Source organism: Acipenser ruthenus, chromosome 6 (assembly GCF_902713425.1).
Source record: "Acipenser ruthenus chromosome 6, fAciRut3.2 maternal haplotype, whole genome shotgun sequence".
Classification (NCBI taxonomy): domain Eukaryota; kingdom Metazoa; phylum Chordata; class Actinopteri; order Acipenseriformes; family Acipenseridae; genus Acipenser; species Acipenser ruthenus.
Window position 1 is genome coordinate 21,015,757 of NC_081194.1, and position 141,318 is coordinate 21,157,074.

At 37.6% G+C, this 141,318-nt stretch overlaps 4 protein-coding genes across 12 annotated transcripts; 2 read left to right on the forward strand and 2 right to left on the reverse strand.

The window, feature by feature from the left end:
- The first annotated feature begins 16,697 nt into the window (after positions 1–16,697).
- Positions 16,698–86,629, forward strand: LOC117411529 (cAMP-specific 3',5'-cyclic phosphodiesterase 7B-like). Of its 2 annotated transcripts, XM_059025211.1 has the most exons (13): positions 16,698–17,025; positions 31,919–31,979; positions 65,604–65,687; positions 74,654–74,805; positions 75,533–75,596; positions 76,485–76,580; positions 78,183–78,283; positions 79,212–79,343; positions 80,516–80,607; positions 82,092–82,236; positions 82,995–83,091; positions 85,243–85,323; positions 85,872–86,629. In XM_059025211.1, the coding sequence occupies exons 1-13, from the start codon at positions 17,005–17,007 to the stop codon at positions 86,063–86,065; spliced, it is 1,320 nt and encodes a 439-aa protein (XP_058881194.1). In that variant the 5' UTR covers positions 16,698–17,004; the 3' UTR covers positions 86,066–86,629. The 2 variants fall into 2 exon arrangements, with proteins under 2 accessions (XP_058881194.1, XP_058881193.1); XM_059025210.1 differs by lacking the exons at positions 16,698–17,025; positions 31,919–31,979 and adding an exon at positions 47,117–47,551.
- Positions 86,630–88,854: 2,225 nt separating this feature from the next.
- On the reverse strand, positions 88,855–97,842 carry LOC117411530 (mitochondrial fission regulator 2-like). Of its 2 annotated transcripts, none has more exons than XM_034019164.3 (8): positions 97,748–97,842; positions 97,068–97,188; positions 96,587–96,691; positions 96,178–96,302; positions 95,179–95,378; positions 94,612–94,936; positions 91,401–91,578; positions 88,855–89,361 (listed from the first exon to the last, which is right to left on the reverse strand). In XM_034019164.3, the coding sequence occupies exons 2-8, from the start codon at positions 97,137–97,139 to the stop codon at positions 89,263–89,265; spliced, it is 1,104 nt and encodes a 367-aa protein (XP_033875055.3). In that variant the 5' UTR covers positions 97,140–97,188; positions 97,748–97,842; the 3' UTR covers positions 88,855–89,262. The 2 variants fall into 2 exon arrangements, with proteins under 2 accessions (XP_033875055.3, XP_033875054.3); XM_034019163.3 differs by having other exon boundaries at positions 95,179–95,399.
- Positions 97,843–97,848: 6 nt separating this feature from the next.
- On the forward strand, positions 97,849–102,667 carry armc1l (armadillo repeat containing 1, like). 5 transcript variants are annotated; one of them, XM_059025213.1, is made up of 8 exons: positions 97,849–97,957; positions 98,339–98,505; positions 99,514–99,678; positions 100,322–100,413; positions 101,124–101,313; positions 101,467–101,583; positions 101,936–102,010; positions 102,083–102,667. In XM_059025213.1, exons 3-8 carry the CDS (start codon positions 99,526–99,528, stop codon positions 102,272–102,274), a joined length of 819 nt encoding a protein of 272 aa, XP_058881196.1. In that variant the 5' UTR covers positions 97,849–97,957; positions 98,339–98,505; positions 99,514–99,525; the 3' UTR covers positions 102,275–102,667. The 5 variants fall into 5 exon arrangements, with proteins under 5 accessions (XP_058881196.1, XP_033874970.3, XP_058881195.1 ...); XM_034019079.3 differs by having other exon boundaries at positions 97,850–97,957; positions 98,339–98,551; positions 99,496–99,678; positions 102,083–102,666; XM_059025212.1 differs by having other exon boundaries at positions 97,850–97,957; positions 99,496–99,678; positions 102,083–102,665.
- Positions 102,668–109,015: 6,348 nt separating this feature from the next.
- LOC117411352 (bcl-2-associated transcription factor 1-like) lies at positions 109,016–124,622 on the reverse strand. Of its 3 annotated transcripts, XM_034018729.2 has the most exons (12): positions 124,424–124,614; positions 120,136–120,290; positions 118,551–119,450; positions 117,675–118,364; positions 117,381–117,553; positions 115,428–115,533; positions 115,147–115,210; positions 114,446–114,630; positions 113,605–113,770; positions 113,054–113,206; positions 112,097–112,306; positions 109,016–109,340 (listed from the first exon to the last, which is right to left on the reverse strand). In XM_034018729.2, the coding sequence occupies exons 2-12, from the start codon at positions 120,237–120,239 to the stop codon at positions 109,335–109,337; spliced, it is 2,757 nt and encodes a 918-aa protein (XP_033874620.1). In that variant the 5' UTR covers positions 120,240–120,290; positions 124,424–124,614; the 3' UTR covers positions 109,016–109,334. The 3 variants fall into 3 exon arrangements, 1 of the variants encoding a protein (XP_033874620.1); XR_004545783.2 differs by lacking the exons at positions 109,016–109,340; positions 112,097–112,306; positions 113,054–113,206 and adding an exon at positions 114,178–114,321 and having other exon boundaries at positions 113,633–113,770; positions 124,424–124,622; XR_004545784.2 differs by lacking the exons at positions 109,016–109,340; positions 112,097–112,306; positions 113,054–113,206 and adding an exon at positions 114,216–114,321 and having other exon boundaries at positions 113,645–113,770; positions 124,424–124,622.
- Positions 124,623–141,318: the final 16,696 nt, after the last annotated feature.

Here is a 141,318-nt window from a genome sequence, read left to right on the forward strand (position 1 = left end):
AAAAGGTGCTCTTTATTTTATGTATTTGTGTTTTGTTTTACAGGGAAACAGCTTAGCTGACCTGTTTACAGTGAGGTTCCTGTATGTTGAGTTAATGCTCGAGTAGAGCTAGGTTTTGTTTTGCTTAATTTTATTTGTTGTGTGAAAATAAAACATGCGCAAGCACAGTCAAAAACAAACACCTGTGGTTCTGGTTCGTAAAACAGTGCTGAGAAAGAACCCGGAAGAGAGTGATCTTCCACACTGTGTATGTGAAAATCTGTAAGTCAGTACACAAACAACACACTATAGGAGTTTATGCAATCGATTTGTCCTCCTGTTTGCCTCTGCTGATTCTACTAGAGAATAAAAGTAGTGCACGAACGTGGCAGTTTGTATGCTTACCGGCATCTTTTGTTCTTGTAGGATTTGAGTGCACTTCACTGTTTCTCACTGATAGGAATTTTAGGCTTTTTGGAGTAGATGTAAGTATAGGTGCAGTGGAAATAATTGCAGATACAAAATTCAAATTGCATTGTGGCCAGGCAATTATTTTGCATTACGCCCTACGTAAGCTTAAGAGTAATGCAAATTACTCAACATGCACAAATAATGATCTGCAATTATGATAATGAGGGTCTCAATGAGCGCATCGGTCTATTTAGCAGTCACACTTGCAACCCAGAGGTGACAAAGTTAGGAGTACAGAGAGCAGTAGACACTGTATGACATTTGTGGAGCACGAAAATACAAAACAAAACAAAAAATGTCAGAGGAATGGCAGCAAAGTCCTCTTGGTGCACGGAAAATAAAAGAAAAGTTTTCTGAGAAGCAGCTGAGAGTGCTTACGGATGAGGTCACTCAGCATGAAAAGAAGTTGTTTGGAAAAGCCTCAGCCAACATCAGTTATGCTAGTATCCTTAGGAAATGATATTTATTGGCCTGTCCTTTTCAGTATGACATCCAGAAATTAGCGCTGGAAAATGTGGATTAGGCTATCCCTCCAGACATTCCAACTGTGGTCTGAAAGAAACCAGAGGCTAAGTAGTGCAGAGAACACAGCACTTTCAAATGTGCAGGGATAGCGGTCCTTAGATTGATGCTGGAGTCTAGCTCATCCCTCAATTCAGCTATTAGGTCTAGGATGACCTGCGGAATGAGATGGTAACGCCTTACTACCGCATCCTCCGGCATCACAAACAAAGTGACCCTGGGTTTGAATATGCAGGGTCTTCTCCGTCTTGCCCTTCTCCTCCGAAACATGTTCCTGCCTGTCCTCAACAAAAGTCGCTGCATCAGGAAGTGTACCACAGCAGCCATCCTGAGACCAATGGCAGGTCTCTGAAGGTGTGTGGTTTTATACAGATCTTAATTTCTCGCTTCTACAATGGTTTGCACCTTGTAAGAGGAAGTGCAAAACTTTTTGGAGGGTCAGCAATTGTCCAAGTGCAAGGCAAAATCCTTGCATCTTATTCTAATGTTTGCACCCTCTTAGTATTCTAGATCTATGCCCAATTCCATGCTCTCTTCTTCATCGGAATACATTAACCCTTAGCGGTCCATTTATTCAGTGCGTCTCAGGTGTGTCAGGTCCAATTTATTTTCACACACGCTGTTTAAAAGTATTTTTTTCACAGTAAAACATGTTTAAAAGGCACTGCATATCAACAGGACACTCAGTACTGCATCTCCAGCCCCGCCCCACCCCTTGTTCGCTGTATTTTTCACATACCTTTTCATAGTCGTGCATACTGATAAATCACCTACTGATCACTCGTTTTATCACCAAATTCCTCAATAATGCGATCCAAGTCATTATTTTATTACTGTAACATCTCCAAAAGCTCTGCAAATGTCGGTGATATTCTTTGAGCGCTGGATGCAGAAGCAGCTATCTTGTTTCTCTGTGGTGCCGGGGCTATGTGTATTGCTCAGATCCACCCACCACCTTTTTGTTTCGGCTTCTCTCGGCTCCTATTGGTCTCACTTGGCCATTGAATGGTTTTCACGAGACCTGTGCTTTACGTCTTTTTGATGATGTCGGACAGGATCCGACATCGGACTGGAAAGGGAAAATTGTGATGTCGGACCAGGTCTGTCATAGGACCGCAAAGGGCTAAAACAGATGCAAGAACTGCTGAATGAGTTTCACAACGTCTTCTCCTGTGGGCCGGAGGATCTTGGACATACCACGACAGTGAAACATCAAAGCTCATTGCTGGACCCACGACCCTTCTGCTTGTCTTACTGGAAAATTCCACCTGCTCAGTACCAAGAAGATACTAGTCCGACATAGGACCGCAAGGGGTTAATGATGGTAAAGTGCAAATCTGATAGCAGGTGCAAAATGCCAGATGAAAACCATTCTTTACATACACCACATTTCTAGTGGCAGCTAAAGTCCCACTTTGTGGCCGCTAAACAGGGTTTGCACGTGCAAAACACAGATTTTGGCCACAATATGGGTGTTTTGCAGCCGCAAATCATTTAGCATGTATCCTTACACCAAACCCTATGAACAGTGTGAAACTTTTTGTCGTTTTAATGCTAGTAAGGTAAGGTAGAATAATCTGATACATAAAGAAATAGGTGCTTCTGCCAACTATGGATGCTGAAAGACTTTGAACTAAACTTGCAAAAAACCTCAATTACTTTTGGCCCTGAAAAGCAATACGATTAATTGCAAATATTACATAAAAAATGTATAAATTACTATAATAAGTAACTCAAAAAAGTGATTTGATTATAAATAACTCTTTACTGGAACTATCATGGTTACTTTAACAATCCCGCACACTCGACATAATAAATCAGGAAGTCTCTCTCAGCCAATCAAAACGACAGATTCACGAACATGCCAGTACATTTTATTTTTCCATAAGTGTACAGTGTAACCTGTCAACTGTCAAACTTTTTGCTGTGGTTGGGTTTAGCTTCCAAAACTGTCATGTTAAACAAATTACTGTTTCAGGGACTAGGTTTAAAAGGTGAAAGGTTTTTTAAAGTTAAACCTACAGAATTCAAGGATTATATGTATTTATATTTATTTTCTTGTGAGAAACTGTTTATTTATTTATTTAGTCTCTAATTTATTTGTTCATCTGTGTTTCCTCATTTCTTTGTTTTAGTTTTTCAGTAACAGGACTCTATAAAAGCGTCACAGTTGACCCAGATTAACCTGAGGTGATTTGAAAGAATAAAAAATACTTGCTGAAATCAAAACTGGGACACAAAACACCTTTACGTTAATCAAATGAACCTCCTTTTCTTGTTTGTAATGGATTTACAGTAGTACAGTCCAGAAAGAGCATCAAATATTGATGAGCACATCTGTCACTTCATTCAGTGTTCAAAGGCCTTGAATAAAAAACAAACAAACAAAAACTGATTATTCATATTTTATTTTTTCTTTAAAAATAGCAATTTGTGGTATTTGTAGCAGATCATTTTTTTTTAAATCTGCAAAACGAAATGAAAAAAGGCACACTTATTTTTCTGTCAGTGCATGACTGAAAAAAAACAGCAACAACACAAAAACAAAAACATAGTAGCATCTATTCATCTAAACAGATGGAACAAATTACAACCACAGTTTAGATACTAACATATCTAACAATGAGTGTTAGTCTCTTTACTGTATTTTTTTTTTAAAAAAAGGACATAGCCCAGAGGGGGCATGTTATTAAAAAGTTTAGGTCAATTGAATAGACCCCAATGTATGTTCCTATTTGGAAATATATTTGTTCATCCTCAACTAATTAGGAATAACAACACAGTAACAATATTGTTGTTGATGGATGCAAACTTGTGTGAATATGTGACTACATTTTGTATAGCATTTTGATCTATTCCAGATTTTACTGGTAGCCTAATTAGACACTTTGTATAGGTAACAATACAACCTGGAATAGCTCAAACTGCTGTGCAATGGGAGTTTTTATTCAATCCCAGGATTAGGTGCGTGTCTTTTTTTTTATCATTATACATTATATAGGAAGTAGATGCCTGATGCTGTATCAGGACACCAAAGGAAGCCATAAAAGAACCAAGCGGAAACCTGAAAAATAGGCTCCTAAAAAGAAGACTACTGCACTTTACTATGGCTTCATCAATCAATGTTGCATACAGTATGTAATTATAAGCTCCTTTCACACTGGCACTCCTACCCAGGTCCGGACCCGGGTTCTGGCTACCCGGGTCACAATCCCACGTACTCTCAAACCACCCGGGTCCCAGTGACCCACCTCAGGATGAGGGTCAACACGCTTTGACACGGGTTGAGCGAGACAAAATGCATGACGGCCGCTCGTAAGCCAACAAAATAACAAATAGCCATGCCTGCGTGAAGGTTTCACTTCCACAAGGAACATTTCTGTTTAGCCATATTTTTGTTGATTGAGACACACCATGAGCCAGACTGCAGCAGAGACGAATAAACATTTGCTCTAATCATCATTTGCTCTAATCAACATTTGGGTCGACAGTTCAATCCAGAGAAGCTTGGATGGAGGTGTAACAAGCTGGTTCTGGGGCATTGTGTACTTGCGTCTGTCACCCAGCTCAACCCTGCTTTATCAAAAGCAGTGTAAAATCACATAGCCGACCAGCATGACCGGGTCCTGACCCGGGTAGGTTCCAACCCGAGTAGAACATGCCAGTGTGAAAGGGGCTATAGTTATCCTTTTGAAGTCAGTGGGGTGGAGGGGGAATTCAAGAATGGCATGTCTGTAAATACGGGCATTTTCCTATTAAGTTTGCATCTGAGCAATTTGCTTGATAAGTAGCACTGATAAGACAGAGACAGGGACATGGGAGCAGAAGGAAGTTTTAAATGCCATGCTGGTATGTAGGCATCAGAAAATGAGATCTGCACATTTTGGGAAATATTTGGCGCTGCCAGGGCACTGACTGCTGGGTGCACACAATATGAAAGTGATTCATACAAGAGTTTGTTTTCCCAGCTATGTGAACATCGGGCACTATGAGCCTAATTAACTGAGCATTCAAATTTTACTTTTCTGTTTCATTCTTGTTTTAATTGCTAGTTGTCTTTTAACGTTCATGATAGCGGATGTGGCAATTTACATGTACTGTACACCTCATATTTACAAAGTTGAATCTGTTTGTTATTAATATAAAACTGTAGACTACCTTTAAAAATCATGGTACTAACACCTTTTCACATTAAAATGATGCTAGAATACTTTGAATTGTTTAATTCACACGTCTCAGTTTGGTACTGTATCTAATGTACGGACATGCTTTTGTTGTGATGAGCTCATAATAGTTCAAAGAAACTGAGTCAAGTAAACAAACATATTTACACATAACAGGTAAACAATATTTAATCAAAACATGTATTGCAAGCTTGTACCTTGCATTAATTCCTCTCAGCTCAAAAACACATCACATGAAAGATGGTTTATTTAACCCTTACAAAAATCTACTGCAATATTGCTGTACTTTTTTATGAAGTACAGGGACGTTTTTACTATTTTTACTGCGCAGCCAAGTGGAGTAAACCTGTGGTTTGTTTTATTTTTTTCCTACACGTAAATATTAAAGACAATTTGAGTGTTAATTAATAAATACTTCTAAAATGTAAAGATATCGGTACATGATACATTTTTTTTAATACAAAATAAGCCTTAAAAAATACCTGATAAATGATAACAAATTGTACCCTCTGCAGGTATCACTCAACCATGTACTGTAATATTGTATTACTAAAGTTAAATCTTAAATGACAAGCATTAAGAAATATTACACTATGCAGTAACTGCTGTAGAGAGGGAGTTTTGTTTTAAGATATCCTAAAAAAAAGGGGTGATGTTATAAAAAAAATGGTTTTAAAAAAAAAATTGTGCTATGAACAAATTTTACACAAAGGTCCAAGTTAAGGCACAATAGGGGCTGAAATACCCCTCTAGTTTTTATGTAGCAGTCATACGAGGTGCTTCGGAAGATGGGGCGTGTCACCTATGAAATAGCCATGCCAGAAAGATCTAAGAAAAAGCAGATATACCATGTGAATTTGTTGATAACCATGAGAGGCAGCAACTACAGTCCAGCTTTTCGCTAGAGTGATGGAGGAAGAAGAAGAGCTGAAGGAACAATATTTTCCCATCCAGATGGATGTACAAACAGTGGACCTTGTCCATCTCAGTGAGATACAGCAGCAGGAGCTGGCACCTTGCATTCCACCAGGGTTGCTGCGCTAAGGACCAGGCCGTACTGACTTAACCCTTAGTGAGTGGTGTAGTCCTGTGGTATTAGTTCCAAAAAAAGACAGAACTTTAAGATTCTGCATAGACTTCCGCAAGCTAAATGCTATTTCTAAGTTTGATCCGTACCCTATGCCACGGATTGAAGATATGATCAAACGTTTGGGCCAAGCTCAGTACATTAGTACACTGGATATGTGTAAGAGTTATTAGCAAGTACCACTCGACCTGGCAGCAAGAGACCTTACAGCTTTTAGAACACCTTTCTTTCAGTTTACGGTAATGCCGTTTGGTCTTCATGGTGCAGCTGCTACCTTTCAACGCCTGACGGATCAAGTGCTGCGGGGAGCAGAGGAGTATGCCGCAGTATATGTAGATGATGTCGTTATCTACAGCAAGAGTTGGGCAGCGCATCTCACTCACCTAACCGATGTGTTTCAACAAATACAGCGAGCTGGACTTTTACAGTACAGACTGATGCCTCAGGGCTGGGTTTGGTGGCTGTTCTTTTGCAGGGGGAACCTGGGAATCAGCAACCGATCATTTACATCAGTCGTAAACTGTTTCCACGGGAAACTAGATACACAACCGTGGAGAAGGAGTGCCTGTCTATCAAGTTATTATGTTATTATCTGGTGGGTAAAGATTTCACCCTAGAGACTGACCACTGGGCACTTCAATGGTTTAGCAGGATGCGAGCCTCCAATGTCCGCATTACTCGCTGGTACCTTGCCATGCAGCCATACCATTTTAATATCAAATATAGGGCTAGGATTCAGAATAAGACTGCAGACTTTCTATCACGCATTTTCGAGGACATAAATGCATAGGGTGAGGGAAATGTGATGGAGAGAATGCTGAGTCTAACTTGTGCTCCATCACGTATATCTTAACCTTGACTAAAGGACATTACTTTATCTCTGATAATTGTTTATTGTTGAATATATATTGTGTATCGCAAATAACTAATTATTATAACATTCTTACATGAATACATAAGTGTAATCATTATGGGTTAAAAATTAAAATATTTTAGACTTACTTGAAATGGGGGTGTTTTCAACATGGGGTGGAGAAAGAAAGAAAAACGTATGTTGTTTTGAAGTTTAGAGGTGGCTGTGGCTGCTTATGGCCAGGAATAGATGCACATATTCATGGCAATAACACAGGCTGCTATAAACACACTTTTTTATTATTATTTCAAACTCTTGATAATGTTTCCCTATAATAAGGCTTTAGAAACGCTGAATAGTTTTAGGACTTACCGTTTTAGTTTTTAGTCGGGATCGGCTTTTTACAGGTGTATAGGCTGCATGGCGCCGCCATCTTGGGGAGTACGTGCGTTCACAGGGACGCTAATATAGTTGGGAGCGGGCTCAATACAAGTATTTGGGGGAGTGTTAGATTACGTTTTGTACTGTTCTGCATTATGTATCTCTGTTAGCGCTCTGATTTCTGATATCAATGCATGTATGAATTAAATATTGCGCAATGTATTACCTGAAAGAAGGGGACCAAAGTATATTTTTATCTTTAATATACTTGGGTCTTGGGCTAGTCCAGGGGAGTGGCTAGGTGGAGGAAAACACATGTAGAGAAAGAGCTGAGATGATTGAGGAGGGGAGAGTGGTGACAGGCTCTAATTTTTGGGAGTCTGGAAAGTAGCTGTGTGCTCTGAAAAATTGATTCAATACCAAAAAGAATATTTATAAATAGTTGGGTTGTGTTTAATATATTGTTTTGTTTGCATTGTTTATTTCTTGCTTAAGTTTTTTTTACTTTCTGATTGAAGTTCAACAATAAATACTTGCATTTTATTATTTTTCCTATCTGCTTCCTGCATAACATCAGCCACTTCACCTCAGTATCAAAAAAAAAAAAATGATGTACTTGACTTGACCATTTTAATTTCCATAGTATTCGCTGAAATCATACTTTCCAGATACTGGGTACTCACCTACAACAGGACCTGGCCATACCTGGCCATACCACATTGATAACCTTCGATTAGATTTTTAAATTATTATTATTATTTTACTTATTACTTATCTACAATAATATATTCTGTCTGCTTCTCTGTTTTGTTTCTGTTTAAATTAATTACCATTAACTAATCCAAAAAAAGTTTATGAAAAGGCTTCTCAAAGTTGAATAAGAGGAAATGTGATGGAATGATGTGTCACACATGCTTTACACCTTCATCAGACCGTGATTTTCTTCCACACACACTTTCTGGCAATCAGCTTTGAGAAGTATTTTCAAGAAAATATTTTTAAAACAGATTTGCTAGTCAGCACGGCAAATACTTTATTTTTATATTTTAAAAAACTCAAAGTTCTACTTCTTATAATGCTATTTTAAGATTGTTTTAAATTAATAAAATATGCTTTTCATATAGCTGTAGACAAGTGGTTCTCAAACAACATTTTTTGGCGGCCTCAGAGTGTAGCCACCAACACTTACTTGTGCCCACACTGCTAATATTTTCATAAACATACTAGGTATATCATATAAAGAATAAAGAAAATATAGACATATGCACTTGTATTTTTTGTAATTTATTTCTATTTATAAAACCAAAGTGTTTTTCATTTAAAAATGCAGCAGCCCCTCTCTACTCTCTATAGGATCTTAATTTCCAGGCCCTTCTAATAATAATCTGGAGACAAAAATCTGTGTTCTGATAGATTTTCTTTTTTTATTATTGCTCTGACAACAGGCCAAACTTGATAGGTTAATCGATCATATTAAATTGATATAAATTAATTCAATACATAAGCGAACGTATTGAAGTTAAATAAATACAAAAAAAAATACTTTCACTTTCCTGTTCTAATCACATGTTGCACAATTCCCAAGGCTAAATCGAAAAAAATTGCAATTCTGTTATATCATAATATTATATGTAAAACTGTAATATTTCAGAATTATAGGTTGTGAAGGCTTTACTTTGCCCCATTGAATTAACTATAAAGCACAGGATGTCAAACAATAGTTACAATTATAATTTTTTTCTTGTGTATATTTCAGGCAGAAAGTAGACATCACCTTTTTCTTTTCTCTTTAACCACCCTGCCATTGTAGTTTCCGTACAATAAAAAAAAATGGCAACAAGACACATTTTCATACAGTAATAGCTGGGGTTTACATATGCTTTTTATTTAACTGAACACGCAGATGAAAACTGTCAGATTTAACTAAAACAAACTCTTTTAAAAATACATGTAGAAAAGGGGGTGTTGTACAAAGAAAAAATCTCACCGTTTTGCTTTTTGTTTATTAGTACTCACCTCATAACAGAAAATAGAATCACAACAAAACGTTGATCGCTATACATACATTTACTTTGCAAGTTTGGCCAGTGTTAGGAAAGCGTAAGACTTTTTCAGCCTGCTTTCCAACAGTGTTGACCACTCCAGTAACACTATATATATATATATATATATATATATATATATATATATATATATATATATATATATATATATATATATTAGTGTGCAAATGCATTAGATCACCATCAAATTTGTTATTTATATCCTTTATATACCTACCTGCATTTCCGGTCAAAAATCAGTGATATAGAAACAAAAGGCAGTCGTGAAAATATTAGACCACTTTGTTCTTTAATTAGGCATCTTAAACAACTTGTACGTGCTCATTTTCTTACTATTTTAAATTAATTCCTTGTGTGGCCTAAAGTAATCAATTAAATTAGACAAATTAAATTAAATTTGCCAAATCTTCAAGATTTTAAGTTACAGTGGTTTGATTTCATATGCACACCAAATCAAAACAACATAAGCAACGGGGTGTTCTAATAAATGTGCACATTACTGTAACTACAAATCAAAAACTATACTTAGTTATCAATGTATATACCTCTTCATTTTAGGCCCAATCTGCCTAAAAATTAAGGGCCATATTCATAAAAGATGGCGGTAATTTCCGGCCATTAAAAAAAAATTACCGGGCAGTATTTATCACGTGATTTATAAAACTACTGCCTGGTTATGTTACCAGTTAATAATTGGTTTAGATCATTTATAATGATGAATATATAGTAATGAAAAATAGTGAATGTTTTCATGCATTGAGTTAATATGCATTAACACGGGGACAGCCTTGTTTCTAGCAGTTCGACTCTTCAGTACATTAGTTCTCCAAAAAGGTAAATAATTGTGCTCCTGTTAAATCGATACCTTGAATCACATCAAGATAGTAATATAAGTAATATCAGGGGGCGGAAGTCCCGGTTTGATTGACGGGAGACTTTTGCCGTAGGGGCGGAAGTCCAGATACAATGGTCGCCATCTTTGTTGGGGGTGGCAATCTGGGAACACACTGGAACATTCTCAAATCGACAGATGATTAGAGTGCTGCTGATTGGAGGGTGTTGCCTTGTGTATGTAGGGCCCGGGTTGTAACAACTCAGGGTTGGTTTGTGGAAGGAAACAAGCACACTGCTTGAATGGGTGCTTGTTTAAAGAGGATGCTAACACTCTGTGTGGACTTTTTATCAAATAGATCCAGAGAGAGTGAGAGAGAGAAAACCCAGCAGGACGCTGACTCTTCCCACGAGGTGAAGCCCTCCAGGAAGCTTCAAAAAACTTTAACATAGTCTTCTTTTGTTTATTGTAAGTCCTTGGTTAGCGGTTCTCTTAAGTTAATAACAGTGAGTGGTGGCATTGTTGTAGTATAGCGCACTGAGTTGTGCTATGGATATATTATATCCTCTGTACGGATATACGTACTGTTCTATGACCTTCTGTTTCGTTATCAAAAGTATACCAGTACTAATGTCATTATGACTCCGATGCATATGTATTGCTATATATATATGTAATGTTATGACCTTTGCTGCTGTTCATCCTCCCTCACTATTGCTTGAGCATACAGGACCCATTCTGTTGGTGTCTATTTTCGAATTGGAAGAGAACGTCCGGTTGCGTATGCAACCTTGGTTTTCTGAAAGAGAAAATAGCCACCGACCTGCGAGGGAGCTTCAAAAGCCTTCACGGCCTGAAGCAAAGAGGAAGGACCGTCGGTATGCTGCGTAGATGAAGCTAGCAAGGGGGTGGGCTTGTCTACATCATCACACACACAGGCCCATCGGCAGCTTTGCAATACAAACTCAGTAATCCTGCCACCAGGTTATCTTGTTTTGTTTGTTCTGTAGGCTTGTTGACAAATGAAAGATTTCTGCCAATCAGTATCTTTTGATCTTCCTTTCTTAAGGGATATAGTTCCAACTGGCTCCATGTTTGCTCACCTGAAAATATGTAATTATGTATATTTTATATATGTAGTAAATGTGAACGTGCCATTTATAAATTAGCAAATGCATTTCATAAATGAAATATTATACTGGACATGAGTACAGGCCCATTTACTGTATTTAATTTCCCCAAGATGTTTGGGTTCTAGATACCAGTAATATATTTAAACACATTTTTGTATGATGCAAAACAGGCAAATTTTAGTTGTTCATCATATCCCATAAAAAAATGTAATAAAATAAAATATTTTGAGATGCCAACATGTCTAGCATACATCCTATACAGTTGAAAAATAATGTAAAATAGGTTGTCTGCTTTTACCCCTTAGGCATGATCTATCTGTACAATACCCAGTTCGTCCCCTGACTAAGAGCATTGAAGAGCGCAGAGACAAGGTTTGCCCAGATAAAAAAAGAGCTATGAGAAATTACTTATACTTGTCAGCAATTTCAGCAGTATGTGCAGGGGTGTGCAATTTTTGGAAAATAAAATGTGTCCAAGGGACAAAATGCTAGAAAAATCTACTTGTCCTACTTAAAAATGTACTTGCCTCCTCATCGCACGAAACACAGACAAAAAACTAGAATATAACTTGTAGGATTTTGGTTTATTTAACAGTGAACACAATCAATCAATTAGTGATTACGAGGGGCAGAGTTAGCCTTGACTGGTTCACTAAATTCTTCAAGATACATAAAAGGTTCCCTGTGACCCGACCTCACCTCAACAAATTTATAACATACTTTGCAGTTTGGAACACATTTGCTAGTAAGATACTAAGAGTACAACGATATAAGCAATACTTGGAGTTATTCAAATATAAAAAAGCCTCTTTCTCTATCAACTGAATCCAACTTCTGATGTACAGGTGTTTTAGTTTATTGCATCACAGATACAAAATCATTGCCTATTACTGCTGCTTTGTGGAATTCTGATTTTTCTTGACGTTTTTTCAGTTTTGTAACTGCTGAACCCCAGATTTTTAAAGGTCTTGTGTATAACCTGTCAAGTTTCCCTGCATTTTTTTTACTGTTTTTCTACCAAAATGCACACAATATTTACAGTAGGCTCCATCAAATTCTGCGAAGAAAATGTTTTTTTTTTCTTTTTTTCTTTCTATTATATACTTCTTTTTTTAAAACAGTATACAACATTTTTCAGCTATTTTTCCTCATCTAACATTGTGTCCCATGATGGCTAACTGGAACACTGCTGCAGTAGGGTGATCCTGGTTCTAAACAGTAATTATCCATGGTCAAATGGACTGGCGGAGAGCTCAGTAAAAACTGTGAAAAGTCTCATGAAGAAAGCACATGATGGAAAAGAAACTTTTACAAAAGCCTCTTGTCTACAAAAGTGTACCATGGACTTTCCCCAGCACAAACGCTAATGGGAAGGAGGAACATGACAAATTTGCCTATACATGAAGAGCTTCTGAAGACTCGTGACTCAGTGCAGGTGAAGCAAAGCAAAGAAAAACAAAAGGAGAAACAAAAACATTTCCACGACAAGAGGACAAGAAGGTTATCTGAATTAAGGCCCGGAGATCGAGTGCGTCTTAGAGACTATGACAGAGGAATATGGCTGAGGGGCACTGTACAAGTACCAATTGCACCTAGGTCATACCAAATACAAACAGTGAGAGGAACCTGAAGTGAGACGGAATCGTGTGAGTCTAAGACTTCAGCCCAAGGTCGAAGACGCCAATTTGACTGAAGCAGATTTAACAACTCCCACAGCAGTCAGTCAAGACAACACCAAACAGATAGCAAGGACAATTCTGAGCAGTTACCGCCAGCTGAAAAGTCACAGGAGAAGCAATGGAGACCTAAAAGAGAAATTCAATGTCCTGAGAGACTTATTGAAACTTATTAGATAAGTACAGTGGGGTGAGTGGTAAAGACTCACTAGAGAGTGAAGTACTAGTCACCTCTCCTCTCAAGATTAAGTTTAATTATAAACCTGTGTTTTGTAAGTAGTTAAAAAACGTTTCAGCCATGTTACTGTAATTACTCCTGTAAAATGTTTCCTGTAATAAGGGAGGAAGATGTGATGTTTATGTGAATGTGAATTTAACATACATAATAGATGGTCCCTAGTGTAAATGTAAGAGATGATGATTTGCAGACGGCCCCTAGAGCCTAAAGGTGTGGAGAGTTTGTTTTAGCTGATGCGTATGTTCAAGATGGCTACTGAATAAAACATGTTGAAAACTCACGCCTGTTTCATGTTATTAAAATACGAACAAAAAACAACCTATGTAGACATTCTGAATACAAAAAAACAAACGGAGCACGGTTACTTTGTGAGTAAATTGAATAGATAGATGCATTGGGTAGCTTTTTCTTTGATTTGTGCAATTTATTTGGAGCTTTATGAATAAGAAAATGTAAAGTAAAAAGTAACTCACTAGATTACTTGTACAAAAACTGTATTCTGCTTTCTTTCTTCACAAAGTGGTCGATCACGGCTTCGTTGTCTGATGACATTTTAAACCAAAAATTGTAAAAAGCAATTCAAAATATTACTTTAAATTTCTCAATATAATTCACAATAACAGTCTCTATAATAAGCAATATTATGTATGCTATTGTAACGTTGCTGGGTTCCAGGATGAATGGAGTCAGATAAGGTAGGTATTTTTAAGGCTTGAGGCCGTATTTATTTAACAACAAATTAAATATAAGCAAGGGAAGGGTTCTGGGAGCAAACACAAAATAAAGTGGTGATTCAAGCTTTCTTTTTCTTTCTTTCTTTATTCTTCTTGTTCACTTTCCACACTGTCACTCTCTATCCTATAGTAGAATGGTGGTTGAGGCAATGTGCCCCCTATTTATGCCCTTGCTTGACCCCTGTTTCCCTCCAATCACTCGCAACCATTACTCCCTACATCCTGCCTCCCGCTCCTAACATGCACTCACAGACAGTCACCCCCAACCGCATTTCCCCTACCCCTCAACCATTCACACAGGTTAACCCCTGAGGAACCCCCACCCTCCCAGAGATCGACACAATATTATGCTGGCGTGAGCGGCAGCGTGTGCAGCAATAATGTAAGGACATCGGGAAAGGACACTGGCTGTTTTGGGGCTGTTCTGTGGTGTTTCTGTGTTGTTATGTGTTGTTATTTTAGTAGTTAGTTAGTTGTGTATTTTAATTGTTTATAATTCTTCATTTGCTTTTATATGTCTGCTGTGTCTTTTCATCTGCCATTTATCTCTCTCCGTATCCTTATTTTTCTTTTTTCTTTTTTCTATTTTATTTTTCCTTCTTATACAATTATCTGATGCTCGATCATATTCCCTTCTCTAAATGTTACTTTATTTGCACTCATGATTGGACACCTGCATAACAAGGGGCAGATCTTTGACTTTCCCATTGGTTAAAATTACTTAAGACCTTTAGCCGAGGCAGAGAATACCTTCAAATCTCCCGCCTCCGCGCACTTATGATTGGACTGTCACAGAGAAAATGCAGATCTTCTATTGGTGGATTGCATCATAGGCCCTTCAGTATGTTTCGCAGCATATAAGCTAGCACTGTAAATTGACTGCTGTTGACGGTTTAGTTGGCGCTGTCATGTCAGCAGAGAATACCTTGAAGGCCTTGACGGCACGCCCGTTTTTTTTATTAATTTCATGTTCAGGCAAGAACAGCTGTCCCCTGATGCTGATGTGACAGGCAGTCAAAAGCAGATGCAAGTCAATAATACTGAGGTTAGAATACAGGTCCAGCAAATTTCCCTTGTAGATGTAGTCGAGCATCGCAAGATGTGAGGACGATACACTGGCTGGAAACACATTTATTAATTTGTTTCCAGGTTCATTCAAACATGCAGCCCTACGTGCCTACATATATTTTTTATATATGGTAGAAATGTATGATCCTTATACTTTTCATATATAGAAATTGGCCCCTTTTTATATATTTAAAATATATGGGATATATTTAAAATATATTTTAGTCTGTAATCCATATATTTATTGTATATGGATTACAGACAAATGAAAATATATGGTGCGCCATATATTTTCAACATATAAAATAAATATATGAATTGCAGACTAAAATATATAAAAAGGGGCCAATTTCTATATATGAAAAATATAAGAATCATACTTTTCTACCATATATAAAAAATATATGTTTTTTCCATAAGGGGTATGAGACACCTATACATGCATAACCATCAAGTTTGCAGCACTGACCGCATGTGCAAACAAACTTTGTTTGTAGTGTGTTGAAATGACTTCATTTTTAAATCTTACTGTTTTTTGTGGGTTACATAATTACGTGGCACACACTGACATAAACTTGCACACGGCTGTAAACCCCAACACTTTGATTTTTTTTCTGTTTATGGCTTGTGCCGCATAGATAAAAAGAATGGTAAAATGGCTGGTCATTCATTCTGGTGTGGACTTGAGGTGAATATAACTGAGTACCAGTGAGTACCTGCAGAATATCACCCCTGGCGGTAAAGGGCAATTAGGAGTCATGACTGCCTTGTAACTTGTTCCATGGTATAAAGGGCCACCTTATATAAGAAGGAGCATTGTATTCTACCACTACGACTAAGCTCCTACTGCAAAGGAATAGGATATTAACTATAAAAAACAAAAAAAATTATATATATTTTCTTCTTAATACTGTAAGTCTTATTTTAACTTGATATACATACATTCTAAATTAGCAGTAGGTTAACCTTTAACAAACTACAAAAACATAGCAGGTTGAAAAGTGCATTTGGTGAATATAAACCTCAGTATTTACACATTGCAAGGCTGGGTCAAGTTATAATAAAAAAGAATGATGTGTTTTCTTAATCCAGCTAAAGTAGTATTTTGGTATATAGCCCATTTGGCTTAGTTCACCAATTAATCTTAATAACAGAGGACACTGCTTGTACCTTGCCACAAAAATAAGACAGATATCACGAGCATTGAAATGCAATCCCCATTCTCCTGACAAGGAAATGTCACCGCACACTGCAATTTTAAAGTCAAGAGAAAGTCTCTCCGAATCACTGGCACATTCTTCTCATAGTAGCTCTTTTAAATTAATAGCACATGCTGGGGGAAAACTAAGCCCTTTTACGTCACTATGAGGAAGCATAAACAGAAGGCTCTCCACTCCAGCAGAGCCTGGCAGCTTTGAAGCTGATTGGTCTGTCTCTTCTTGCCTCTGGCGACTGACAAACACCTCCCCAGTGGTGCTGGCCCTCTGTGAGCAGCCAAGGCATTCAGTCAAACAGCTAAGCAGGCAGGCATGCAGACTGCAGCAATCTAAAACAACTCCATGCTACAAGCACAGCCTGAGGGGAAGAGAGAGAAAGAAATCATAAAAAGAAAGACCAAATAGAAAGCAAGAACGAGAGAAATTGCACTCGTAGACTGTTCTATTTAATTCAATTGTCCTGGATGTGATTGCTGGATTCTGCAGAGCAGTCTTCTTCATGAGCAAGCAGCAACGCTCAGAAATTTCAAGGCATTTACAGGTCACAGATCTGCCACTATGGTTAAATGTCTTGTTTAATGGTTGAGGTACGTACTAAAACCTTAAGGCTGCATTTCAAAATAAAAAGGAGGGGGTTCTGAAAATATGAAGGGCCGTTGTAGTTATTTTGAATGCTTTTGCTCTGTGTTGCTGCAAACAATTCTTTTTTGTTGTTTTTTATTTGTAGTTTCCTTCCTTTGCTGTCTAGATTTGGTTACACTTTTAACACACTGGTTGGGAGTTGTCGCAGCTTGTCACTCAGGTGAAGCTTAACAAAAGTGTTCTGTTGAGTAAAGCCATGAATAAATGGTAGAGAATGATATTGACAGGTTGACAAACACAGTTACTATGTGTTTATAATGTCATGGTTTTTATTTCAGGTTTTAGGCACACTTTCACAAAATGTGACATGGAAATTTGGATAACATTGTGAATACATCTTTCGAATTGCAGACAGTTTGCTTAAATCTCATGAAGTCTCAATGACTGTGTCAATAAAGTGTCTTAAATTACCCACAGTGAACATTTCTAATTATATATTTTGGGGGTTGCATTTTTTTTTCTGATGGGAGAAAAACACACAAAGTTTTAAAACTACAAATAAACAAAAATATAATTGAATGGAATTTAAGTATTCTTAGAATAAGCTATTCCTTACTAATGTTGAAACACAAGCAGGTGTTTTCTCCTTTCAGAAGAAGTAGTGCATGATACAATTGAAAATAGCATCATATGGACCTTATTCATAAAATATTAGCATTCCAGCAAATAAATACATGGTGGCCCAAGTGGTACATTGATGCATTGTTTTATTATGACCCTTTGAATGTAGTTTTTTTCTTTTTTTTCCAGTCATACTCATCTTACTTGGATTGTATGTTACAAAATATTGGCTTTGAACTTAGGAAATGCAACTTGTGTTTACTGCAGTTGAAAATGAATGTTTCCTGCTATTGTAATGTGTAGACTAGTTGAAAGAGGAATGGAAGCCAAGACTTTGTCTGGTTCATGAGAGGGGCAGAAAGACTCCCACTGAACCATCTGCTTTATGTACACATTTAGCTTTCACATTGTATTGTTACATTTTTAGGGTGCTTTGCTTGACTTGGGTTTGAACTTCAGAATTTAAATAAAAACATGTGACTTGATTCAGCACTGTCAAGTCAGATTTTTTTAGAGTAAAGAACTGCTCTATTATCGGAATTAATGTTTACAAAATGGAATACCCACTTTGAAGCTGGTGTATGGTGGTGACAGATATTTAGACTTACTACAGCTTTTAATTCTTGTTCGAATGCCTGTGCAATGTGTTGTGGTTGATAGGTCCTGAAATGAGTTCTGAACTGTGACAGGACTGTACTGTATGCAGTAGGTAAATGAATGCAGTTAAGGTGAACTTCGATGCAAAGACCCCAATATGTACGTAAATATAATTTTCCATTGGTGTTCACAGAAAGACCATTACATATACATCCATAATGGTAATGGAACTCCAGAACAATTCCATTGTCTTAAAGACTGCTGTATATTAAAATAATTTGAAAGTTCCAACCACACAACTCTGATGCACTAATATGTATTATTATTATTATTATTATTATTATTATTATTATTATTATTATTTATTTCTTAGCAGACGCCCTTATCCAGGGCGACTTACAATCGCAAGCAAATACAAATACATTCAAGTGTTACAATATAAGTCATACTATATTGTAACACTTTATTATAAACGATACACGCATACTGTGTTGGAAATTGAGATTTTATTAGAAATATTGAAGAATTGTGCAACATCTATCAGAAATAGTTTTCCTGAGACAAAAGACTAAGCTGTAAAATGTTACCTAATAATATGTTTTTTGAAGGCTTTCCAGATACCATGCAACACACATAAAAAGAACAAACATTTTCTGGGACCAGCAGAACAGCATGAATGATAAAGCACAGTGTGCTGTGCTGTGCTGCAGTAGGTTTGCTGCATGTGCCAATTGAGAAAACAAGGACTTGGTGTACTGCAAATACAGAACCAAAAACTCTTTCACACTAAGCTGAACAAAAAACACCCAAATCAAGTCTGATATCACTTCTTCAAATAACATCCAAAGCAACCTAGCAGTCTGATGTTGACAAATACTTGACAAGTTCCCCTTTCTTGAAGTTTCTTTGTGTCTGTTTTTAAAACAATGTAGTGAACACAGATGGCAGTATGTTGTTGTTAGCTTATGTTTTTGTTGCAATTCAGTAGCTAGAAATGTCTGGAATTTCACCACACATTAAATCTGATTCTTTTTCAATCAAATTTGCTTCAATTTTGTCCATACAAACTGGATTCTAAGTAAATGGGTAATTGCGTTTGTCAGGAAATCCTTATTATTTTACTTTTGTTCAGAGGCTATAGTTTCAAAAGCCAAAATGAGCTCCCTGCCCCACTGGCCTGTGCAAATAACAGGAATCATTTTGAATGGATTGAGGTTTTATTATTACAAAGTATAATAGTCTTTAAATTGTATGTTTCTTTGGAACCATATGTAAGGTTTTATATGGTATATCATATAGCTAGTACTTGCTATTTCTAAGCAAAATATTTAATCTTAGTCTTAGGGTAGAGGACTTATCAGTGCACCAGATTAAATTATTTTCTAATTAACAATTTTTTCATTTCCTGTTTAAAAGCCAGAGATTGAGATAGAGATTATTTGTTTGATAAACAGTAAAAGACTATGACTATACAAGCTATGACTATACCTTATAAAATGTATCTGGGACGTAAAGTCTTTTAGACTTCACTGACTGTGATCAAATGATGATATTTTTGTGTTTAAAATGTAATCTATGTTCAAGATTTGTAGTAGCCAGGTTGCAAAAATGTAAATATATGGCAGATATATTTCAGGGAATATGCTTTTCTGCAATATTTTTGAAATATACATTTTTTTTTTTTTTACTTTTAAATTATATATTTTTTTCCATGACATACCAAAAGTCTGTGTAATTCTGACAATTCTTTTCAATTTAACCAGTCAAGAAAATGTCATTACTGCTCCATGAGACTGGCACAGGAATATTGTCCATAACACCAATATACTGTAGTAGCAGGGCCTCTTCTGGAGTAGCAGGTTCTAAATGTACCCTTTACAACAATAACTTTGATTGAGCCTAAAATTATCATATCTGACAGCTTTCCAAAGGAACTTTCCAACTTTAAGGAGTTTGATTGAAAGGGGACTCTCTTCTTTGCTGTTGATTATTCTGTAGAGCACATTTAAATGTCGATTAACAACGGTTAACAATTTTCATGTGTATTTGATTCAAGGTCAGGAAAGGCAAGGTAATGTAGAGAGTATTCTGTGGTATGGCTGGGCATATGATTCTGTTTCAATCAAATTTGCTTCAACTTCATAGGAGGCTGTGTGGTCCAGTGGTTAAAGAAAAGGGCTTGTAACCAGACGTAATTGTAAGTGACTCTGCAGCTGATGCATAGTTCACACACCCTAGTCTCTGTAAGTCACCTTGGATAAAGGCGTCTGCTAAATAATCAAATAATAATAATATTGCCTTCCATGAAATAGTGTTGAATGGAATGGAACAATGGCCATTGTTTATAAACAGGAGTGTAACAAATAAAGTGAAGACAGATCAGAAAAATTTGCTTTAAACTCCAGTAAAGTACATCCCAACCACCGCCATGGAACACTGGGTTGTTATTTTCTCAGGCAGGGAACTAGCAGCGAGAGAGAAACACCAGGATTTCACAGTTAAACGACAGTAGTACTATAAAACACACAACGTTACTGGAAATGGCACCATAGAACAACCCGCAAAACACCAAAACCAACAAAGACATAGCACATGTTTCATTTTTAGAGAAACGTAACATGAAACAGTTGGATTTGGTTCAAAAGACTCTTTGCCGGTAGATGAAATCCCCATGCAGCACTTTAAGCAGGTGGAAGGAGTTGTTAGGTCTGCGCTGCCACCAGGAGAGTGGCCTCCTTATCATTTTCACCTAAACGATTCTGAAGACAAATATTTGCCTTTGCGATCCAAACAAACATCCTCAAAGCAGGTATACTGACCACATGATAAATAAGTAGCTTGCTAGGGATACAACTAAGCAGGCAATGTAGAGCAAACTAACAATTAACATCAAGGTTTAAACAATGTATTATTTATTTGAATTAAAAATATATTTCTAAGTCAATTGTATGATGGAAAAATCATCTTTGTTAAGTAGTTGAATGTAGTGTGTATGTGTAAAATATTAATACAACATTTCACTGCATTATATTTTTATATAACACACACATGTGTTTTACAGATTTACATTACAGCATCCATTTTGTACCCTTCAGAATTACAGATTTACAGATGGTTACTATGTGATAAATTATGTGAGTATGTATAGTTATTGTTTTGCTTTATTTCTGCTACAATACTATTAGAATTACAATGGTATAATGTAATCATGTAAACAAAATGAAAGACTAAGTACAGTAGCTTTAAATGCCTTTTTTAACATGTCCTTTTCCTATTTCATGATGTTTGCAGTCATTCTAAGTGTTTGTAGGTTTTGCTTCTCCAATATTAAGTTATTATAATTTTCTCTAAATCAGCCTTTACCTGGCTGTTAATTGCTTTGTGCTTGTCTGGCAGCTCCACCTACTCTGCATTTATAAAAATAGAGTAAATTGGGCTGGCAGAGTTGAAAGGTCACATTGTCATATGATAGTTCAAAATGATGATAACTCAATATTGAAGCAGCATAACACAGAACCGTTTAGAATGGCTGCAAATATCATGACATGGTAAGGGAAAGTAACATTTGGAGTTACATGCTTTTTGTTTTCAGGGTATTTCCTTTCCCTGGTAAAGGAAAAATAGCTGCTAGCTGGTTTGTTATTTTGAATTAATAGTATTTAAAGAGAACAATTTTGAGGGCTCATAAGCAGCTCTGGGTTCATGGTGCTTTGTTTTTGTTTCGTTATTTGCACCTTTAAAAGGTGTGTTTACCTCTCCTCAATCTATCTTACAAATCAGAATGAATGGTGGTGGATTTTGCCTTAAACTCACAGTGCTGATGCAAAATAAACATGCGTTTGATGTGAAATAGCTAAGCCCTCTTGTGCGAAAGCTTCATCCAGATTGTTTATTTTAGTTAGGAATTTTGATCGTGTAATAGAAAGCTTCCTACAGGTTCTGTATACCATTGATCCTTCAGCTAACAAAACAGATTGAGAGCTTTAAAGACTTTAGTGTTACAGGCAGACTTTTCAAAACACCCTTGAAAAGTAAATGACATAGGAAGTTTGCTGTTGGATTTTCCAAGCTTTTTTTGCAATTCTTTTATACATTAAGTTAGAACATGGGCCCTTGATAATTTATCAGGCTGTGTAGCATACAGGGTGTAGCGTGCTACTGTTGTTTTCCAAGTTCTATTTCAGCAAAGCCAACTGTGTGTGGATGAAACCTCAGCATTGAAGAAGTCAACAAAAATAATGAGGCTAAAGTCAGACCAAAATAATGAGGCTAGTGTACTCAACAGATTGTGTGCTGTTGATACAGTACAAGCCTTGAATAGAAATGCCTGCATACAGACAAAGGGGAATGAGCCTGAAGCCCTGCTCAATAAAACTGTAGTGTTTAGAAACGTGTTATAGTCACTGTTGCTGTCTCCTGTGCTATTCGTCTCTAAGAACAATCTTGTTTAAAATATTATATTTTTATTAACATAATCATGTTGGGACTGTAGCTGAGTACATTCCATATTTGCAAGAAATCGGAATCTTAACCAGGAGATTACATCTTATCATCATATCCCCAGTGTTGTGAATTGTAAAACATCACTGGGGATCTGATGCCCTATAATAGTTTGTTGGCAATGAGGTACATTTTAATGGTCGATGCTTCGATTACAGTAAATATTTTCATGAAAACAAGGTATCGTATGGGGTGAATTTATTAAGTTTCTTTTAGGATTTCTATATTCTTGTAGGATTAGCTTTTATTTCACTTTTTTATTTTAATTGTACATTGTTTCAGAGTTGCTGCAGACAGACAAATACTGTGGGTTTACCCATTTCTTGTAAATATCAATTAATCATATGAAATAAAATAATTCTGAAAAAATGTACAGTATGGTTACAGAAAAAAAAAACTTTACAGCCAAACAGATAAAGAGCTTAAGATTCAGGTAGAGTAGAACTTAATTAACTTTTTCTGTTGATTCTAGGTTGTGTAAATGATTCATGTTCCACTGTAGATATAAGAGATCTAATGAAATTTACTTGAGCTTCAAAGATGTTGGCTATGCCAAGCTTGCAGTCCATCATTCCAATCAATACATGCTGATCCTTTGGAAATATATCAGACATTTTTCTTGCTTTCAACGGTCATCCCAAGGCTTCTTTCAAAATGTATTTTGGTTTTGAAAGATGTTAAAAAAATATTCTTGTTTTTAGATTTATATGAATAATTTGTGTTCCCTCTGCAATAATGAAAGTTGAAAGGTTTGGCTTCATTTTCTTAGATTTGTGACATATAGACATCTTTAACATTGTGCTTTTGCAAGATTGCACAATATTATAGGACAAAGCAAAATCTTTGATCAGCCTTTGCCATAAAAACTGTTATGATTAACATTTTTTTTAATAATTGCAATTGTAAGCACAGTTTGCAAAAGACTGTTTTGCTAAGGGCTTTAGTGCCAGTGGTTGGCATAATTTACAGGGTGTGGCCTCATTTGCATGCAAGCTTTGAGAGATTTCAATGGCGGCGCAGATGGGTCAACTGAGTCTCAAACTAACCAGGTAAAGGGAGGTTTATTTGAAATGCAGGCACAGCTGATGTCATTACTGAAAAGGAACAGCAAGAGGAGCGAGAGAGAAAACACATTTTTTCCAAACAAATGTCTATGTTATATACATTTCTTATATTTTAAAATAATAATATATTTTAAAATAATAAACTCACACACTCAAAAACACAAAATTCTACCAAATTTCTCACCCTTGACCTTTATTATATTAATATAACAAAACACTGCAGTTACATACACCAAAAGTGATCAGTGAAGGTAACTTTTTCTAAATACTGCATTAACTTACATGGTGTGGCAAATAAATAACAGCTTTTTGTTCATCAAAATCACAGCAAAGGCATTCATTCATTTTCTTAAAGGGAATGTCAGTTGCTCCTCATTTGCTAGCAGCTTCTGACTCCCTGTCAGGATGTGAGTGGTGTGGGTAAGGAAATGAATGTCCAATCAAGAGCTTCAAGTTAAAAAACGTTTGTATTTATTTACCCAAAACAAATAATATCTGCCCCTTTACCAGCAATGGTATTGGGGGGTATACGGTGGGGTTTCAGTCCCAAACACAAAATAAACAATTAATATTTTAATCCCCATGTTGCACGAAACTGTGCTTTCCAAAACCGGGGATCGTTGTGCTTTGTTGTGCTGTGCAGTGAGGGTAGTGCTCTGGTTTTTGTGCAGCTCCCATCTCATAGTCCTCTGCTCACAAAAACAAAAACAAACACAGCGCTCCTGCGCGTTAGTAACTCCAGCGTAAGGGGACGCATTCACGTAGCTGCATCCCCTTTGTACTGCCAACCTCCTCCCTGTGATCAGCCCGGCACCACGGTCTATCCAATTACTGCATGCCCCTTAGCTGATCACAATGGATTTGTTTAGCAAAATGACCGACTTCCGGTTCCCATCTACCATCAAGCCGCCCCGTCTATGGGAAAGCATGCCACCAACCTTACACAGTGCCCTTTCTGGTCGGGAGGAAGACTTGCAGCACAGATTCCTTCTCTGTCTGTCACACTCCCACATTTTCTTCATTGGTCAGCGCTAATGGAATACCGCAAGCGCCCAGCTCAAACTCCCTTCAAAATCACAACATCAAGGTGAAGGCACAATCCAGCACAAACTTAAAGCATTACGTTTGCGCTGTACCGCGTTTCCTCAAAACAGTGCTGAAAATCTTGCTAAAAATTATTCTTGACATTTGAACTAAACAAATACAAAACTTTTATTTAAAAACTGAAATTCAATCATATTTAAAATGATATATGTATTGTTAAAATAAGAGAACTCTCTGAAAACATTTTTAATAGTTCTGTAAACCTAAATACCCCCTTCTCCCCCCACAAGAGTCATGCGTTGCAAAAAATTGTGGTCTGCTTTTCACAGACAAATACTAACCATGACTGCACTACCTGGAACAAAGAGCAAAAGGCTGAATGTAAACACAATTCATTTTACATAGCATACATGTCTCATAGTTCTGCTATTGCTGTAGTGGGGCCCTCTTTGTCACATACTCATGTTGGAAGTCTGTTTGTTTTTCTTTTAGCCTAAGGTATAAATTAAGCAGTCATGACCAACAAACAGGGAACTGTTGATATCTTTACATAGTTGGCTTGCCTGCTGCTTTTGTGCCAAACATGTATACTATTTAATCCCCATCTTACTTTTCATTATCACATTTCACTGTGCAAAGCATCTAAAAATCAATGCAACAAGGAAGAAGATACATTCTTATGGGCTGCTACAAAAACATCATGTGTATCATATTCTGTTTCTCGGCAAAACAGTTTTATAAGTCAGCACCGACTGCATTTAACAAATAATACCAGACACGAAGATTTTTTTTGTCATGTGACATTCCTGGATTTGGCTAATGCATATGGTTCAGTGCCACATGAACTACTTTGGGCAGCATTTGATTTTTTCAGTGTACCGATGACAATAACAAATTTAGTGAAAGCCTATTTTGGAGATTTGCAATTCAGTTTTTCAACTTCAGAATTCAGCACTACATGGCAATGCCTAGAGGTTGGAATAATGGCAGGATGCACCATTTCTCCACTGGCTTTTACCATGGCAATGGAAGTAATCATTAGGGCATCAAAATGGGTAGTAGGAGGAGAGCGCTTGGCTTCTGGAATGCGACTACCACCAATTCGAGCATATATGGATGACATGACAACCATGACTACAACAGTAGCCTGCACTAATCGATTATTGGGCAAATTAACCAATAACATTGAATGGGCACGAATGCAATTCAAGCCCACTAAATCAAGGAGCATCTCTATAATTAAAGGCAAAGTAGTAGATAAAACATTCTTCATTAATGGTGAGGCAATACCAACAGTGTCTGAGAAGCCAGTGAAGAGTCTTGGGAGATGGTACGACGGGGATCTAAAGGACACAGTTCGTGTGGGAGAAGTTAGACAACAAGCAGTGGAAGGGTTGAAGAGCATAGACAGCTGCGCTCTACCAGGTAAACTAAAACTCTGGTGCTTTCAGTTTGGTCTACTGCCGAGGTTGCTGTGGCCACTGACTGTGTACGAGGTTTCTTTGACAACAGTAGAGAAGTTGGAAGCTTTAATCAGTTCATACATCAGGAAATGGTTGGGAGTTCCACGCTGCCTCAGCAGAGTGGGACTTTATGGTAAAGGAATACTGCAGCTACCAGTCTCTGCTCTAACCGAGGAGTTTAAGTGCGCCAAGGTCAGACTGGAAATGACATTAGTAGAGTCACGCGATAAATGCGTAAGGGAGGCAGCACCTGTGTTGAAAACTGGAAGAAAGTGGGCGGCAAAGAAAGCTGTGGAAGATGCAAAGGCTGCCCTTCGAATTGGTGATATCATGGGGCAAGTTCAGCATGGAAGAGGGGGTCTTGGTTTCAGTTCAACTCCTCCTACATGGCACAAAGCGGCCCCAGCTCAAAGGAGGAAGCTGGTAGTCAACGAGGTGCAAAAGCAGGAGGAGAGGATGAGGTGTATAAAGGCCATTTCCCAGGCCAAACAGGGAGAATGGATGAGATGGGAGAGTGTGGAACAACGCAAGATTGGCTGGAAAGACCTATGGTCAATGGAACAGAGCAGGATCAGTTTCCTCATCAGGTCAACATATGATGTTCTCCCATCACCACAGAACCTAAACCTCTGGGTAGGAGAGGATCCCTCATGTCCTTTGTGTTCATCACCTGCAACATTAAGGCACATTTTGACAGGATGTAAGGTGGCTCTTAGCCAAGGACGGTTTACTTGGCGCCATGACCAGGTGCTGCGATGTTTGGCCTTAGCATTGGAAGACAAGCGTAACAAGACCAATAAGTTGCCACCTGTTCCATCAAAACATTACACACAAAAGACAACATTCCTCCGCCCAGGAGAGCAACCACCAAGAAAAGGTGTTAAAACCAATCCTCGCCCAGGACAACTGGAAGCTGCTAGAGACTGGAATATGTTGGCAGATGTTGGTCAACGGCTTATTTTTCCACCTGAGATTGCCACCACTAACCTTCGACCAGATATTGTCTTGTGGTCTGGATCAGCACGCCTTGTTCACCTGGTAGAGTTAACAGTGCCATGGGAGGATGCTGTAGATGAGGCGTATGAGAGGAAGAAACTGCGGTATGCTCAACTAGCCACTGAAGCGGAACAGCGAGGATGGAGAGTTCGGGTTTACCCAGTGGAAGTGGGTTGTCGAGGATTTGTGGCACACTCTACAACCCGGTTTCTCAGAGACGTCGGATTCAGTGGCCAAGAGTTGCGTCGCACAGTGAAGAACTTATCTGAAGCAGCAGAGAGGAGCAGCAACTGGCTGTGGTTGAGACGGAAAGATTCTGGCTGGGGACAGGTAAGTAAGCTGGGCTGAGTTGAGTGGGGGACGGAGGGGGGTGATGCTGGGACGCCAGAATCACCGTCGAGCCCTCTTGAGGTGTCGTGGGCTAGTCGACGAAACACTGAGGATGGAAGGTGCCCACTTGAAAACCCCAGAGATGTACCCTACTTAGCTCAATCCAGACGGTTGTCATGCTGATGCGCTGGGGAGGCCGCACTTTGGTTGATCCCCGGAGCCAGCATTGCAGCCGTTGTGTGTGCTGATGCGCCAGGGAGGCAAAATAAGCTGATCCCTGGAGCCAGCATTACACTTCAGCCATTAACACCAGACAGAAGGATATCTACATCATCATATGGAAGGAAACGTAAATGGATGGAGACACATATGGATCACATTAGTTTACTGTAAAGCTACGTCTTAGTTGGTGCTTATCTTGGCGAGAGCCGAGTTCAAATCAGCATGAAGTTTTAACATCTACTCTCGTGTAATGGAAATCATCAAACTAAACTGGAGTAAAAATATTCTCTTCTCTATTGAATATTATAACAAGGTCTTCCTGGATTTTACAGTTTGTGAAACTAAATGATCAATTTCTACCTGCACTATTTAGCAGAATCAATGGACACATTTTCATAATATCTCCTCTTTGACTCTTTAAATTACAGGAATCCCTACTGGTTTTGATAATACTTTATCCATTAATTATATGAAAATTATTTTGCACTGACCAAGCATAATCATTGGCATTTTTTAAAGCCATGCAGAATGTATTTAAAAAAAAAATAATTATAATAAAACAATCAATTGGGACTTAGAAGTTTATTTATTATCAATTTTCAGTTTTTGGACCCTGTGATAGGGTACAGAGTCGTCAACGCACACACAACATTTTTTTGAAAATCAGTTTTGTCTCCGAGCAGATCTTCCTCTGGGTCAGCCATGATAAAAGTGTGCATAGACTAATGACATCACAAAGGGGCATCACTTTTAGAAACACATCTTCTTTAAGGACCAATCTGCCTGCAGTATATGGGGAAGATCTAGAAATCTTTAAAAAAAAGTCAAGTAGACAACTAATGTCATAGTCAGTGTTATGAGACAAAATATTTGTTTCTTATAGTTTCACAAACTATACAAACCATGTACTCAGTACTTAGATAGATAGATAGATAGATTGTATACAGGGTGGTTAAAAGTGTGGAAAAAGTAATTCACTGCAGAACAAAAAAACTAGTACAGGCAACCACAGAGGTTCATGTAGGGCTCTATAGCTGGATGTTGTATGGCATGAACTACTTAAATTGATAAGCACATGTTGCAAGTGGGTCTACCACAACATAAGGGATGACTTTTTGTTTAATATCATTTTGCTGCTAGCCTGAGGCCTGTTGATGTATACCTCTTTGGTCAGGTATGGTCATTACATTTTTTTTTTTTTTACATGGGTGTCCTATCACACAGTCCATGTAGCAACCCAAAAACATATACCATTTTTCAACTGCTTAGTAAATGCGGTCCTATTAAAGCTAATGTCATTTGTTCACAGTAGACACTAATTTGTCAGTCACAACATTCAGGCCCATGAAACTGGTCATCCTGATTTCCATTACATGAGAGTAGATGTTAAAACTTCATGCTGATTTGAACTCGGCTCTCGCCAAGATAAGCACCAACTGAGACGTAGCTTTACAGTAAACTAATGTGATCCATCTGTGTCTCCATCCATTTGCGTTTCCATCTATCTGATTATAGTACTGTAAAAGGGCTAATGTGTGATCCTGATCCTCAAGGCATGACTAAAAGTAACAATTTCCATTCACCACTCATCCAGCTTGACTTCCTTTGGTTTTTCCATTTAACTTGATTATGAAAGCTTCTGTACATGACACATGCAGTGGCTGCACAGATAGAACAAAGTGACACTGCCAAGAAATGTAATTTCATTTTATTACATGCACAGTCATGCATACTATATTCTACTTCAAGTGAACACTACTCAATATTTAATGATATGTTTTTTTCTGTGGGTTAATGTTAAGATGTATTTATAATAACCCTGGCAATGATGTACAGCACTGTTAGAAAAGATTGTACATTTTTGTAAAAAAAAACTTTACTAGTATTTAAGCTGCAGTACAGTAGACTGGCTGGCTAATTTGGATCTGATTAGTCCAAACAGACCTAAATAATGCTTTTTCTTACACCAGCTGTAGAAACCAAACTCTACAACACATATTCTGGTAATGTGTATCACCCTAATTTATATTTTATTATTATTTGTTTATTTAGCAGACGCCTTTATCCAAGGCGACTTACAGAGACTAGGGTGTGTGAACTATGCATCAGCTGCAGAGTCACTTACAATTACGTCTCACCCGAAAGACGGAGCACAAGGAGGTTAAGTAACTTGCTCAAGGTCACACAATGAGTCAGTGGCTGAGGTGGGATTTGAACCTGGGACCTTCTGGTTACAAGCCCTTGTCTTTAACCACTGGACCACACAGCCCATTTTATACTTTATGTGCTTAGTACTAGTTTGTAATTTTCACAATTGCAGAAACATACCTTCCTGGGAAAGATATAAGGTGCAAATCCCAGTGTTGACCAGTAGGTGGAGCACAACAGCTCTGTGTAGTACCTGGAATGACTTGAGGAAGAATTTTAAGAGCAAGCTACAGAGCATAAATATGGGATTAATGTTAAAACAATCCACATTTGCATTGCAGATTGCAAAGCAATTAAAATCTGTATTTGTACATATTGAGGATAGACAAATACATTTGAGTTGTACAATCAGACCTTATGTGACAGCTGCATTATGACAGTATTACACAGTTTAATTCAATACAAGGCTGTATTAAATGTTGGAGTATCTATCATATTAAATTGGGACCCCACTCTTGAATCTAGTGGGCTGGTGGGAAGCAGAGATTTGTATCTAGAAACATTATTTCTTTTTTTTAATTGTGCAGTTTTTTTTTTAAAGGGCAAAGAGACAGTCGCGCAGCATGAATACATTAACTGTATGCTAATGAAGCACAGCTAATGAGAACGAACATTCATTCACACTGATTACAACTATACACAGTCAAATAAACTATATTTGAAAGTAAGAGAACAAAGGAGAACATGAGTGAACCTTATGACTGAACAGGAATGGAAAGCAATTCAGCAATAAGAGATTGAAAATAACACAATTTGAATAGGGTAAAACTACACAAATACAAAAATGTAAAAAGATAAATGTCAGAAAAACTAAGCAATAGAGTAGAAAAAGGAGACATACTGTATGAATCATATAAGTGGATTGTGTAGTGGGTGCAAGTAGCACATTATCCACACAATCCACAAACTATGTGTGACTCAATGGGTGCTCCGCTGTACATAATCATGCTAATTTAATGTTTCACAATAACTGCCTGAATACGCAGGGGTGCAAATCCTTTTAAAACTGTTTGGAAAGTTAAGCACCAGAGAACCTACTGGTGCTAAATTATCAAACCCGCCCTAATAAAAAACCCCTTCCCTGCTCTTTTATTAGTTTTTAGTGTTTTGTGTTACAGTAAATATTTTTTGATGCGTGTGGGTGGGTCATGTGAGTAGTCCAGACCCAACCTCTATGGTTGCTAAGGAATTAAAAAAAATAAAAAAAATTCTACTGGCGCCAGAATGTAATGTTGCTGCTGCTATATAAGGTACCCTGGCGCTAGAATCTAGCACCATAGTGCCAAATTTGCACCCCTGATACTGCACAGTATCTCTAATCTGTAGTACAGTTCTTGATTTCTTTCCAGTCTAAAATGTATGATGCCATTCGATCATATATATCCAAAAGTTATAATTCCTGGGGACTGCTGTTAAAACTAAGCTCTTGGGACAATAAAGGATCATTGGTAGGACTTTTGTCCACTTCCATGGTGTTTTATGCTAAGGAAAGCCCATAGTTCCCTTGTCATCCACCAAAACATGAACACTTTGTTGGGGGGTGTACTTCAATGCTTTAAACTTTTAATCATTTTCACTGTAATGTACTGGGCTCCATATGGGTCCTCCTGCAGACAATGACCTTTATGTTTTCATGATTGCAGCGCATTATCCATGGATTCATTAACAAATTGCAGATTATTACCATTTTCAAGACCAATGAAGATTAATCAGTAGCCACTGCTATACTAATTGTCAATGTGCTGCAGGTTTAAAACAACTGTTTAGACAGGTGGTGGAAATGTTTTTCCCCTAAAGCAGTATATTCTTATATGAAAACATTTATTAATTATTGTTTTGTTTCTTTCTTTCAGAGGTGTGGAGCAATCGCATTTGAAAGTCCTGAACAGAATGCCATATGTTTTTGCACGCTTGGTAAGACCTTTTTTTTTTTTTTTTTTATCTTCTATCAAAGCCTTTACTTAAAGTCTCTGTACATAATGGAAGTTAGTATGCCATAAAATAATAATACAGCCACTTGTATATTTGTTTGTATGACTTCAAACAGCTACTGTCATGTTTTTGTTGTTGTTTTTTTTATGAAAAAATGGCTTTGGGGATTTCTTGTCTGCTTCCCAGAAGAACAGTCTTTTTTTTCTTCTAGAGTTGCAATTTTTCTGGTGTTTTGTTTGTTTAGTGTATTGCTCTGAAGTCCTGTGAATTAAAGAAGGTATTTCAGAGGTGACCTTGTTAATGAATGCAGTTCTCTGGTGGTAGGACTTGTAGGTGGTGCCGTCTACACGGGGAGTGTGTCCCTTCAGTTTCAGATAGATGCTAAATGACTGATTCATGCTTCAAATGTCATACCTAAACATTTAATTTCCTTTCTCTCTTTGGAATCAAATGTGGTATGGTTTGGACTTCAGGGTTCTGCTTTTTGTTAACCATAGTACAATGATGCAGCTGAAGTGGTGTAATAATACTTTTGAGTAATATGTTTGTGTTTTTTTAAGTAAAATATCTGTGTGTTCTAAATACAGCTACAATGTGTTAAAGATCACATTTTGTACTGGGACATCTGTCATAAAAAATAGCCTTTAGAACAGATTCTATCAAATTTGGAAATAGTAAAAGAAGCTTAAGACTTGAAATGGCACACGCCATTTCCATATCATTCAATTTATTATGTTTGTTTTGTGTTTTATAGTTATGGATAGATTCTCTGAAAATAATTTGTTGTAGACCACTTAGTAAAATAGAATACCAGTACGTTCAGGTTTTACCTTTATGCATCCAGTATAGCAAGTTTCTCCTGTTTGCATTTGGAAAATAAATTAATAAAGCCTTGTTGTATATTTTTGCAATGAAAGGCTTCTATGTCAGATTGGTGGACAGAACAAAAAAAGGTAAAAATATATTCACAAATATAATTCACAGAAATTTCAGAGGTACCCTTCTGCAAAGCAATCAAAGAAGCAGATGAGCTCACTTCCATCCTAGATTTGCTTAAAGGCTCTGGAGAACACCTCTAGACCTTGTTATTTTACTGCTCTAAAGACAGGATCTATTACTTTTCAACAGGGAAACACTGTCCCAGTATGTTCACGTATGTCCTTTAGTAGATGATTTGAAAAGCAAATGTATTATAAAAACAAACTAAACATATTCTACTGGCTGATGTTCAAGTTCTAGTACTCTTGTGGTTCATTTGTGGTCTGGGGAGTTCCCAGTATGTTTGTTGTCCGTCAACAATTTCCAATTTTTTTTAAAACTTTTTTACTTTATTTTGGCTTGCTTTTTTTTCAAAAACATGTAAAGAGGACCAATTTCCAGAGCTTTGATTTTTTTCATGTATTTATTTTATTTATTTATTTAATTTATATAGAACTTCTTATACAAAAGTATTGCAAAGCGCTGTACAGTACCTAGCAGAAAAAAAGAACAAACCACAGTACCTTTGTATAGCATGTCACACATACAGCTGCCACAATCAGACCATTTAAATAACAGATTTAAATAACAGTATAACCCACTAAGTTGAGAAAGCCATTTTATAAAAGTGCAACTGTAACAGTCCCAGCTTCCCTGACACTAGGCATAGCATTCCATAATTTCGGAGCTCTACAAGAAAAAGCCCTACCTCCTGTGTTGCTTTTGTTGACCCTAGGAATAACCAGCGCCCCGCATCTTGTGATCTCAGAGTGCAGTTTGGAAGATACGGAGTCAGTAACTCTTGCAAATAACTAGGTGCTAATCTATTCAGGGCCTTGTAAGTTAACAGCAAAATCTTAAAATCAATTCTATACTACACAGGGAGCCAGTGTAAAGAGGCCAAAACAGGGGTAATATGTTCACTTTTCCTGATTTTAGTGAGAATTCTAGCAGCAGTATTCTGAACAAGCTGCAAGCGGGATACCACACGTTTTGGGACACCATAAAAAAAAGTGCATTACAATAATCAATTGTAGATGAAACAAAGGTATGCGTTAGTCTCTCGGCATCAGATACGGAAATAAATGGTCTAAGTTTGGCTATATTTCCCATATGAGTCTCAAATGATAGATTTAGGAGAGAAGCCTGTATACAATACAAAATAGTAAAATCAAATGAATACCTTGCGTACTTGTTTTGTACTTTAGCCTACTGGTAACACAAAATAAATAATGCGAATAAAAGATTATTTTTAATTAAAACAAAATTATTTTTAACTTGGTCTACTTAGTAGCCTAGACAATTAACACACAATAGAGCACGGTCCTATACAGATGCTCAAAATGAGCTGGAGGGGTTAGTGCCACATGTGTGCAGTCTGTTGCTAGCATATTTGGAGTACACATTATGGATGTTTTATCTGAACCCACTTTACTTTTTCAACAAGCTATCAGCATTCACAACAGGAGGCAATGCAGTCTAAATATTTTAGATGGGATGGGTATCAGGAGAACCTATTGCATTTTTTGATTAATAAATAATAATGCCTCCAGGCTTTTCATTGTCCCATGTTAAAATGTACCCACACTAAATTCTTTTGGATGGGTATATCTATTGTATGTGTTTATCCTTTAGCATCTACCCATATCACATTAAAAAGGATACTGAAGCTGACTGTGAACAATATGCAAACTCATGCCTTTACGAAAGGCTTGATAAGGTAGACTATCATTTTACGTGCATCTCTGACACAGGCACAGCATTCATTTTTTATCACTGTTTTCGAGCATCTGGATAAGAAAATATAAAGAAATTGAGTATTTACTGTGCTGCTCCTTTTATCTTACTGGTCTGGGCAAGTACTAAAATATCTTTGTAAATCTCACTGCAGTATGATTGGAAATGCAACAATTGTGGTCTGATTTTCAAAAACCATGAGTGAAAACTCATTTGATATACCAAAGTCCTGAGATACAAGTGACGCACAGTCTCAAATGCCAAGGACATTCAGATAAAGCTAAATATTTTCAAAGAAACATATTACAATTGTTGTAATTACAGCCTGAATAACTTTAAGCCTATATTGTATGCACCAGGGTCTGCTTCGGAAGTATAACCTGCTGGAGCAAAATAAGTTCAATGGTTCATAGGGTTTCTTGCAGTTTTTTTATGTATGTTGGTTGAGAGTTCTGCCCTGGGGGTTGTTATTAGTACATACATATAAAATTTTAGCAATATCTGAAACAACACTTTTGGACCATGTCAGGAGGTGTGTGGTGTGGGAAGAAGTGAATGCCCAATACTGTGTAATTTGTAATCCAAACAAATGTCTGTTTTATTTAAAAGAATCACAGTCCCCCTATACCAGCAATGGTATAGAGGAAAACAGCAGGTTTTCAATACCCAATCAAAAATATCAACAACTAATAAAGTCCCATTGTTTATTCCAACCGTGCATGGAAAAGTGCTCTGGGAGTGGTGTTGTTGCCGTGTTGTTGTGCTCATGTAGGCAGTGGTGCTCTGGGGTTTGTGCTGGCTCTGTGGCTGCAGCTCCCAATCCGCTACTCCTCTGTAACACAAATACACAAAACAAAAGCAAAGTTCCGGCGCATTAGTATTTTCAGCTAAAGGGGCTGTATTCATGTAGCTGTGTCCCCTTTGTACTGCCAAACTTCTAGCTGTGATCAGCATGGTGCCACGCTCTATCCAATCGCTGCGTGCCCCACAGCTGATCACAATAGATTTGTTTAGCAGTCTTGAAACTACACCCTTTCTCCAAGAGGGACGACTTCCGGTTCCGTCCTACCATTGAGTCGGCCCAGCTCTGTGAAAGCGTGCCACCAACCTCACTTAGCGCCCTTCCTGGTCGGGAAGTCATGAGTAAGTTCTTGAAGAATAATAAAGTTTGATAACATTTTCTTCATGTCTCCTTGGCTTTTTCTGTATACAACTTTAGACTAAGCTTGGTGAAAATATATTCTTATTGGTTTTCTGTGTCTGTTTGTTTATCTGCATGTTTAACACAGTGGTGACTTTAGTTGCCATAATGATAGACATATCAGCAGACAGGCACTGCACAATGCTCTGCACTAGTGTTGTCACTAAAAACATTGCCGGTTGTTGTTCAAAGTGATTAAAGTAAATACGAGAAAAAAATGATGGACAGGCTAACCATTATACATGTATCCTTGTTCTACACAACATATGTAAAACAGGAAGAAATGCATCAAAAATAACAATAAATCAGAAATGAAATGCACCTGCAGTACATTGGAGTACAATGGCAGTGGAAGGGGAAGATGGTTCATATCTGTTGCAAACACTTCTCACTCTGAATATAAATTTTTTTAAAAATCAATTGGTACATTAAAGGAATTTGTCACATGTCATCATCCAGTATTTTCCTTAGTACTTATTAAGCAAAGGTTTGAAGTATGCTTGGAAATGAATTCATTTTGCTTAATATGGAGGTCTTGAGGGAGGGAGGTTATATCTTGGAATGATATGCCCTATTGGCAATAATTTCTGCTTTGTTTCTGCAACGCTTCGTGCTAAAGAAGTAGTTATTCTTCCCAGATTTTAATGGATACTGTGTAATGTACTTAGTATTACGAAAGAAAATGATGGCGATATTTGGCGCATATTGTAATTTTCCACAGTGAACTTTAAATGCATTGAACTTTACGATTGAGAGAACTGTGGGCCAAGAGAAATTTTTAAGTAAATCCTTTTTAAAGTAAATTTGTCAAGTCTCTGTTTAACAATGGATTAGTTGTGGAACATACCAAACCTAAACTATAAAATATTTATATTAGGTATTTTAAATAAACAGTGTGCTCATGAGACAGATAACCACATATTAGATCATATTATATATCATGAAAAAGATGAATAATTGAATATTGGGCTAAATGTTTGGAAAGCACCTTGGTCTAGTGGTTGGACCAAAGAACTGAGAAGTTCAGTGCATGACTCCCAGCTAATCGTGGATTCACTTTATGATCTTGGGCAATTGAATATATGTATGTCCTTCAAGCTGTAAAGGTGAAGTAAGACATGTTATGAAAATGTTAAAATGACTAGTTAAAATACAGGACTGGGAGTGGGACTTTACATGGCAAAGAGACGTGCCTTGCATATCAAGGAAGGAACTCCAACAGACAGATCCAATAGAATTGTCTACTTTCCAACAACCCCTAATATTCAGAACATTACTGATTGCCTTGTGAACAGAAGCACACATTACCCTACAGAAAGAAGAAAGAAAGCTTGCCACAAGCAGTGGCAGATAACGGGTTTGTTTTTGTTCTTTTTGAAGCAGTGCAAAGACGCTCATCAATCAATTGAGAAGCACAAGTCAGTGCTGTGTTTTGCTAGTGATTTGTATCTACCTTTTGTGTGGCAGCAATTAGGATCCCCCGTGTTTTTTTCTAAAAAGTCGGAAATTGTATTCTTCTAGGAAAAAAAATTCTCTTCCCAGAAATGCAAGGTTCTGACCTTGCTGTGCTTTGAAAACTGTGATTAAATACAGAGATAATCAGGCGACAGGGTTGTCTTTAATGGACTAGAAGTGCTTCTGGTGCTAAATGCATCACTCCTGTAGAATCGCTGTTAAATTAAAAATGAATGGTTCTAGGCCATATGGCGTGTTTGTTGGGCAAATATTTCAATTGTATTGGACTTATGAGTCAGATGTTTTCCCACCAGTCTGGGGCCCTTCCTGTAACACTTTCTGTGTTCTTCTTAAAATGATTTGAAAGAGCATTCTCTGTTCAGTATCACATCTGATACAGCACTGTATTGGTTTATTCTCTTCAATGAGCACCTTGCATGTTTATTCTACTTTGATTTTGTGGTGCTCTAAAAAGGCCGGTGTTGATTAGTTTGTTAAGCTGGGGGCAAGAGGTTTTTAAAGTCTTTTTTTTTTTTAACTTTGCTTGTGACAGAATATCAATAAGTCTTGTACAATTTCTGTAAAGTTGCTGTTATCAACAATCTTATATTTGTTATGCATGCATGTCCTAAAATATGTTACCAAATGCAACCAGCAATCTTATCCATGTCCATGGAGGGCATCTTCCAAACCACCTAGCCTAGCCAAGTTTCATGTACAGAAAAGAGCTGTAGACAAATACCTTTTTATTAATGACATAATGCTAAATATCTTCAGGAATCAGTATTGTGGTTAGGAAAAGTGCATTTACCTAGAATGCCAGTACAGAAATTACCACCTCATAGGAAACTGGGCACACTGGCTACAGCCTTTAATATGTGTAAATAAATATGCAAAAAATAATTTCTAAACACATGAAATATCAACTGCATTACTTAAGTATCAAAGGAAAACATCCTAATATATACTTTGCACACATAAACCTTTTGGTTTTGATTTCTTAGTGTTACTTGGCTACGGCCTTCAAAATATGAATAAGCCCTGTAGTGTGTGGATTCTGAACTCTGCTCACAAGAGTTGAACCACGTGTAGCTTGTTTAGTCTATTGTGCTTTTATCAAAATCGCTTCCCTCATTTCCGAGAATCTACAACGCACAATGCTTGAGTTCCCAGTGGTGATGGAAGAGGACAGTTCCTTTTTTAAATGGTCAGGTGTGGGGGGGGGGGGGAGGGGGGTGTGTGGTGGTGGTGGTGGTGGTGGTGGGGGGGGGGGGGTTCAAGACACTCTCCAATCTGTACTGACCTTGGTGTACGAGCTGTTTGGTATGCATTCTCAACATTAGAAAAAGTGTGTTGTGTCCATTTTCCCAGTTTGTTGAGCTATCCTAAGAGAACTTTAAGGTGGCCTTCAGATATATACAGTATATATTGTTATAGGGCAGCAGTAATCTCATTAAGTCCTAGGTGTGTCTCCACAATATACCGTGGCTTATTATTTTTTACACCAATGACCCCTACCATGAAACATCATAGGAAAGTGTTCTACACAAAGCCCATTCTACTGCTTTATATACACAACCATATAATCATGCAATTCAGTACCTAGGCTTTCTGAGAAAATGTTCTGGGGGCTGAGATGTTTATAAATATGCTTTACTATACATCAGAATGGTAAGTTGTGACACTAACATTAATACAAGGCTACACTGAAGCCTTGTATTTGGCGTTCTCTTCAACTATTTTCTAATAAAGTTCCATATAAAAGCCTGTATGCTTATCTTGCATAGCATATGAGCACACTTCTATTACAAAACATTATGTACCTATTTGCCCAATTAGATGGTAAGAACAGATAGTATACAAAGTTGTTTCTAAACACCTACTTGAAAGAATTGAACCATTTTACACAATAATACATCTAAATACAATGGGCCTGTAAAAAAAAAGTGCTCCTCAATTTTCAAAGTTAGATTTTCTACAGATTTAGATAAAAACTAGGTACCTTCCAAGTACAACAGTTTGTCACATTCACAAAGGAAGTTAGGACATCAATATATGCTATAACCAGGATCTGCATACCCATAATGTTAAATCTGTTTAATCTATGAACTCACATGCAAGGTCAAGTACTTGAAGACTAAATACTGTGCCCCACCTTGGCAGCTGAAGAGGTTGGATTTCAAAGTAGAAAACCAACCAAAGCTGCCCTTACCTAGCTCTAAATGCACCAATGTGTATGCAAACGGTAAATACCCCTTTAAAAATCTTAGTATAGTTAATCCTGCCCTGGCATGTTTGTATCTCTAGTTCTTAGGCATAAAGCTAAGATTAGTTTTTCTGAAAACACTTTTAGCATTAAATGTTCAATCTTTAATCTTTACTCAGGATTTCGGTATTGGGTACAGGCTGTGGTTTCTTGTGTTTATCTGTTGAATTCTCCAAGTAACCTGGAATTTTCTTTTTTTTTCTTTACTGTGGGTTGAATAGAATTAGAGTGGTGCTTACCAGAGATTGACACATAGATACCAGCCACTGATAAACAGGTCACACTGCCCATCCATCTGTAAAAGTGTCCTACAATTTTGTACATTTTTATAAATATTTATAATTTTCCATATTTCTGCCTTCCATGCGAGATTTACCTTCTTTGTGGGTTGTTTGCCTATAGGTACAGTAACTTTAGCAGTAGAGATATCTCATACAAAAAATAGTATTAGTTGCCTATAACAATAGTTTACTCTAGATAACTATACAGAATACAGTAATATTGTATATTATAGAAAAACTATTGTAGAATACTGTATGTTTTTGTTTATATATATATATATATATATATATATATATATATATATATATATATATATATATATATATAAACTGTATGTTTTTGTTTATATATATGGGGATACAAGCTTTCATGTCCAACAGTATATTTGCAGTCAGATAAATACGGGTCATTCCATGCCAACTTAATCATTGCCATTGCCCGTCCGTCTCAGATTTTCAGACACACTGAGTTCAGAAATGATAGCCAATATTTTTTTTTTTAAATTTCCCCTTCGACCTATGACCTTGCAAAGGTCAACCTAAAGTGCGAAAGGGACCTTGGCCAGAAAAATCACCCTGGGTGCAATTTAGACGCTCCCATCATGTGTAGCACCTCGTTCTACTCGTAATGAATAGGGCTTTTCAGAAGAAAATACTAGGAGCACCCGACTCACTTCTGGCAAATTTCAAATGTGTCATCGTAACAAAGAAGTCCCAAGTCCCATGCAAGTTCATAACCCGTCAGCTCCAAGCTAGTGCCAGTGGAAGCACATACTGTTACTTTTTCCTCTAGATCAATCCTCAGAGAATGCAAAGTTTTAGAAATAGCCAGTTTGGATAGAACTATGTGGCACTTTAGCCTCACCAAAGTGGCTATAAGCAATGCTTGAATGCATGACAAATGCAACTTCAAAAATCTGCCAAAAACGCAAGTTATTACGGCCTAAACTTGGTTTCAAATAGCGAAAAATCAAATTTCAAGGGGGTTTAATGACCAGTGGTGGGACTTGAAACCAAATGTTTTTCACAGAATTTGGAAGACTGGTACCTAAGGGTCTTACAGCAATACTTACATTTTAGGACCGTGTGGCGGAGTGTCCCGCCCCTATGTATTATTATTTGTATTTTTGTTTGCGGCGCGGGTAAAAGCGCCGCGTCTTTTATTATTATATTTAAAACCCCTGTGAGGATGCATGGCTGATCAGCTACTGATTATTTAACTAGCTGACAGTCATGCATCCTTACCAAACGCGTGCAGACTCTGGCCGAGGGGTAATAAGATAATTAACAACTAGTTAATTCCTCGGCCAGAGTATATAAACCTGCAGCTCTCTGCACTCGTGGTTGGAGTGTAGAGAGGAGAGTACGGGGAGCGGAGAGAAAGAAGCATTTAAAAACAATTGCTAAAACGTGCTGGAGTATCCAGCACGACACTTACTTGTTTGTTTGTTTATTCGTTTGGCCCTCGTGCACTTTGGTTTCTGTTTTGTTGTTTTTGTTTAAATCTTTTGTTTTGTTTATTAAACACGCTGAATGCCTTTGCATTCAGCTTCACCCGCCCATCCACTGTTTTGACTCAGTTACTTCCTGGTCCGTGACGTCATCACACATCACCACTGCGAGCCAGACTGCCACATACCCACATCCCCTACAGGGTAAATGGTTAGGCTGAAGTTCGAATAAAACTTGTCAGTTACCCCTCATCTGGTAATTTGCCAGAAGTGAGTCGGGTGCTCCTAGTATTTTTTCTGAAAAGCCCTATTCAATACGAGTAGAACGAGGTGCTACACATGATGGTAGCATCTAAATTACACCCAGGGTGATTTTTCTGGTCAAGGTCCCTTTCTCACTTTAGGTTGACCTTTGCAAGGTCACAGGTCGAAGGGGAAATTTAAAAAAAAATACTGGCTATCATTTCTGAACTCAGTGTGTCTGAAAACCCCCAGGTGAATTTTTCTAGGAAAATCTGAGACGGACAGGCAACAAAATGTCCCTTTTCTGGTTGAGTTGGCGTGGAATGAACCATACAATTATTTACATTGGGTTACCCCAATTTAGGGTAAAAACATTACATGTGTTAGAATTATAGTACAGCACCCACTCGATATATTGTGGGTGTCGGGGTCCAATATAAATCCGCTATATATCAAGGCCCACGATATAGCGAGAGACCCCTAGAAAAACAAACAGGCTAATAACAAATACTGTTAAACCACACCCTCGTTTTATCGGTGGCGTCAGGGTCCAATATAAATCCTCTACGCAACCCGCTTTTTCTCATTTTTTGTATAAAAAGCAGCACACTGTTTTGATTCGTACTGCAGAGGGTAATTTCTTCTCATCAACTTCAGTCTCCAATTCATTTCATGAGTCTTCCTCTCCTTTCTCAAATGCACAAATCCGCTGCATTGAAAAAATCAATTCCCAACATACAGTGCCTTGCATAAGTATTCACCCCCCTTGGACTTTTCCACATTTTGTAGTGTTACAACCTGGAATTAAAATGGATTTAATTAGGATTTCTTGTCACTGATCTACACAAAATAGTCCATAATGTCGAAGTGGGGAAAAAAATCTACATATTTTTCAAAATTATTTACAAATAAAAAACTGAAAAGTCTTGATTGCATAAGTATTCACCCCCTTTGCTGTGACACCCCTAAATAAGCTCTGGTGCAACCAATTGCCTTCAGAAGTCACATAATTAGTTGAATGGAGTCCACCTGTGTGCAAGTAAAGTGTCACATGATCTCAGATTAAATACACCTATTTCTGGAAGGCCCCAGAGTTTGTTAGAGAGCATATCTAAACAAACAGCATCATGAAGTCCAAGGAGCTATCAAAACAAGTCCGGGATAAGGTTCTGGAGAAGCACCAATCAGGGTTGGGTTATAAAAAAATATCCCAAACTTTGAACATCCCCCGGAGCACCGTTAAATCCATTATTAAAAAATGGAAAGAATATGGCACAACCGCGACTCGGCCTAGAGAAGGCCGTCCAACAAAACTCAGTGACCAGGTAAGGAGGGCATTAGTCAGAGAAGCAACCAAGAGGGCAATGGTAACTCTGAAGGAGCTGGAGAGATCCACAGCTGAGATGGGAGAAACCGTCCATGGGACAACTATAACCCGGTGTAGCAGGGCGGTAGTAAGCCCTGCTGATTAAATGTGTATATTTATTTTAGAACAGGGTTTCCCCCTCCGTCCGTGTTATTTTGTATTTGTTTGTTTTATTATTATATAGGACGAGCAAGGTGCCGTCCTTCAGTGTTTTGTATTAATATTATCGTTATGATTTAGTGTTTTAATATGACGGCGAAACGTCGTGGGTTTTGTTGTTTTGTTTATAGAAGTGACGGCGTAGCCGTTTGTTTGTTATTATTTAGTAGCGTGGATGGAAAGCCCCATCCACACAGTATTTAGAAAACTCGTGCAGAAGGTGGTCATCTCCCGAATTAATTAGGTGATTTAATTTGTTGCTAATTGGGAGATGGTCACCTGTATAAAAAGCCTGCAGCTCTCCAGCTCATGGTGGGTGTTTAAGAGGAGGAACGAGAGCGGAAAGAGAGAGCGCGAGCAAAAACGAAACTAAATTAAAAACTCTAGGAGCAGTGAAGGCAATTGCTCAGCCTGACCTGGGTTTTGTTTATATTTTGTGTTCGTGATTTTGTTTCTGTTTAAACCTTTTATTTTTGCTCTGTGAGCACAGTTTATTTTTGTTAAAATATTTGATTTATTTTTGCTGAATAAAAACAGCACCGCCTTTAACTGCAGTACTTGCCTGTTGTGTGTTTACCTTCCTTCTTCTGCCGTGATGTCACCGCCAGCCACCCTGTCACACCCGGACACTCCACAAAGCTGGGCTTTATGGAAGAGTGGCGAGAAAAACGCCATTGCTGAAAAAACCCCATATCAAATCCTGTTTGGATTTTGCCAAAAGGCATGTGGGAGACACAGCAAACATGTGGAAAAAGGTCCTCTGGTCTGATGAGACCCAAATTGAACTTTTTGGCCTTAGCGCAAAACGCTATGTGTGGCGCAAAACCAACACTGCTCATCACCCTGAGAACACCATCCCCACGGTGAAGCATGGTGGTGGCAGCATCATGTTATGGGGATGCTTTCCATCGGCAGGGACTGGGAAACTGGTCAGGATTGAGGGCTAGATGGATGGAGTCAAATACAGGGAAATTCTAGAGGAAAACCTGTTTCAGTCTGCAAGAGACCTGGGACTGGGGCGGAGGTTCACCTTCTAGCAGGACAATGACCCTAAACACACAGCCAAAGCTACACTGGAGTGGTTTAAAAACGAGAACCTGAATGTCTTAGAATGGCCCAGCCAAAGCCCAGACCTCAATCCGATTGAGAATCTGTGGCAAGACTTGAAAATTGCTGTTCACCAACGGTCCCCATCCATATTGACAGAGCTTGAGCAATTTTGCCAAGAAGAATGGGCAAAAATTGCAGGTTCCAGATGTGCAAAGCTGGTAGAGACTTACCCAAAAAGGTGCTTCTACCAAGTATTGACTGAGGGGGGTGAATACTTATGCAATCAAGAAATGTCTTTTTTTTGTTTAATTAACTTTTGTGTCACAATAAAAAATATTTTGCACCTTCAAAGTGTTAAGTATGTTGTGTAAATCAAATGGTAAAAATCCCATTTAAATCCATTTTAATTCCAGGTTGTAACACTACAAAATGTGGAAAAGTCCAAGGGGGGTGAATACTTATGCAAGGCACTGTAGAAGGTTTGTTGCTAGGGAGCTGACGTCACTGCCTTGTGACTTTTGCTATTGCATTGCTGCCACACGTGAACACCTTGCTGGCTAAAATAAAACCCGCTTCAGCAAGTAGATATTTAATTTGCTTTGTGTTATTGTGCAATTTGTGTGTATATGATAACAGTACGATATTAATGCTTTGTTTTTAATTGTTTTGTATATTTGTGTTTGTGTTGTGCAGTACAAAATAAAACTAACAATAATTCGTAATGCGAATATATCCGAATCCACAGTTTAGCGAGGGGCAATATAACGAAGGGTGGGTGTATTTGTACTATAAATGAGCTGTAAAATATACTACTTGAACCTTAGCAACAGAAAAAATAACATGTCTATACATTTGCATGTACTGTACATAAGTCCATGTCTTTATGGTACAGTAGATACGTAATTTAGTGTGATTTGTTTTGGAGTTTTGGATAGTTTGAGTCAATAAAACCTCAACTGGAGGTTTGCTAGGGGCTGGATGCAAGATAAACTCCTATAGTTTAGTTTGGACAGAGTGCGGGATTAAGGAAAGGACGATAATGCTACACACCCACACACAAAATGGATTCTAACAGGGTTCTGGCAAAAGTATGGTCCTTGCTCGGATTAAAGCGATAATACATTCTTAGCTTGGTAGGGAAATAATTGCAAAACAAATAAACAGCACTGTGGGAGGAGGGGGTTACACTAAATATGAAACACAAAGGGCTTTTCCCAACTTTTTGTAGGACCTCTAATATTTAGCCTGGCAATGCAGAAAAGTTATGAGTTACCTGTGGTACTATGAAGTGGTACTCTAACTATTGACAGACCACACCATTGGCAACACAATTGATCTTGAATAAATATTGCATCTTAATAGCACTCTGGAACGGGTATGATACCATTACAGAAATGTGTATTTGTTCATTTTCTTTAGTGTGTCGAAATATGAAAATATGTGAGTCCCTATCTACCAATGATGTATACCCTTGTGGCTACTGTTGTGCCACCATTTACCTTTGTCCAGAACCATGGACTGAACAAGCTCCATGCTAGCTGTGGTGTGATGTTCTGGAGTTTGGGATCTTATTTTATATACAGTAGGTTTGAAACAAATGCATCCATTTAAAACTACTGAATTTCCTCCCCAAATTGGCTGTGAATCAGAGTTGGTTTATGAAACTTGAGTTTGACTAATACGTCACTGCTGGATGTTTATGTGCCCTTGTCAAGCTGTGTTTATGAAGGTGAGGAGCTGATGGTACAGACTACAGTCTTGTATGGTGTACACTAAGAAATATTCTTACAAAGCTTGGTCTGGGATTGCCACTGTATTGCATTGTTTGATGGTGTACTAGTTATTTTGCTTTCACCCAGGCCCCGACTGTACAGTACATCCCTAGCTGCACCTCACAGGCCTTCTTCATCTCCCTACAATCAAAATACAAATATGGTCATTTTCTTACTATGTCACTAACCTAACCTAAACTGGCACAATGAAGGGTATTCATACTCATACTTGTCCACTTGGACAAAGTAGAGAGAGTATTGTGAGAGTATTCCAGGGGGGTGAAAGGTTTATCTCTTTATATTCAGATCCTGTTGCTGGTTTTCCTGCACTCCGTTGTTCTCAACTCCTTTAGAAATCAGGGAGCTGTTTTTCCCTTCGAGCTGACAAATGGGCAGCTGATCTGAGTAGCAGGCGCAATCCCGTTTGGACGGACTGCTGTAAAATGAAAGGAAGCTAAAAGCTTCTAGAATTGTGTTACTGTTTATAAATTCTTGCAATCTTCTTAGCATTACAGCCGTAATACATTAGCGCATTGCAGGGCAATCAGGGACAGACAGCTATGAACTTGTTTGCTGAGATGTTGAACCTCTCTGTTCATTATGTGCTCGTTTGGACTTGGGAGCTCTCCTAATATTTGTGTATCTGTCATTCCAGCCTGGTATTGACCAAAACCAAAAAACGTATTTCTCATTGCAGCAGGTACATTTTCCCTGTGTTTGTCCGTCTGAGTGGGGTGCATAGAGTAATCCTGTGGGCAGCAGTGTGGAGTAGTGGTTAGGGCTCTGGACTCTTGACCGGAGGGTCGTGGGTTCAATCCCAGATGGGGGACACTGCTGCTGTACCCTTGAGCAAGGTACTTTACCTAGATTGCTCCAGTAAAAACCCAACTGTATAAATGGGTAATTGTATGTAAAAAATAATGTGATATCTTGTAACAATTGTAAGTCGCCCTGGATAAGGGCGTCTGCTAAGAAATAAATAATAATAATAATAATAATAATCCACTGAATTCTTGTTCTTCCTCAGCCTTATGTGGCCTTGTTATGCAGACTGACATATCAGAGAGGGAATCTGACATTCTCTCTCTCTCTCTCTCTCTCTCTCTCTCTCTCTCTCTCTCTCTCTCTCTCACACACACACTTTCTCTAGCTCGCTCACTCTCAATCTCTCGCTCTCTCACTTAGGAATAGTTACTCAGGCTACAGGGACCTTGAGAGTACATTTGGGCATTTCGTTTAGTCAGAGAGAGACACAGGCACATAGAAGGGAGTAGGAGGAACACTGATCTTGCTGTCCCACAATACGGTCCTGTGCAGTACCTCTGCTTGTTTGTAGTGCTGGAAGTGAGCATCAAGGAGGATGCCTGTATTAAATAGATTCTTGAACTCAGAGCTAGGCAGAAGGTGGATGGCAGGTGAGGAGCTGCTTCCTAGCTCTGTCTGGACACTCTCCACCTACCAGCAAGGAGCACTGACTCTGGAGCTGCCTGAGTTAATCCAACTGGTCAAGCCGTTGTGGAAATCCAAGCACAACCTGCAGGGACCAAAGAAAAGAGGAATGTTTGAAAATGAAGACGCCCTGTCTGATTATCAAGGTAAAACCTTTGTTTTATGAATCATGCCTTATGCAGACACCTGTTTATAAAACCTCCTCCGAAAGAATAGTTAAGCGTGATAGTAATGTATGGACTAATAGGCTCGCTGTTTGGAAAAAAAAAAATCACTGTAGTTATGTGTGGTTCTATGAGTAACCATGAATGTGAAAAATACTGTATTAGGCATTTCATGTTTCGTGAAGTGTAGTGTGTAGATTTCTCCAGAATGTTGTGTGTCTTTTTGGATCATGCAGATTGTGTTTTGAAACACACACTAGAACACAAGTAAATTATCATATTATGAAATTTGTATTTTTTTGTATATATATATATATATATATATATATATATATATATATATATATATTATTTAGGTTTAGAGTGAAAGCAATCCTCAGTCTTATTATTTATTTATTTATTTATTTATACTTGAGCATTCATCAAAAGGACGAGTTAAAAAAATAAAAACATTTCACCATGCTGGACAAACAATTTAGGTTGATTTAAAAACAAACTGCATTGTATTCATATACACTTGAGCTCAGCTAATGTATGCTAACATTGGTTACAGAGTGACAGTGGAAGCAACTCAGTCTGGCCCTTACTGGTAATACTGTGGACTGGTTCATACTGCTTCTTTTACTCCAAGGCATACTATAGATTAGTGCTTTGACCTTACACACAATAACAGCTTCTGTCAATACTGTAGATATACCGTACTAGTATTTTTCTCACTCAGTCTCACTACTGGCATGCAATATTAATAAGATTAATGATATATGAATATATCCCCCTGTATGACCCAAGGAGTATCTCTGTGGGAAGCTTGTGATTCACATTTTGTTTTGATAAGAAAGCATTCTACTGAGAAATGGTGACCTGTTTTAGACCTTTGGGGGTGGTGGGGGTTCATTTAGTCAAAAAAAAATGACATACTGTCAGTCATGTGCAGTATTAAAAGCATACTTTTGCAAGTATGCTTTTAAACAACAAGCTGTTGTTGTTTTCTGATCGTATGCTACCATTCACTACAAATTTGAGTTGTGGGTGTTCCTGTCACACTTTGAGAAGAGAGACACAATGTAAATGAACAACAGTTGTGACTGCACACCCTTTGCAATAGCAAATACAACCGAGGTATACAGTCGTCACTGGTCATTTGACAGTAGTCCCTATGTAGGGGCTGGTCATTTTACAGGCATGCAGCGTAATTACAAAAGTAGCCAATCACCTTCGGGATAACATTTTTTTAATTTCAGACCTGAAACAATCAAGAATTAAGCCCGGAAAAACAGTGCCCGTTGCATCTCAATGGAGGAGGTCGCGTCGCAAAAATTTTTTTTGTGAGCGAGCATCACAATGACCGATGAAATCGCAGCAAGGGACACACAATTTGTGATTTCTTTATGATGTTTGACCTGCTCTGGATGCATAAAGTACAGTGGAAATGGGGCAAATCAGTGACAATATGCGAAAACATAAGGCTATGGCACAATTTTGGCAAGAAGGTGATGTGATCGTGAAAACCACATACGCCTGGAGACATGCATACATTCTCTCTCTCTATTCATTCCTCTGGAATTTACCACGCTCGCTCCCTCCTCCTCAGCCAAGGACCTCGGAGTAACCCAGGACCCCTGCCTCTCCTACTCCCAGCACATCTCCACTCTAGCACGCACCTGCCTATTCTTCCTGAGCAACATATGAAAAATCCCTTCCTCACCAACTGCTCCCCACATCTCCTTGTCCAGGCCCTGGTACTCTCCTGCCTAGACTACTGCAACTCCCTCCAGGCCGGCATCCCTGGGTGCGCCACCCGTCCGCTCCAGTTCATCCAGAACTCCGCTGCTCGCCGGGTGTTCTCTCTGCCTCGCTTCTCCCACGCTATTGGACTGCTCCACTCACTCCACTGGCTCCTGATCACCACTCGCATCCAGTTCAAGACTCTTGTACTAGCCAACTGATGCCTTGACCAGACTACACCCAGCTACCTCCAGACCCTCATCTCAAAATCAACATTTTGCAATGGCCATCTCAGTCTTTGGACTTGAACCCTGTTGAAAACCTGTGGTTTCACTTGAAGAGGGCAGTCCATAAGTGCAGACCGAAGGATATCAAGGATCTGGAAAGATTCTGTATGGAGGAATGGTCTGATCCCTCCCAATGTGTTCTCCAATCTCATTAAACATTATAGAAAAAGACTCAGTGCCGTTATCCTTGCAAGGGGAGGGTGCACAAAGTACTGAAAACAAGGGTGCCAATAATTGTGACACTTTATTTTTTTGGAAATAAATTTTTAATTTGAGAAATGTGTAATTTTGGTTGATTCCATTGAGTCATTAATAAAGTCAAATATATTCCACATGTTGGAAAATTACAATATATATATATATATATATATATATATATATATATATATATATATATATATATATATATATATATATATATTGTAAACGTAGCCTACTGGCTGAGGCTCACTTTTCACCCTTTACACACAGATCTGGACACATAACGGTACTTTGAAAGCACTTTTGTGCACTTTTATTAATGACAAAACAATGAAACAAATACATAACTCCACTTTGGAGTACTACCTAAACTTTTTTCCAAATCTAACTATGGCTGGATGGTTAAGCCGTTTTCCAGCAAAAACACTTTTTTCACACACACACACACACGGTGCACACAGTACCTTACTTCGACCACACAGGTCCGCTCCACACATGGCTTATTCTTCATCAGCCTGTTCTCCATCAGCAGCCCTGACTGCAGGGTTTCTCTTGCCTTTATACAGGTGCTTCAGGTGCATCAAATTAACCTGAGAAAATAAAAAATACAGTAAATAATTACATTTGAGAGTGATTATGACTAAGAGCAGTTATACGAGTAAATATTTGGTTATAACAGTAAATTCCATTAAGAGTAAGTAGTAAGTAAAATAAATGGATAAGAACGATTTCAAATAAGAGCAATTACAAAAACGTGAATACGGTTACCTTTTAGAGTAAAATCAAGTACAAGATACAGAAAATATAATTATGATTGAGAGCAGCAGATGATGCAAGCACTGCTACAATTGGGTGCTATATAGGACAGTATAGTCAAGAGTTGTGAGGTTTACAGATGCTGTCTGAACAGGTGTGTCTTGAGGAGGCGCCGAAAGGTGATCAGGGAATGAGCAGTCCTAATATCTGTGGGTAGGTCATTCCACCACTGAGGAGCAAGGGTTGAGTAGGAGCGGGCTCTGGAGGCAGGGGAGCAGAGGGGGTGTACAGCTAGTCTGCCGGTGGCAGAGGAGAGGAGGGTGCGAGAGGGGGGTAGGGAGAAATAATATTCAAGCAGTAGGAGGGGGCAGAAAGGTCGAGACAGTGAAGTACAAGAGTTCTGAATTGGATGTGAGTGGCGATAGGGGGCCAGTGGAGGGACCGGACCAGCAGAGTAGCGTGGGAGAAGCGACAAGGCGGAAGGAAAGGGAAAAAAGGAAGGGAATAGACAAGGCAAGCAGCAGTTTTTGATGAGCTGGAGCGGATGGATAGTGGAAGCAGGGAAGCCGACCAGGAGGAAGTTGTAGTCACGGCAGGACAGTACCAGGGCCTGAACTAGGAGCTGTGTGGAGTAGTTGGTGAGGAAGGGGCAAATTCTGCTTATGTTGCTGAGTAAAAAGCAACAAGAGCATGAGAGTAGGAGGAGGAGGGGTTGAGGGTGACACCGAGGTTCTTGGAGGATGAGGAGAGAGAGATGGTGATGGATTCAAGAGAAGTAGAGCTAGATATCAGCGATGGGGTGGAAGAAGGGGGAAGAAAAGGAGGTCTGATTTGGAGAGGTTGAGTTTAAGATGATGGGAGTGCATCCAGGAGGAGATGACCGAAAGAAGTAGAGATACGGGAGATGTGGGAGTCAGAGGGGGGAAAGGAGAGGAAGATCTTGGCATCACCAGCATAGAAATCATACAAGACGCCATGGGAGGAGATGAGGGTACCCAGGGAGTGAGTGTAGAGAGGAAACAGGAGGGGTCCCAGGACTGAGACTTGGAGGACACCTGTAGAATGATAGCAAGAGGCAGAGGGTGCGCCTAGCCAGGACACCCGGTACGTGCGATTAGCAAGGTAGGAGGAGAACCAGGCAAGAGCAGTGCCGGAGAGTCCCAGGTCAGCAAGGGACGACAGGAGAATAGAGGGGTAGCTTTGTCAAAGGCAGTCGAGGAGAATTAGGACAGAGGACAGGGAGGCAGCACTTGCAGAGAGTAGAGAGTTAGTGACGAGCAGTTTCAGTGGAGCATGCCGGGCAAAAACCGGATTGGAGAGGGTCGAGCAGAAAATGTGTTGACAGGAAAGCAGAGAGCTGGCGATGCAATGCTCAGTCGAGGGTTTTAGAGAGGAAAGGGAGAAGGGAGACAGGACAGTAGTTCTGGAGGGATGAGCAGATGGGAAGGAGCCAGAGAGTAGAGAGGTTATGAGAAGTGAGGAAATGAATGGGAGTAGAGAAGGGGCAGCAGCCTGGAAAAGGTGAGTGGGGAGAGGGTCCAGAGCACACGTGGTGGGTTTGTGGCCCTGCAGCAGGGAGCAAAGATCAAAGTCCGAGAGGGGCGAGAAGGAGGAGGGTAAATTAGTAGGGGTTGCAGAGGACAGGGGGTGGGTGGGGAAGGAGGCGAGGTATTGAAGAGTTTGCAAATGTCAGTGATTTTGGAGCGCATAGAAAAAAATGGATGGAAATGCATCTAACTTTTTTTTTGTTGTTCAGATCAAGTAAATGTATGCAATAACCATTTTTTAAGCTTGTGCACGTCTAGTGTATAATGCAGCTCATTCTAACAATTGAAGAGGAGCCTAAACAAGATAGATAATAACTGAACTACAGTGTTTCTTCCAAAATATGGAACACCGGTGAATTAATCGGTCAAATCTGTCTGGAAAAGGCAGTGCAACACTGCAAGGAGTGATGACCACTCAGCTGTGCTGACCAGACTGATTGATTCCACTGCTTCCACTTGCCCCCATTTTTATTGCCCAGAATGTGATCAAATCTAAGTCAAGAGCAGCTATGTAATATCTTCCCTGAGGTATTGCACACCAGCAGTTAGACTCTTGTTTGCTGTTGTTCTATACTTTTTAATTCTCAGAATGTTTCTTTTTACTGTTCTGTTTTAATTATTTTTATTAGTCATATCATTTCTGAAAATATGTTCTGAAGAAGCTTCTGAATTGATGGAGAAAAAATATAAAGGTACTTTAAGCAAGTTTTATAAATGCTTTATAAATAGGTTAATAAAAAACTGGACTGGACTGGACTGGATCTGTCTCTACCACACACTCAATATCCCTTAGTATAAGCATGGGGAAGCATGGTAAACTGCATTCCAAGGACATTCAAAAGTTTTATAATCAGTTTGCCTAAACAAAATGTTTCTCAAACCGATCATGAAACATCTGAATGCAGTTTACCATTTTTCCTCCTGATTACACCAGGGCTTTTTAGTACGTGGTTAAGCGATCCAGTCCAAAGTGACCCATTATTTTTTTTACATTTTAATAAAGAATTTGCAAATGGTTAAATGTATGTCCATTTGGTTGACTTTAATAAGCCATTTACTACCAAACCATCAAAGGAAACAATGCCATGAAAAAGAATGCCTCCCAGAGTTATGTATGGAGGATCTGACATAATCAGAAGTCACAATTATCGGTTAATTTCTAGATTGGGTTTGAATGGGTCTTTGAAAAAGAAGGTAAAACTTAAAAATACAAACTGATGGAAATATCTATATTATGGTATACTGTAACTGATAACCAGTAAACTTTGCACATAAAAGCTTACTGTAGTATTAAGTAGAATTATAAACACAGTTAAGCAAGTGTGGAAACAGGTGCAAGGAAGAATGCTAAACATTAAGCATAGTAAAACCAAGGAAAGGGTTGATGCATATTTGTGTGTGTTCCTTTATTGTAAAAAAGAAAAAAAAGCAGTTAAAAAGACCAATTTCTTTCACAATAAAGCTTTTCTGAATCAGAGAATAAAAGAGCAGAAGCAGACGGAGAAAGTGGGCAGGTAAAACAAAAAAAAAAATAGAAAAGAACAGCAAGTTTAAAGGTCTTAGTGCTGAATAAAAGGCTATTTTCAAGGTAGTTCAAGGTTAGGTCCCAGGGTTTTATAACTTGTTATTATGAGATGCAGACAGTGTGTGGGAACACAGTTAACTGTTTCTGTCTTATTGATGCAATCTCAACTCCTGCACACAGATTAAGTGCAATTGCAGGGAACAGGAGAAATCAGGGATTGTATAAAGTAATTTTGTTGTATTGGCCTAAAAGGTCTGGCATGTGTGAGGTGTGGATCATGAGAGGGAGGCAGTAAGGTCAGAGCATGTAGTGAGGTTATAGCACAGGAGGTGATATTAAAAAGGGAAGTAGCCAGTTAAGCTTCTAAATATAATACTACTGTAATAGTTGTGTTACTTGAAAAGATGTTGTACTTCGACACACAATTACAAAAATCCCTACCTGTTTGATATTAAATCAGGATGTTAAGTCTACTATCAATGGCATTTTTTATAACACATTATAGTACCTTTTTAATCCCTATGTTATTTGCGTTAAAATTAAACACACAATATGAACTAGAGAGAACCAGAATGATCCTAATTGAATAATTTCACCATTTTGACCATTATCTCTACACTGTAGAACCCTTAAACAACTCTTTACCAACAGTACTAACAATAATTTAATCAGAAACTTATTTTATAAATGCTCACCATTTAGCCAACCGTCTTGGAACCAGAAATTAAACTTATAAGGGCATTTTAAAAATATTACGGTGACTGAACCTCCTATTACATTTCCCTGGGCTGACGTGTGCACAATGGCTCTGACCCTTTTTGGTTTTTTTGTATTGCTTATTCAGTCATGTGACCCTGAGCAAGCCCTGTAAGCTCTCTGTGTCCCCACATCACCTCAGTTATAGCAAAAACCATTCAGATCAATGCACAGATTTTTCATAAGTTTATAATACCTTTCTTGTATTTTATTTTTGTTGTTATTGATGACATACAGGGCACATATCTTTAAACACTTCAATTAAATCGTTTTTTAAACTGCAATATTCTGGGAACTATAGGGCATGGGATTCTGGTATTCTGTTTGGCTACCTGCAGATCTATATATCAAGTTGGTGCCCCCCCCCCCCCCCCCCCTCCCCCCCGTAACAGAACTATAGAAGTCCTTCAGATATAAGATGGGAAAATCTCATGGTCTATATACACAAGTTTTTTTTAAAGAATGTTTGTTCTAAGGGGCTCCCAAGTGACGCATCCGGTAAAGGATTGCAGGATGTGCCCTATAGCCTGGATGTCGCCGGTTCGAGTCCAGGCTATTCGACTGCCGACCATGAACGGGAGTTCCCTGGGTGCGATACACAATTTGCCGAGCACCGCCCGGGTGGGGAGGGCTTAGGTTGGCCAGGGTGTCCTCGGCTCACCACGCACTAGCGACCCCTGTAGTCTGGCCGGCGCCTGCGGGCTTGCCTGTAAGCTGCCCAGAGCTGTGTTGTCCTCCGACGCTGTAGCTCTGGGTGGCTGCATGGTGGGTTTGCAGTGTGAAAAAAAGCGGTCGGCTAACGGCACACGTGTCAGCAGACAGCGTGTGTTCGTCTCCGCCCTCCCGAGTCACCGCAGGGCTGGTAGCGGTGAGCTGAGCCTAAAAATAATTGGATATTCTAAATTGGGAGAAAATGATAAAAAAAAACAAAAAAACAATTGTCAACTACAAAATTATAAAAAAAGAATGTTTGTTCTAACTTGCAGCAACATTTCTATATTTGGTAGCTTTTTTGTATCAATAATCACAATGTAATTCAGTCATCCTCTCTCTTTCTCTCTCTCTCTCTTTCTTTATCTCTATGATTTAAAATCTGAAATGCAGCAGATGTGAAGAGGATGTGCGTCATAGAGATTTATGCTTGCAAAGCCACATTTTGCATAACTTATGGCGGGTTTCAGACCACAAATGAAAACATATGAGACAAGCGTTTTTTTTTTTTTTAGTTTTTTTTTTTTATTTAGGTTCTAGTATCCTACATGCAAATCATGAAAACATTCTCATTCTAGAAATTACTGTATTGGTGTAGATACAATTCTCACTGGAAGCACAGCAATGTTTAAGCTTTTTAAAGAAAGTGTTGTACTGTTTGTGTAGCTGTATAGATGTGCTATTCACAAATTTTTAATTTTTTTTTATGGCTAAAATCATTTCAGACGGTTGTGGAGAAAAGTAAAGAATTTATCAACAGTCTAAACAGTTTTATACATAGTAAATGCTATAATCATACTACAACAATACATTCTGGGAAATAAAAATATTGTTGAGCATTTGCAAATCTTGTTACTATATACATAATGTTACCTATTTACACAGTTTTAATTAGTTTAGATGTAATACAGTAAATACAGTTTCATTTTCATGAAATGTTTAAGATTGTATTGGATTCCTTAATAACAGTCTAGAAGGGTTTGCTGAATACAAGCTTTGTGAAAAGGACCCAATCTTTTTATCTTTCTGCATTTTATGGGCTAGATTCTCAAAAAATGATTTACTCCAAAATGAACACAAATTACATTTCTATTATTATTTATTTCTTAGCAGACACCCTTATCCAGGGTGACTTACAATTGTTACAAGATATCACATTATATATTATTTCACATTATACAGATATCACATTATTTTACATATAATTACCCATTTATACAGTTGGGTTTTTACTGGAGCAATCTAGGTAAAGTACCTTGCTCAAGGGTACAACAGCAGTGTCCCCCACTGGGGATTGAACCCACAACCCTCCGGTCAAGAGTCCAGAGCCCTAACCACTACTCCACACTGCTGCCCCTAGAATGAATCTAGAATGAATTAAAACAAGATTAAATTACTGAGTTGTTTGTTACCTTTATTGTACGTGTACATAAATTTTAAGAATCTATCTATATGTCTGAATATTATGCAGGATAGTTCTGGGATATTTTTCAGTTACATTTCAGTTTTCAGTTGTATTTCTTGCTGTTAAAATAAGCTCATGTCATATTTTTAGATAAAGTGCACCGCAAAAAATAAAAAATAAAAACATTAAAAGATACAATTGTTTGAATAACATGCCAAAACCAGAAAAAAACACTCTTTAACATAATCATTTTCCTTGTGAAACAAAAGTAGAAGACAGCGATGTGACATTAACTGGAGATAGTGGGTTGTAAGGATCAGCAGCAAAGGAGGGGCAGGAAGATGAATTACAGCCTTTTGAAGTCTGACAACAAAACAATACCGGGAAAACAACTTTCCAAACCCAGAGTCTAACCTTTGCAGCACCGAGTAACTGATTAAAAAGCAAAAATCAGAACTTGATGGATTAGAAAGAGATATCATCTAGATGATTTGCAATTTTAATTGTATCACAAAGCATCTCCGGGAAAAGGGTTTTCATTTCTGGGCTTTGGTTTACTCACGGGGTTATACACAAGCTACAGTAAGTACAACAAAAACATCAGGCGCTTTCATTGTGCAGTATGTAGGCTAGTGTAGCAAACTTCATTTTGCTCATTTTGAAAGTTCTGTAACTTTGAACTTAACAATTTTCCAGCTTTGAGTGGATTTTAAGGTCATGAACAATTTCCCTATTCCTATAGTTTGTTTGTACATTTGTCTGGGTATCAATTCCTGAGCCCTACCTCTATCCCGCTATACAACCTGTTCTCCTTATATATATTCCCCCTTGTTGGAAATTACAAAAAGTGTTATTGAAGCAGCTGATGTAACCAACAGTTCGTCTTTATTTGGTACAAGTATTGAAGCATGGTCTCTCTTTAAAGGACTCTAGGTTGAATAAGAGATACATAGAACTGATTCACCCTCTAACTAGAAGAGTCAATTAAGGACACACTTTAGGCATGCGTGTGGCAATTGCGCTAGCATGGCAGTGTGAAAGCATGCCTTCAATATAGAGATATAGAGTCTCAATTACAATACTACCAGGCATCGCCTTTCATGCACAACGTTCAAGCTAAAAGGTATTTAATTAAAACATGATAAATAATGAATAATATTACAGGAGAAGCCCACCAACAGTGATTTAAGTTGTGGAGCAGGTCAATACAAATTCAAAATGCAAAATAAATTGAAATGCAAACATTTGTTGTGTCATAAACACAAATGCAATTAGCTCTCCTGCAGTCTATTTTAAAACAATTTGGAACCTTATTTATTGCCTGTCTATTCAAAAGAAAATCCAATTAAAGTTGTTGTGCACATTGCACCATGCAGCATCCTGCCGTGGCCACCATCGCTGCTGATATCTCACAAATCAGCTTGCAACATCATGTTTTCAGTGTTTTGGAAATACAGTATTATATCTCAGTTCAACTTCAATTATGTTACATTTTTAGCTATATGAAATCACAGCCACAGGATTTACATACAAAAAATGATCTCCAGTATCTTTTTAATCTATTTTATTCAGTGTTATTTGAGTAAGAACTTGCAAAGTTTGAATGAATCTATATGAGCCAGGAGTAGAAATGAGTGCTGCCATAAGGAAAATCTCATAATAAAAACTATGCTGCCAGACAGTGAGGTTGGTTAAAACTTGGTCTTGCTTAAGTTATTACTTAACAATGCACGAGTTGCACGTGATTCAATGTGATGTCATTAAGTATGTACTTTTTGTACAGAATGGAATTAGATTACATTGTGTTATCAGTTAAAGCCTCATTGATTTATGATTTAAAGATAATGAATGGGATGTTTCTTAGTTAAAAAAAAAACAAGTCATTTGTCTACAAACACAGTAGAAAACTATTCTGTTAAAACATTTGTTTTCAAGTGTTGGGAGGATGAAAAGCGAAAATGCTGTTAGTAAAGAAAATGTACCTGGTTTTGTTATTTGGCAGCTTGTGAACAGAAAACAAATTTAAATTTGAAATGCTGTTGATTTATAGAGTTTATTTTAAATATTTTGCTTTTAAAAATACGTTTTTTAAAAACAACATACTAGTCAGTTTGCATTTATCTATTATTATTATTATTATTATTATTATTATTATTTATTTATTAGCAGACACCCTTATCCAGGGCGACTTACAATCATCAGCAAATACATTTCAAGTGTTACAATACAAGTAATACAATAATCTACTGTATCATTGTTTTGGCCTCAGGTTCTGTGCAGTCTTTTACATTCTAAGGCATGTGTTCCAAAGGGACAAAAAGAGAACCTCATTTCTGGGAACCAGCTCAAAATATCATAATGTTCTGCCTATAGTTATGATATTTTACTTAAAAAATTGATTATGAGATTATTTGCAAACCAATGAACGACAATAAAGCAAAATACAATCATATGAAGTACACATTGTGAAGTGCTGCCACCATGATAAACCTAGCATTTAAGCAAATGAAAGCATCACAAAAGCATCGCAATATGTAACATTTCAGTGGAGTAAACTTTCAAAAGTGCCGTTAATGGGATCTGCATAAAAACAGGATTGTGTCAGTGTTTAGAGCACAATAAAATAAATATGGATTACTGTTTTACACAATGTCAGAGTGTTGCACTGTTTTACTCTGTCCCCATTACTGAAATAATGGTTTTGCCAAAAAGCAACTTGGTTTATGTCCTTTCTGTTTTTTATACGGGAACCTAGAGGAATAAAAAAATAAACAGTCGGCAAAAAAAGAGTGTATCCTTAAAATCTGCTAATAAATATGAGGTATTGTAAAGAAATTGCAATGAGCTGGGCAGCTAAAGAACTTTCTTTTGCAAAGGAGTAATGTTCCCATATAAATAGTAGTTGACAGCAAAGTGCAATCGACAGGATTTGTGGTTGATTTATCATTTTTTAAAACCCCTGATTATGGGCCACTGCCAGCTAAAATGAGCAGCCGTAAGTCAGGGGTCATGTAGGTGTATTAAATAACTAATTGATTTGCAGCTGATTGGTAGTTGATGAAGTATCCAACTACATAGGAATCATCCACAGATACCCAAATTTGCCTGCACACCATTAATGCATCTGTCACCATTATTTCCTGGTAATTTTCTACATGACCTAGAGCTTATCTGGCTCTTCAAATGTTGAAATTACCAAAAACACCTAAAAGGTTGATTTCATTAGATTATTTCTCATTTGAATTTTCCCATTCCTGTACTGTATGTGTTGGCAGAACAGGACAGCAGGATAAACTTGCATTGACATTCACGCTCCTAACTATAGAAAGTCTTGAGTATATGGTTTCATGATCACCTACTGCATCATTAATAAGGTGACCAGGCGTCCCGTTTTGGATGGGACGGTCCCACTTTTGGAGCACTGGTCCTAGTGTCCCCAGAACCTTTCTTGGGACGCTTATTTCGTCCCGTTGTTTTCCCAGAACATTGTTGCGCTGGTAACAGAATATTTTATCTTCATGCAGGCTACTGTGTTACTACATGTCTAACGTATTACAGTACAATGCCACTTGATGTGACTAAAGAGAAGGTTGAATGACCAGTAGCAGTAAAAAGCGGATGTACAGAGCCGTGCTGAACAGTAACGTTCATATTTGCAACCAATCACAGAGAATTGTGGGAGGGTTTATCCATGTTGCTAAAACGAACTGGCGGTTATCCTCGTCTGAATCATCACTCTTGCTGCACGAAGAGGTTAGACTACTTTAGTTTAACAATAACGGCTCATACAAGGTACCATTTGTATTGTGCTGGAACTATTTGTATATCTGCGTGCAAACGGCTTTGCTTCGTGTGTAGCTATAGGCGACATTTGCGGAAATCAACACTGTCATGTCACATCACCATGCCATGTTTAAGGCCATGATACACTATGCAATTTTGGGGCAATTGCAGCCCGTGATTGCATGGTTATCGCATCATTATTGCACCGTGCAATCGAGCTCGATCGGACTGCATCCTATTGCAAGCTATCGAATGGGGCTCAATTTTCATGCAATCGGATGCAATCGCCCTGAACATGTATCCAATCAGTGAGCAAGGAGGAAAGAACTTGAACTTGACAGGAGACAGCCGGAGAAGAAATTTCCCACTCTGCTCCTGTACTCTGCTCCTCACAGTTGCAGTTGTTTTTCTTTGCGGTTCAACCTAGATGAATATGTAATTATGGGCGTTCCTGCATAAATTCGTAAAAATGGGGTGCAGATATTGCAAATGAGGGTTCTCAAATATTATAACAAGATGTACTAAAGCTGCCGGCAATTGCGACACTTACAATTGCATCAATTTGTTAAGAACTTTTGAAAGCACGTTTTAAACAGTCGCAATTCTTGCTGCCATTTCCCAGTCCGCTTTTTCTCGTCCATTGCCAGTTGTGCTCAATGCATTTTTGAGTAGAACACCCAAGTACCTATTTTTCCCTAAAAGCAGGGTGTACTTACAAGGCTTGAAAACAAATTTCTATGACATTTCTTTTTTCCCCAGCGTGTTGTGAGCAATAGAATCCACACATATGCTGCTAACCCCTCCATCTCATTCTGAGCATCTGTATAGGACCATGATCTGTTTTGTGTTAATTGTCTAGGCTACTAAGTAGGCCAAGTTAAAAATAATAATACATTTTTTTTTTAAAAATACACCAATGTGTACAATGCATCAGCATGATTTATTTTATGTTACCGGTAGTCAACAGGCTAAAGTAAAAAGAAAGTGTGCTAGATATTCATTTGATTTTACTAGTTTACTGCATACTGTATAGGCCTACTGTACAGATTTATATTTTTACATAATGTACTGTGTAGCCAACCCAAAAACACATTAGTGTTATGTCAGCGCAATGATTTACATTTAAAATACATTGAGCACTTTAAATGTATGTGTGCAAGTTTTTGTATTTTATTAAACCCGACACCTGCTTATTTCGGACAAACATGTCCGGTTTAGCGAGGAGCAACTGTATGATTATGAAAAACTTTTTGATAGAAACATATTTTTTATTTGGGGATGAAGGTGGAGGCACCACTATAGAATCTAATGGGATTAAACTGCCTTTCATTTTTTTATACAGTATGTAACAGTATTAAAATAGGTAAAATGAAGACAGAACAGAATGCATTGTACAGATGTTTACATTTAACAAAAACAATGTTATTCTGATTCTTGCACCCTTGTATGTATAGACGTTATCCTTCGGTCACCCTCTACTGCAGCAAACCACAACTCAACTCCCTATTCGAAAAAATGTCGTACGACTCTCGCAATGCTAGAGATCTTGCTAAGATTACGCAACAAATATTTAAATTAGTATATTGTGGTTCTTTTCATATTTTCTCTTAATACATATGACAAAATGTATACTTTGCGATTTATCGCAATGAAAATGCAAATTGTGGTATGTTTGCGCTGCGACTGGCCCATCTTAGTACATCTACCCCTGAGTGTTCAGTTTTGAAAAGTGATTTAAATGTTAACATCCCAAAGCTTCCTTACCGAGCTTTCTCTATCTCCAAAGGTCATTCAAACGTGGTTCATGGTTTATAAAGCTGCAGGAGTCCTTTAGGGAGTAAAACTGAAAGACATCCTGTTCCCAAAGCAGCTTAACAGGGCCTATAAATTCAAGCACTTCTGTAGTTACTGTTGCATAAGAATGGCTTATATCCATTTTTTTTATTTATTCTTGATTTATCCAGGAAGCATCTATTGCATATTAGGAATTTAAACCGTCATTTCTACTGTAGAGAACCATACAGGAGTAAATGTTTTCTATCAGCTTTAATGACTATTTTATAAAGACTCAATATGAATAGAAATATGAATCTTCACTGAAGAGAATTTGGGCCAACACAGCCGCCCCTTTCGACAAGTTATGCAGGTCCTAGAACACTCACAAAGCAAACTGGACTTCCGTGTTGACAGAAAGAACGTGTCTATAGCAGAACCAGTTGCTGTGTCACTCAACAGCAAGAATCCCATCACTTACCCGTATTTATCTTTCACTCTCCTGAAAAGCACTGGATTATTTCCCAGCAAGGGAAGAGTGAAATAAAACCAAAAACAAGGTAATAAATATACTCTCAAAAGAAAGGGAAAGACAGTTTCCACTGAAAGGCTTTTCTTCAGGAAATACCTGTAGCTGAGATAATAGGTTAGCTTAGGCTCTCTCCAGGTATTTCCTGTGGAAGGCCTGAAAAATTATTATTCTTATTTTTTCTTTCCTTTTTTATTATCTTGTTTTGGTGAGGCAAGTCTGTTTTATTGAAATACACATATAGATAAGTCATCTGGCAACATATATTGCAGTGTCAGATAAGAAGTCCAGTAGTTGAGACACCATAAAAATGTAACACACATTCACACTTAAATGTTATAAATATAAAGTAAACCAGAGACAAAAAAAATTGTATAAAATTGGGCCTCTCAACAAAACTAACTTTGGACATGTTTGTCATTAGAAACCCATGCTCAAACTAGGAAATGCTAATGAAAGTTTAAGTTTTTTGACCTCCAGGCCAAACAATCTTTTCCTGTTTTCTGACTCTACATACACTGAGAAGGCTTTACTAATCATTCTTGCTGAGACCTGAATAAACCTGTTTCCAGAGGGAAGAGAGGACATTCTCTAGAAACAGTGCCCTGCTCCAAAATAGGGTTTAGGCAGCAGAGACACAGCTCCTGAAACCACATGCAGGAGAAATATTTCAGAAAACAGTAGCGTGGAGTGCCCTAAGTGCAGACTCTTGACTAAAATGTTTTTCTTTTCACATAAAACACAAAAGCAACAAAGAAATGAAAAATAACCACACTAGCTTGTGAAGTGGGCATGCACAGCATATGACATAGCTCAAGGGGGTCAAAGAAGAAGACTTTAGTTATGGGAATTATTTTTGAATTGATATGTTATGATTTTTAAACGTCATCTCAAAATTTAACAAATATGTTCCATGTTTCAGCTTACGTTGTGTGCTCTAGAATTTGAAATCCCACTTTGTTTTTTGGGTCAGGCAAGTATTCATGGACAATTAAAGATGCCAATGGCTATTGCATTTCATCAGTTAAATGTTGTACTTTTTGGAAATATTGGATATACTGAAAAAGTAGGTGATATTGTTTTATTTACAAAATTGACCTCTTTGCTGTCCTAGTACAGGCAGTGTGGCCTAAATTGTTCTCCTTAAAATAAATTCAGTTAGTTCAAATCTGGCTCCATTTATTACAAAAAGATTATAATAAAACATAAAAAATCAGATAACAACACAACATATATTAGTGTCTTGGCAGTCAAGCATTAGGAGCTTAATTTAAATTCCTGTGTTATATGTTAAATATATTTTAATTCATACTTAGGTGATCATTTTGTTTTACTCTTCATTGCTTTTTTAAGTTTTAAAAAAAGTCAGTTTGATGAAGACATTAAAAAGTCTTAAAAACAAAAACATAATGGTTTTCTATCATGTATTGGCACATATACAAAGGCAACCCTTGGTGGGCCTAGTACATACAACAGTGCAGATTTTTATTCTGTTATTATGGGCCAGCCCAAGGGACATTATGAAGATAGCATAACATTAAATATAGTGTGTATAATAGTTTACTTGGCTTTACTATTGAGCTTGGGACAGTTTTTTTTTTTTACCGTGGAGAATGCAAGATGTATATGAGTAACTTGAATTATTGTTATATAGGCCTAAAAAAAGTAATCTCACAGTAATCTAATGGCAGTGTTCATGTGACAGTATGCTTTTAGAAATATCCATAAATTTACTTTGACTTGACCTTTTGGATGTTCTGTAATGTCAATATGGAAAACCATGTTCCAAAACAGCTTGACCCATGTGGTGTTTTGACTACTTTCTTCACTCCAAACACAGCTGTTGTTTGGTATTAGAACCTCTGTGAGTTGAGACTTGTGCACACACACACAAATTTGCACACACAGACACAAACACTCTTCTGTCTCACACTTTGTCTCTGACCTTGACTTTGGTAGGTCTATATCATGTATCTGCAGTCTTAATCTTTTGAATACTGCAATTTCATAGCAGACAACAATAGTTACATTTTACAGTGAAAGATATTAAAAATGAACTATAACCAGCACTTGGACCAGCATTACAATCTCTTGAACCTGCATGACCAGTTCTAACCAGCTTAAACCCAGCACTGGAATTTCTGACAGGCTGGTGGGGAAGTGAGGCTCTGTGGGGGGGGATTTGGCTGAGGCACACCAGAGTCAATAATCTGCTCTACTTTTTCATATTCTGCCATTCCTATTGTAATTCCATGAATCAGACACTCAGAACCTCATTATCACAAGACAGGATTCAAGTCTGGGACACTCGGCCTGAGGCAATTGGACCTACTGAGCCAACAACTGCATTATTTAGCAGTGTTACTGAACAGTGTGCCAATACAAATAAAAAATTCTTAGCATAGCCTCCCCCCCCCCCCCCCCCCCCACACACACACACAGCGCTGTGCCAGCTCACTTGTCAAACAGGAACTGTTTTCGTTTCGTGAGAAAACGCCAGGCGGCCACACATACTTCCTGGAAATTGTGCATTGTAATGGCTAATGTTTTCTCTTCATACGTTTCTTACCTTTCTGCTGTATAATACAGTTATTTATTTTAAAAGGTCCAAATAATACCAAAGTATGTATCAATGGAAACAGGAGAAAAAAAAAAGAAATAAGAAAATGTAGTTGAAATGATATAAATTGCCAAGGCAGGAGTTACTATATTCTTTCTTCAACAAAAATTGTGTGAACTTTTTTTAACTAAAAAATCACCTTCAAGCACACTACCACTACCTAACTTGCGCAGGGTGTTTGGTAGATGGTAAAATCCTTGACCTCTGGTCCTATCATGTGAGAATACCAAAATGTGGGCTCAGCAAACACAAGGCAGCTGCCAGTTAAAGTTCTAAAGCCAGTAACTGTAAACTGAGAGCTTGACATTATGAGTTCATAACTTGTCCTACAAAGCATACCTTGTCCTACAAAACATGTCTGTCGATTGTCTCACAAGGGCAACATTACTGTACTGTCTTTCTTTTGTGTTTTTCAGGAGATGCACAAGTGAGAGGGCAAGCAGGGGTTCTCTCTGAGCGCAGAGGATCCTTCCCGTTCATAGACTTCCGATTACTAAACAGTAAGTCCCTTTCAGGACAGCTTTTTAACCTCATGCGAAGTCGCTCATGCATGGTGTGCCACCTTTTAAAATAACTGCTGTTACACGTGAAGGGGTGCAGATCGGCTTGTATAAATCAGCTTCTATAAATGACAACCTGAAGCCGAAAGCAATGTGATTTTCAGCTTTTGGATTTTGGCAATGAACTCCAAGCTGACGGATTCAGTCTCTTTGTAATATGGCTTGCAGGTGACTTCAGGATCCCAATCTAGATCTAGAAGAAGACAAACATTTCAAACTGTGATAAAGTAGACGATAAAGAAGTTTCATTAGTTTTTAACAGACCCAAACAAAGCATACTGATAAATCTAGCCTTCTCCACACAAACTCACCATGTTATCAAGACTGCAGTAGCTGTATGTTTAAGCTGAGTTGTTGCCAGCAAATTGCAATACAGAGAGTCATTTCATCAACAGACATGCAGAGCTCTGACAGCAACCTCGCCAGCATCAGGAGGGATATTCTGATCATACTAAGCTTCTTATTCAGATGAATAGCAAACAGCCAAACCAAGATCAATACAATTTAGAACATTTTAAGAGTAAATCTGTAGCTGCCAATTAAGCTATTAATAATAACCATGGAGCTAGATTATCTAAGCTTTTACTCTCATTAGAATGATTTTTTCAAAAGGAAAAAACATATCCATTAAAGTTACCAAACCAGGAAAAAAAACAACTCAGATTCAAATTAATTTAAATACTAGTAGGTAGTTTGTGTGTCACTTTGGGGGATGGAATTGGTGAGGGAGAGGCAGCAATGTGTTTCAACACACAACACAAAACTCTATACTGAAACATTTACACTAAATTTCTTGAAACTCATTACTGTGTGATAGCAGAAATATTGTCCTAGTTTTTGGACAATACATCCCAAGGGATTCAGAAGCACTTTATTTTGTATGTGTGCCAGTAAGACTGGATCTATCAGAGTTTTAAACCTAGATTATGTTCTTATCTCATCAATAAAAAAAATTGGTTATGCAAGTGTTCCAAAACTGTAAGAACTTTGGGTAAATCCACAATAAAAGCTTTATCCAAAAAGAGGCCAGACACATAATAATAAGCCTGCTGTCAGATTACTCTTTATTTGCAAATGCCACCTCTTGTAGGTCTTACTCTATGTAACCCATAAAAGGTCCTGAGTGCTGTGCTGTGACTGAGAGCTGTGTTGTGCCTCAGAGCTGTGTTGTGCCTCAGAGCTGTGCTGTGCCAGGCCGCTTGTCAAACAGGAGCTGTTCTCGTGTCGCGAGGAGATGCCAGCCGGCCACATATACTTCCTGGAAATTGTGTACAGTTATTTTATTTGTAAATAAGTATTTATAAGTGGAAACATGAGTGTAACAGGGGGAAGTGTTACATGCGTGGGTTGTCACTGAATAATAATGAGTGCTGCTACTAGGGTACCAGCAATGGTAGCCCTAGTGTCAGTTTTAATAACGAAAACAAAACATCCAAACTAAAAATAAACGTTTGCCACACAAGGCGAGCAGTAGCCTCATTAAAAGAGATACCACGCTCCAGGAACCTACTCCACTACGAAACCCTCTCTATACTGGTTGGGATCAACATCTCCTAAACTAACCTACTGCTGTTGCTCCCAAACTCCCAGCCTCCCAGTGACTCCGGGTCTTTACGACAGTCCTGGCTGGGCAGAGCCTTCACAGGCACCGTCTTGCAGGTGAAGGGTTCCGTAGTAGTTATCCTGCGGAGCGGACGCTCTCCTCCTTGATGTAAACAAAGCGTCCCTCTGTGTAGCACAGCAGTGCAGTCACCTCGAGCTGTGGCGCAGATGCCCTTTGAGCTGCATGCAGCCTCCCCGGGCATGCCCCCCAGCCAATCCGAAATGAGGAATGGTTCAAGTGTGTTATGTCTAATCATTTTTCTAGCCCCTCTACATACACAATTCAAGAGCCACCTATAGAAAACCACTAGCAGTAGGTGGTTAATAACTGTAATAACTGTAGATTTTGTAATAAGTCTACTAGTTTCTTCTATCTCATAGTTTTGAAACTCCAGAATGCAGCAGAGTTTATTAGTCTATTGAATGATTTCTGCACAAACTGGTAACATCTGTTTAAGTGAGCTCATGTGGTGCCATTCTTTATTTAAACTGGTTTTACAGTACACATAAATAGCAGTAGTTCATTGCCAAAAATTATTCAGAGACATGGATGAAGATGGAAATATTGTCTTCATAGTTTATACCAACAAAATAGTGTTCTTGTTTGTGGAAAATGTATCTGCTTTTTTGTGTTTATTTTGTTGAAATGTCATGTAATTCATGGCCTTTCAATAGTGTAGTATGAAAGTCCATAGTTAAGAAATAGCTTTTTTGTGCCCCCAAATTATAGACGGTTGGCTTTATTCTGATCATTTAACTATTTTTAATAAATCATCCTGAAAACCGTAAATGAATCACCCTGTACTAAATGTATTAGGTGTGATAGAAAAACATCATAGTGATTATAGCCGGTTCAAACACTCTTGATTTTTCAAAAGATTTCAAATGTCAGGGGGCTGGTTTTGGTCATTGATTGGTGTAATTGAAATGTACATTTTCTTATTTCATTTCACGACACTTCTATTGGCCCAATTGTAATTTCCACATCACCCTGCATTACACAAAACACTCTGTTAAATTAACTGCTCCAACCAGCACAAGCTGTTTCCTGCTATTATTTTAGTTTTTTAAAAAACATCGTTTTTATTCTTCTAAAAAATGCGCTGACAAATACATGAACACATGATTGAAAAAAAAATAAAATTGGTGGTTACAGTTGACTTCTTGGTTGAATTTCCCTAAATTGATTATGTATAGAAATAGGCCGTGAAAGCTGTCCTGAAAATAAGAAGGCATTGACTAAATTGAGATTGAGAGGAACGGTAGTTCCTCGCGCCGTTATCAGCGAGAACTGCCAGACTTTCTATACATCAAGGATAGTTTATGTGTTTTCAGGGTATTGGCACAGCAAAAGTAAATCAGCCAAAAGCACCATTTCACTTTTAATTTGTAGTTCTCAACACTCTTAGGTGAAATGTAGAAAAAAAGTCAATACCTGTCATACAGTAAGAGAAATAAGTTGCCAAAGTAAGGTAAAAATATCAATTTTTTTCTCCCATATTTTTGCAGACCCCAGGCACTTTTATCCACGCATATGTATATTATAGGACATCTGAGTTTAATGACAATTAACTTGTTTTGACAACATGGAAATGTATTAGGGAACACATTTATTGTGACGTCTATATCATTTATATTTAATGATTTATTTCTGTTTTAAAATGGAACATTTGCCTGCAAAAAATATATATATATATATAATATAAATATAAAAAAGGTCTGCCATGCGTGGGATTTGATGATGAAACTATAATCTTCAGTTTGCAAGCGTGTTGTGTTATTACTGTCATCAGTGCTATTACACAATACACAATTAGTTGAGAAAACAAGCAGTATTTTGATGAAAGATGAAGTTAGACCGTTGAGAATTATTTGGATTTATATTCTGGAGTTTTTCCGAGTCATTATTCATCATCATCATCATCATCATCATCATCATCCTGAGATTCTGATCTTGACCTCTGAAAAAATGTTGGTTTCCTGTCGCTCATTGTGGTCCCTATTGGTGCAAGGAAGTACAGTTCCTCGACTGGTTGATGAGAGTAACACTATTTGTGGTCCTCACGGGACAAAAAGGAATGTACATTTTTCTGAGAATTAGCTATGCTGAAGGACAGCCTATAGATTTGGTAAAAGTAAAACATAAATAAATAAATACATTAATAAATATTGAAATAAATGAATACATAAATCAGTACATAGACATTTATTTATTTATTTATTTATCTATCTTGCCCCAATTTTTTCTGCTACTGTAACTTGGCGTGTGTTTTTCAGGCACAATAAAAGCAGATCGAACTTGTATCAAAAAGCCAAGTTAGTAGAAACAATTGGGGCAATCTTGACCCCCACCACTTTTAAAGTTGTGCCTATTTGCTTGGTGCTGGGCAAGGTTGCCCCAATGGTTTCTTGAAACTTGGCTTGTGTTTTTGATATCTCCACTTTAAATGGCTGGGTACTTTTGATAACTTGGCATTTTTTCACATTCCCAATGTGTTTTTGTTTCAGATGTAAAGACACTGTGTAACTGCTAGCTACTACTGTTGTTTGTTTTGCTGTAGCTTCACCATATGGTACTAATGTTCCCAGCCTGGATTTGTTATTCAGGAAACCAGTTTACACATTTCTAGAATCCAGTGAAATGATTATTATCTTATTTTTATGAATATAATTGTTATAATAATGCTGGGCTGGAATTTTCAAGCCTTTAATTTTCTTCTAGAACTATCACATTGATCTGTAATAATAACGAATACTCCACTCTCTCTTATTTTTAATGAGCGTTCAAGCAGATCCAGCTTTTGCAGAATGTGATTATGTTTAGGGCTAAACGCGGTCAGTCTCCCGTTTTATCCTATTGTTTAACATACGTATGTGTTGTTTGTTACACCTGGTTAGAAGTACAAATTGTTATTTACTTGACCACAGTTTTTCAGTTTTTTATTCAGTACAGGGCCCTGTTCCAATGTTAGCAAGGAAGTCAAGTAGACAAGCACAGAGTTATTTATAGTTTTACACAACAAGCAATGAGCTTTAATAAAGAACAACCCTACTCTTACCTCCCTTTAGAGACAGTAACCTGGCTTGCTGCAAAAATGCATTTTGGTTCATTCAAGGGTAGCAGCACTAAAGCCAGCAGCATTATCAAGGGCTGTGTTTTGTGGGAACACCTTTTTTGTCCCCAGCAAGTGACACTACACTTAGTTCTAGATTAGTTAAGGCTTTCTTTTTAATCTTCACATGTACGCATCCATTTTACTGTTAATATGTCATGTATTCATTTTGTCATCATTATTTGTTGTAACTGGTTGTATCCATAACTATAAAACACTCAATAGTGCAAGATTTAGAGAAATATGTTCAAAGAATTTCTTTGTATTCCTAAAAAAAACCCTCTTTTTAAAAGCTAATGGCAGTTAAAGGTTGTGACACTGTCTGTCACAACTGTGGTGTGTCATGCATGAGGCCAGCACCAGGAAGTTATATTAAGAAATACCAGTGCAGCACTATGTGATCAATACTATTATAAGTTAAATTATCGATGAGGAAACTATGTTTTATTTACAAAACATACTATTATATTTACTGAATACGCCATGAAATTATACAGATGCATCTCTAACTACCCAATTAAGTGGAGAACCTAAACCCTCTTTCTTTAGACAGGTATATTATTTTCAATGCAAACCTGTGTTTCATATCTGGTGTATAGAGAGAAGCAGCCTTTTGTTCGTGAATAGTTACATCATTAGTATGCTAAAATAGCATCAATAACATGACACTGATGGCATGCATTCTGTGGGTTTTGACAGACTGTAGTGTAATACCTGTTTCCTTTTTCCTACTTACGGTGACATTCCAAACTAGTCTTGACCCTGCAACGCCCACCCCCTCAAGAAAAAGGGTGTTTTAACAGTCAGATTACTGATGCCTTCACAATGGAATGGATTACTGTACATACAGTAAAGTTGCTAATAATAGCCCTGGTTAAAAACAATAGCACAATAGTAGACGCCTTGATTATTAGTCAGTCTTTTCTAAAAGGACAAACTGACCCTTGCCCAAAGCAGCTTTGTTTTGTTAGATAATTTATTGCATTACTAGGCCTGGGCTCAAAAAGCAAGCTTCTGGAATTTATTGCAAACTGCATTAGTTATGTGATTTGCACTTACTAAAACAACAAAATGTAAGAAAATGTATGTTACCTGTGGTATTTTAGTAAGTTTCTAGGAAAGTATAAATTTTCAGTAAATTAAGTGACCTCTGCTGGTTTGAAGACCATGAAGTACCTTAGTGTTCACAAATAGACATGTAGTTTGCAAATAATATCAGCAAGTTGCTAGTATGTTTGAAAGAGTTACACTGTAACTATGGGCTGGACCAAATCAAACCCCGATCGCTCTTGCGAAAGAGTGTTTATGCGATAATATCGCTAATTTCCATATCGCATTTTCTTTATCACAAAACCAATCTGCGAAATGGGCGGAGAGAAGTTTCGCAGGAGTAGGAGGGACCGCCGAAAGCAACATGAAAACAGCTGTTGACCAATCCCTAGGCGGGATTTGTGACATTTTGAAGGGGCGGAAACAAGGCGGTAACATGCGAAAAGGCAGGCGAAGACAGCCAGGGCATAAAAATAAAAATAAAATAAAATAAAAGTCTGTGTTGTACTACTGTTTCGTTTGAATATCAGTGAATGAATGCTATTACATACAACTACTACTACTAGTAATAATAATAATAAATAAGTTAAATGTAATGGAGCACTGTGCACTGAAATGAATCATTTGAACAGAGGTAGGTGACATCACAAATGACGTATGAATATGTCCATGGACTTAAAAAAAGTGTACCGTCCGTAGCTGTAGCTTACTACAAAGATAAGAAATAAAAGAAAATATATCTAAAAAGCTTTACCATCACTGAAAGAGACACTGTTCAAGAAAACCTCTCCACGAGTAGAAAATAGTTTATTATTTGTACGTATTAAAGAAATAATACGTATTGCTTTATTAAACATTTAACTCAAATTGTGGCAAAAAAAAAGTAGGCTAAAGAAGTTGTCTTCTGTGTGTTTCGTTTAAGAGTACAACAAACACATACAGAACATATATTATGATAATAATAGGAATAATACATATACTAATATTTGATACTGTAAATTATTAATTTTAAATTATTCAGTGTTGTGTGCAAGTGTTCGATATATGAGGTCAGTGGAGCGTCTTGAGGCATGTACTGGGTTTTTTTGTTGCAAATATCAGGATGTTTATTGTTATTTTTTTTTTTTTTTTACTATTTGCTTAATACGCGATAGCTTTCGACAAGTTCGAAACTGACTATAAAATTCGGTCCTGTGAAAGTCTTGCTTTGTGATTTATAGCTGGAATTGAGTAGATTTGGTTGTGCGATAGCAAACCACTCCCCCTTCTCAACTCACTTGTATCAACAAGTGATAGCTGCTTTTTGAAGGCGAAAAAGGCTTGTTTTGGTTCCGCGAGATTTCGCTTGGAATTTTTCTTGTGTTGTGTTACCGTGAATGCTTTCGCGTCCTCGTTCGCTAAGTGCTAACATTGATTTGGTCCGGCTCTAGTTTAGTTATAGTAGAGGTTAGGATTTAAGCCAAATAAATTAATTGTCTTTTCCACTATTTGCTCATGGTCTCAGATCAGCTCCTGGTAATCACACAGGCATAATTGTATTTCCACTAAGCAAAGGCTTACGGCATTTTCCCCTTTATGTGACAACAAGACAACTGCTGGGGAGTTACACAAAGCTTTTTACTCCAATATTTGATCATTAGCACTATAATAATAATAATAATAATAATAATAATAATAATAATAATAATAATAATCCTTAATAATCTTAGAAACCTTGAATTATTACATTTTTTTTAATTTATAGTTTTGTAAATAAAATTGGTGTCAGGTGCTCATGACACTGGAGTGTATGACTAAATTTCCCCCATAGTCCTTACACACTTAGTGGGCTGTCTCACTCGGCACCACACCAGTGACTTCATTGTAATTGTACACCATATCCTGTTGACTAGAAGCACTACAGAGTTACAATGTGGTCAAGTTATTTTAAGCTATATCTAGAAAAGAGTTGCCTTCATCAGTGTATTAAGTTTCAGTCTGTGGTAATAACTGAGTAACAACACGTTGAATATTGCATTTGACTTCTCAGCAGTGTCGCTTTGTTTGCGTTGCCAAGGCAGAGGTCAGCAACTGTTATTCCCACAGTGTTTCATTGGCATAAAAATAGTCTTAGTATTCACTTGCTGTGAAGCCCACATTGAAAGTTTAGCTCGACATAAATACCTTCATAGTGTTAATTTAGACTGCGATTGTTTCAGGGGTTCACGTCATTGTGTCCTGCAGTATTCACTCTGGTCTGGTTTAACTTACTGTGCACTTTCAGAAGAGGCATGTGGACAGCGGTAATCATTTTTCCACTGCTGTCCTCCCCCTCTAGTTCACCTTGGTCTAACGTTCTACTTACTTTTCCCATTACTGTCACCCAGAGTATTATGATACAATGTCAATTAATCTTTAAAAGCCTCAGCCAAAAAAACAGTGCCAAACTCCATTCCACATTTTCACTAGCTATAAAATGTTTGATTTTTCAGAGATGAAAAGAGCAAAATGATTGATAGTAAAGAAATCCTTTTTAGGCTACAGTTCTCTGTTTTTCAGTTTATGTCCTTAAAAACAGCTGCCATCCATTTGTTTACAATGTAAAAAAACCCCAAAAAACAAAAAAACAGGTAACTGCCAGAAACCCCCAAAACACATTAGTTTATGATACAGTGGTCAAAAGTGTCCCTGCGTAACCACTCCAGGACTGAAGGAAAATGTACTTGAAATCATTAGTAAGGCGTTGCTAGGGATTCCAGTAGGAAAAGTGAAGTATTTTGCTACTAATTGTTTTGTCCTTACTAAGTAGGTTTACCTCATCTGCCCCAGTGAACCTGATGGTTCATTAGGTGGCATATACTATCAGTAAGGCAGTGAAAAGACTGTGCCACACTTGTTGGTCATTTTCCAGTTTCAAACTAAGCATCAGACTAATATTGTCCTGTCCTTGATAATCAAGGCACTTACACAATGCACTCAGTTGTTTTTATTTATAATATTTATTTTACAAAAAAAACAGAGCTTGCTTTGTTGTTTTTTTTGTTTTGTTTTTTTTTTTTACCAAAAATAGTATTCACACAAAGACATGAAATTAATTTTGCTGGTATTTCTTTTTGGCTCACATTCTTAAGAACTGACATTCTGTTTTCACTCTCCTCACAGCAACAGCAAATTCAGGAGAAATCGGCACAAAAAAAAAAGTGAAGAGACTGTTAAGTTTCCAGAGGTATTTTCACGCGTCCAGACTGTTGCGTGGAACTGTGCCACAGACCTCTCTACACCTTTTAGACGAAGACTACCTTGGACAAGCAGGGGTAAGGGCCCTTTCTGTCTAAAATGTTTTACCAGAAGAAAATCTATTTTCAGTAAATGTAATGCAATACAGTACAATTTGCTTTTATATGTAACACGCTTCATGCAGAGCATCCCAAGGAGCTTTATAATAAAAATATGCTAATGCAAAAAATATATTTTTTTTTAATTAGATTTAAAAGACTCAACTGTGCCTGATATGGTTTGGGATGGAGTAACCAGAATGACCATTGTGTGTATAAGAGTTTCAAATGATAACTTACTGTAGGTACTGTGTTCAATATATAATACATGCTGAACTTTGGCCTCACTACACAGCACCTCCTTGTGGGAAAGGGGGCTGTAAAAACCATTGCTGATCCCAATAGGCCCGATAATTTAATAATCTACCCCATGTTCTCCGCAGTCATCTTTCACAGTACAATCATGTGCCAGAACTGGCATTAGAAAATGCACATATTAGCTTGAAGGAAACTACATATCTAAGATTCTGAGGTCTTGACCGAATTTTTTTTTTTTGGTTTTGTTTTGTTTTGTTTTGTTTTTAAAAATGCCTTTTGACTTCTAACATCATGCATGAAAAGTCGTTGTGATTCTTGGCATACCTACTTTCAAACAAGGGTCTAAATTCTACATGTTAATAAACATTTCCTGTCACTAGAACTGCAAAGCTGTTGGGGAATAAGAAATGTGTAATATCTAAATATTATTACATTTGTTTCAATACAGCACATGTTGTCGAAGGTTGGAACGTGGAATTTTGACATTTTCTTGTTTGACCGACTCACCAATGGTAAGAAAACTACAGAATTTACATTTTCATGCAGGGGAGTGTGGTGGGAAATTATAACCCTCTTGTTGTTGTTGTTATTATTATTATGGATTGGAAACTAAATGGGACAGAACAAAATGGTTTAGATGTTAATGTTGAAAAGGCTTAAATAGTATTTCCTGAAGTTGACTCCGTCTTTTATAGATATCATTAGCTATTTCTACACATTGTTTCAAGCAGATCCACTTTCTCTACAGACTTTAACACGTTGCTGAAAATGACCAATAATAATAAAATAAAGACTTGAATTTGAAATTCTCCAAAATTGTTGGACCAAAATGCTTCCAGTACCATCTACACATAAAACCAATCCTAAAACAGTTTTACTCCAAACCTTTATATAAGAAATAATATTCTCAAATTGCCAATTGCCATTGGACTTTTTAATTTATAAGTAGAAGACTAAACCCAGTAATTAAATCTCAGTAATTAGAATAAGCTATTTGGAGGCTGTGTGGTCCAGTGGTTAAAGAAAAGGGCTTGTAACTACAAGGTTTGCAGTTCAAATCCCACCTCAGCCACTGACTCATTGTGTGACCCTGAGCAAGTCACTTAATCTCCTTGTGCTCCGTCTTTCGGGTGAGACATAATTGTAAGTTACTCTACAGCTGATGCATAGTTCACACACCCTAGTCTCTGTAAGTCGCCTTGGATAAAGGCATCTGCTAAATAAACAAATAATAATATACCATGTACTGTTGTGCAGCTTTTATGCAGTCTTGGCTGGAGTTATAGTTATGTATTCTGTGGAAAGGAGCACAATATTTGCAACATAAATTAATGAAATGTAGGTCTCAAATAATATAATGATGATATGATCCCTGATGTCTTATTGCTTCTTCTTTCTAGGAAACAGCCTGGTTACTCTTTTATGCCATCTTTTTAACAGCCACGGTCTTATTCATCATTTCCAGCTCGATATGGTGAAATTGCACCGGTTTCTAGGTAAGTGCTGCATTTATTAGATCTTTATCTCTGTGAACCAGTCAATTAATGCTTTCAGAGTCAAATGTAGCTGACCGGTCAAGCCAATAAATATTAGTGTACATTTAAGCCTACAAATGCAGTTGTCGGTAAACATACTGTTTTTACAGTTATGCCACAAACACAATGTAGCAGTAAAATAAAGTTAAAAACTAAATTGAATATTGCCTTAAAGCACTATTCAGTAATATAGTGTTAAGAGTAGTGGGGTTGAAACCGACTTTAAAGTTATAAGTGTCAGGATGTTAACAATGATAAGAAAAATTACAGGTATGTTTTTTAAACAGTTGTAGCAACACGCAGGGACGTGTAACACTATGTTTTTTGGAACCCCGCTACTTACTCTTTAAGCCTTTGTTAACTTTTCAGAATATAAAGACCTGTGGTTTGAAAGAAAATATATCTGATTTTGGTGAATTTATTGTTGATTAAGGGACACGTGTTTACTGTGATAAGAATTTTATTTAATAAGAGTAAGAGATATCATGTCCTTCTGTGAGGTGATGTACATATCAAACAGAAGTGTGAAATGGCGCATGGAAATTGTAGTTTAATGATATTATTAACACCTAACATGCAAGTAATTGGTCTTTAAATGCAGCTGGCATGTGATATGAAAATATTGTTGGTTTGTCATAAACCATTTTGTTTAGCTTAGGTTTCTCATAGAATGAAATTACAAAGACCTGAATGATTATTAATACAAATTAATTGAAACCTAGAAAGGTCTTGCTTTGGATTTTGTAGGCACAATATATATATATATATATATATATATATATATATATATATATATATATATATATATATATATATATATATGATAAATACATTCTCTGTCCCTAGTGTATATCCAGTAACACAGAGCAATGCAATTATTTGAATATGCAGAGCCCAACATAAGCAAACATGCTGTCACCTCGACTGAGGTGTCCCATCTCGCCTTCCGTTTATGGATAGTTACCTTCACTTGGTGTCTTATTTTTAGAATCATTAAATACTTGAAGTAACAGATGGATGCTCTCTGTGATGTGTTATTCAATTGATACAGTGCTGTCCTTGTCTGCTTTCAGTACAACACAAAATACATACTGTATGCCTAGCAGTTAAAAAGCTTAGTCTTCAAGCTGAAATAATACAAATGGGCCCCTCTACAATGTCAAAACTGATCAAAGCTGCTAAAAACAACTCACGTGTTAGTTATATCAGCTGCAGGGAAAGTGACATCTATGTTCTTTAGACCTTCAAACTAAAAATGGACTGTTACAAGCAGAGCTTACCCATGGAAAGTTTAGCCAGTAAATAAGTGTGATTCTTTCCAATGGTGTTTGGAGAATTATATCTTTTGGGAAAGATAGGAGTGGGGTAGTTGCAAATGGCAACACATTGTAAATTAAAGGTCCTCATCAGGTTTTAACTGTGCAGTACAATTTCTATTGGCTTATGTGGCATGCGTTTTGGGAATCAAAACCTTCCAGATGGAGTTGATTTAGTCTGTCAAGCTTTAAGTTTAAGCTATGAATCCAGGGTTTAATGGACTCTTTTTCCTTTTTTTCTTAACAGTTATGGTGCAGGAGGACTACCACAACCAGAATCCTTACCACAATGCTGTCCATGCTGCTGATGTAACTCAAGCCATGCACTGCTACCTAAAGGAGCCCAAGGTAATGACCCAGCCTTCCAGCTCCCCTGCAAGTGGAGCTGAGTTTGCACATTGTAGTAGAGATTGCAGGAATCTCTCCATGCCGCCGATGTGTCTGGTCCATTGCTTAAATAGCTGACCTTCACTCTCAGAACTGACAGTGGCAATGATGCCTGCCATTAGTAGATATATGTCTGGAAGCTGCAGACTATGGGAAACAGCTCATCATGTTGCATTTCATTGCCTACACCATAAGATAAAGGCAAACAGGTGGGCTATGCCCTTCATCTCAAGGTGATCTTTTTCTCATTACCCTCTTATTCCAAGCCACTGGTATACAATGTATTATCCATGAGAAAAAGACCAGTCAGAGCATTCAGAACCAACTAGTTATAGCCTGCTACTTTGAGAGCCGAATTGGAGAATACAGCAAGCTTTAGAATGTTTTATTTTTATTGGGGGGGGGGGGGGGGGCATTCCACTCAGAATAATGAATTGCTGTGCAGAATGTTAAACATGTGATCTCACCAAAAGTCTTTCCCTTAGCTAAAAAACTGTTAGAAAGAAAATAAATGCTGCAAGTCAACAAGAAGCGCCTGTAGCAATCAGAGTTTTTTCTCTCCTTTTCTTCAAAAAACTTTTAGTAAAAAATCCATAGTCATTTGAAACCTGTTTGTTAATGCTTTTAACTGCATTGTGTCACGATTTACCTAGTCACTTAAAAAAAAAAAAAGCAGCTTACACAGTAAACAGAATTCAATTACTCAACTTAAATACAGGGAGTCTGGTTCCCAAGACCCCCTAATTTCAAATCTCTACAGATTAGTTGAGTGGAGGTCCTCAGTCATGTTGCTTGTTTTTTTGTGGGTCAGCAAACCAAGAGAGTTTGAGAACCCCTGCCCTACACTAACTAAATATTTGAATGTTTGTTCATTGTTCATCTCTTTTAGCTTGCCAGGTATCTCACCCCTCTCGATATTTTCCTGGGACTGTTGGCAGCTGCAGCTCATGATGTTGATCACCCAGGAGTCAACCAACCCTTTCTGGTCAAAACCAAACACCACCTTGCAAGCTTGTACCAGGTAAGAGCTGGTGAAGTGAAAAGCTGGCAGTGAGTGAATGCCTGACTGGAGATGTTAGCAAAGATGACAATACACAATGCATTAGAAATTGTAAGGCAAGCCCTACAATCAGATGAATAGAAGTTAATTAAATTTGGAAGTTTTGAGCGTTGTTGTAGGACAAGTAAAGAAAACTTAAAATAAATGATATAAAATAATGATGGAAACAATAAGACATTTCTAATCATATACCCCGTATTCAATATTTGGACTGCACAAGACTTCAAACAATTGGCAACTTGCCATATAGGTAGAAGGCCTGAAGGGCTGCAGCAATTCTGCTGCCTTCTGGGAATCATATTGAAAGGCCTTGTTTTTAACAAAAAAATTAAACGGTTGCAGCAGTAGCAACTATGACTGATAACGTACTCAGTAGTAACTGGTAAATAATCATCACCAAAGTTCCCCTTAGTAGTTAAGAATTAAATATTGATATTTATCTGATGTAATCTTATTTATTTTTTCCATACCTTACAATAGCCTTACTTTTAGCAAGCTGAGCCAGACTGGTGCATTTATATTTCTATCTATTTCTGTGGAATATGTATAGCTCTGGGGTACAGTGCTGAATAAATTCAGACACAGAACCAGACAATTGATGCTTCTGCCAATACTGAACTATTCTTACAGCTAAAGAAATCCAGTGCAAACATGTTGTCTATTTTATCTATTTTTTAATTTCTTCCCTGTTTAATGTCATATTATGTTTTGTATGGTTCTCTATTGTTGTTTCTGCATAGATAATTATCTGACATGCTTAAGAAGTATTCTTGCAAAAACTGCTTTTGAAAAAACTCATCAGAGATTGTGGGGAAGTGAAGTAGGGAAGCTTATTAGCTTTGCACAGTTTCCAGTGGACAAGAACTGCCTATGGGCTTCAGTGTACAGTCTTAATTGCTCCCCCGCCTAATTTTCTGACAACATGCCTTAGGGTATATTTTACTATAATATACTTTAGGGTATATTATAGTAAAATCCAGGCTTTCAAAAGTGAAAGGCATTATTTCCCACCACACCACACACATTTTTAACATAAGCCAAAAAGCCAAAACAATTTGCTGTCTGTCGCAAGTACATAAATATTGAAGATTGCCTTCATGCTTGCATAATTAGCTGATGTGTTTGCCTTTCAGAATGTGTCCGTATTGGAAAACCATCACTGGAGGTCGACAGTGGGCATGCTCCGCGAGTCAGGGCTCCTGTCCCACCTGCCTGTGGAAATGACGTGAGTGCTGTTCATGAGAATCTCTTTGACACCTTCTCTAGCAGAAAATCAATGATCATACTTTAATATTTCATAAAGAGCCGACAGTCAAAAAAAGGTGCTTCAGTTTTTTAAGCTATTGACAAGGCTCTGGGAGCAGAGCCAGCTCCACACTTCTGTACTGATTGGCCGCTGTTCAGGGCCAAGCAAAGTAAACATAACACAGTCTGAACACATGGCAGCATTGATTTCTCTAGAACCGCAGCTCTCATTATAGTGTTGTTAAATGTTTTATTGAGTTTGCATCTGTTGCTGGTAGTACATTGGATTTGTTTTGCCTGTATTATAGTATTTTGCCATTCAGAGTTAATCATTTCTGACAACATTGCTGGTGCCAGGGTTTTCATTCATGTTGAGAGTCACTCCTTAGTTTATTTTTGTTTTGTGATGATTTTTAGCGCTCATAAAAAAATCCCCAGAGACTGAAGTCCTCTCTATTTATCCACAGAGCAGGGATAGCACAAACAGTGTCAAAGTAAGCTTTCCAGCATTGAACTAGGAGTATGCTTCACCACCCTCTTAGGGGGTGAGAGACCAGTTCGGTCTCCATGCTCATCCAATCCTTGTCCTCTCTCTTTGATGATGTGGACTTCTGCACACTGAGAGTTTAGTTAAGACCAACAAACTTGTTTGATGTGACCTAAGCCAGATTCAAACGCAGGTCTCCAGAGGTGAAGGGAGAGTTTATCCATCTGTGTGGTTTTGAAACATTTTCCCCACTGAGTTGGGAATTACAGATTGTTTTCCTTTCCTTGCCATTCTGTTCAGTATGATACGTGGAGGTAAAATCATGTTTATTCACAACTGAACCTCAGTAAATCTCAGAATTATTCCCCTGAATATACAGTGAGATGCAGCCACTTTGCTGAAAAATGTCTCTCTAATAGGCCAGGCCAATGGTTCAAAGTTTGCTCAAAGATGTCACTCAATGAACTGCACACAGTATATGGTTTTAGTGACTAACTATAAATTTTGGAGGTAGAAAAAAAAGGAGGTTGTTGAAATGCCTCTAGTGTGGCACATCACAGCCCAGCTTGAATAATCTGAACACCATAATATTGGGGATTTTGCATCATTCTGTTTTATTCTATAAAATCATTTGTATAGTTTCAGTGAGATTGTGATCACTAACACTGTGATCCATATTTGCTCATTTCTACAGCAGCCTCTTGCCTCTATTAGACATTAAAGGGTCTACATTTTTTAATGGTAAAACATTGACAGATCTAAATAGCACTGTCCTTTAAACTTTAAAACATAATTATAAAAAATGAGTTATTTCATTGTCAATTCTGTGAAAAATAGGAATCAGGCACCAAAGTGGCTGGCACGTGTTTGTAATAGTAAGCTGTGAAAAGTGGCACTGTTAAATATGCTGAATATGAAGATCATTAAAGGCAGTGTTTAGCAGGATCCCTATTAATTCAAATCTTGTTTCACCACAGGCAAGAAATTGAACAACAGTTGGGTTCCTTAATTCTGGCAACAGACATTAGCCGGCAGAATGAATTTCTTGGGAGTTTTAAAATTCATCTGGACAACGATGCTCTGAGTTTGGAAGATGCAGAACACAGGCACTTCATACTGCAGGTTTGTGATGTTTTTATGACATATTAATATATTGCATAAATAACGATATATATATAGAGAGAGAGAGAGAGAGAGAGAGAGAGAGAGAGAGACACACACACACACACTGCTGTGCCTTCTGCCAGTTCTGTTGTCAATTCAATGCTTGTCTTCTTGTGTGTGTGTGTGTAATATATATATATATATATATATATATATATATATATATATATATATATATATATATATATATATATATAAACGTTTAATATATATATATATAAATGTTTGAAAATCATTTTTGTGGTTTCGACTCAATGGGTCATACAATATTGGTTGTTCTGCCAATTGCTATTAATTAGGAGGTGGACAGGGCATTAAATGTTAAAGGTTTTATATGGCACTCTTCAAACATGAGAATCCTAAAGTGCCAGATACAGCTGAGACTTAACAGTGATAACTTCAGTTGGCCTTGTAGAAAAAGCTGTGTTAACATCTGTGACTCAGGCTCCCATATATGGTATACAGTATCTAGAGTGAGGGTTAAATGAGAAGGGACACACTAACTGCAAGTTATGTACACAGACAGCTGTAACTATACTCAGGTTCCAAGATGTACAGTGTGTGAAGAAACCCTTAGGCCAAGCAGTGTTTTTTTTCAGTACTATTCAATCCTTGACATATTGGGCCCCATTAATTGACATTAATATACCTTGCCTATAATCTTACTGGTTGTTCTCTTTACCTAAAACTGTCTACAAACCTCATGTGATTTCCAGATTGCTCTGAAGTGCGCTGACATCTGCAACCCTTGCCGGGTGTGGGAGATGAGCAAGCAGTGGAGTGAGAGAGTCTGCGAGGAGTTCTACAGGCAAGGTCAGTAGCCTAGCTGCGAACAAGGCCCCCACTTTCCTTCAGAATGGACCTCCCTCCAGTAAAGTGTTCCTTACCAGAACAGGAACGCTCAGTCTAACCAGAGAGGTAGCGCTCCTCCTCTGGCTGGGTGTGCTTTGTCTACCCCTTCCCTTCTCTGGTCTCGAAATGCCAATTAAACCGGGTGTCACTGCTCTGGCTTTCCGTTTCTCGTAGAGGGTAATGAGGTGCAAGGACAGGAAAAAGTCTGACAAACAGGAAGACCACATTTGTTTCAAATGGTGCAGGCTGGTCACACACCACACTATTATGGGTGTTTCTAGCCTGACCTGGAACACAGGGCCAATGCTTTCCAAGCAAGAGTTAAGCAGAGATTAGTAATACTGTTAGCTTAGTATAAGCGTTAAAAACACATTTCCTACTATTTAAATATAATAAGGAATCCTAAACTTTTCAATTTATTCACAATATCTCCAGTAGCATTTAGAAAAATCTACAATAAAAAAGCTTATTCAATTTTGGGAACATATTTTGCCTTCTGACTAATGTGGACAGAATGGCTTGGTGGTGACATCAGACCAGGAAGACACAGGCACAAGTACTGGAGGATTGAGACGCAAATGTGCTCATATTTCTTTAATAATAAAAATCCCGACTCAGAGGTTCCTGCCTCTTTTATGCAGCTCGATTACTTGTCAATCATTCAATCGGGTTCAGGCACATTCTACGCATTAATTGATTTGGCAGGGGAGGCAGTTAACCCTTCCCTGCCAACCTAAAACAGTGCAAATAAAAGACATTTAAATCATAATACAACAAAATACAAATAAACACAGGGGCGGGGTGTACCCGGTCACACTAACTATAATTTATTCTTTCTTAAAATAATTGTGCAGCAATAATTTTATTGTGTTAGCTACAGTAACTTGTAGAAAAGCACATTCTGTAGTACTTATGCTATTTTACATAACAGAAACTGTACTTCATGTACTGCTACATAAGGATTGTTTTTTGTATTGCAGCAACACTTCAAGAACACTTGTTCTTGAAGTGTTGGACTACCTAGCTCACCCTGTGTGGGTGTCCTAAAGCTTATTTATTTACCATAATTGTCTTGGTTTACACCTTTTTAAGTTCTTAAAATGTAGGTATTTTAAAGAGATGTTAGATTGGCAATGAAAACACTTTTTATTTTGGATACATCTTGCAGCAGTAGCAATATGCTAGATATAAACTGGTATTTATCTAATACTAGAACTTCTAGTGCCACTCCTTTTCCCAGAATTTTCCATTTTGTATGTGCAGATTTGCCAGAGCCACAAGGTCCTCAAATCAGCATCTGAGAACAGCAGACACATTTTCTTCTTAGTACTTCCTTTTCTTAGCAAAGGATTATCACCTGCTGTCAAGGCTCCTCGCAGTATGTTTGTTTCAAGGGAGACTAAACAGATATCTGTATAACAAGGGCAATGCCATTAATAATCTCTACAAGTACGTGCTTTTTCCTATGTTTTATCTTTGTATCTGTTGTTGCTGCTTGAGTGCCATACTTTCAGCGTGATGCTAGATCTGAAGTGCTTTGAGCTTTGTTAAATATTTAATGTAAGCTGCAGCATTCATATTGAGATGCATGAATTACCATTGTGTTGCAAGTAGGGACAACAGTTAGTAAAAATGCATTAATACCTGGTTTTTGCAGTTATATTTCAAATTGTCAAAATCCCCAAGGTTTCAAGTTACTATTACACATATACATACCATTCAAATGTTATTATAATGCAATGTATATATAGTATAGTATTATTTGGAAATGCAATCTAGTTGCCTGTATTTACCTTATGAATGCTAGTGATCTGGCACCTTTCAGAGCAATACCTTAATAATCAGCAATACTACATTTTTTATAATGTATAATTAAAATAAAAAATAATAAATAATTAACTGTATGGTCATCTTAATGTGACACCCATCTGATACAAACCTGCTGTGATACAGCTTTCTGAAATGTATCTTTATCAGATGGAAATGACATCAGATGGAAGTTAAGCCGTACAATTATATCATATACATGTAATATCATAAAATAATATAGCATTTTCTAGTCTTTTTCAAGATTTTTTTTGTACAAATACATCCATTTACTTTCTCGTTCAGGTGACCTAGAGAGAAAGTTTGAACTTGAAATCAGCCCTTTGTGTAATCAGCACATGGATACCATTCCTGCCATACAAATAGGTAAGCTGATTTATTCTTATTTTTATTTAACTCTATTTCCCTAATGTTTTTTTTACATCCTGGCTGTAGCATAGAGAGACAACCCAGTCAAGCACCTTTCAGTCTGCAGGCAGCTGTAACTGATTTTGCTTCATTAAAAAAAGGGCTTCTGCTGCAGTTTCTCTTACTAGTTGTCTTCAGTACTGCCTCAGTAGTGTCCACAAAAAAGTGCTATGCTAAGTGAATCATTTAATAAAAACACACTTTTAAATAATACATCTGAATTAAAAGTAAATTCATAACATCAGGAAAAAAGGCTGCTTATGCATTTGTTTTTCAATCAAATATAGTAGTGGCAGCAATTACACATAAAATACTAAGTAATGCTTAATGTATAATAAAATATAGATTATGTTCAAAGGAACAAAATCATCCAACTTAAATATGCTTAAATGACAACTCTGGTCAACGTTAGTAGGCCAACAGTTTTTTGTACACCAGCTGCATGTAACCAATGGCCTGAATATAGGGTCATCATTATAATATTTACATTTTTTTTCTTGCTTTAGGCTTTATGACATACCTAGTGGAACCTCTCTTTGATGAATGGAGGCGATTCACAGACAACACGCCCCTCACAGAGGCCATGATGAAGCACCTCAGGAAGAACAAAGCCAGGTGGAGGGCACTGCATCACAATCAGCACCACAGGGGTGATGATGGCTCTGGCCAGCGCAGCGAAGTGGTTGAAGCAGGACCGTAATCTTGTAACAGGCATCACTCAATTAGGATGTTGCTGTTTGAACTCTTCATGGGAGGCGTTGGTGTTGAGATCTATCAAAATGTTACAGGGTGCTCTTTTAAGTGTTACCAATGGCAGAGAAGAGAAACAGAAAGACTGAGGAAGAAACAACCAAATCCTCTGCTCTCTCCCCCCCCCCCATCTTGCATTCATTTTGGATTTGGTGGTCTCACTTCCTCTGAAACGTAATCAATCAACCAAGTTTGTTTTCCAATGTGACTCCAATGGAAGAATACCATGGGTGAAGGAGGATAAGAGGCAACACAAGTAAAAAACTGACAAATCTTGCTGTAAAACATGGCTGAAGTGAACATTCAAACAGCAGCTGGGCTGCACACAAAATAAAACCAGTATACAAACTCAAATAAGGTATTTTACACATTTTTGTAGTTTGCACCAGCCACTGGTTGAGCTTTCATACTTTGGACAAGTTTCCTTTTTACACAAGTTTAAATAGTTGTTGTTGCCTCATTTTGTATAAGCAAAATATGGTATGCTTTCTATTAAAAGAGAATCTACTGAAAAGTCTATTTTTTAATCATTGAAGGGTATAACCAACAAAGCGCCATGTCTGCATTTCGGCTTTTTATATATCTTTATGTATACTGTTATTGGTTACCGTTGTATATTTTTGTAAATAATTAAGCTGCTGATTCACACGCCAAATTACTGTATAAGATTGGTACCTGTATAAAATAATGTGGCATTTATTTGTGTCACTGTTTAAAGAATACTGTTACTTTTAATACAAACAGTATTTGTAAATATTTTATAAAAAATCATAATACATTGTTGTGTGCGTAGTTAAGCCTTAACATTATAATTTTCCACTTTAGTACAAAACTACTTTTGTGATTAATTAAAACAGCATTTTTATAACTTTTTTTTTTTTAATTACATTTGTTTATGAAATCTAGGGCATTTCTGGAAGTTCACGATTCCTAAACATTCCATTATGTCTTACACAGTGCTCATTTTTGCAATGCATTACCTTACACACAACACTGATAGGTTATTAGGTTTGAAACATATCGGTTTTAAATTCTTGGGAAGTTTCATTATTAGATGTTTCTTATTAAGCTTGTGGCAATACAGCAGCTCATTTAAGTTTTGTCAACATTAATCCAACCCATATGGACCGCTGTTCTCTTCTCATTAATCATTGTCTGTGCAAGTATGCCTAAAATTCCATCTTTATAGATGTATTTTTTTTTCTACTCCTAGCAATGCACAAAAACACTGGTAACACTTTTTTTAAAAAAATCATACAATAAACCCTATTAGAACTTTATGTATTTTTAAATAAACAAACAGAAAAGTGACTGTTACCTCACTATTGTTATAGTCGTGCATATGAACAGAAATACGTATAAGACACATTTTTTACCTTTGCAATGAACATCCTATCATCCTCCACTTATTAAGCAGTCATTTAAATCATTGCCAGGTTTTTTTTGGTACATGTAAATCCAATTTGCCACAGATGACCATACAGTATTTGAAATCCAAAGTAAGCCTGCTTATTTAAAAAAAAAAAAAAAAAATCTGTTTACCTATTTTGTGATCACTGTGACAAGGAGAAACTGGCTTTTTAAATTTTTAAACATTAAAATGTCACTTTTTTCATAATTTTTGTTTGTTAAATTGTTAAAAGAATATTTCATGCTACTTGTGAAAAAAAAAAAAAAGTTTACTTTATTATCCTAACATTGTAAATTGATTTGCAGAAACGGATGTTTGATAATTTTGAGTAGTTTTGGTTATGGCAGTGATAATGCAAGGAGTTGATGAAACTGTTGTCAAAAGACATGCAAATACAATTCACATGGCTTTCTCCAATGACATTTGTTTTACACACACCTCACATTTTGTATTCAATGTCTGAAATAAAATATATTGCCCTTTTATAATTGACTGTTAAATTGTGAAAATGTAAACCAGATGTAGAAAATTACTTGTTCCATTTAAGTAGCCTAGATGTTTAATTTACAGGATTAGTTGTGTCAGATTACATAAAACGAGTTGAAATGACTGCTTTGGAAGCACACTGGATCTAAAACAGGCACTTATGCCTATAGATTTTATCCCCTTCCAATAAATCTTGGCCAGTATCAGCCGAAGAAGGAACATGGTTAATTTTTACAATAACAAAACTTACAGAAGGGAGCTTGTCATATGTGATCCAAAGCAATCGTAGTCATCTAGAAACGTTAACATATACAAAAGGGCATAAAACGCTTTTTTTTTATTTTATTTTTTTTATGGAACAAGCAGACAAAGATGTAGATAATATGTTATTTTTAAAAAACAAAAAACAAACACCCCTTGCTAAAAAAAAAAAAAAAAAAAATACACACCACCAGCCAAATCTTGCATTTTGCCAGGTCTTTAATAATTTCCAAGTCAAGTTGTAATGTAGGGTCCCTGCTAATTATTTCTCTAACAGGTTTTACTATTTGCTTTACTATCTGACATTTTGGATGGGGTTGAACTCAGGCATGAATAATTTTATGTTACACTTTATAAACAAGCACATATACGGATATGCATTTTTCTAACTTTTTTCTTTTTTAAATAACTCATGCTTCAAATTCTAAGAATGTTATAGATAAATATTGCTGTGATTGCTACTCAGTGATGCCAAGAACTACTTATTAAAAACAAAAAATGTAACCTCATACATGATGTTGTAAGTATTGATACTGTTGTATTACAAATAAATAAAAAAAAAAAGAAATAACAAACATCACTTGATTTCTACCCAATTTATCATCAACAACTACGGATCAAAAATACAAATTTCAAATACTTATAAAAGATGGAGATAGAAACATTGATAGAGGACGTATTCGAAATAAAAATATGTGGTTGAACAATTACACCACTTATATAAAATACAAAAGAAAACACTGAATTTCAAACATAACTTATGTATAATGACAGTAAACAAAATTGCAGAATCCAAAACACACAATAAAAGAATTGGAAAAAACCAGAAGACCAACTTGAAGGAAATGCATGCATTTTAAAGCATGTGAAAATGTTTTACATTAAAAGAGCAAGAAGCACAAACAAGCTTTAAAAAGAACATACATAAGCATTATTTGTTTCAGCCACCAGTGTTCCGACTGCTCATAATCAAAATATCCATGCAGCATTCAACAATATGCCCCAACTCTCACTGTAGGACTTGTACGCTTTTTATCTGTTCTTAAAGGAATATGCTTCCCAGATACCTTCAACACACAAGGTTCAATCTGAAAGAGAAAAGCAGCAGGTGAAAATCAAACATTTAATAAAGGTTTCAATAAAAAAAAAAAAAGTTTTTCCTTGTTTATTAAATCAACTCACAGGGACTGGAAGAGAACATCCGATTCTTCAATCGCTCAGCCTTGGATTTCTGGTTTCAGCTAAACAGTTACCATGACAACCAATATCTCCAACTCAGCCCAGTAGCTGGAAACTTCACGTTACACTTGTATGCAGTACAGTGGTTAGTGGGTACTAGTGTTGCACAAACCAATAATTTGATTATTCAGATTGAGCTCTCCACGAAAATGAGGTGAGGGTCATTGGTGTTGATTAGAATAACATACCATTCCCAGTGAAACAAGTTAAGAAACAGCTGCTTAGATTTGTGGTTATTGATGCTTTTCTTGGACTCTGTGGAGAACAGTAATCCACACAAATCCAAGCAGCTGTTTCTTCTCTTGTAATGGTAAATTAGTCAAACCATACCAATGACTCACCTGTGGAGAGCTTGATCTGAGTAATCTGTTTGTGCAGAACAAGTACATTAAACTTCAAAATTTCCAACTAAGGCTGGGACCAAATCAAAACTTTGACAACCCGCTAATCGCACTTAACAAAACTGTATTTAATAGCGTTTTCTCTTTTTTTGTAAGTACCTTATTTCTTCAGCTCATAAAAAGAAAACTATTAAATACAGTTTTGTTAAGTGCAATTAGCGGGTTGTCAAAGTTTTGATTTTGTAGAGACCAATTCTTTCTCCATTTGGGGACTGCACATCAACTACTACTACTTATTGTCAGAAACACCAACAAGAAGTCCTAAGTTTGTATAGTTTTTTTTTTTTATAAAATGTTTACTTCACTAAATACAGACTAAACATTTTATAACGGGCCTTATAGATGCATAGTAGTACAGAAGTACCTTTCAGCTAAACAGAATATTCAGCTATCTGACATTCTTTACAGAGAATGTTACATATAAATAGAATTGGTACACAATATTTTTTGCAGGAAATAATTATACAGCTAAGTGACTTGCAGCTGTGTTCTGTATTTGAAAGCCACCATTAATACCCCCATAAAGATATCTGATATTTACAGTATGAACACACAAAAGCTATTTCAACTTGTTCTAACCAAAATTCTTTTGAAGACAATTATTTTCTATCTAAAACTACCCAACTGTACCATAATGTTATTTAATAAGTAAGGGGTCCTTTTGACCTATGGTATATGAATAAAACAATCAGGATTATGTTGAAAAATATATTGCTGTGACACAGATAACACAGGATAAACCATGCACAGCTATGCATTTCTTGAAAACATTTTGAATTTAATGCATCTACATTTAAAGTGTTCTATAAAGTACAGTATCTAGTATGACTTGTGTTAAGTATTACTAACATTTAAATGATACATTTAATTTAACTGTTCCACATGTCTTTCCCACTCTACATGGTGAGCACGATTAAAGCAAAACTTATTTTATTATACACGCCTAACCACCTGCAAAAGTTTCCTATTGCATCTGACTACTTTTAACTTGCTGTGTGCTTATGTGATTCTGAGGAACCTCTATGTGATTTTAAATACAGTAACACTATGTTTTGTTTTGTATCTTAGGGCATTTAGTGGAGTAGTGGTTAGGGCTCTGGACTCTTGACTGGAGGGTCGTGGGTTCAATCCCAGGTGGGGGGGACACTGCTGCTGTACTCTTGAGCAAGGTACTTTACCTAAATTGCTCCAGTAAAAACCCCACTGTATAACTGGGTAATTGTATGTAAAATTAATGTGATATCTTGTAACAATTGTAAGTCGCCCTGGATAAGGGCATTGGCTAAGAAATAAATAATATGTTAGAGAAAAAGTTACATTACCAAAACATTCAGGGTTTTTTAAACTCTTTTCTTACCCACATCCTCACTGATACAGGATGATTTCTTAAGTGTGCTAGCACCATCTAGGCAGCTTACAGTGGCACTGCAATACAATGGAAGTGTAAGCTAACATGTGAAAGCAATTTTAGTTAATGATACACATACCCTATGAGTCTCTGGACTTCCAAAAGGTGAAGTCTCAAATGATCGGTTTTCTTTGTCAAAAGAATCTTCCTTATGTCTATGTGCAAATTTCCGCTTCAAAGCATCAGCAATTAGTGCTGCAGGGTCTGAAAGAGATACCCGCTTTTTATCTTTCATAACTGGTGTGCCTCCCGGCGATCTGCAAATCATCAAGAAAATATCTTAAGGCGTGGAACAAAGTGATTTACAAAAGGTAATCACACATTATCAGATGAGGAAAGCAAAAGCAAATAGTGTTTCTAAAAGACAGCATATGCCCTGAAATCACTTTTTTTTTTTTTTTTAATAAAAAAATTATTATAGGATTAACAAACTCATTATTTTAAACTACTTTAACATTTTATACAAGAGCCATTTTATAAATTTAACACATAATTTGATGTTTGCATGTGGGCCCAGGGCCAAATATTGATCACAATGCACCTCAACATGAATGACACTTTCCTCAGTCAAACTTACTGGTTTGTGACTCCCATCACATTTGTTCTGCATGGTACAATTCAGAGTGGTGTGTATATGTTCATGGCAAAAGTCTGAATATTGTTTACTGGTAAATGTCAACATTAAAATAAACATGATAACACTTTACTTCTGACATTTACCGGTAAATCTCAAGAATAACCAAGTGCCTTTGGCTAATGACCGAATGTCTTTCTAATCACTTTTGTGCATTGCCAACATGACAGGAAAATTGTTTCTAAGCAGTCTCTTTCTGGTGGGCAAGGGTTCAAACGATGTATGTGCTATAAAAAGTGTTCCAAGAAAAAATGCTATTGTAAGGCTTCAGGTGTCCTGTATAACTCCAAGTGCCTCAAGTCTACAATAATGCAATAAGTAAATATATCTATTCACTGCCTGTCTTTGTGGTGTTTTGTGTCATAACCAAAGTGTGATTTTCTGTTGAAAAAAATTAAAGTCCAAAATGATCTAATTTGCATTTAACAGATTATTATTTTTCATCAAACTACTATGTATTTGGAGTACAATGTCCTTCAACACCATTGTGAATTGTTTTATAAACAAATTTACCAGAATGTTTGTTGTTCTACATTAGTGGATCACAATATTGTTTAGTACCATGTTGAACTACTTTAAATTGCTCAATTGTGCATTACTGTAAGCTCATCAATTTTTATTTTGTTAATGGAGAATGTGTATGCAGCAATGAATATATTATTCGACATTGATTATTTTGTTAATTGACCCTTTATATGCAGAAATACATATTGTAGCATGCACAGGGGAAGGCAGCAGCAGGGCTGGTAGGTGACGTAATCACACACAAAGACATAAGCCCGATATACGCTCCTTGCAAGGGAGCTGGCTCTTTTGTACAACGGTATCAGCGCTATGCTTTAGAGCGAGAGGTCCCGGGTTCGCGCCCACCCTCCGTCTGTGTGTGTGGATTGCCTCGCCCTATGTGATGCGCCTGCCTGCGGGAACCGAGATCGCTACTTTAGTGTCAGAAGTGGGTGCAGGTACCCGGGCACGCACTCGTCGGACTGTAGCCTGGTTAGCAAGTCCGGGGCGGACTTGAGGCTGGCAGGGGAGAGTGTAGCGTGCACGAGGGTAGGCAGCAGCAGGGCTGGTAGGTGACGTAATCACACACAAAGACACAAGCCCGACATACGCTCCTTGCAAGGGAGCCAGCTCTTTTGTACAGCGGTATCAACGCTATGCTTTAGTGCGAGAGGTCCTGGGTTCGCGCCCGCCCTCCGCCTGTGTGTGGATTGTGCCTGCCTGCGTTAACCGAGATCGTTACAATATATTGTTCAACATCAATGTTTTTTGTTAATGGAAAATGTATATGCAGGAATAAATAAATTCTTCGATGATATACCTGCACTTACCAATAAGCTTCGGTAAATAAGATTAACCTGTAAATGTCTGAAAAGCAATCTATTTCTTCAGAATTTCAGACATTTACCATTATATATTTGGTAAATGCTGACATTTACCGGTAAAAAAGTTAAGATTGACGAGATTCTGACTTCTACTGTAACATATATGCTATAGGGCTTCTGATTTTCGGTTTTAAACGATAAAAAAAAACAATAAAATAACCTCACCCCCCCGATACAAAAAAAAAAATGAAATCGGTGTATAACACCAGAGACAGTGGAAATGGTAAATCAATTCATGTTGACCACGCTTTTCCCATTAAAAAATAAAACCTACTACAAAAAAAAAAAAAAAGCTCCCCAGTGCAGCTGGGCAATAACCCTCCTTCCTAACTTGTACATTCAGCACTCATATATACGACAGTCAATGGAAGCCTACTTATTTTAAAACATAACTATTTCCGTATTTTTGACATTGTACTTTTTTGTGTTTTTGTCTTTCACTGCTGTTAGTCACCAAACTCGTGCACTAACAAATTTCAATGAAAGAATCAATGTCACCCTGTACTGTTCCTCAAACCCAAGTCATATTTTTTTCTTTCTGTACGAAATGTGTGTGTGTGTGTGTGTGTGTGTGTGTGTGTGTAGGTCAGGGGTTGTTTGGGTGGGAGAGGGCAGGTTACAACGTGCTCACCTACATACATGTCAAATCAGATGAAATAATCAGATATGCGTCACACTTGTTTAACCGTGACTTAAGTCAAATTTTTATAAGGTCGGATATGCGAGTGCTGACTCTATCTATCATTGATTCGTTCTGAATACTTTAAACCCACCCCAACTACTGAGTGACAGCACATTCCTACATTTCTACTGGAGACCGCTTGCAAGATTTCAATTAGGAAAGGAGGCTTGTTCGCGGGACTTAAAACTGTATTACAGTTAAGATACGGCGGATTTAAAACAAAATTGCAAATTGTGGCGAAATGTAAAAAATGCCTACACACAAAAACCCCAGAAGAATGTGTCCGTGACCATAAGGATTTTGTTGTGGAAGACAGTAAAGGAAAGAAGGTACAACTGAAGTGTGCGAGTACTGTCGAGTTAATACTATTTTGAAAAGTAAAACAATTTCATACAGTATATATAAAAAGCGAAAGCCCCCCCCCCAAAAAAAGATTTACATTAAAATTAGTAAAAACAGAAGCCCTACACATTTAACATTAGTGTTGCAGCTTGCGCCGTGATCAATATTTGGCCCACAGACTTACTGAACGTTGTTTTTTAGTTTGAAAGTGTTTCACATTAAGAATGTTCTTTTCTCTAAATACCTCTCCACTGCTCGCAGCCGAACCTTGTTCATTTCCTTTAAAACGTCCAACATACTGGGGACTGGGGAGTCAGGAACAGAAACATTATCCCTGTTGCACTGCCCAGACGTGTTTGTAGCACGCCGCTGTCTGACCAAGTCAATAGCCGAGACTTGAGCTGTTATACAACTGGGTGGTGGCAAAGGAGTGGACGGAGGGGGAGGGGGAGGGGGAGGGGGAGGGGGTGGTGGAGCAGGCGTAGAGCTAGGAGTGGATGTTAACATTGGAAGAAGAGACATCCCAGGGGTACCAGGAGGCTGCATGAATCCTGACTGGGACAAAGAACCTGAAAAACAGGACGAATTGCAGATCATCCAAAAAAAAAAAAAAAAAAAAAAAAGTAGGTTGTACATATGAGCAAGGAGTGATACTATTCAACAAGGGAGAGATCCAGCATCAAAAAAACATATGCTGTATCAACATTTTTTTTTTTTTTTTAAAAACAGGTTGGAATCTACCTAGCATTTACTCAAATTCAACAAAAAACAAGTGCAAAAAAACAGTTATTTGGATTGGCTGTATTCTTACCTTGGTCCTGCGTTGTAACAATCATGGCAATCTGTGCACGTAACCGTGACAACTCATCCTCCAGGGCTGTGATTTTCTTTAAGGCACATGTGTTTGTAGTTTGTGAGTTTCCTTTTTTTTCTACCATTCTTTTCATTGACTGAGACAGCATGGAGATATGTTCAGGAGGTACTGGGATGCAATTAGTTCTTCGTTCACCTCTACAAGGATGAATTACATTTCTTTAAAAGGGAATAAAACCAAATAAATGTGCTGAAGACACTTAAGAATATAAGAAAGGTTACAAATGAGAGGAGGCCATTTGGCCCATCTTGCTTGTTTGGTTGTTAGTATCTTACTGATCCCAGAATCTCATCAAGCAGCTTCTTGAAGGATCCCAGGGTGTCAGCTTCAACAACATTACTGGGGAGTTGGATCCAGACTCTCAATTCTCTGTGTAAAAAAGTGCCTCCTATTTTCTGTTTTGAATGCCCCTTTATCTAATGTCCTTGTTTATTTTTTCAGGTCAAAAAAGTCCCCTGGGTCAACATTGTAAGTACCTTTTACAATTTTGAATGTTTGAATCAGATCGCTGCGTAGTCTTTGTTCAAGACTGAATATATTCAATTCTTTTAGCATTTTAGTATGCATATGACATGCCTTTTAAACCAGGAATAATTCTGGTCGCTCTTCTTTTAGAGCAGCAGTATCCTTTTTGTAGTTTTTTGTAGTTGACCAGTACAGAACTGAACACAATATTCTAGACTTGAAATTGGGAACGCTACCTAACCAATGCACGTGTTGTAGTTCAAAGTTACGCCAGTTGTTGATGTATTTCAAATATTTAAAGATCCTGAATGAACATTAAAAAATAAATACATTGTGACTGTAGCAATAGATAATTCTGCCCACAAAAAATATTGCGACAGCAGCACTTCCTAAAATTGTGTAAAACTAAACGTTTCAGCCATGCAGCAATACTTCTGTGTATAATAGAACTGCACATTATTCTACTATTACCTTAACGAGGCGCAGGTTTCATCCTTACTATCAGCGACCCACAGTACATCTGCGAAAGAAGGAACAAAAGGACGGGAGACTGGCGTGCTCTCTGTGCTGTGCTGTGCATGTAAATCTGGGATTTTCTGAAAAACAAAATTTTCATTTTACAGTCTGAAATGTTCTCATCCAAACAGCAAACAACCTTGGCTCTTTAAAAAAACACAATAAAGTAATTTTTTGGTTAATTTTGTTTCTCCAGTTTTACAGATTTCAGTTCAATGTGTTGCAGCACCTACTACTGTGATTCTCATTTTTGCATCAGAAAGGTCATCCACTGGATTCCTGTAGCATACAAATAGTTAATTCATAAAGGTAGGTTAATATAAAATAGAAATAGTCTGATACAGCTATGACACAGGCTACACACCTGGAAGCGGACTCTTGGGCAGGGACTTAAAGGAAGATTTGTACCAATCATGCGAATAATGCTGCGGTACTGGCCACAGAGTTGATTTGCCCATACTGGAACTAGCTGTAAAAAACAAAAAAAAAAGTCACTACAATTAGACAGAGCAACAAAAAAGCCACTGTACCATTAATACATTTGTCAATGGCAATCAAAATTATAGACTGAATAATTACACTCCAAGTCATTTGACAAAACCTAATTCAGTTGCTAAATTAAAGAAATACAGTACATAGTCAATTTCAACTCATGCTACACCAAAACTAGAAATAACTTTCTATGGTTTTGAAAAGTCATTATTCTTTCCCATTAAATCACTTCTGTATAATTTTCAAATACATTTGACAAGTCTATAAGATGCTGCAAAGCAACACCCAAATAAAACAAAGTATTTAACAAGATGTACCTAAAATGTTTAAGGGCGAAAGAGAACAAATCTTACCAGATCAGCTGGTACTCCAAAATATTCCAATAAATGTCTTAAAAGATCTAGCAGATCCAGATACAGAGACATTTAACACAATGGCATTCAGACAAGGTAAAAAGTCTGGTCTTTTCACTCCCTGGCTCCATAAAGACAAGACAGAGCAGAAAGTTAGAAAATTCTTTAGAGCATGAAATCTGACAGCTTTAAAAAATAACTCAAGGGTACAGTACATACACTTAAAGAACACAAAACTTCACTATCTCACCCTGCATTGGTTAAACTGAGCAGAATAAACAATAAATAATAATAATACAGTAGTTTGAAGTGATAATGCAATACTACAGACTAGTTTATTGTACATGCCAGTACAAACTTACTGACGATAGAAACATAACCTGTCAACTTAAACCCATGAAAAAATAGTTACAGAGAAACCGAAAAAAATCACATAAGTAAAACACGGAAGGATCTGTTTCTGCACAAAAGTGGTGTATATTTTTCCAATGTGCTGCTATCAGTACTGTTCGGTGAGTGTCGGTGTTATTTACAGCGTACACTTCTGCAAAATAGTAACTTATGGTAGGACAATATTTTTCAGTTTTAATTTAAATATCATGTTCTCATTTATTTACATACTGTAATAATGTTTAAAGTAATCTGTATGTATTAAAAATAAGGATTCCAGCCACACTCACCTCTCTGCTCGAGCTTCCAGTATAAAGTCAGACTTAAATAACGCCGCCTCAATAATCATTGTCCTGATTGGATACTGTAACTTCATAAGGACAAATTGACCAATTAGAACTTTGAACTTCATGAAGTGGGAAGCCTAGTGACCAATCAGAGCGAGACGTGCGAATATTTGGATTTTGCTTTCGGATAGAATTGGGGGAGCGTTAGTTGTGGTAAGAAGAAACATCGAGATTCATAATATATCGTACAGAAAGTTAGTAGCTGAGAATGGTTATCATCAGACATTCATTAAATGTCATAAGTATCAAATAGTAATTACATTGCGGGTACCCGGCATACCTTGGTTCAATTTACAAAAAAAATGGGTGATAGATGAATCGATACCGCCGGTAAGCGTTACGAACGTGGTATATATATATATATATATATATATAATTTTTTTTATAAAATTACATTCAAATTTAACGTGATTACCGTATCTAAATTTAAGTCGTGCGATTTTTGTGGCTTTCTGACTTAAACTGTAGCATGTCTGAAGAAACATAAATTAATCATGTGTTTTTAAATGTACAATTTGATTACACTGACTACAGGCCTCCAGTGAAACTCCGAGTGGTATCATTCATCAGTAATTTACCAGCACAACAAAAGGCAAGGATACACACAGAGAAAAACGAAGGCCTGCACGCCTGGTGTTTTTGTGCTCCCGTCATCGTCGACACCACCACCACCACCATCATCATCATCATCATCATCAGAGGTATACTAACTTGAACAATTCAGCTGTGCTGCATGTGCAAACAAAGGTATTGTGTACTGTATTTAAAAATGGACTGGATAATGATGTGTTTCGTTAGGTTTTCTGGTAGTTGCAGAAAACCTAACGAATGTAGTTGTGAGCTAAAACTTCTGCATATTAATTTAAATCATAAACCCGTTGTTGAGATTTGGATTTTGTAGTTTAGTGAGCACGTTTAAACACGACTTATGTTTTGTTTTCTGAATAATTTACAGTAACGCAAGAGTGTTTTGCTGTAATGCTCATTTTATCTTATGCGGTCTTTGTTTTATGTTCATATTTTCATTCTGGACATGGAGGATGCGGCTTGACAGTGTTTTATAATGGTACTGTTACAATTGTTAATGTAAGCTTTCCAAATAAGATATACTTACTATATTATTACAGAGCATTTAAATCATATAATAACGTCTAAACAGTAAAAACAAACCAACAATAACAACAAGAAGGCAACAGGAGGCAAACAACGAGCCATATATTATTTTACATTTTTTTTGAACTGGGCGAGTCGTTTTGCCTTTGTGTTTTAGGCTCACTCAACTCGCAAAAAAAAAAAACTGCCGCAGATAGGGCATTCTGTTTCGTCTACACAGTGAGTAATCGTTTTGTTTTTTTAAGCACCGTGAGTCTATATTAACAGCAACATGCCAAGAGGAGGCCTCAGTCAAAATGAGCTCTCCGAGGATCTGTAATGTTACTGTATTTAAAGATGCTGTGTACAATAAGGGTTTGCAGACATTGTTACCTTTGCATAACTGATTTCACAACGGAATTATATTTTAATGAAATGGAAAAACATATGTCAACTGTACTGTATTCTCAATCCCCCTACAAATACCTGTATGTGTTTGTTTTCCTATGGTTGTTAGCTGTTTGTATTCTGTTCAACAATTTTTATATCGACTTACATTTTATTGTGTGTGTTTTTTTTTGTTGTTTTTTTTTGTACAGTAAGAGTTTTTTTTACAGATAGGCTTAAAGATGATGGACGCATTGTCTGTCGTGACCCAGCTGAGAGATTTGGCTTCAGAACCCCAAAATAGAGAAGCTATTGTTCAGGATCAAGGGTGCCTTCCTGGTTTGGTTTTGTTCTTGGACCATCAAGATTCACAAGTGCTGTTCTCTACATTACAGGTAGTGAATGCGCTTTATTTGTCTTTCGTATTTTATGCCATAAGGTTAAGCCAATAAATCAGAGTTCATTGTAGTATTTATTATTATTATTATTATTATTATTTTTTTTTTTTGTTAGTCTTGTAGGTCTATTTCACTCAATTTTATAGTTACCCTTTAAAATGTCACCAAAGTTATACACAACTCCCTTTTATTAACTTCTGGGTTTTGAAGATGTAATTTATAACCTTCTGCTGCATGAGAATGACTGTTTGGCTCAGTGTGATGTAGTGGCAAACTGGTCTAGGTGCATAAAGCTACATTATTTAAAATTGTAGTAAATCGTCAACATCCACTATGAACTGGCAGGGAATAATTGAAACATAAATATGTGAAAAATAGCTGCATGGTCAACAATTCAGCTTTCTAATTTCTTTCACTGGTGAACAATACTTTCGCTGTTCACAGCTATCGGTAATAGTATTGAAGACAAGTGCATGATTGTGGACGGACCCCATTCAGTGCTAAACAAATATTATTTTATTTGCTTTTATGCACCAGACTGAAATTTTTGTTTTAAAAGAGCTCATGTGCTGCTTATTCAGAGTTTCCATGTACCAGCAGTTTTTTATTTAATATGCCTTTATTGCTGTCTCAAACTTAGGCTCTTCGGTATCTAGCAGAATGTCCTTCAAACATAGAGATAATGAAACATGAGCTTGGAATGATGGTGAGCTTGGAGCACCTAATGGACCAGTAAGTTATTCTAATTAAATAAATTTGGCAAGGTATCTAACCTCTGAATAAGTATTATTTGTTTATTTAGCAGACACCTTTATCTAAGGTGACTTACAGAGACTAGGGTGTGTGAACTGTGCATCAGCTGCAGTCACTTAAAACAACGTCTCACCCAAAAGACGGAGCACAGGGAGGTTAAGTGATTTGCTCAGGGTCGCACAGTGGGTTAGTAAGTGAGCTGGGATTTGAACCGGGGACATCCTGGTTACAAGCCTTTTTCTTTAACCACTGGTCCACACAGCCTCCTGTATTTGCATTCAATTTTAAAATGACCATATTCCTGGAAAGGATGTAGGGGGAAAAAACATAGTATCAAGAAGTGTACTGTAAGAACACAAAAGAGCATTTACGCTATTGAAAATATAATGGTTTTAAAAGCATCTGATAGTCCAAAATCCAATAAAAGCTTCTGTCTTTGGTCTTATTGACTTCATATTTTGCCTAGATGTTAAAATAGTATTACAGGGTTAACATTTCTCCTGGAATCTCAGGAACTGCCCTGCACACATTTTAGTTAACATGTTTAATTTTCTTCCACCAGCTGTTAGTAGATGCAATAGAAAGACGAGTTTGTTTAACTAATACAAAAGCTCCTGCTCCCTGCCTGTTCAATACTAACAAGAACATCTGTGTTAACGCAGTAGCTGACTTACCATCTTGTTTTGTAGGGGTGAAATCAATGAAGAAATCAGTGTGTTAGCAAAGGATGTGTACGATGTATTAAATTCCCCTGTTAACAACGTAGCTGTCGGGACTCCAGAGGCACCCAGAAGAAAAGCAAAATCACAGTTTTTTATTAACAGTTCAAACAAGAAGGCTAAATCTGTTACCCTTCACATCCAAGGATTGGATAACACAGTAAGACAGTTTTCCTTCTTATGATTTCAATTTTCTACTTGCAACCTTTTGATATTACAAGTGTGGATAAAATAAATACATAAATAAATTTAAACTAGCTTCAAAGCCGGTTGCTTTTTCTCTAGCCTGTTTTGTTTTTCTGCCCATTTGTAGGATAATAGAGGTCTTTGTGAAGAAGCTTTGTTGAAAGTTAAGGGAGTAATCAGCTTTACATTCCAAATGGCTCTCAAGAGATGTACTGTGCGGATTCGTTCTGATCTGGCAACAGAGGTAAGCCATGAAATCAGCTATTTTCTAACAGTTTGATTTATAAGTTGATGTGTCTTAATCTTTTTTCTTTATGTAATTTTTTTTTTTTTTAATGACAGTTGAAAATCAAATACACAATGTATGTGTATGAATAGCAAAATGTCAAAACCTTAAATAAAGCCAAAAATACTTTCGGTAAAGATTTTGTGAAAGAGGTACTGTTTTGTGTATTGAGTTTATTGTGAGACGTGTTTTAAAAACTCTTAACATTTCTGAAACAGGAATATTCTGATACCTGTTAAATGCTTGTTTCAAATGTAATGCAATAACATGTGTTTCTGACAAACTTTTCCATGCTTTTTTTCTTTTTTAGTCACTGGCATCGGCTATCGCAGCTACTAAAGTTTTGAAGGCACAACAGGTTGTGAAAAATGAAACTGGAGAAGAGGTAAAAAAGGATAAACATAAAATTTACTAAGTGTTTCATTTGATTACATTTGTCTTATTCTTTGTTTTGTAGGTCTTAATTCCACTCAACACTACAGACACAGCAGTTCAGGAAAATTCCAATTTACCAGATTATCTGCCTGAAGATGAGAGTCCAGAAAAAGAGGTTGGCAAAGCAGTTTCACGAACTGGAGCAAAGCAGGATGCCAATGGAAGTTGGCTGAATGCTGCTGCAAGCTTCCTTACCAAAACATTTTATTGGTGAAATACGACATGAACTTTCTTGTTTTTTTATATGAAAGGATTACTAAGGATTATAGAAAGATAGTCTTGCCCAGCACCTGATTATATTTTATGTGAATATTAACCACTTTCTTTTATGAAGCTATTTGCCATTACAGTATGGTGTGCTTAAATACAGTAGATTTACAAAACAGGATTCTCTGAGGAAAGTCTGCTAATTATTCAGCATGCTTGTCAAAGCTTTTTTCTTGGGAGGGATGGGCATTTTCTCATCTTTGTCCCTTTTAAAAATGTTTTTTTTTGTGGGAGTTCATGCTGTAATTTCATTTCATTAGGTTATTTCAGTAGATTGTACAATGGAAATTAAAAAAAAAAAAAAAAAAAAAAAAAGTTTCTTATTTCATCCTTTCTGTTGTGTCAAAAAGGGGATACACATTTCATTAAAGCTTGAGTTTTTTAAAGATTGAGAAATAGTGCTGCTTGATATTTAAGAACTACAAATCTAGACTGGGTTAATAACGGGACAGGTAACTTCCCAGTTTTTTTTTTTTTTTTCTGGATCCAAATATTAGCTATACAAAAATGCTGTATGTTTTTTTCATTTAGATCATAAAATGCCAATAGTTTATTCCAACGTCAGAGTAATACCTTTAAGCAGCCCACAAGGCTCCAGGGCTGTACGTTTAGATTTTTAACTACTGGCCTCTTGGGCCACTGAGCTAGTGTTTTATCTGGCCCAATATATTTATATATGTTTTCGTGATGGTTTTTATTTTCAGTATGTTTCTAACTGTGGGCGGTAACCGAAGGGAGTCCACGTCTCAAAAGAAAAAGTGGCTAAGCAAAGCATTTCAATATATTTTACTTAAGCCATTTAACATGTGCACATTTGTGTGCGTGTCATAAAATGGAAATACTATTACGATTTGAAAATGTATGTGTACAAATTATACTAATTTTTCCACAGCAAACGCACAACCGAGCTGTTACCATGTAGTCACAGCAACACTACAACTGAATTATAATAATCTTAGGGATGGGTCAGTGCAGACATGCCAACTGCTAACGGCGCTATGGCGAATGGGGTATATACAACGATTTTTATAAAATAAATACATAAATGATGGATAGTCTCTGAACGTTTAGAAATAGCATTTCAATATCGTGTGTTTTCCGGTGTATTTTTTTTGTAGCGAATTAATGGATCTTAAATAATACTGTATTTCACTGACAGTTTATTGTGGCATTTTAACTGACATACTAAAAGCTTCGAGCCGGGTTGCTTAGTAACCAGTTGGGGTCCTTCAGAAACCGCTGCTCAGATGTCGCCTTGCTATTATTATCAGTCGCTCGTTTACTTGGTTGCTTGTCAGTAAGGCTGTAATAAGTCATGGTGGACACGGGTTCTGTGATTTTAGTAGGACATCGAACTTTACCAGCACAACTTGAAATTACACCTTAACCAAAACAAAAACGCTTTCACGGTTTAGCTAATGATGTTGAACTAGCTCGGTTGCGTTACTTTACAATGTAGCCGTTCACACTCATTTTTTTGAGCGCTGTCAACATACATGAAGGTGCAACTCTACTGCCCGATTTTGTCAACCTGCAGCTGCATTTTTCAATGACTGTCGAGTCATTGAAAAATCAAATCAAGCGAAGTAGCTCGGCATAGCTGAGAAAGCAGTGTTTTTGAGGCCATTCTACTGACGACAACTGCAGCACAGCGTGAATACCGTGCTACAATGAAATGCGACGTTTACTATCATTTTCTGCATTAAAAATTTTAAAAAAAAATAAAATGCAACCTGTACCACAGCAGAAGCAACAGTTGCACAGTCGTTCAACTTCAAACGTTATTTTTTAAAGGTATATAAAACCTAGTTTTTTGTTTGCTGTTCTGTAGAAACCGTACCAAATGCTCTGTAAAACGAACATTTTTGTTTATAGTTCTATACGCTGTGAAGTTTACCGATTTACAGGACTTGAACCTGGTGTTGTGAAAACCATAACTACATATTTAGATAAATTTTACCCTTTTCCTACTTCTATAGACAGACCAATTTAATGTTTATGTAGGTACTGTATGTTGTTTTTAAACCCGTTATTTGCATATTAAACTAAGGACCATAATTATTCTACAGTAAATGCTGTTTGAAATCGTTGCCAATTGTATTGCCTTGTTTTTAGCTAATGTTAACAGATACCTGCTTGAGTTCCTCTGTAATTACTGTACACAGTAGTTTCTGCAGCTGTTGCTAGCCAGTTGTGTAACAGCTTCTGGGAGCACGGCACTGGTGCACTTTGAATGTGTGAACTGAAATAAAATAATGTATATAGCTAAGAGCTAAAAGAAGGAAGCCAAATTGGGGTAACATTACAATTAGAAAGGTAATTTAACTTGATGAATATAAATACATACTAAAAGCAGAACAATGCAGTTACCGATCAGAAAAAGCAACATAATTGGAATGGATAGTAACGCCAACATTTGCACTGACCATTAAAAGTAAAACCAGGTATGTTCCTTGTTTTGAATTTCGTTTATTTAGCAGACGCCTTTTATCCAAGGCGATTTACAGAGACTAAGGTGTGTGAACTATGCATCAGCTGCAGTCACGTACAACTACGTCTCACCCGAAAGACGGAGCACAAAGAGGTTAAGTGACTTGCTCAGGGTCACACAATGAGTCAGTGGCTGAGGTAGGATTTGAACTGGGGACCTCCTGGTTACAAGCCCTTTTATTTAACCACTGGACCACACAGCCTCAGAATAAACAAAGTAACTTGACTTGGATTAATCTGAGGTCAGTACTTAATGGCCAGTTGTAATTGGTAGTAATGTTAAACTACTGGAATGCATTTTCTATTGTTTTGGCCAGGTTGCAATATTTGCACTATTCAGATTATTTAACAAGATTAACAAGTTATTTGTTAAAATTAAACGGATGTAGAATATTTAGGTTGCTATATGATAGGTGTTACTTTATTTTGAATACAGCAAAAATGATTATTTGGTTATTTGCGCCGCATTATGGTACTGTTGCTTTAATTGGAAGAGATACACAATGCCATGCAAGTCAAATCTCAAGGTTTACCTGTGAAACAATTTTCAGAGTCTCACAGCAATGGATTCTCACGTTTGTTATTGTTTGCGATGTAGGGAAGCTAGGGAGCGGAGGAAATTGATGGTATGTCTTTAATATGTCTATGGTTTCGTATTTTTGTAAAACGCAGCTTCTTTTTTTTAATGTTGACCAATAATAACACTATGTAACACAATTTTTGTTCCTGGGTAGTAAGTGTTATTTCCTAATTGCTTATGCCTCAAAAGTATAGAAAATGGCTATTATTCCCCACAAACTTTGCTTTTGTGACCAGGACAGTGATATTTTGAATTTTACCTATTTCCAATGAGAAAATGGGTGAATTTGTGTCTTTTCGTTCACATAAAGTCAGAAAAAAACATATGAATCCAAATTAACATGTATTTATACTAAATTAATACAAAAATGACTACAAAAGATTTAGAAGTGAGTAGTTTTTCGAGATTTACGATTATACTGTAAATCACTTTCACGAATCAGCCCCCAAATGTAGTCTCCCATCATGTTCTCGTTAGTGTCCTTGGTAGCAGCGTTCAAAGTCCAGTATATCTTGGTGGAAGCGCTCACCTTGCTCCTCCGAGTACGCTCCTATGTTCTTGAATTTATCAAGATGAGCATCAAGGATATGGACTTTGAGGGACATCCTACAGCCCATTGTGTCATAGTCTCAACCAGCTCCACATAGTTTTCGGCCTTGTGATTGCCTAGGAAGCCCCGAACCACTGCGACAAAGCTGTTCCAAGCCGCTTTCTCCTTACTAGTGAGCTTCTTGGGGAATTCATTGCACTCCAGGATCTTCTTTATCTGTGGTCCGACGAAGACACTGGCTCTTTGCCTCAGACAGCTTAGGGAAGAAGTCTTGAAGGTACTTGAAGGATGCCGACTCCTTATCTAGAGCTCTGACAGATTGTTTCATAAGGCCCAATTTGATGTGCAGTTGTGGCATCAGCACCTTCCGGGGGTCCACCAGTGGCTCCCACTTGCCGTTGTTCCTCCCCACAGAGAACTCGGTCCGCTTGGAAGGGTCCACCATGCAGAAGTAGCAGTTGCTTGAGTGGTCAGTGGGTTCCCGCCAAATTCTTGGGATAGCGAACTTCATGGCTCTCTTTTCCCCTCTGTACCATCCTACAAAAATACATTTATTTCACCCATGCCTAATGTCTAAGAGATTCTCGCAACATTTTTCATATATGATATATTTTTTCAATAACATTGAAAATTGTAAAACATTTTAAAATTAAAAACATTTACAATTTTAACAAATTTTATAACATAAAATTCCGAGCAACAATTGTCCATCTTACGTTCCAGAGTTTTTTTGTAGTGCTCGCAGGTGAAATGAGGTGCCCAGGGTTTGTCTTGATCCCCGACAGGCATGCCGAAATATGCCTTGTAGGCCTCACACATCTTAGCAGATGCTTCCACGGAGTACTTTTTCGCTCTTGTCTTGATAAATTGGCCGCAGACATAGCAAAATGCGTCTGCCGGATGCTTGCAGCCTCTTGATGCCATCTCAGAAAAATGCAGATAGGTATCCACTTAGGCAGGTGGAACTAAACTGAACTGGTGGGCTTAAGGCCCCTGTATTTATACTACTATTTATATTACTGGAAAGTTCTAGAAGTTACTCAGCACTGAATCTATCTGAAATGTTCTGGAAAATAGGTAAATTTCAAAATATCACTGTCCTGGTCACAAAAGCAAAGTTTGTGGGGAATAATAACCATTTTCTATACTTTTGAGGCATAAGCAATTAGGAAATAACACTTACTACCCAGGAACCAAAAAAAAAAAAAAATTGTTACACGGTGTAATCAATCACATTCACACACGAACTGAAGATTTTATTAAAACTGAAAATCAATAAAAAAAGTATATTAAACTAATTTTCTCAGTATATACAAAATGTGTAGATTTGTGCTTTTTGAAAGATTTACATGTTAAACCAGATCACATAAAAACACTCACTGTTAAATGTAATTTTTTTATTGTGTGTGGTGTACCCATACTATTTCTTTGTTTTATTTATTTAATTTCATCTCCACAAAAGGAGCAAAAGCAGTTTTCTTTTCATGACTAGCTACAGCGTATTTGAATAGGAAACTATTCAAATTTTCCATACCTAATAATAAACACTTAAAACAATAATCATAATAAAATATATTAACAGTCCTTCTCAGAGCGTTGTCGTGTGTGTAGCCTCTCCCAAATCAGCACCAATCTTGAGCGATACCAACGATTCCTGAAAAGATTGTGAATGGCATTTTTGACCTGAACAGATCGGCTCCCATATCAGAAAGTTAGACCATTCAATCCCGTATCTGGGTATCCACTGGGACATCTTGTGGATTTTTCGCTGCAGTTACAGCAGACAAAAACCTGCTATCTTGACAATGTTGAATTCACAACCAATAATGCTGCTGTTTTATCTGCAATTCTGGGAAACTGATGGCAACCATGGCAGAACATTGAATGTAAACAATCTTTCTTTCCTACTTTTATCTGAAGATACCTTTGAGGTTTTGACAATTTATCATTTTTTGTTTAGTTACTCCAATAAAATGTATCACATCTTCTCTTTATCTATCATCTCTGGTCTAATATGGCTACCATTTCACCAATCAACAACTAATGTTGCAAAGAATAAAAGTTATGTATTTGCACTACAAAAGTACACGGGTCCTGTGATAATTTAGAACTGCAGATACTCAATTCTATAACAGTATCTTATTCAGAAAAAAAAAAACAAACAAACTACTAAACATTTGTATTTAAATAAACATAGCAATGTCCTCGTATTTATGCTTCAGTTAAAAGACCGGGGGGTGGGGGTGGGTTGCATGGGCAAGGTCCTCAATAATTTTTCACGATTGGCTACGGCCCTGTATACATTATACTAGTTCAATGTAACCGACCCAGTTGGGTCTGTGGTGCTTCATAACTACAGGTCAAACCACGATCTCTACCGGCCGCCAGGCCATGGTTAATATCGAACCCGGGGCTGGTTTTGGACTGTGCTTATCTCTATCGAGAGACCTATATATAGATATATAAAACAGATGACTAACTATCCAGGCTTTCAGAGGTAACTTGTGTGACAACCAGTTATTTTTGGAAGGAAATGTAAACCTTTCCCTGGGCAGCTCATACAGGGTTGGCTCTCACCTATATTTTAGTTTTTTTTGTTCATAGTTCACCCCTCACAGCTCCTGTGTGCAGTGGAACAAAATGACTTTTGTTTGGAGGCATTACTAACAATGTATGCTAGTAACTTCAGCAATTGCACGTGGCACAGAATCTCAAAACATGCATGTCAAAATCTGTGACCTACATGGTGTTTAAAGCCGAGACTTGCATTGAGAAATAAAGAAAACTTAATAAATCAGTTAGAAAAGTTTTTCAATTACTTCAAAAGACACTGAAAAAGACTTCCAGTTGAAATGTTTGTTATTGAGTTATGTTTTTTGTATTTCTAAATTCACTATTGAGTGTTGAACAGTTATGGATGATATGCTTACATTGACCTCATAAGAAAAATATGCAACCCTTACAACCTTAACATCAGTTTGATTTATAGATTTAAAATCTTAATTTCCAATGCCTGAAGTAACAGTATATACCACTTTAACAGCATATACCAATAAACAGAAGACAAGTAACTGTAGAATGTTTTACTTAACAGATAACATTTAACATTGAATGCAACCACTTAAATGCTAAAATCATTAAAAAAGTTAATTTTTCACAAACAAGGTTTAAAGAAATTGAGTGTCTACAGTTTAATCTTTTAGTTACATACAATTAAGGTTCAGCCTAGTATGTCAACAAAGAGACTGATGTATTCCAAAATAAAATCCCACAAAAATGTTAACTCATTTAAACACAAATCACATTTAAAAAAAAAAAAGGGGGGGTGGGGGGGTTGATCAATTCTTAAATGGCATGAGACTTCACACTCCCTTCCACTGGAGCTGGTTATTCCTGAAAGAGAAATTTTTAATGTTTAGTTTTGTTCAAGTAGTTTATATTAGTGCTGGGACTAACATGGAATTTTGATGTTCGGATGTCTGTTCAAGGTTAAGACAAGTATGTGAATATTTGTTCATTTGCAAAATGTTAAAGCCCTTATACCATATTTCTTAAAATGTGACTCACTTTAACCATGTTTTGCTTCTCAAAAATAGCTGGCGTTTTAAATGAATACAGTATCGTCATGTGTCTATTAAAAATCACCAACAGAAGACGTGACTACCCGAGTACAAACAGCAACTTGGATGTCCTGTATCGAGTGATAATTTGTGCCAAAAAAATAAATAAATAAATTCTATAAAATCGGAAAACTACGTTGTGTGTTTTTTTATTATTATTCCTTTGCTCATAAAGCTAAAACAAAAACGAGGCGTTTTCCTGTTTTCCAGTTTCCTTTTATAAAAGGAAAAACGATTTGACCGAAATTATATATATAATTCCAGAATGACTGACGCTCAATGAGGAGCTGGAGTGAAAACATTGTGCCAAAATAAAAAAACAAAAAAAAACATGTATTTACTTTTTTTTTTTTTTTTTTTTTTTTTTTTTTTTAATTATTTTGGCACAAATTATCCTCCATAGTCCTGTATAGTAATACATATAAAAATGAATATCATCAAAAATAGAATAAGCCCAATGGGAATTTGGTCATTTTAAAAGTGTTTTTATTTTAGTAAATGTAACACATTTTCAGAGAACAACGTCAATCCATGAAAGATTTTAATAGCAAAATATAATGCACAAGAACTGAGAACGTTTTTTGTGTGTGTGTGTGTGTGTGTGTGTGTGTCTCAGGCAAACATACCATATATAACACTTACGGCTACTTATGAACAACCTTTTTTTCACATTATATTTAGGGCTTCCGGGTTTTCGGCATTAAATGAGAACTTTTCAGGACCACGAAACAGGTTAACATCGGTTAAAACAACTCTCCTACCCATGTTCCCCAATATAGAACTTGTAAGAATCGGTATACATAAACAACTTGAACAGTAATGTAATATTAACAGCACTAACATCAATAAAACTAAATGTTTTAGTCGCAGCCTGTGACACTAGTAAAAAGCATTTACTCGTCCGAAACCATGACAGACCAAATGAAGGAATCGTGGAAAATAAATGCTGCACTGCACAGCACAGCACAGTCAGCTTTGTTGAAATGAACTCTCTACATCCAACTTAAACATTAAAACTCCCTTTTCGCCAGCACAGTTTTAAAATGAATAAAGTCAGCTTTGATTGTAGTAAATGCAGATGTATTTTTCCAAGCTGGCAGCAGACACTGAGGATTCTTCAGTTTCAGAAAATGTAATAAGTGTGTGTAGCAACAACAAACCAGATACGAATTGACAGTGGGAAGGCTTCTCGCACGCGTTCTTTTTTAGCAGGGGATATTGGGAAATGGGAGTTTAAAATGCCCAGCCAACAAAAAAAAAAAAAAATCTGCCCGATTAATTTGTAAAAAAAAAAAAAAACATAACCTGCGATCAACTTTAATAAAGTTATACAATATATTAAATCCTTATCGGGTATCGCCGCAATCCCAGATAACTTGCTTGTTTCAGAAACACACAATTGTACACGAGCATTCAGACATGCATCTTGCAGGGTAATGCTTTGTTTCCAGGATCACCAGCAGCCAGTTTTTATGTGTTCAAATGCAAGTGCATATTACAAGTAAAATTACCATGTAGTTGAATAATCAATGACATAGTGCTAAGCAAAAGCATATCTTGTGTTGCTACCTATGGCTGCAATACACGGATTTAAATCTTCAAATATAAATTCACTACAAAAATCGTGCATTAAATACCGATTGCACTGATGCAAAAACAAAAACCATACCAATAAAAATAATTTATTTTATTCTCGTGTTTCCTGTCTGCACAGGAACCCTATCACACTTTATTAAAAACACAAACATAACCTTCCAATAGTCCATCTTGGTTTACTATGCTTATAATTTAAATCGATAGCCGTCCCAAGAAACCACGTCCTTTCTTGTCCGGTTTTCTCTTTTATCCCCCTGAATGGTGGATAGTTTTGTTATGGTGTTTGCTTTTTTTCCCAGTCAATTTAGTTTCTTAATCATTTATTCTTTTAAATGACGGTACAGTTCCTAAAGAGCATTCCCATGGAAACAATATACAACGCTGCAATATATCAGCCTTGCAGTTTCTTGGAAGACTGGAAACTAGAAATAGAAATTATCAGTTTAACCCCAAGGTATGTACTGAAGTTGAGGATCAGCTGTTTCCAAACTGTGTTCCCTGTGTTTTTCGCTGCAATTAGCACCAAGTACACAGCTGGGGATGATCTGCAGACAGTACATTATTAGCTAGTACTCCACTTAGTACAGAACCAAGCACTACAATTCTCAAGTTCATTGCAATTAACCAAGCAAATGCAGATTCTAATTATATTTAACATACATATAAAAACAAAATTGGCAAGTCATACTATCTGAGATATGACAGTTGGCACTGTACCCAGGATAGGACTAAATTTACTGTTCAAACAGCATTAAAAACTAAAATCACATAGACCACATTATCCTGAGGGGGAGGGGGATTCAGAAACAAAATGGTGTACAATAATAATTACGAACAGAATTATCGTAGATACAACTATGGCCACTGTCAATGCATAAAAGGTTTAAGGACCTGCTACATCACATTCCTATTCTGTCCCATTACACTCTCTACCTTCTCATCTTTGTGTTTGTCCTTCCGTTGTTCATTTTCTACTTCCTCTTCATCTTCTTCCACATTTCCCTCACACCGATACTTATCATGCGTCCACTTGGGACTGCTGCTGGACTTTTTGAAAATGAACCGCCCTCTGCCACGCTGAAAGGTACCACGTCCCCTTCCTCTTTTGGCCCAATAGTCAATCCCATCATCTCTGTCATCATGCTACCATAAAATATAAAAAAATATTTTTAATGGTAAGAAAATAAATCACAGGTTGCCAACCAAAGTGCCTGATTTGAAGACTAATAGTTAAGGGAACGCCGGTGTGTGTTTCATTATTCATTTACTTTCTGCAGCACATGGTATGCCAGTGTGGTTACAGAATAGTGTGCATGCAGGTCGGTTACGCAATTTCACACTGTTTTTTGAAGCAGCAGGGGCGACCAGGGGAACAGAAGCAAGTACACAATGCCCTGGAAGTAGCAACTTTCACATGACCACCCGTTCAACTTTTCAGACTTTCAAGATGGCGTGCTTGTTACGGCCGCTTCTATCTAAGCCTCTGGATTGAATCGTCTGACTAAACGTTGATTAGAGCAAATGTTTCTTCATCGCTCCACTCTGTCTCTGCAGCAATCTTATGGTGTGTCTCAATCAACAGAAATATGGCTAAACAGAATAAACAGAAACTGCTCCTTGCGGAAGTGGAACCTTCACGCAGGCATGGCTGTATGTTACTACATCCACTTACGAACGCACATCGGGTTCTATTTTCCAACAGTGTGATGAAGACAATATTCTACCCCGCCCCCCAATAGTCCAAAATCAAATGTAAAGCAAATCCAAATCTACACAGAACTGTAATAGAAAAGAAAGCATTCAAAAATAATTTGCTTAATTTTGAAAAAAACATTAATATGCATGATTTTGACTGGACCCTAACTATACTTAGCAAAATTATCTACTCACCAAAAAATATTTCTTGCTCTTTGGAGTATATTCAGGATCCCATTCCTCTTCCTTTGGTCTTTTCTGGAAAGGTACATTAGGAATACTGGGTGCGGCGTTCTGCCCTGAAAAGACTCCTCTGCCTCTTCCTCTGCCTCCTCTTATCCGAAATTGCTAGACATACATAATGCACATTAAATAAAATGTACTTGTACTACATTTAAAAAATAATGGCATGGTTTGACTTCCAATACATTGAAGGTCAAAGGCCTACCAGTACCAGGGTACATGTTCTAAATGCCTTTACTAAATAATACTTTTTGAAACAAAATATGTAGCAGTTTTTAAAAACACTAAATCAGCTACAACATTTAAAAACACATTCTGCCATGGCTATAAATACAAAGCTATCAGCATCATGGAAAATAACCACCATATACACATGTATTATATGCATCCCCAGCAGGGATAAAAAAAAAATGTTTTTTTTATAAAACGCATTATCCAACCTAAATTTAAAATCAAATTTCTGATTTATGTCTGGAATAAAATCGCAGATTGTAGATACTTACAAAAGTTCCCCTTGCCCTATTTCCTCCCTGATAACCTGCGTAATCTTTTTGCTCGTGGTGGGACTTGTATTCCTCGTCCCTTTCTTTCCGGCTATCCTTATCTTCCTGTGACACAGAAGAGGAGGATGACGATCTTGAACGGTCTCGCTCTTTGCTTTTGTGCTTGCTGCAAGAAAATAAGAGCCCTTCAGAAAGAAGCTTTACTTACATTTTTTGGTTAATTACACCTTTAAAATGCATTTGCACAAAAATCACAAACCATTAACCTTTTTTTTTTTTTTACAAAAAAAATTATTATATTAAATACAAACCAGCGGATCAGTTGTTCTTTATTAGTGACATGGTAATTATTGCATACAGCACACTTTTTGTGGTAAAATATAAAATACCAAGTACTAGATAGGAGGAGAAACTTTCTGGTGGGGAAAAAAAAACCCTCAAATTTTATGACTGCACATAGTTGAAAACATAATTTAATAACAATCATAGGTGAACAGTGATTTTCAAATCCAATTACAACAGGTCAACAGAAAAAAAAATGCAATATCAAGCATTATAAACCGCAGTTCTTACACATTAACTTTAAGAAGTGCACTGCAATGAAGTCCAACCTCTTGTTGTAGTCTGGATTATCTGACAGTTTATTATGTCATTTTTGTTTGCTAATCCCAATTGTCGTCATCCAACATAAGCCGCAAGAAAGACAATAGATTACTGCTGTAAAACAAAATGTTTAATTGTGTATAAATATTGCAAGAAACAAATGATCAAGAAAAAGTATTAAAGAAAAGTGTACATTTCTTCAATTAAAACCTGCAAGATGAAAGAGATAAATGTCTACCTTTCATCTTTGTAAGACTTGTAGTCTTTGTAGTCCTTGAACTCTTTGCCCAGTTTGTCCAGTTTTCGTGACGGGCTGGGTTCACGAGAACCCCTCGAGTCGTCTCGTTCCCGGCTCCTCTCCTTTCGTCGACGATCAATATCATGCCTCAAGTCAGCCGAATCACATCTTGATTTTTTCTCACCCTGTTGAAGAATTAGAACCTCAATAACCGAATTAAGTTCGGGAGGAGGGACGGCCCCTACACATTTCGTCATTTCAATGTAACCTATCAAAAACATGTAAATACCCATGTAACCCACCCCTCGCTTGCATTTGATTCATTTGCATCCCTCCACCTCCCCCATCTCCACCCCAGTAGCTTCTCTAGGTACAAATTATAAAAATAAATAAATAAAGTATATGTGGGTCTCCTGCCTCGTCCAGGTGGTGGACCCTCAAACAAAGCAAGTTTGATGCCAAATTGTTTCTTTCAAACATCGCATAATAAATAAAATGTTTCCTTAAACTCAAATTTCTGTGTTGTGGGGTTTGTCTAACTACTGAATACCCTTTTGACACAATCATGCCATGCTGAAAGATTGCAAGATTGTAAAATATCAGGTTTATAAGCTTGTGGGCAAAATCCGTCAGTCTTTAGATCATTAAAATATATCCTGTTAAGTTAATAAGTGTCAAGCTATATTGTGTGACTAAATTACCTTGTGACCTTCTTCCTTAATGATTCTCTCCTTCTTAAAAACACTGGGGGAGATGTTGATCCTCCTGTAACAGTAATCCAAAAAAAATGAATCATTTTCAATTTTTTCAGTTATACATTTACTATCCACAGCCCCAAACACAATCTGTTTACCACAAAACTGAATCCAGTGACAACACAGAAAGACAGGTGAAACCACCACATGGTGAGGGTGCACATCCAGTATTTCCACCTGCCACAACTCAGTGTGGCGTTTAGAACTTGCACACAAAAAGCTGTTACCTGTGGATCTCTGGACTTTTTGGTCTGGCTTCATGCCCTTCAGCAGCTTTCTGATGGACAGTGAACCGCTCATGGAGGGTCATTCCTGTTGACTTGAAGTAATGCTCTGTTGGTTGCAGAGGAGAAATACTGCCCAGTTAGTTTTAATTTCACCTATTTACACAGTATTTCCAATCTTGACAGGGGGTTGGTTATGCAGTTGACGAGTAAAGGAAAGAATATTCAAAAAACCTAACAGAAGAAAAAAAGCAGATTGGTTAGCCACTGCAAAAAAAAAAAAAAAAACACAACACACACTATGAAACCTACTGTATGTTCATATTCTAAAACACACAATTATTTAAAACACTGGTATTGTGTTGATTCATTTTTGAAAAGCAGACAAAACACCAAGCAAAGGCATTATGTTTTTATTTATAATTGTAGTACCATTAAGAAGTTTTAGTTGGAACAGTGCAGCAACTATAAATAAAAAGCAATCTTATTTTAAATTTACACAGTATGTTAAACACCTGTCAACTGCTCATGATCATCCAATTTATTGATATAAATCCATCCATAACTTCAAACATTAATTCTATTGTAAAACATCAGTTTCTGTGCCAGTGGAGAATATAAAACTGAGCAAGTCAAACCAAAGCTACAAATTTAAACCAATGTCTTAAATTCGGATGATCATGTTAATAAGCTCTTCACAAGCGGATATCACAGAGTGACTACAAAGCAAGTTAAAACTTAAGAAACCAAGTCCCTCGTCAGTATTTAATGTTACCTTGACAATGGAACTCTAACACAGATTATGCCTAAAGCAGTTCATGCAAAAACATGTATAGCTTTCATCTGTAGGGCCCTTAAGTTGACCAATTCACTGCATAATCACCCAGTATAGCAATTGATTATTCAATATCAATGTATTGGAATCAGAAGACTTCTGTAAATATTACCAGTTAATTAAAAGTAGTGATCTCCAACCTTACATCAACAGTTCACAAACAGACACAAATCTTTCAATAGATCCTTGTTTCAGAGCAAGAATATCGTAACTAACAAAAACAGTTGAGAGCTAAGCATTTAAAGTTTAGATTTAAACACATAAAAATCTGCCAGTAGATACATCTGTATTTGTATAATTACTACAGTATGAATCCAATAGCATATGTCAATTTATTTTTTATTTAAATCAGGAAAGTATTCTGCAAAACATCCTCCGATATATCTGGACATGCTAGTTGGAGAACACAAATAACACCAGCAGTTATTTTCTTTAAAAAAAAAAAACGCTCTGCTTTTTCTTGTTAACAAATTATATCCATATTTCAACTTACCGCCTTGTTTCCAGAAAATGTCTCATAACCAATCACTAACACTTGAATCAGTCACTACAAGTGTAGTGCCTCAATCAAACCCAACATGGAGGTAGAGGAATTTTGGAGCTAGTAAATCAGATTTTAGGTCAGGAACACAGAAGCTTCAACTTTGTCTGTTTTTGCATCTGTATCTTTCAAGCGTAATTACATTTTGTAACATGGAACTTGGCATTTCAATGCACATTCCAGGACTGCCATGACCTATTTATAATGAAAAAGAAAACATCACTGGCCGTTTTCAGCTCCTTAACCACAATGAGCTGTTGTACATTACCACTTCTGAAGTGCAGCACAATCCCCCATTCTAAAACTAAGCAGATTTGATATGAGTGCTGCAAGAGCATTAAAGCAGATATACTTAAAACCATGAGGCTAAATTAAATGTAAATTAGTGATATTTGATTTTGAAAATGAGTATTACTACACTTTTTTATAGTACTGTTAAAATAAATAATCTTAAATAATTCGTACATAGCAAATCTTGAAAATCAACAATTACAATAAGATTTAATGTGATTTAGATTACAGTGAAAAAAATACAAATTAAAAGCAGTATTTATTAAGCAACAGACTATTTGTAACATACCCGTTACATGGTGAACCAAGGACACAATATGCTGAATAAAAGACTCTGCAGAACTTTTGTACTCCTGAGGCCCCTTTATGTGGTCAAAGATGGAACGAAATCCTTGCTCCCTCTTGACAGAGTGGACAAGCGCACTTGCAAGTGATCTGTCACTTGCCACGGAAGTCCCTGGGCTGAATAAGGAAACAATACAAACAACAACAAAAGAAATACAAAATGGAGTTGGAATTCTTTTAAGACAAAGATTTCTCTTTCAAAATGTGCTACAGGTAGTTTATAAAACAGCAGGTTTACCTTGGATCATCATACACCACTTTCACCTCAGGACGGCAGGACTCATTGGTGACCATTTTTACCCTAGGTAGGCTTTCATCTCGAAGCAATGCCTTATCCCTCACATCAATAGTCTTTTGCAGCAGACCACCATGCTCGTAGAGCTCTCTGAGCTTCTCTGCCCTGAGCTGCTGTGGGGACACTGTGTCTCTCTTTATGGTAATTTTCTCGTCAAACTTTTCTGCACTCTTGCCGTCCTCTGCGTACTTCCCTTTATTTACACCTAGCCTGTCCACCAAATAGCTTGTATCCTTAAACTTGTATGTCCTGTCCTCCCCAAACCTGTCATAATCCCTCTCTCCTTTCGATAATGTTTTAATTTTATACTTGCCACTCTCCTCCTGGCTGTCTAAGTTCCAGCGGGACTCAACTGCATAACTCTTAACTTGCTCTACCTGACTGGTCACTTTGAACTGATAGGGCTGCCTATAGGCTTGAGACTCATCCTCCTCTTCTACTTCAGGAGAGTCACCCAGGAAAGGCACTTTTTCACCCGCCTTTTTGCCCCCGAGATCTAAGCCTCCCTGCTCAGCCCACTCTCCATCCCTCTCTGCCCTGCCTTTCTCTTGTACTCTGTCCTTCTGAGCATCTTTCTCCCTCCCATTACCCCTTTCATGTAGGTAAACTCTGCTGCCTTCCTCTTCTGTGTACCTGGTAATAAAAAAATGAGTTAAAATTGTTTCCCAGCAACAGAAGTCCCTCAGTACAGTAGCTTAAAAAAAATAATCAATAGCAGACGTAGATTAAAAAAAAAAAATGCAGAATATATTACTGAATTGTTTGTTGTGCCAAGTATGTTATGGAAATAGAACTGAACAATATTAACATAATAATCACCTTTTGAGGTACTTTCCAGCTTTTGGGAGATCCTGCTCATCGCTGTTAGGGAAAAATGCTCTGCTGCTCTGGCTGGCAGAGAAAGCTTTAGCTGGACTCCTCCTGGGGGAGGTGCAGTACAGGGGGCCGTCATGGGAGGGGCTATAGTGCCCCAAAAGACCATCAGGGCTGTGCTGCATAGAATGTAACCGGTGTGAAGGCAAGGAGGGGGGGCTTATTTTAGAGGCAACCTGGCGCGAGACAGTGTCTGAGCGCGAGGAGCTCTGGCTGGGCGGGGTGGGGGTGGGGGAGGGACTGCGGTGGGAGCAGGGGCTGGTGTCGTTATAGGCAGCAATCCCTATCCAGCTCTCAGCGATGACAGCAGGGGTCCTCTTGAGGTCGGACAGCGACTTGGAAGACGACAAATTGGCTGTCTGTTCGCTTTTTACATCCTCCTTCTCATCCAGCTGCCTGCCTGCCCCTTCGTCCTTCGTAGGACCCCCTTCCAATTTCTTGCCAGGCTTGTCCTGGGAGCTGCGCTTCTTTGAAGGAACAGGGGATCTGCTGTAGCGAGAGGAGGAGCGGGAGCTGGATGACCTTCGGGACGGAGAAGAGCGTTCGGAGTGGTGCGATTTGCTTCGAGACCTCTGTGAAGCTGACCTGCGTTTTGGGGTCCTGGACCGAGAGCGCCCCCTTCTGGGGCTATGGGAGTACTGCCGGTTCTGCCAGTTGGGCCTGAAGCCGCCTCGGTGTTGAAAGCGCCCACCACCCTGATGATAGTAGCCTCTCCCCCGACCGCGGAACCCATAGGGCCGCCTCATCCCTCGGTTCATGCGGTAATCTCGCCGATAATCTCTGGGGTAATTACGCTCACGTTCTCGACTTCGGGAACGCGAGTATGATCTGGATCGAGATCTAGAACTAGAAAAAAAATAAATAATCTAAAATCACTGTGGACTACATCTTGTTTTTAAATCAATCAAAGAAATTACATATTAAATCAAGTTTATGAACACGGCACAGCTGTTTAGCTATTATTATTATTATTATTATTATTATTATTATTATTATTATTTATTTCTTAGCAGACGCCCTTATCCAGGGTGACTTACAATTGTTACAAGATATCACATTATACATTATTTCACATTATACAGATATCATATTATTTTACATACAATTACCCATTTATACAGTTAGGTTTTTACTGGAGCAATCTAGGTAAAGTACCTTGCTCAAGGGTACAACAGCAGTGTCCCCCACTGGGGATTGAACCCACAACCCTTCGGTCAAGAGTCCAGAGCCCTAACCACTACTCCACACTGCTGCCCTATGAACAGCAGACTATAACAATCTGTCCTGTGATAGCTAAAATTGACAATTATTTGACATATAATCATATAATAAGATCAATCTCTTTAAATAGACAAAAAATGTAATCATAGTATTTAGGTATTCATTTTTAGGATCGGGTAAAACTGGAAAGTAATGAAATCCAGTATCTACTGTATTGTACAGATGGCAGACAAATATATACCCCAACAGCAACAATTTATTTTTAAGCCATATTTAATTTCCACATAAGCACAATTTTCCCACAATTTACCTGTATCTCTTTTTCCTTGAACGTGATCTGGTGCGAGATCTTGAGCTAGAGTGAGACCCAGACTTTGACCTTGAAGAATGCGAAGGGGAGTTGGATCGCACCATTTTTGCTAGTTACTGGTGCCTGACAGTCAATCTGATATGCTTCACTTCAACCTTAGGAAAAATGTAGATATTACATAAAAATCTGTACAGGCATTTATTTTGAACTACCTGATTTTAATATCTGAGATAATTCGCCCTTTGTTTTGCTATGAATGCAATTGTCCCATTTGCAGCTTACAGATCTAATGAAGAACCACTCTAAGTAACTATCCTAAAAGAGAGTAAATATAGAATACAGGACGTCATAAAAAAAAAACGGTTGTGTGCGCCAATCAGAAAAAAGTTGTATTCTTTATTATTAGCATTTAAAACTGAATATATTAAGGGTTTATTTTAAGGTAAAATATTTTTAAAAATGTATTGAGCATACCAATTAATACTGAATTACGATTAAATTATGATTTATTTTTCAATATTTTTTCGCTTTTTATATACTGTATGAAATTATTGTTTTCGGTTACTTTCCAAAATTCTTCGGCCTTTTTTTCTGGCGTTTTTTGTATGTATAGTAACTTGACAATACTTGCACTTGTACCTTCTTTCCATTGTTGTCTTCCACAACGAAATCCTTATGGTCACAGGCATTTGAGACACAGGGTTTTTGTGTGTAGGCATTTCTTTACATTTCGTCACAATTTGATATTCTGTTTTAAATCCCACAAGCGTGTATTGTAAATACTCCCTAGCTAACTAATATAGCTTGAAACCCTGTGAGCAAGAACCATCCTGTTTCTAATTGTAATCTTGTTTTAAATCTCACAAGCATGTGCAATCCTCCCTGTCTGGGGAGTCTCCTATAGAAATATAGGAATTTGCTGCCACTCAGTAGTTGGGGTGGGTTTAAAGCATTTAGAACGAATCAAGGCTATACAAGTCAGGAAGGAGGGGCATTACCTAGATGCACTAGGGAAAGGTTTTTTCTTTCACATTTCCAGTGTTTTTTTGGATACACAGGGGCGTCATTTGCTATAGGGCAAACGATAGTTCAGCGTTGCCCAGTGATTAAATCACGGGATTACATAGCATTCTACTATTTCTATAATAGAACATTACTGATATCATGATGAGTCAAAGGAACATTTTGAATATGTTTGCCACAGCAGGAGGGATTCACTTACAGAAGAAACTACGAATATTGCTTATGCCCAGGTAAAATTATTTATTACAGGATACATCTATGCTCAAAAGCAGCATTTTTCCCCATCAGGGGTCGGTGACCACATTAATATGGGGGTCCGCAGACCAGGAAGAAAGTTCAGGAAACAAGGATATTTTTTTTTTTTTTTTTTTTTTTTTTAAAACACTACGATGAACATGGATAGCAAAGTGTGTTAATTTTCTTTTTCACTGGTTAAATAATAATTAAATTAACAAACAAAAAGAGAAATATGGGGATCATGCAGCAAGGTTAAAAGGTGAAAGGGAAGTGCGGTCAGGTAAAACTGGTGCACTTTCCAGTAACGGACAGTCGTCATTTTACAGTAAACGCGTATGAGAATAGGCCGTGACTTAAGTACTCCGTGAGGGAAGATGCAGCTTATAGTTTTTGTTGTCTGCATTTTTCCATTCCAGAAACGTTAGTGGTAGCATCATGTTTGTTGATACTGGTATAAAGAACTGGAAAAAGACTTTGACAAACTTAACAAGCACAAAGAATCTGAATTCCATACCTCCTCCTTCAAAATCCTTCAAAGCTTGGCTTGAATTTTTAGGCACTTCAGACTGGAAGTCGGGTGTCATTGCATTAAGGGATGAAGTGAATGAAAAGCGACAGCATGTGCTCCTTCTCAAAGTCACAAATTATTTAGCTCTGCAAGGTCTAGCATTCAGAGGCCATGAGGATAGTGGTGATTCACACAATAAGGGGAATTATATTGAGTTACTTGATATGTTTGCCGACGGTAATCCCAAATTACAGGAAAGATGAACCGTTGGTATGGTCATTATACCAGTCCCGAATACCTAAATGACTTGGTTTGTGTGCTAGCAAATTTGTTGCGTTAAAAAAAAAAAAAAATTGTAGGAAAATACTGGGCAGTTGATGAAAGTGAAGACAGCTCAGCTACATTTTGTTTACATACAGCGGAATGTGTAAGAAGAACCATTAGGCTGTGTTCATGTAGAAAAGCTTAATGCATCATTTTTGGTGGCAGCTATATGAAGCATAGTAGAGAAGCATGAGTTTACTGTGTAGCCCAGTGCGATGATGGTGCCAAAGTGACGAGTGGTGCTTGTCGAGGCGTTCAGGCACTGATGAAATATTTTGCACCACAGACTAGATGTGTATTGCCATGACCATCGACTCAACCTCCTACTCATCCAGTCTGACTGGTGTCTGTTGTCACACAGAGCATTACAGTTATGTGTTGCATCTCATTTCCAGTTGTTATTACTCACACGTGTTTTTCTCCCTTTTTGTGAACTGTGGTATTGCTTGGAAAGTAAAAAAAATTCAAAGGAATACGGTATTGCTACTTTTGGAATGTGATGCTTATTTAACCGTTTATGTTCTTTGGTTTATTTGATACAAAGTGTAATTCATGTGTCCTTGTGAAATGTATCAAACTCAAGGTTGTGCGTACAAATCTGGTGAGATGTAGCAGATGGACGCTCTAAAATAACATTCTTTCTTTCTCCTGGCTCTTTAAGCCCATGGAATACATAACTTTTTTTTCCAATGATCTGCCATTAAGCCCATCGTGTGGACAATTGTATAATCACCTCATTTTTGCCTAATCTGCACTGTCGCTGCACACAGCTTTTGTTAATTACACACATTTCTCTCTTCCCTGGTAATTTGTAACAATTGTGAATGTTCTAATGTCATCAACCAACGAGAGAGCAGCCTATAATGCTCACCCCCGGCTTTTTTAAAACTCCCAACACAATTTTGTTGTAACTGGATAGTTGAACAAAGATTCATATGCAATTGAACAATGTATGTATTTATATTATAGCTCAGTCATCATGTAATGACTTAAGAGATCACAACTACTACAAAAGCAAAAATTAGGTTGCTCTGGGTTAATGTCAGAGCTTATTAACCCCAAAATGTTCTCCTTGGCTTCACTCCCCACAGGCTAAGCACCACCTAGGAATTATTTCTAGGACACTTTCGATTTTGTTATAAACCAGTGCCCTGCTTTAAAAATACTTGCATTACATTACACATTTTCTATATTTATTTACTTAGAGTAAGAACAACGTTGACGCTATCTCGTTGTAAACAGTCCCAATTACTGACAGTTTTTTTTTATTATTATTTTTTCCTCATTCGTTATGCTATGTATCTGGGACAGATAATTCTGACAAAACTTTGCCCCTACCCGCCAGGATTTTTCTGAAACGACACCCCTGGATATACACCGACGTCAGTGTTTTTTTTTTTGTTTGTTTGTTTTTTTGTATCCGGGGTGCTCTATCGGTTAAAACCAAAAATCACAATCCTTAATGATACAGCACTATGCAGTTGCTGGTCAAGTGGTTCTTCAAATACGAAATGATTCAATGTAGGTTTATTCCAGCAGACAGAAATTTAACATATCACTACATAGTCGTTTTCCATTAACAAATGAGGCGGTTTTTATTAAAATAAATCATTCAAATACAACCCCAAACGGATCTATATTTATCGTGTGTGTGTGTTTTTCCCCCCCCCCTCACTTTTAAGCACCAGTTCTGCACAGGTAAAATAAAATGTGTTGTGTGAAATGTTTGGGAACCGATGCAGCACCCCAAACAAACACTGAAACGCGTGTTGTCTAACAAAATACAATGCCGCCTGCAGCTGGTGAATGGGCGCTGTAACAATTAACTTATGCAACAAACGGTAACGTCATTAAGTCGCGATTACTGTACATTTTGCAGTTTACCTGCCAATTTTTCAATATTATATATATATATATATATATATATATATCGCTAAAGATACGGTCATTACAAAACCCCAACAACAATGCGGGTGTGTAATATATATATATCCCTAAAAGCTCATGTTTTTGGTTTGTTTTTCTAAAATTCATAATAAATACACGGTCTCTCAAACTGAAACTAAACGAAGGCCATTTTGAGAACCCTCCCCCACCAGCACTAATTTGCTATAATGTATTACACATATTTAAAATAAAACAAAAAAAATCTACATAAATGCATCCTGACGAAGTATTATTAGATTTGTTTCCTACCTCGTAGAACCTTTGATGATGATTTTTGTAGTTATTTTTCCTCCTCGTTTTCTCATCTCCCAACGTCCTACTCTGCAGACATTTTTTTTCCTGTATTCAGGAGACGAATCTAGGGGGTGAAAGGGTATAGCTCATCACCCTTAACAACTGGGGGAAAGCAAATGCTTAGGTCCAATAATCTTCCACGCTGTTTTGCGTGCTGTGGTTTCCACGTTCACGCACATTACCGTACTTAATTTGTTTACTGATACCGACTACTTGACACTCATTTGATTCCGAAATTATGAGGTCCTCTGAATTTATATTTCTAGTGACATTTGTGGCTCAGCAGTATCCAACGTAAACTGATTATATATATATATATATATATATATATATATATATATATATATATATATATATATATATATATATATATATATTATTATTATTTTAATTTCTTAGCAGACGCCCTTATCCAGGGCGACTTACAATTGTTACAAGATATCACATTATTTTTTACATACAATTACCCATTTATACAGCTGGGTTTTTACTGGAGCAATCTATTCACAGCTGAGCTCTTGGGTTTGGAGGGCCTTATATTGGAGTGAGTCTGACTCACTTTTCTTTAGGTGCATCCAAAATTTGAGTGCTGTTTTCTTAATATTTATAAGCGTTGGGTAGCAGCCTAATTCTGCCCTGCATGCGTGATTTGGTGTTTTTCTTTGCACCTGTAGTGTGTTTTTGTAGAGTTCAGCATGCAGGGTTTCGATTGGGTGTTTGTCCCATTTAGTGTAATCCTGTTGACTGATCCTCACTATCATACAGCACAATGGGCTGGATGACTCTGTCAATTCATTTTAGCCATATTTTGACGGGTATATTAATTTTATAGAACTTCTTTTGATGGCATAAAAAGCTCTTCTGGCTTTTTCCTCTAGTGCTTTTACTGCCAGGTTAAAGCTCCATGACATACTGATAGTCAAGCCCAGGTAAATGTAGTTTGTGGTGTGTTCTAGGGTGGTGTTACCTTGGGTGAAGTGGTATCTGTTTCCCATCCATGGAACTGAACACATTTCTTTATTTTTCAGTTACTGGCTAAAATACTAACACTGTTAGCTCCTCCTCATCTTCAGTTACATTCTCATTTTCATGGAGTTGGCCAGATGTAGATATTCCAAATCCAAACAGATTTGACTGTTGCTTCAGATCTTTTGGGAATAGTGTGTGTGTGTGTTTTTTTTTCTTTTTTTTTTTTTTAATATCCCCTGCCGCCTAAGCTGATCAACCAAGCAAGTCAGGAAAACTCAATGGCCTCTAGCGCTGCAGCACTCCTTTCATTCCTTGTTGATGTTGGTGTGAGGGGAATCTACTTGCTTTTTAGTTTCTTCATTTTCTTTAGTTGGCAATAGTCATGTCTTCCGAACTTCAGACAACCCAGAATGAATTCGGAATGGTAATTTCCGCTGTTCTACCCGAACTTCTGGCTGGTGCTCGTTACTATAGAAACAAGAAAAGGGGGCTGGTTCCACGAAAGAATTGGTTCTGCGAGATAACAGGGCGGTGCAGATTCTGCCAGTTAAGCAGAAAGCCTTTATTACAGAACCAAAGTTCTGTTGTATATCCTGTAAATGATTAGTCACCAACGTGGCGACTTTATGGTAAAATCTACTGGCCATATTAAAATTGAAGGTCGCATTTGACGACCAAACGACCCGATTTGAACCACCCTGATTGCAAACCATGGTAAACTATGGTAAATGCATAGTATTACAAAGGGAAAATCATTATAAAACTGCAAAACATACTGTGTGAAAATACCATGGTAAACTTTTATAAGGGCACCTGTTTAGAGCGCACAGACACTAGTTTTGAAAATGAATTACAGCATAGTAGCAACATTAATTACAGGCACTGTCTTCCTTAGTACTTGGTGTTTATATTCTGTTTTCATAAATTTTATTACAAGTTTGTCTAAGTTGTGGATGACACTACATAATAATAATAACAAAAACAAAAACAATTCCATTAAGACATTAAACAATAAACATTCTGCTTCAACGGACTCCACATTTCCAAATGTAAAATGTGCATCACCTGAGAAAGATGGTCCCTCTTAATATTCTGTGTAATTCCTTGAGCACTGGTCAATACAGTTGTCAACTGCACAATATTTTCTTACAGTCCCTGTGGCAAAGTAGTAAGTGGTAGCAGGTGCAGTGCGGATACCGTAATTCCAAGAATCACACAGACAACAAAGTACGGGTGAAAATGTTTTAATGGTGTATAACCCAATGGTCTGATGACCTGCCAGTAAATAATAAACAGCTGGCAATGCGTAGTGATGAAACAAAGGGTTGCAGTCCCGCAAATCATAAACACGGTACAAACACACACAATTAGACACACACGATCACTGTTCCAAAGTGAGTGCTCTCAGTGCTTGTGGTTAAGTACTATATAATACGTGCTTTTAATGAAACAGGTGCCGATAACAATGTGTATTCGTGACGGTAGTGCAGTGGTGATCCGGTTTCGTGCTGGCCCTTGGCGACAGCTCCGGATTTATGTTTAGCCGTCTGGTGATAATTTTCTTTTAATTATTTTGGGAAATCTCCCGGTTCTTCCAGTTTCCTCGTCAAAACCCAAGCGAAGGAAAAGATTTACAATTCTCCAGCTCCTTTTATGCGATTATGCATGACCCCTTGGTAAACCATTACAGCTGACTCTATTGCCTGCAGCTGCTATCTCGTTTACCTTCCTGGTCAATACATTCTCGCACTGGAGTCTCGTCTTTTTCCAGGCTGATTGACTTCCCGACCCAGGGAATGAACTGTCAGGACACCCTGTCCAAAGCCTTTCCCTTTCGCTACTTTGTATCCTCACAGGTCGAGAGGGAGATTTACGACCAGAACTCATTATATTTCCGTCACAGTCCCTAAGGCTTGAGTTACATTTGCACTCATCAAAGCTCACATTGCCATAGTCAGTTTTGTAGTATACTGACTGCTGATCTATAGAACACTTCAATCATCTCTCCACTGTCAACAATATATTATTTTTCATGACCACTAATTCACATTTATAATAAACAATAATAATACATATTTTACAATTTGCATGTAGCAGCAGTTGGTGGAGAAGCTATCGTCTGCAATTGTACCACTTTATTATTAATATTTGTCTTTTAAAACATTAGCAACATAAATATTTTATTTTGAACATAACCAAACAAAACCTTTTCAAAACAATAACACAATTTCAAGAGGAATAAAAGGTATGTATTTAATTGAAAATAAATTAGTGAGATCAGTGTACAGTGAAAGGCCAGGTATATGCATTTCATAGATAATAAAATAACATATTTTGAATGGGTTTTATTATTTCACATTTGAAAACTGGTATTTGTATTTCTATAGATCCCTCTGGCTGATCCCTTTGACAGAAAAAGTTCAGATGGATTAATAAACAAAGCAGTGGCTGTTTTTTCCCCAGGCTACCTTACCACATGTTCTGTGCAAACCAGACAAACAAGGTGAAGTACTTGAACACAGTATCACATGACACAGGTAGCTCCCAATTCACAGTCTTTTAACTGATGGTGGCGTCTGCTACATCTTTTTATTATTACATTGAAAGACAAAGGGGCCTGTTGTGATGGAAGCTACCAACACTGTCAGTTGCTACAACAAATACACAACTTTGCTGGACCCTGCTAATTGTATCCGTTTCTAAGGAAATATAATGTTCTGTGTGGATGAGCACCTTAATTACATATGGTATTACTGTATCTGCATGTTGTTTTTTTTTTATTTTTTATTCAGTGCGTTACTTGAAACTACATTATACCACATTAATATTTATATTTATGAAAACAGGTCGCTTTAGTTTTGCAGCAAAACAAAACAAAAAAACAAACAAACATTGTATTGCCAGTAACACATTATATAAACCAGTATTCCCATAACTGGTTACCTCTATTTAGTGCTCAGAATTCTCAACTTCATAAGGTTTCACTATAGTTGACATTTTTTTATTTTTATTTTACTGTACAACCAGTGAATACACTGTTACCTCTTGAGTTCTTTGCTCCAGTCCAGCAATATGGAGGTACAGAGGATCACTTTCCTGTCTCTTGCCAATCTTTTGGTGGAGGAAACTGGTAAGCATGAGCAGTCAGAACTCATGACATGAATAATATCTATATCTATATCTATCTCTCTCTCTCTCTCTCTCTCTCTCTCTCTCTCTCTCTCTCTCTCTCTCTCTCTCTCTCTCTCTATATATATATATATATATATATAAATGTTATTCATTTCATTGGTTTCAACAAGGGCCTGCCAAGAGGAATTACATTAGCTTGTTTTATTAATCAATATGACTGTCATGTAAGCGGAAGTGGGTTTATGTTGTCATTAGATCCTCTTTTCAGTTTCAGTTCTTCTAAGAGGGCAGTACTGTATTTTTTTTCCAGTGAACAAAGAGTTAGTGGTTGAGATGGGGATGCTGGAGCCGATACTGGAACTTCTGGATCTGGAGACCCTACTGTCCAGTGTAACTCGTCTGTGTGTGTGTGTGTGTGTGGCCAGCCTCGCAACTTCAGGTTTGTACTGTTACAAATTATTGGAACAGTGGAATGTGATCATGCTTTACCGTCACACTTAAGATTTTACTTAATCATTTTCTGTATACCGGTATGTTGCTGTACGTATACTATAACACAAATGACCACACTGCAGAAGACATCACAATTTGTGGGATGAATCACTGCTATGGGACAAATGCAGCCAGGAATCAAGAAGAACGCAAATTAATTTTCAAATTAGGCACTTTGGAACATCTTGGAATTAGCATTCTATTCTGAAGTCATCATCCTCCTGAACTTTTCTTTTGAAAGAACTTGTTCATAACAGCTTGTTCACAGCACTGTTTTTTTCCATCCAGCTGAGAAGCACTTAACAATTCACATTTGTGTGTACCTACTTTTTTTTCTTTAGAATTTGAACCTTTTTGGTACACAGCAGTTTTCCCTTTTCAAATATACTGGTAGTGGACAAAAAAATGGAAACACCAATGCAAAGTCATTTAATAGGGCGTTGGACCACTATGGTATCCCGCTCTGTGGAGTTCTCGGCAGACCGTTTTTGATGAAACTGGCTGTTCGCGCCCCAGGTTGAAATTTGCAGTCAAATTGATCTTCAGTTGCTTGTCTGTTTTGCCTTGCACTTCAAATTAATGCAAGGATATCACGATCCTGGAGTATGTGCTTCCGCCCACTGTTGCCCTTTGCTGATGATGTCTTTCCCTCGGAGTTCCATGTTGACATCACCTTAGACACCGTTGCTCGTGAAACATCAGCAAGTTGAGCTGTCTTGGTCACTGAAACTCCTGCCAAACGCACCCCAACAATCACCCCTCTTTCAAAGTCACTGAGGTCTCCTCTTGCAGCCATGCTAGCCATAATTATAGGCAACCAGGCCTGTCCAGCATTTTTATACATGACCCTAAGCATACTGGGATGTTATTTGCTTAATTAACGCATGAGCCACACCTGTGTGGAAGCCATTGCTTTCAATATACTTGGTGTCCCTCATTTACCCAGGTGTTTCCATTTTTTGTCCACTACCTGTATATAAAGATGTGTGAAGAGTCAATAGCAGAGAACTAAAACACTTTTTACATATCCTGTAGCCCTCAAAATATTATCAAACTGGCAGTACAACAATTTAGAGCCGCATCCCAAATTACATTGCACAAGCCATGCTTGATCAGACATCCCTCATCTATCATTCTGCATGTGTGGTGATTGTCTTAAAACATTTCACTGTGAAGTGGTTAACAACCTTGTTTTTGTTTTATAAGTTACCTCAGGTCTAGAATATTGCCAGTTGGGGTTTATTTGCCTTTGTTGTTTAAATGTGTGTATCGCTGTCAAGCTAAACCCAGAACTGGAATAATTCAGGGTTCAGCTGCAAAGTTGATTACCTAAAGTTGCAGTTAGCAGAATGTAAGCAGGCTGACAAATGTATATTAAAGATGGAAGGAGGATACTGTTGTGTTTGTTCCGTATTTGTGTGTTGTGAAACCTGTGATGGAAAAACAGGTTCTTATGCAAGATTGTCTTCTCCTCCTTTGAATGGACTTTAAAGTATTGGAGGGTATAGCATTTCATTACTTGTTAACATATGATATGTATTTGTGTCTCTCTATTCAACACAATCCTAATCTATATTCTATAATTATCAATGTCCATTGTAATCTGTTCATCTTTACCAGTGTTACCTATTTACCAACACATTATACACGTAAAATCTTACCAAGACTTTTTCAATGGGTCTTATTTGAAAAAGTCTTTAAAAATAAGTAATTTGTGTGTTTATATATATATATATATATATATATATATATATATATATATATATATATATATATATATATATATATATTGTAAATGAAACTCACTCACTTGAGTTCGTTGCCCCTTTAAGAATCGACCCGACACACAGAAATGGATTTTTCTAAGCGCGTTTGCGCAATTTTTTAATAAACAAAAACACAACAAATACAAAAATCAAAATAACACCTAGCTCTTCTGGAGCACTAACTCGACTTTCAGGAAACACCCTGACTAACGCGGGACAGCTAAGCTGTTTACCCGTCTTCACAAACACACTGGTTTAAACAGCACTTACTTTCTTCTCTTCCTTTGGCTACTCGGAGACAGCGCACCTACTGCCTCCTTCCACTCAGCAGCCCCGAGCAGACTGCTTGTTCTCCTTTTAAACTCCCGCACCTGGGCTTAATTTCTAATAACGCCCAGGTGCGGAAGACAATTAACAATAAAACAACACAAAACGGTGCATTCTCACAAGTTTTTCTTTGCAGGGAGGTTTTAACCCCCTCCCTGCCGTCTCTCACAACCCGCTATATTACATATCCCCCCCCTTGTCTTTCCAAGACACCGGCCATGAGACGGCCACCTCCTCCCCTAAAACACAACCACCCACCCTCGAGTCCATAAATGTCAATTTTCGCCCTCCTCCACGGGCGAACTCGAGGGTGGATCGGTCCACGTCCTGGGTCAGCCAGGTAGGGGCCGCGCACCGGCGACGAGGGACCCCACCGGTTTGTCAGGGGCGACCGGCACGACGACCGGGGCACTGGAGGCTGCAGTAGCGGGCAGAGGTCTGCAGCTGGGACCCAGTGCAGCGACGTCCGGTCAGCAAGGGGGAGCGACGCAGCGACCAGGGGGAGCGTACGCGACGTCTGGGAGCAGCACAGCGACGTCTTAATGTCCGGGAGGAGCGGAGCAGGGGACCAGGTGGAGAACTGTGCCCGATCCTGCCGACTCCTGGGCTCCAGGTCAAGTGAAGGGAGGTCCAGGCTAACCGACAGGGTGTCCAGGAGCAAGGGGTGAGGGACTGGACGCAGCGACACCGGACTGGACCGTAGGGGTGGTGGTCGGGGCTGTGGTGGAGGTACGCTCGTCACCTCCTCCCTAGGCTCCGGAAGCGGCAGCTCCTCCCCTCTGGGCTCTGGCAGCGGCAGCTCCTTCCCTCTGGGCTCTGGCAGCGGCAGCTCCTCCCCTCTGGGCTCTGGCAGCGGCAGCTCCTCCCCTCTGGGCTCTGGCAGCGGCAGCTCCTCCCCTCTGGGCTCTGGCAGCGGCAGCTCCTCCCCTCTGGGCTCTGGCAGCGGCAGCTCCTCCCCTCTGGGCTCCGGCAGCGGCAGCTCCTCCCCCCTGGGCTCTGGCAGCGGCAGCTCCTCCCCTCTGGGCTCTGACAGCGGCAGCTCCTCCCCTCTGGACTCTCGGGACGGCAGCTCCCACTTTTGTAGCAGCCGCTCCAGTTCCGTTGGCTCCCGCTCTTGTATTCTCAACGGGGCCCCGCCCAGCTCCTGTATCTGCCTCTCCATCTTCTTAATCTGCTCCACCTGAGCAGCGGTGTTTTTGTTGAACATCTCAATTAATTCTTTAAAATCCATTTGGGTCTCCAGGGGCGCCCACAATCGCTGCCACCAAATGTAAAACGATTCACCCTCACTCGGGTTCGTTGCCCCTTTAAGAACTTGACCCAGGAACACAGGAATGGATTTTTCAAGCGCTGACGCGCTAATTTTTTAATAAACACAAAAATAACACAAACAAAATACAAAAGCAAAATAACACCTAGCTCTTCCGGAGCACTAACTCGACTTTCAGGAAACACCCTGACTAACGCGGGACAGCTAAGCTGTTTACCCGTCTTCACAACACACTGGTTTAAACAGCACTTACTTTCTTCTCTTCCTTTGGCTACTCGGAGACAGCGCACCTACTGCCTCCTTCCACTCAGCAGCCCTGAGCAGACTGCTTGTTCTCCTTTTAAACTCCCGCACCTGGGCTTAATTTCTAATAACGCCCAGGTGCGGAAGACAATTAACAATAAAACAACACAAAACGGTGCATTCTCACAAGTTTTTCTTTGCAGGGAGGTTTTAACCCCCTCCCTGCCGTCTCTCACAACCCGCTATATTACAATATATATATATATATATATATATATATATATATATATATATATATATATATATATATATATATATATATGACAGATCCCTGGACGGGCTGGCCTGACAATTCTTACCCTGTCTTAACTGTTTATTTTCCTTTGTTGCAGTAAATACCCAAGTGGAACTTATGGCTATGTGCTGCATTCCTCAGCTGAAGACTTTGCTATATATATATAAAAATTAATATCCCATTTTTCAATTAATTATTTTTTTTCCCAGTCATTCGGAACCTTTTACAGAAAGGTGCAAAATCTCTGATAATTAACTGTGTCAGGTATTATTGCTAAATGTTATCTTCACACCATGTTAAACAAATGCAACGTGCAACAGTAAAATAAAAAATTGTTGGGGTATAACTATTTCAACATGGCAGACTAAGAAAAATAACCATACATACTATAGACAGATACTATAGGGAAAATAACTCCACTCAACACAGCAGACCAGTTAACAAAACCCCTTTTCTGATATATAACGTCCCTATAAAACATTTGTATAACTTGCTTCCATATAAGACATTAAAACCGTTTCATTAGTTATAGTAAGGTTGACATTTTGTTAATTAGTGGTGAAATGGTTACATTGTAAAACAGTCTTTTGTCAGAAAGTACTTCAGTTAAACTGCCCAACACAATGCATCCTCCTTCAGACAGGATACAAACACAGAAAGGACACCATGTGAAATGGGTTCCAACTGGAGGCTTGAGAATTGCATCATACAAAATATAAAAAGTTATGTACCATGTCAGTTTTACTTACCGATTAACCTAATTTAACAAGCTTGCAGTAAAACCATTTTATTTAAATAACATCCATCCAGTTCAAGCCAACATACTTTTTTTTTTTTTTTTTTTTTTTTAAATTTAGTCGTAGCCAATTAGTTTTTATTATTTTCTCCCCAATTTGAAATGCCCAATTATTTTTTAGGCTCAGCTCACCGCTACCACCTCTGCGCTGACTCGGGAGGGGCGAAGATGAACACACGCTGTCCTCCGAAAGCGTGTGCCGTCAGCCGCCCGCTTCTTTACACTCTGCAGACTCACCGTGCAGCCGCCTCAGAGCTACAGCATTGGAGGACAACACAACTCTGGGCAGCTTACAGGCAAGCCCGCAGGCGCCCGGCCAGACTACAGGGGTCGCTGGTGCGCGGTGAGCCAAGGACACCCTGGCCGACCTAACCCTCCCTCCCCCCGGACGACGCTCGGCCAATTGAGCGCCGCCCCCTGGAGCTCCCGTCCACGGTCGGCAGTGGAATAGCCTGGACTCGAACCGGCGACGTCCAGGCTATAGAGCACATCCTGCACTCTAGCGAGTGCTTTTACTGGATGCGCCACTCGGGAGCCCCAACATACTTTTTAATATCAATTTTCCTTTTATTGTACATATTTTCAAAGTTAATATAAAATCACTCAAACAAGCATATTTTATTGCATCTAGGAAAGTAAGCAAAAAAAACAAAGTAGTAGCTGACAATGTAGCTGGCTTGTTACTGCAGCCTTTTAAATCAAAACTGCCTTCTGCACTAAACCTGGTATTTATTTGTCAAAGACATGATAATTATTGTCTGGTTTACTTTGCCTTGGTGGATGAAGGTTTTTTGAAGATGCCAGTTATAGAACTAACCTAGTAATCCTCAGCCACACTGCCAATACCACCAGGAACCTGAGCTTGCATGCCTTACCTTGTGGCTCCAGGAAAAAAGTAAAACCCATTTTAGCTTTATATAAAGTTTAGCGGTGCAGATAGAGAGCCTCTACTCTGGAGATAGATGGAGCACTGGATATTGAGATAAAATGATGCTCTGCAGGCTATTCATCTACTTTTTAACCCTTAACTGCTGTGGGCGGGTCAAAATAACACACAACAGTTAGCTATCCTTTAAGGCACATTGGCTGAACTATTGAAGTCCATATCTATTGCATCTGATTGTGCATAGTTCATACTTAACTACTTTTTTTTTTAGTACCGACCTCTGATGTGTGCAATTGCAAATGATGTTTGTACTATATATAGCCTTTATGTATGAAATCCTAGAAACAAAACAAGTTACGTTTTATCATTGGGTCACTTTCATCCATTCGAAATGCTAGATTTCCCCAAATTCCAATACATTTTGTTTTTTTTGCCCTTAATTTTCACAAATCTACAGTACTCGTCAATGATATCCATCAGACAAGCTTTTTGCAGTGTAAAAATCTCCCTCCTGACCTGTGAGGGTGCTAAGTAATGGGAACAGAGTACCCTGGATTGTTTGGCCTGAATTAATTCCCAGGGTTAAAAGGAGGTCGGTCATCTAGAAAGGGGGTGTAGCGTCAGTGCACTAACTCATCGACCCAGAAGGGAAACTTTGTGGCAGCCGCGGATTGGAGGAGCAGCTGCAATCGTTTACTAAGGCATCATGTGTGACGGTACAAGAAGGGGAAGAAGCGACGTAATCTGTTCCTTCGTTTTGGTTAAGGAATCGACCGAAAGGACCTGTGTTATATCGTGCGTAAGTGTTTTATTTGTTTTGTCTCGTCTCTAACTGTTACTTGCTATTTAGTAGACAACTAAACACGACTGGAGCTGTCGTCAGAGGCCAGCACAAACCTGGACATCACTTCACTTGTTACCATGACTAATTGTATTTTGCACCACAAGCACTACAGCACTCACCCAGGACTGGTGACCGTGTTTGTGTATTGTACGTGTACTATTGACTGCAACCCGTTTATTTATTCCAGTGCATTACATGTTGTTGTGTATTGCCTGGAATTATTGTTTGGTCACCAGACCAGGATTATAATTAAAACCAGTTCTGAGTGGATTACAATTGTCTGTCTCTTGATTAAACACTGCATCACTCCTGCACCTGTACACTGCAAGCCACTTTGCCACAGGCCCTCAACAACAGCACCCAGCTGTTCAAGATGGGCCTTGTACATGTGTGCCAGATTAGCTAACTGGAAGACTGGGGAAACACATTCTTCCATGCGGAAGTCTTCCATGTAGGCCTCCAACTCTATGAATGCAATGCCATGGCTTGAGCGTGTGTGCACAGGTGATGAAGTAACAGCCCTCCATTGTTCTGTGGATTTCCTCAGTCGTTCAAGCTTTGTTTGGTTAATATTTCAAACAGCATGTTTTATGCCAGCCAGCGAGGTGTGACATCATTGTGGCCTCAATGTTATCCCCATCATTGAGTATTTCATTGTCAATTTCCATTGGCATGTGCCCAAGTTCCTGAAACTGAATGAATGACCTGCTAATAATTTGTAGGCGCAGCCAATGCGTGCCTTGGTTGATTTAGCTGGACACTGCAAATCTTCCCCAGTCTCCTTTTGACAAAGCACACAGAGCTCCCAATTAGTAGTGCGAGTTGGCTTGGGGTGCTGGGTTATAGGTGTGGTAGGGTCTAGCATGATGTGGCATTTTGCCATGGTGATAGGAGATGGAACCAGCACCAAAGAAAAACAAGTTAGTGTACTAATAGTTTCTACTCAGAGTGCCACCACTAAAGACTGTCGGCAGGAGTGCTGAGGTCCTGAGAGCTGAGGTGCTGAACATGCAATGGAGATTCACCTGCAACATCCAAGCATATCATAACAGCGTTATGAGTCTCCTCTCTTCAATGAGGCCAAAGCCACTCCTTACATACCCGTAGCCAGGGGGTTGATGGAATAATTGACAAGCCATCAATCACCCTTGGCTACATTCTCACAAGGACAGGTTTTTCCGTCCGCACCCCACCACATGAAGAAAATAACTGTAAACAGATTTCATGTAAAACATGACATTTTTATAAGAAATAGGAGAGGTCTTACCTCAGCACATGCTGCAGTTCCTAAAGGACAAGATGACCTTTCACCTCCATAAGAAATAAACTATTCAAAGAACATCAATTATATCAAAATGATGCATAATGTTGGTGAGGACATTTTAGTTAAAAAAATCAGGGACAGCAATAAAAATGCAAATAAAAGAGTAAATATGAAAAAAAAGGATTAAAACAGAAACATTTCACACTAAGCTTACTTTATTCTCTTAGACTTGTGTTGTTTTAAAACTGTCAAGGGACAAGTTATTGCTGAGTTACATGAAAAATGCCCTGTAGATGTCTGCAGGACACAGAAATTCACATAAAACTATGTAATTTAGGGATTTATAATCATGTTACTATGACACAAGGTGCTAAAATAGCTAATTATCCTTGTCTGAGGTCATTGACCTCTCACGGTCATCAGAGGTCAAATCCAAAATGGCTCCACATCTGAAAATAAACTTTAGGGTATGTACAAACACTGTGGAAAATGCCTTTATCACAAAATGCACAATACCTCCTTTTTTTAGCTTATCCACAGTGTATTCTCTGTCCTGTATAGAAATGCTATCATTTAATTTTGTTTTTTTCCCCCAAGAGTCATTAAAATTACACACAGCTGAAAAAATGAATGCTACGCTGGTAGGTGTCTCGTCGGTTTGGCTGGCCAGTTGGAAAATACAGAGTTATCTTTTCACGCTGCATATATCATCAGCCAGCTTGAACCAAAATGCGAAATATTGTTTTTCTCTATAATGCATTGTGAAAAAAGCATTACAGAAAATATCCTGCACTGTGGTTTTAGAATAACATCACTGAACATTTTTATATTGCTTACAAAGGTGCACACGTTTCTCAGAAGTGATGGACCAGGTAAGACATATAGAGAAAATGATATTGACACAATATTGGAAGAACCGAGTCCTTCAGAATGATTTGAAAATGCCTTTTAAAGGGGTGGAAATAACCATGAAAGATATTTTAGGCGAATGTACTTTATCTCTATAGTCATTTATCTCTCCAGAACAATTTCAAATAAATCCAGCTGAAGCAGTGCTGACCATGTGGCCAGCATTTTCCAACACCGCTACAAGTACAACACACTGTATTTACAAATTTACAAGCATATAACCAGTCTTACATGCTCTTATTTCAATTTCAGAATTTTATGTTCTAACGTCAGCAATTTTTGAAGAAAAAGAATCCATGAATTCCTGGCAGCGATCAGGAGACAGATGGGACAAATTTGAAGTCAATCTGAAGTTGAGAATAATGTCCTTTGATTACAATCGGATTATGATTTAGCTAAGAATCTCTTATGTTTGCAGCACAATAAATGACCAAGTGTGGCTTCAGGAAAAAGTTATTTCCTTTGAAGACCTTTAGGTTTTCAGTACCATCTATAAGTAGGACACCATGACATATACAATATGTGGAATAACTACTTGTCATGTAAATCAAATGCAGGTGAGTGGTTCTGAAGATGTACCCAAGTATTTATGTGTGTTCTGCTTTCACATTTCTTAAAATGGTCAGTTTGAGAAATAAACTTTGTTTTCCCTGCAACAGCCGACTCTGTAGAACACAACTCACTCCACATTACTTTTTTCCATTATGGTAACAGTACTCTAAGGCCCTGTCCACACTACATAACCGATCTCGAGAACCACACTCAAATGTTTGAATTAATCCAGCTCAAAAGCGTCCACACTAAAGTACTGTTTCATGTTTAGTCAGGCTTAATGAAATAGCAGCACAATTGACTGTGGGACTTAATACGACAGTATTCCACCATGCACTGTCTGTTTACAACCTTGCAAATATGGAGCTCGTGCTCACAGAAGACATAGCGCTACTTAGCATGAACATTGTGGGTTTCTTAACAACACAAGTTAACCATGGAGAAGGCAGCAACAGTCTCGCCATATGCAAGCTTTGCATAAACTCCATCAACATACCATAAATACGACCACATCGTTCTACGATCCACCTTTTTACAACATAGGCCTAAAAATGGTACAGCATTATTGATAGTCATTCTTAACTCCTTTAGTACTGTATTAGTAATGTCCACGCGCCAAAACATATCAGAAAGCATCAGGTAGTGCAGTTTGTCAGAAGTGTGGACACTGTAATACCGAATTACATTTTTGTGTATCCTCTAATATCCCAAATTGCTTTGTGATATGTTTGGTGAAATATTCAGAACAGGCGTCTGAGCAGTGTCTGGTGAGTGCACTGCACATGTAGAGAAGCATCATGTCTGTTAATTGCACAAACTAGACTCCACGGTACTTTTTTTTTTTTTTTTACATTACACATTTTGAACAGTTATACGTTTCCATCTTTTTAACAGTTGTACATTCCATCTTTTGAACATTTGAGCAATGCAGATTTTTAACAGTTGAACAATCCACATTTTTAACAGTTTGAAGAGTTGTAAGTTCCATCCTTTGAGCTTTTGAACACTTTTTTTTTTAATATAGTCCTGTTGTGCATGATTATATTATATAAAAAAATAAAGTTACAGAATAACAGCGTAGCAAACCAGCTATTGCAAGACTGGAGGTGGAAATTACCGTTGAATAGCCAACAGAGTCGAACTCAGGCACAAAATAAAAGACGGGTAAACAGAAAACACTTGTATAAAATGAAACAGTTAAACACCGGGGCTCAGCCACTGACTCATTGTGTGACCCTGAGAACGTCACTTAACCTCCTTGTGCTTCTCTTTCGGGTGAGACGTTGTTGTAAGTGACTCTGATGCATAGTTCACACACCCTAGTCTCTGTAAGTTGCCTTGGATAAAGGCATCTACTAAATAAACAAATAATAAAACAAACAAATCTGGGGCACTGCAATTCTCTACTACTCCACAGAGTGCCGTAAGCTCCCGCTGCATCTCAAAAGTCGTCTCTAAGCTGCTAAAACCACCCCATTTTATAACCCAGCATTTGCATACACGTGCAACATTTTAACATTGTAAACAATCATAACTCCCCTTCCAACACCACCTCCAAGTCTGGTGTCCCTCACGTCGCATATGACATTTTTCTATGGAATTCTATAGGACAATTACTATAAAAAACTATAGTAAAAGTCCTATAGGATTTTTGACAGATTCTATAGTACCTCTGTGGTACTTTTTCTATAGTACTTCTCTGGTACTTGTGTTACTGTAGCATTTTTAGTTCTACTTTATAATGCTGTGTCTTCTTGCAGAAGGTGGTTCTGTGACTCTTTTCAACACCAACACCAAAATAGAGACTACTACAAAACTTTGACAACCATTTATCACTATTGTTACCTGAAGACCCAAGGCACACTTAAAACAGAACTCCCATTTTATTCACACATAACATTGTGTTGTAGTTGTATTACTACATTACAATGTGCTGTACATGTGTATTAATTTACATGTAATGTATAGCTCTTATCTCTGCTGCCTCTGCACCACCTTTGAGCAATGGTTAAGTTTTTGTCTAATCAAAGTTTTAACTGAGACTTCGGTTTGATCAGGACATTCCTTCATTACTGCAACTATAAAAATATAAAAGCAACCATTTAGATTCATGTCCTATTGAAAATGAAATGACAATTGAAAATGCACATTATTGAACAGTGTATCATTTCAAGATTTTAGATTAAATACATTAAAAAAGCAAATGTTTTAGGTCCTTTTTATTTATTTTTTAATGGAATGAATGTTAATGACAAAAATGTATATTCTTGAAAAGGGAAATGTTAATGAAATGCAGACAATAAAGAAAAACTGCTGACTTAACTATTTATAAATTAAACTTAAATTTTGTTATCTCACTATACAAATTTAAATACTGAAATTGGGAAACACAAAGTTATATTGCAACTTACAAATGATTGAAAGCAACTCATTTTTTGGAATGCTATTTTTGGGAGTGCCAGAATGTGAGGAACGCCCTCCAGTAGCACTGTGCATTGATATGTAATCCGTGGAGTACAAGCCATGCATTAGGTCTTTAACACACTTCTGTACAAGTCCTGCACTCATGAACTGTAAGAATAAATGAGAAAATGAACGTTATTATATACATACATGGGCGGGGAAGGATTGGTACTACATTCATCCGACTTTGTAGTATACTCAGTCCAAACCAAGCTTCTAAACCAAGCAATGATACTTGCAATCTTAGCAGTGTCTGAGGAAGATCATTTCAACCGATACAGTATTTTGATAATGGGTTTGAAAGAAACTGTCAACAGCGTGTAAAAGTTTCAATATCTCAATTAAAATCTGCAGCAGGATAATTTACTTTTTCTCAAAGTAGTTATATTTAAGTTAATTACAGTATTCAAACTTTCTTTTTTAGGTAAGTGAATACATATTTTTTTTGTACAAACTCCACGTGTAATAGTCATTAAATCGGAAGCTTACTTAACATCAAATAACATACCTTTTTAGCATAAACTAGATTTAAAATGGTGCTGCAATACACTATTTTATTTATCCCGTGCCAAAAAGAAACCACTCATCTCTGCTCTTAACTAATAGCCTGTATTGGTAAATATATTTGTATTTTAAGCAATA

Coding starts and splice junctions, on each gene's coding strand:
- LOC117411529 (XM_059025210.1), top strand. CDS start 47,317: ATGCCTGTATTAAATAGATTCTTGAACTCAGAGCTAGGCAGAAGGTGG. Junction 65,688..74,653: donor AGACTTCCGATTACTAAACA/GTAAGTCCCTTT, acceptor CTCTCCTCACAG/CAACAGCAAATTCAGGAGAA. Junction 74,806..75,532: donor ACTACCTTGGACAAGCAGGG/GTAAGGGCCCTT, acceptor GTTTCAATACAG/CACATGTTGTCGAAGGTTGG.
- LOC117411530 (XM_034019163.3), bottom strand. CDS start 97,139: ATGTCTCTGTATCTGGATCTGCTAGATCTTTTAAGACATTTATTGGAA. Junction 96,692..97,067: donor TTGGAGTACCAGCTGATCTG/GTAAGATTTGTT, acceptor TGTTTTTTACAG/CTAGTTCCAGTATGGGCAAA. Junction 91,579..94,611: donor CGGCTGCGAGCAGTGGAGAG/GTATTTAGAGAA, acceptor GATGATTTGCAG/ATCGCCGGGAGGCACACCAG.
- armc1l (XM_059025213.1), top strand. CDS start 99,526: ATGATGGACGCATTGTCTGTCGTGACCCAGCTGAGAGATTTGGCTTCA. Junction 101,314..101,466: donor TCCAAGGATTGGATAACACA/GTAAGACAGTTT, acceptor GCCCATTTGTAG/GATAATAGAGGTCTTTGTGA. Junction 102,011..102,082: donor AAAATGAAACTGGAGAAGAG/GTAAAAAAGGAT, acceptor TTTGTTTTGTAG/GTCTTAATTCCACTCAACAC.
- LOC117411352 (XM_034018729.2), bottom strand. CDS start 120,239: ATGGTGCGATCCAACTCCCCTTCGCATTCTTCAAGGTCAAAGTCTGGG. Junction 114,631..115,146: donor TTAAGGAAGAAGGTCACAAG/GTAATTTAGTCA, acceptor ATTCTTCAACAG/GGTGAGAAAAAATCAAGATG. Junction 113,207..113,604: donor ATAGGGCAAGGGGAACTTTT/GTAAGTATCTAC, acceptor ATGTATGTCTAG/CAATTTCGGATAAGAGGAGG.